Genomic DNA, 143428 nt, shown 5'->3' with positions numbered 1-143428 from the left:
CCGCACACACACACACACAGGGACAGACACTCGCGCACCTGAGTGACATGACATTAACGCAATTCAAGTAAGGAAAAATAATGTTAATCAGAAGGCAGTGAAGCATTCACACTGAACGTAGGCTGTGAGGCGTTCATAATGAGCAGAATCTCTTTGGAAGGTGAAGCTGTACACCAGGGTAGGAATAGCAATGGCTGACACCGAGGGCATCCCTCCAGACAATAAACACCTGGGCTCTGCAATGGGGAGTGATTCATTTGGATGAATTCCAAGAAAAGAGGCCGGGAACCTGGGAAATGTATTTGTAAAATGTCCACCTCCGAAAGCATCCATTGTTGGCTTTATCTGATCGAATGGAGACAGAATGGGTCGTTGGGGTCGATGACTTTACACAGGAAGTGGATGTTGCTCATGATAAGGTGACAGGACAAACAGGAATGAGTGACCAATTGGTGTGTCATACCTGGGTCATGAAAACACTGTCCATTTCAGATAAAAACCCAAATGAATGAGCTAGAAAAAAAAACAGCAGCTGCAACAGTTTTAAACATTGTGAGAGGCTCTAGATCGTATTTCTGTATAATGAATTTGTTGTGATACACGGTCATATCTTGTTGCTACATACATTGCCCCGACAGAAACTGTAAAATCACTTTTCTCTGACGTAGAAAATTAGTACTGCTACATAGTTAAACTACCTGATATTACGGTACACTCCTAGAAAGATCAAACTATTTACAATAGAGATTTCAATAAGAGTTTTTCTCCTTTACAAAAAAATCTTGTGCTTTAGTATCTGAAACACACAGACACACACACACACACACACACACACACATACACACACACACACACACACACACACACACACACACACACACACACACACACACACACACACACACACACACACACACACACACACACACACACACACAGCAGGTAGAAAAGAAAATCATAAAAGACCATTTGTTTAATTTCTTCTTTGTTCACCACCTTCTTCTCTCGGAAAATGTTCTATCAAATGTATTCTATCGTTACATTGGAAATGAATGTCGCTGGGAGAAAGTTCCATTAATAGTAAAACAGGAAGTGACCCACTGAAGTGTCCTGAGGTGATGCCTATCACAAGAATATGTCTCTTAGTCTAGACATCTCATATGAACTGCTACATTAAAGTTTCTGTTTTTTTTTTACTTTTTCACTTTATAATTTGTTCTAAAGTCTATCACAGATTGTATGCATTGGAAGCTGGCAGGAAGTCTGAGAAATGGCAGTCTCATGTAGTTGTGTAGATTGCCCTCAGTTCACTGGCCTCTGACCGAGCAGCGTTTGGACTAATAACTTTTGATTAATAAACGCTAGAATAGAGGCGTAACATTAACACAAGTTAAAAGACATGGAGTTATGAGTGAGAGATGAAAGAATCAGGTTTTTTTTCATGTCGTATCTAATTATAGAATCATTAGCACCACCACAGTGTATGAGCAGAAAACACAAATGTCTGGATGGCAGAATGTTGCTGCTGAGAGAAGCAACGTCCACGGACTCTCAAAACGCTGCTGCCTAAATGGCTTCTCAGCTTGGAAGGAAGCAGTCTTTGGTCACAAATCAAAACCTAAACAGCATGTGCCAGTGATAAGCTGTCCAATTGTGTACCGCTGATTGATGATGTCCATTTCCTCAGCCGGAGATGTGATCCTGAGCTTCTCTTTCATGGTTAAAGGACTTCGCCTTTTTTTTTTCACTGGAGTCTCTGTGGCAGTCATTAACATCTCTTCACAGCTTGTTATTACTGTGAAAAGCCAACTAGTCTCCATTGACAACATAAGCGATGATCACACACAGATTTCGATGGCAGTTGCCATGACCATCTGGCTTTTGTTCTTGTCTCGGCCCGGAGACTGGTGTTGTCCGGGCTCCTCTCTGGGAGATAGCGGATCGGAGAGGACGCTACGTTTGAGCGGTGCTGGGCGCAGGCCGGAGGTTCCTGGCGGGGTGGAGGGCTCGGGGTGTCTGTGGGAAGAACGGGACGAAGCGCTGGAGGAAGAGGAGGAGGAAGTGCAAGTGCCGGTGCACACTCCCGAGCTCGACCTCTCGCCTCTTTTGGCTCGGCAGGACGCTCTACGCCTGAGATCGCTGACCAGCTCGTACTTGACGAAGCAGAAGACGTCCTTGACACCGCAGCGTTTCTCCGGCTCGGCGGCGAGCAGTCTCTGAAACATGCGCAGGGCGTCATCAGTGAAGCGGCGCCACTGAGACGGGTAGGTGCCCACTGGACACCCTGCTTTCTGCCAGCGCCGGAACTCCTCGTAGAAGGCGTCGGCCGCCAGCGCTGCCTCCCAGGGGAAGTTGCCGGTCAGCATACAGAACACCAGCACGCCAAACGCCCACACGTCCAGACTGGTGGTCACGAGGAACCCTTCGGCGCGGCTTGCCCGGCACACCTCGGGCGCCGTGTAGGGGATGGTGCCGCTCACTCGTTTCACACGGCAGCCCACCCGCCGGGTCATACCGAAGTCGGCCAGCTTGATGCGGCGGCACTCGCGGTCAAAGAGGAGCACGTTCTCAGGTTTGACGTCCCGATGCACCAGGTTTTTACTGTGCATGAAGTCCAGGGCCAAGCCCAGCTGTTGCATGCAGCGTTTCACCATTTCTTCTGGCAGACCCACCTGAGGAGAAGAGAGAGCAGAGGGAAGAGAAATTGTCAGGAGACGGAAAGAGAGATTGATATAGTGTGATAGATGCAATTCAATGTGTGGGACGTTGGAAGATCGAAGGTAATTAAAGAAAAGAGCTTTGTGGCGAGTATAGGTAACAGTTCATTTAAAGGTGATGGTTATATCAGGTGAAGGAATGGAAGTACAAAGTCCCAAAAGGAAAACTGAAACAAAAGAGTCCCTGTTTTGCAACAATTTTAATGAGTCTTTAGAATAACCTTGAAGCCCTCCCAGCACATCAACTGGAATAGTACGAACGCAAAGTGAGAGCTTTGGGTTTGAGAGAAAACCGGTACGAAGACAAGGCTCCGATCCCAGGAGAGCTTGTTAAAACCGCTGTGTCTGTAAATGGCAACTGATTGGAGCAGCTCTGGCTGGCTGAGGACGGTGATTGGTGGAGAGGGAAGGACGATAGCATTACCTGTGGGGGGATGATGTCGAATAGGTCCCCGGCGGGGGCGTATTCTTGTCCAAACACGTAGCAGTCCTCCGTCTCAAAAAGCACGTCCAGGACTTTGATGATGAAAGGGCTGCAGCTAAGTGAGCCCGTTAGACTGAATTCTCGCAGGAAACTCTTGAGCTTGGTCTTGTTCTTGGTAACAAACTTCAGCGCCATTTTGGTGCCTACAAAAAAATAACATGGATGGTCACAATTAATCTTTGGTGTAATGCCAACAGTTTACTGTCCAAACGTGTAACCCAATACACCTACAGGGAATTTGGAAATGTTACCTTATACTCTGAGGGAGTGGAGAGGTTTCCAACTCCCCAAATGTGTCTTTGTAACAGCTGCTACATTCATTCATGTAACCATGTACAGTGAATGACTCTCGCACTCCATTGCACACATACAACCAGCTTTTCGTGGTCCCAGCTGCAGAAATAGTCTCCTTGCTGCACACTCAGCACTTTTAATCTCCCCTGCCTTATTCTGCACTGCTTTACATTGCTAAATTCCACCGCTGTCAGACTGAGCCAGCTCCCTTACTTTGATTATTTTTATCACAACCAAGGATTAAACAGTAGACCTAAAAAAAAATCACCCCTTTTTAACTGTGCTGAAATTATTTTTGCGGCCCTATGCCTTGAGACTTAATAACATGCTGATCTGATCTTAACTGGTTATCCTCAGCTGGGAGGCATCCTGGCACAATTTGGATTTACTATGGATCCAACACTGCATTTTTTCCAAATTTAAGGGATAGTTCAGTATTTTTGCAGAGTGTGTACATGTGGCGAAAAAACTTTTTTCTGTTGACCCCCTCTGCAACAGTACAAGACTGACTTCTGCTACAGGGACATCTCCCCCAAACTTCTTAAATTGACCTGAATGCAACCTCCATAAGGTAACAGTCTAACTATACATTAGTACCTCATACAACCCCACTTCAAAAATACTGAACTATCCCTTTAATTTTTTTTTCTTTACCTTTATAATTTATTAGATGACATACAGAAAAAGGATACTATCAGACAGGTAAAACAGATAAAGATTTCCAGCCACAGTTTGAACCTTGATGTCCTTGAACCACTCACCCTGTGTCCGGTGTGCCACCAGGTCCACCTTTCCATACGTGCCCTTCCCCAGCTCACGGATATGTTCATATTGTTTGGCTACATCTGCTGCAGACAGTGTGGTGATGGCCAGGGCCTGCATGTCCTCCACGGGCACCCCTCCACAGTAGCCCACCTTAGATGTAGGGGAGCCCCCGCCGCTCCCCACGCGCCCCGGCCCGGATGGAGAAAGAGAAAGGCTCGCCTTGACGCTGTGCGGGAGACTGAAACGAAGAGAAGAGAACACTGCTTAGGGTCAAGCTTCATTTTGCAGCCAATATAATTTGTATGCATGCATGCGTTCATGACCTAATGCTCTTCAGTATTTTTATGTTTTTTGGCGCACATCCATTTATTCTAGTCTGTATAGGTTGTGTCCCAAAGGGTGGTTAAATCAAGAAGGTTTTAACAGACCCTCATTTCCATACAATCGATTCAGGGAAAGGGATCAACAGGGAGAGTGCTTCCAGTAAATCTATTGGACTTCCTGCTGTCCCTCTAGATATAGCTGGTCTCAGACAGCACTTACTGGGCAGACAGCTACAGCCCAAATCAATGTGACCAGGTAGAAGGATTAACAAATGGAAACAAACCGAGGAGTGCCACAGATCATTTGAAGTGTTCATACATTATACTACATTGGAAACTATCAGTGGGGCTGTGAGGAAAGAGGTCCCTTTGTTTTGGCTTTAAAACACACAAGTCTTTCAGTCAAATTGCTGAAGCTGAAAAAAAACACATGCAACATATTGTTGCTGGTTGTTATTGCTGGTTTTGACTTCAGAAGTGCCAAGATTGAAATAGGTCAAACCGATCCTAGGAGGGGAAAATATAGCTGCTTTTTAATTATTGCAAGCTCAGAGGGAGTCAAGGCTACCCTTAATGAGCCAACTCACAACAAAATAAAAATCCAAGATGAGTGAGCGTGTGCATGTCAGTGTCTGTCTTTGTAGACACACACACACACACACACACACACACACACACACACACACACACACACACACACACACACACACACACTAATAGGCACCAAATAAGGCACAAACTATTTTGCTGATGGCCTTTTTCATCCATCATTCAAAGGCAACCGCTTTGCACATTGATATTCTCTACCCCCGCAGCGACATTCTAAGCACCACTTCTTTAAACGATGTGTCCGTGTTGCCTGTCGGGTACATTTTGGGGGGAAAACAATACAATAGATGAAAACATTGCAGAGGAGGCTTTGTCCAGACACTCTAAAGGTGTTGAGGTTCCTTGGCTAGAGTGGGGAGAGCTTGATAAATATAGCTATTAGACAGTGAAAGCTAAATAAGGCTGCAACCATTTGCAGCCCCTTGTTCCTTGCTCATCACTCTTTGTTCAAGGAAAGAAGAAAATTGAACAACACTTCAAATAGAGTGCCCTGTGTGTACTCTGTGTGTCTCTGTAGATACACCTTGCTTCTTGATTTTTAACATAAGCATATAAAATGTTATGTAAGAGACTGTGAATATTTTGACCTACTCATGCTGTATCCATATCAGTCTGTAGACCAGGCTTGGCGATTAAACATTTAAACAGGACAGATATACAGAAGGAAAGGAAGCACATTTCTACAAGCGAGAACAAGGCAGAGCAAAAAGGCGGTGCTTGTTTACTGGCACTTCTTCCGCAAGCTGAATTTTGCAGCACTCCAGCGTGGACCTTAATCATATTAGTGCGCTCCCACAAAGACAAAAAAGCACACCCCACCCAAAGTGCAGGGGGAAGCTTTGCACTAATTTCCTTTGCAGAAATGGATTACCAGTCCTGAAATGTGATGAGTGCTCGGGAGACGGGTGTTTCAATGACGCTGTAAATGTGAAGCAGAAACTGCAGATTAGTGCCCCGGAGGTATGGGGATGATGAAGTTATGTGGGCTCTGGGAGATGATTGTGTGTTAGCGCGTGCGGGGGTACAGGGAGGTCTGCTGTATCAGTGGCACTGTGATGGTCTATCAAAGGCCCTTTGTGTGTTCACTACCTCTGAGAGGGAGCAGCTGCAAGCCTCCTCACGACTCAGCGTCCGTGCTCGGCCGCAGCCACATGCCCAACTGATCTCCCATGATGCCCCTCTGCTCTTCTCCCGTCCTCTCTGGCTGCTAGGGACAAGGTGACAGCTAGACAGGCTCAAGATACCAGATGACGATTTGGCTTGAGATACATTTTTAATGTCTGTGGGGTTTTTGAGCCACTCCCACTTCTTGTTTATCATCTCTAAGCCGTTTGAAAACAGTTCTCTGGGGCTGCTTTCTTAGGCCTATATTATTAAACAATGACAGTCAGAAAACAAGCTTGTGGGGGCGCCCTTAGCTCAGTTGGTAGGGCGTCCCCCTCCGGGCCAGGCCCAGCAGCAGACCCGGGTTCGATTCCAGCCCGCGGTCGTTCTCTGCATGTCACTCCCCTCTCTGCCCCATTTCACCTCTGTCTCTCTGCACTATCAATAAAGCATAAAAATGCCCAAAAAATATCTTAAAAAATAAATAAAAAATAAAATAAAACAAGCTTGTATTTCCAATTCCTGTAGAAAAAAAGTGGATATGCAAGTTTTTTCCCCTCTGCAGCAACAACCTTTTTTTCAGCCACTAATTTCCTGTCAAAACACAGTTTGACAATTTTGCTCAATTTAGCAATTACTCAAATAGAGCTGAGTGCATTCACATCGTAACCTTCTTAAAAAACAGGTTTGCTCCCAGGGAAAAAGGTTACATTTAAAATGTTATGTCCTAATTAGCATAATGATAGGTTTAAAAAAACCTGTTGTGGCTGTATCCACATGCCACACACGACTGCAGGAACAGTTGACTTTTGAACTTTTATAAACACTTCTGTAATCGATACGGAGATGAGAACAGAGATGAACCCTGTGATACGACTGTCTCTCCTTTGATAGGCTGACTTTCTTTCACCCTTGGGGTGTGTTATTGTCCGATGTCCGATGTATGGTCTAATTTAACGTGCCCCTTCTTTATACATGGAGGTCCAGTCAAGTGAATTTTAACTATTTCCAGATTTTCCCGCCTCCATTTGAAAGAATGCTATTGGTAGCGTGACTCTAGGAATGCCGCTTAATGACGATGTGTCCACCACAGAATAATAGCCTGGCACCGCCCGCCTAAGTACTTCCGCTCAATTGTCATTTCCCTTCAGTATCAGTCGGGGTCTGCGGTATATTCATGGGTTCTCTCAGACAGATTTTTGGTTGTGCAATCAGAAAACAGAGGGAGTGGCTGAGAGCAATGACATTGAGGTTGTGCGCCAGTTTCAGTTGTAGTCAGAAGCCGGCGCATGACATACGTCACGACCAAACGTTTTGCGATTGGTTGGCAGATCCAGAGTGGCACTGGGCAGATCCAATAGTTTTAAACTTCAACAGACACCCGCCTTCAAGTGAGTTAACCTTTGAGCGATTCCAGACCTTCTGTACAAATGAAATCAAGTACGATGGACTGGTAGGACCAGGCTAACAGAATAATACATCTCAACAACTTTTGGATGGAAATGTTGTGCTCTTGGCAAAATGTTGGAAATGTTGTGCAGACATTAATGATGAAGGTTCAATTCTTCTGATTTTTGTGATCCCATGACTTTTCCTCTAGCTAGCGACAACATGAAGTCAACGTTGGCAACTATTTGATAGATTGCCATTTAAAGGTCACATATTATGCTAAATGCACTTTTTAAATGTGTTCTAACATATCCATGGGTCCACGGTGTGCCTAGAGACTGCCAAAATATTACAAAAAATAACAATCTCTCCTGTTCTCACTCTCCCCCTTTCTGAAACCCCCACCCCTCCCCCCCAATATACTCCAGTCAGAATTTTCCCCTTTTCTGACCTCACAAACTGGAAAGCCAGAAGCTTCCACTGTGCAGCCCACACCCCTATTTCTTATTGGTCCACGGCCCTGACAGACAGAGGGCGAGGCGTATCTGGCTTCGCTTCCGGACAGGGGGCGGGGGCAGCTCAAAGATTGTGTATTTACGAGGGGAGCTGCAGCTCTTTTTAAAAAACAGGCCATTGTGAGATTAGCTGAACATCAGCATAGTACAATAAATTATCTGAAAGTTTTTTTCAGCAAACAATTAAAGAAAAACGTATTAGGGACCACTAAGACCATATAATATGGTGTATAATAGTAACGAAAATTTATAATATGGGAGCTTTAATGTGATCCACATATCCCTGTTCCCAGGATGAACAGTAATAACTGTGGTGATTCCTTAACCCTTTATCTTGCGCCATCTATAGGTCAAAACTGTTATCTTACCAAAAGGCCTATTGTGGTTAAAGCTGGGGTGGAGGATTTGGGGAGAAAATGACAGTTGGGATAGAGATTCGAATCCAAATACCTCAACCGCTCCACTTGTTCTCTTTGGTCCCTCCCCTATGGTCCCTCCCTGACACGCTCTACACCAACAAAGTTGTGCCAAAGTGAATGGACAGTCCCAACAGCCAATAAGAACAGAGAATCTGAGCCTCGCTCTGATTGGTCAAAGTGTCAGCTCATGTTAACTTTGACCAATCAGAAATCATATACCCCAGTTTTAATGCCTAAAAGCTACAACATTTTCCGTCTAAGCTACAACTAATGCAAATTAATTCTGCTAACATGGTGAATATGGTAAATGATACCTGTTCCTACAACAACATCAGCATGTTAGCATTGTCATTATGAGCATGTTGAAATTAGCAACTGGTCCTCACAGAGTAAACTGTGTTAGCGATACAGTTGCAGTGAACTTTTAGCAATTAGCACATTGCATGGATGCAGATTCACACAAAGGAGGTGAACTTAATTGTTGCCATGGAAAAAAATTCTGGCAAAGAATTGATGTTGCGCCACCCCCTCTATAACACATGTATTTTAATGTACACAAAGTACATTTCTCAAGAGCGAGCTTTTCAGACAGTGTTTTCCCTTTTTAGTCCTGCCTCACCTCCTGCCATCTTTGTCTCTTGTCTGTTCCAGAAAATGTAGACCAGGGACTAATGAAAGAATAAATAGACTGCCGTGCCTGCCTCACATCTCTACCTCTCTCCTTTACTAATGGACTAGTCGCTTTGCTCCCGGCAGAAGAGTCATTATGGGTAAAGACTTATCTCTTGTGTCCAATTTACTGTCAAATTTGCCCAATGTGCCTCGGCTCCGGGTCAATGTGAAGACAGTGAGGGAAATATGACATGACTGATGTGGTTTCTGTCACTGTCCGTCTTAGAATTATAACAATAGCATTCATCGAGAGAGACACATATGGATGATAAGTATATTCTGTCTGTGTCCCTCTCCTCTCATTGTCTCAATGTGGACGCATAGAATAAAATAAAATCACTGTGATCCTTAACAATCTTTCACTCGATCAAACCAACCAAATGGGATTTCTACTACTTGTGACAGCAGGTTGCAGTCAGGGGAACACTATATCCCCAATTCACGCCTAAAACACTGAATCCCCTCCGTAAGAGCATCAGTGAGTTGGTGGGTTTAGTGCCGACATCAACATGAGGATATAGAAATCCCCCACTGTGCTGTGATAGGTGAACCAGCAGCCCAGGCCACGGACACTCACTTTGATAAATCACCCGCTCTTAACTTTGCCTGGCTGCCCATTTGGAGGATCCCTGCTGGAACTGAGTGCTGTGTAACCCCATACCTGACTTGCCTAGCATCCATTCTCCTTCCTCTCTCTCTCGCTCTCTCTCTCTCTCTCTCTCTCTCTCTCTCTCTCTACGAGGGTCCTGGTGGAGTTGCCAGTGGCCATTGGACCCCCTGCTGGGATAACCTAAACCCGATGACATTAACCCAAGGTTAAATGGATCTAAACAATGGCTGAGAGTGGAAATATGGATGGGTGATGTTGATAGTACAGGAATGCACAACGGCTCAAGAGCTGTATGTTGACCGCAATGTACATCAATATTGCACTTTGGGATTAAGGCTTTCGGCATGGCAAACGGTATAGCCTCAGATTATAAATGCCATGTCGTCATCACCCATATACCTGTACTGTATATGCTACCCCATCTCTATCACAATCCAGTAGCAGCAAATGCCAATAGGGAGGCTTGAGAGAGAGAGAGAGAGATAGAGAGAGAGAGAGAGAGAGGGAGGGAGCAGGATTGGGGGAAATCCAACGAGACCGAGCTGAAGCATCTCTCCTTTGTACCACATGCTATAGGCTGCGTCCCTTTGATGTCAAACAGACGGGGAAATGGGGCTCTTATATGAGCTCAGAAAATGGGGTCTGAAAGAGGAGGGATAACTAAATTATGTAACAGCACTGCTAAGGAGGACAGTGCTGTCTTTTCTACCTTCTTGAACCATTTCATCCCCCACTTCGAGGCTACAAAACAAACAGTAGATGATGATTTGTGATCTCGCTCACACACAATAGCCTCTAGCCACAATCGGTGCACTAATGCTGATTGCTGAGGCTGCATTCATACCCTTTCTCTCTCTCTCTCCCTCTCTCTCTCTCTCTCTCTCTCTCTCTCTCTCTCTCGCTTTCTCTCTCTTCCCTTCTTAAATCCACAATAATAATTCTTTAATTGCACAACTGGATATTGGAAATGGCAATAACAGAAAATAGCCTACAAGACACAACGTCTTTTGACAAGGCAATTAAAAGCAAGAAACTGTACATACATCAAAAACTGATCCTAAAATAATGACTAAAATAAGGCAAATGAGAAAATGTCAAAATACAGGAAATGAATACATGAATGTAAATTACACAGTCAGATTTAAACTCTGAACACATCCACACACAGACACACAGACACATATTACACATGTGTACACAATGTGTAAGTTGATTGATAGGCGGTAGGCTATAATTATAGGCAGCTGTTTTCTCACTAACAAGATAGGAAAGGGATGTTATCTGCAGACATGTGTGTTGTTTCTTTATTTGAACAAGACAGTAAAAAGACGCCTCTCTCTCAATGTGTCCTAATTGATCATGTTTGCATCCTCTCTGTGCACTAGGCAGCCATGTTTTCCTCTAGCAGTTAACTCCATTTTGCTAGACTGTGTCTGCTGGGTCTGCTTTTCTTTCCTGACATACATTTGCTCAGCCTGTGTTTCATTTGAGTTTTTTTCGTTCTCTTTTATGAATCTGTGTATTGGCAATTTGCATTTATTTTAGTTAGTGTGAGGATGCAACACTGCAACACTGCCTGTATGTGTCCGTGGTTGGATTTTATGTTGTTTAAATATGAATCAGTTACATTGCAGCCCTTAATACCTTCCTAGCTCCACAGGCCATGTATGGGACATTTCTATAGACTCCCAGCAGGGTGTTGCTGCTTAATTCAACAAGGTAGGGAATTTCTGGGGGAGATTTTGGTCATATTATTCAAATTGCAAAGTGGGTTCCACTATCATTAAAGGTCCTATACTTGTATGCATGTATCTGCTCTTTAGGGGGTATATGCTGCAGGATTTTCTTCCATTGTCATGTGTATTAAACAATTAATAATTCATGTGGAACCGATTGCATTGGTTTAATTGCTGCGTTTTAAACATTGGCATCACTCTGTTTGCATGTGTTTACAATATAGAATTGGGGCAATAAATCGCATACCTGCTCTATGTTGATTCTGAATTATATTTGATTTTGTAATTGACTACTCCTTTAAACTAACTATCCTGCTGTTCCTCTCGATCAATGCAATGTTTGTGACAAAAGCAAATACATGCTGCTGTTGCATTTCATTTTAGAGTCCATTACCAGCCTGCAGGCTGCTGTGCTTTTACAGGGTTTTTGCTCTATCAAGTCAGCTGCTCATTTAAATGCATTAGAAAGGCATTAAGCGTGAGATATCCCCTGTCTGCCCTGGACAAAGTATAAAAGGGCCATTTAAAGTGGAGTGCCCCGGATGCCCAACTCATTCATCTTCTAGCACATATACTGTATATCAGAAAAGCAGAGTGGGAAACATGTAGTAGGGGGTATCAGAATGTAATGTGTGTGTGTATTTGGTGCCTAATAATAATAGTTTGAGCATGCCTGTGTGTGCGCGCTGCATGATTGGATTATTACATTTGATGTGCCGGTGTGTGTGTGTGTGTGTGTGTGTGTGTGTGTGTGTGTGTGTGTGTGTGTGTGTGTGTGTGTGTGTGTGTGTGTGTGTGTGTGTTATACATTTTGGCTCAACCATTAGACCTATAGGCTAGTAAGGGTAAATCATAATAGTGAATAAAGCTGTGGCACGATTGTAAAATAAATACTGCCATTTATGCTCTTTGTGTATGGTCCATGAGAGACAAAGTTCAGCACTCCTGCACATGGACATTTCCCAACCCTTATTTTTCTCTCCCCGTCTATTACAACACCTTTACAGACTGAGTCTGACCCGATTCCAGGCACCCCAGGGTGCATCTATAAAGGTGTTACTCACTCACCTGCTGGCGACCTGTCTCTCTCCTCCATGGTCCTGCATCCGCTCGATGAGCAGAGCTGCTGCGCTCCGCTCGCCTCCGATCCGCTATAAGGGGTCTGCGGGAATCTCCCCCCGTCTAAAGGAAATAATCAGTCAGTTATGGGTGCTGGCTGCTCAGACAACCAAACCGTGCAGGTCCGTTATTGTGCACCGCATTTTGTTTTTTTTAGATGATCCTGGTTTCTTCTGGAGATGCTCTTCCGTGTTGTGACTTTCTTCGGATATAATCAAATCAAAGCATCATCTGCTGCTGCCGGATTCTGGGAAGAGGACGCAGGCTGGGATCCCTCCACTGAGCGCCCACCATCTGAACCTGAAGAAGAGGAGGAGGAGGGTGCGTGTTTATCTTTCGCTCCTCCAGCAGTCCGCATGACCCAGTTCAGCACCACACACACAGAGACCGAGACGAACCCATTCATTCACATCCAAAACCTCTGCTCTCTTCTCTGCGACATATGCGTGCACAAAATATAGCCTACATGTTCCCACCTCATTCAGAACTCGGCGTCTTGCTCTCACTGTCAGTCTGTTTTGTCTGTCGGTCCAGTGTGACTCTAGGGCTTGGGGGGCGTGTTTCTAAGTGTGTATGTAGCTATGAGTGTGCTTGTGGTATCAAATGTTGCTCCTCTGCTGATCCTACCACCAGTCAGCTCCCCTCATTGTTCACCGTTTCCACCCTCCGGCAAACTAAATACGCTCACGTGTCCCGGGTCCTAGCGCCTGGATCCTGTCAACCCATCAGCCGTCCGACCTTTTTTGTCTTTTTGATTCATGCTTTTGAAGGGAGCCAATGCCCCACTCTTGCATAATTCAACGACTTATGGCATCGAGTCTACTTCACGCGGTGACTTTGCCAACTGTCCTTATTAGGTAACGGCGAGGCAAGACTTTCAATTAATTCCTTTGCCCTGGCCTGGCAGCTTCCCTTTTACTGCAAACGTTTAACAGCAGGCCTCCTGCCTGACGGGTTTGCCAAGCAGAACAGATTGGGCATAAGGACAACCTTTGTGCATCAGCAATCTCATAATAATCATCAAAGAACCCTGACCAGAGGGATTGATGGGTTTGGATGGGTGAAATGACTGGATGCTGTTCTACACTAATAAAGATGATGCTCATGAGGATCCACACTGTTACTTTCTCCCGTCTTAAGGTGCTCCTAGGAAATGTCAGTTTGTTTTCTTTATTGAACCCCCTTTGGACAAATGCGGTAGTGTTTTTGCTATGCCAGCTGTAGGTTAGTTCCTGGGTGAACGTACCCATTAAAAAAACGTATTGAGAAGAAGAAGAACTATATAAAAACAGTATATAGCTTGTTTGCTGTTAAGTGTAATTTATGATCATCAGAGAAAAAAATAAAACTGTTTCAAAAATATTTAAAAGTTCTTTGTTGCACCTTTAATCTCACCTTGTCTTCCCGGCACATACATTTTTTTGTATTCTTTCTGCTTGCTCTGTTGTCCAAGCCCAGGATTTAACATTGAAGGTTGGGAATAATACACAACGAAGGGTGAAAGATAAGCTATTTTTCTAAGCAATCCAGGATCAGGTCCGGCTGGAAAAGAGTCAGTACAGGGGAATATGATTTTACGGTGGTGCTGAGCATTCTCCAAATAAAAACATCTTATCTAGCAGTTAGCACACCAGGATCTCTACGAGATACTGGTGTGCTTTTATTTGGTGAATGCTCAGCGCCACCGTATGATCTGCCCGTTTCCTGAAACTAAATAATTTGACCCCAGGGCTGTTTTATTTAATTACATTTTTTTGTAAGCGTTGTTGAAGAGGGTGGATGGATATTGAATAGCTGCATATTCAGCAACTCTTTGAGACATCCAGGTGTGTCGCACAGCAGAGTTAAGGTGAAGGGTTTCCTCGGGGGTTGCCCTGGGAGCCGAGCTGTCATAAATCATAGTGGTGAGGTCAAGCTCTGTGGGCTGACAGCAGAGAGCACTGCAGGGTCGAACACTGACACCTCTGAGCGGTGAACAAGTAGAGCAGGGCTGCTCCTCCCCTTCCCCTTTTCGCTCTCATCACTGCATTTTTTTACACACCAGATTCACGTCCTAGTTTTTAACTTTTTTTTATTGTGTCACCTCAAAGTTTTCCAAATCCTTTGCCCAGAGGGGTGGAGTGGCCTTGTTTTTACACTGTCCTAAAAGTTATCCGCATCATGCAGATTTTCGCTCTGTGTAGCCTACTTTGTGTCCTAGCTGCCCCATAGACTGCAGTGCCATAGATACAGTTTCTCACAAAAGTGAGTACACCCCTCACATTTCTTCAAATATTTCATTATATCTTTCCATGGGACAACACTGAATAGATGACACTTTGATACAATGTTAAGTAGTCAGTGTACAGCTTGTATAGCAGTGTAAATTTACTGTCCCCTTAAAATAAATCGACACACAGCCATTAAAGATCTCCTATTATACAACTTTTCTGGTCTTAATTTCTTGTTAAAAACTGCTATAGAGCAACCTGACACGAATCACATCACACAAAACCATGTAGATTTTCGGGAAACTCTTCCTCTCATCTGAGCGAGCATAGCAGTCTCTCTCTACACTCGGCTATGTGTTATTTATTTATTTATTTATTTATTTATTTATTTATTTATTTATTTATTTATTATATTTTACCTTTATTTAACCAGGCAGGGCTTTAAGAGAACATTAAGCATAAGTAAGCAGTATGTCTTCCTTTTCCTTATCCTTTCTCATCCCTATTTTATTTTAGGATTCTTATGTCCCATGTGTGATGACATCCTTATGAACAACATATGTAAATGCAATTGAGAGAAGTTGGATAAAAAACAACAAAAACATAATACAAAATGTTCACAATATAGAGCGTATTCCTTTGAGTTTACAACAATTTCCCACATAGCCTATCAGAAGTAAAAGCCATTGTCAGAATGAACTGTAAAGATGTTTTTAAAAAAAAACTCTTAATCTTGATGTTCTTACAGGAATTATTGTATGTGTTTGTGTTGCTATTAATTACACGCAACAATATTTGAAAAAAAAAACAATTATTGTTTATCGCTTGTTTTTGGATGAAAATGTCAACGTAGACTACATTTCCCACAATGCTACTGTTGTCTCTCTCCTTGGTCAGTAGTAGTTGATGACGTCTATCGTGCGCGCGTAACCTTGCTCTGCAGGAGTGTTATCGAATCTGTTGTAAAAACAGGATTAAAACTGATACATTGTTTTTAATGATACATTTTGTCACCAGCATTGTTCGGGAGTCATGAGCAAATATATTTTACCAGTGTCTGTGTTTGGAACAGTGTTTGGGTCCGCTGTTTTACTCAAGTGAGTAGCCTACCTCCACAGTATCATGATGTAGCCAGTATGTGTCACATTTGCTAAGGAATATGGCATAAGGTTCGGAGTTAAAGACGTAACCTACAGCGTTACATTGTCATGTAGCAAAATGATGTGATCAAAAAATAGGATTCGTCCTCCCATAGTGAGTGGACCTACTAGGCTACTTCATAGCCCAGTCTAAGGCAACATAAAACACAACACAAAGGCAGCAGGGTGATTACATTGGGTTGAATAGACTGTTACATTCTGTTCACCCATGCACAGTTTATAAAGCCACTGCCAGTGCAAACCTTAGGGGAAATATTTGTTTTTCCATGTGTTATCTCACTCAGTGAGATGGAACAGTGCAAGTATGGATGACCCTTCACTGTGATTGATATCACAGCTGACTTGACAGGGCCAGGAGTTAATGCACTTTAGTAAAAATCAGATCCCTATGTTTAAAAAAAACTAGAGCAAAAACAAAGACATCTCTAATTTGTGTCCGTCACAAAACCCTAACTCCATGCCCAAGAGGGTTAAGCCAGTGCTGGAAAATAATGGTGGCCACAAAAAATATTGACACTTTGGGCCCAATTTGGACATTTTCACTTAGGGGTGTACTCACTTTTGTTGCCAGCACTTTAGACATTAATGGCTGTGTGTTGAGTTATTTTGAGGGGACAGTAAATTGACACTGTTATATAAGCTGTACACTGACTACTTTACATTGTATCAAAGTGTCATTTCTTCAGTGTTGTCCCATGAAAAGATATAATGAAATATTTGAAGAAATGTGAGGGGTGTACTCACTTTTGTGAGATACTGTATATATATATATATACCTGTATATCCTTGAATTGAACCTTGCTATTCTTTTTTCTCTCATAGGAACTATGTAACTGGAGGCCGGTGTCAGAGTAAGGCGACCATTAAAGGCAAGACAGTGGTTATAACAGGAGCCAACACAGGCATCGGGAAAGAGACGGCCCGGGAGCTGGCCCAGAGAGGTGTGTGTAGGGAAAAAAATACTATCTCACTCTGATTTGGTACACACTATGTAAAATTGTCAGCAGTTAACTTTTGCTTGTCCCGATCCCACATCATCAGGGGGGCGTATCATTATGGGATGTCGGGACATGGAGAAGTGCGAGGCAGCCGCCAAGGAGATCCGAGGAAAGACCCTGAATCCTCATGTGTACGCGCGTTGCCTAGACCTGGCCTCCATGAAGTCCATCCGGGAGTTTTCTGAGAGAATCAAACAAGGCAAGGAAACAAATTGTTAAAGCACGCAGTGTTTGATTATAGAATTATAAAGCCCACCTGGCAACAATTTCATGATCTTTATTATTTTGCAGAGGAGAAGCGCGTGGATGTACTAATAAACAACGCAGGGGTCATGAGGTGTCCGGCATCGAAGACGGAGGATGGCTTCGAAATGCAGTTTGGAGTTAACCACTTAGGTACAGCCTTCTGACTGAAAACATTTAATAAAATTAGAAAAACAGGCACAGTAAGACGGACTGTTTTTCTAAGTTCCCTGTTGGGAAATCTGTCTAGATTGTCTTTGCATTCCCTTACGCCATCATTACCTGACTCCACTAGTCTCTGTCTTTCTCCAGGCCACTTTCTGTTGACAAACCTCCTACTGGATAAGTTGAAAGAGTCCGCCCCCAGCAGAGTGATCAACCTGGCCTCCCTCGCCCACATCATTGGGAAGATGGACTTTGAAGACTTGAACTGGGAGAAGAAGAAGTTTGACACTAAACAGGCGTACTGTCAGAGCAAGCTTGCCAATGTTCTGTTCACTAGAGAGCTCGCCAAGCGATTACAAGGCAAGTCTACTGGCCGCTGTATATGTGGGCATGTGTGGGAGGGAGAACGGAGAATGGCCTGTGTTCTCTATTGTTATTGGCAGTTAGAAATATATTGTTATACAATGCTCTGTGTGTGTGTGTGCGTGTCTGTGTGTGTGCTTTCCGTATGATTGGATGATTACATTTTATTGTGTGTGTGTGAAATACATATTAGCTCAACCATTAGACCTATATTTAATGAAAATAGTTAATAAAGCTGCGGTACGATTGTGTAATAAATGTTAACATTTATGCTCTTCAACAGGCACAGGAGTCACAGTGAATGCTGTGCACCCGGGCGTTGTTGCCACGGATCTCGGGAGGCATACGGGTCTGCACCAATCACAGTTCTCTAGCTCAGTGCTCGGTGAGTATCCTGCTTCCTTATTGGATTCTGAGGTTAAACAAAATCAATACATGTTTACGTAATGCTGGCTTGGCTGTCTACGCTCAGACATTGGCCTCCTTTGTAAACTTCTTATTCTTATCTTGTTCTGTATAAAAAAGCACATACTGCAAATTAATGCATTTCTTTTATGAAAAGTTCCAATCCACAAAAGTTAAACTTTCTAACACAACTGAAAAAACAGCTTTCAGACTCTCTTTTGGGCAGAGGTTTAGGAAGTTGTCTGCTCCGTTTTCAGCAATGTGTCTAATTTTTATTCGGCATTGCGCATTTTTTTTTATTACATTTATGGGAATTGAATAATAAAAGGCCTCCACTGTGGGGAGAACTGTTTGTTATTGAAATACTCCACAGTCAATGAAGATGATAATAAAAATCTGCAACACGTGCCAGATTTGGATATGAACAAATGTAATTGAAGCACATTCATGTAGGTGATGTATTTCCTCAGACAACAGCGTGAGTCCAGTTCGGGGCTTGGATTGATACTGGACATTGGCCAAGTGATTTAGTAAAATACTTGTATCCTGATAGGCTCTAAATGAGATAAAACGCTTAGTAAACCCGGCTGAGCTTAAACCTGCCATCCTGTGGTCTCCCCCCTACAGGTCCCTTTTTCTCCCTGCTGGTGAAGAGCCCAGCGCTGGGGGCCCAGCCAAGCCTGTACCTGGCCGTGTCCGAGGAAGTGGAGGGGGTGACTGGACGGTACTATGATGTCATGACAGAGAAGGAACCAGCACCCCAGGCCCTGGATGAGGAGGCGGCATGCAGGCTGTGGGAGGTCAGCATCATACTGGTGGGTCTGGAGGAGGGACAGCCCGCCAAGTCAAACCCACCAGCAGCAGAAGTCCTGAGCAAAACTGCACTCACAGACCCAGAGCAGACGCATGGACAGAACCCAGGACCAGCTGTCACCAGTACTGTGGGGCTGTAGGTTCCCTGCTCTGGCTCCTTCGGACAGCAGACTGTAACTGACCATTATAGCTTGAGCTATGCCAGGCTCATTGGAACAATTCTCTGTCAAAAGCTGAGTCTTTTATACTGTACATGCCTTTATGTTCCTGCATCAGGATATTTTCTTTGAAACATGTACAACATGCACAACTCTAGACAGTGACATGTAGGTTATTATAATTATTTTTTTTTAAAGGCAAGGCTTTGTAACTTCTGTAAAATAAAAAGTCAGTGCCTTTCCCTTACAATTTCAGAGTTGAATACATTGACAAACAACTGTACTCTTACTTACTTCAATACACTCAGGGTTTTCCACTAATATATCTATTCTTGGTCTGATATGACCAGTAGCTTATGGTAGCTAATGTCAGCTAACGTATTGCTGTTTTACTGACATTGGTGAGTCGGTCAGTCGGTTTTGGTGACTTCATAACTCTTCTGTACTTGTGCTACTGCTAAAGACAATGGTTTAGCATTTACCACTAAACATGTTATTTAGTCTCACTTTAAGCTATTTGGATTAATGCAAACACATTGAAAAAAAAGTATATCAACTGCAAAAGAACAGTCATCTCATCTCATCTAAAACAGAACAAAATCTTCAAAACAAAAATAAAATCTCAGCGACATTTGGCTACATTTCATCTTTTTGTTTTCAGCCTGCTACAACATTTCACCCCTAAAATCAATGTAAGTGCTTAGATGCTGTATCGCTATTACAGATGGAGGTATTATATGGCGCTTTACGTAGTTTCACATTATAGAAGTGCAAATGATTTCACAGTGTGGGCATCAAGCAGGAAAGGTGGCCAGAGAGTGCCCTCTGTCTGCCAGCTAGAATCAAAATGCAGATATTAAACAAAGAATGTTTAAGTTTTTACCCTTTTTTTCCATACAAATTGTGCATACATTACTGCTGACCATTTCTATCTAGGAATGCAGTTGTGTTTAAAATAAGTTTATATAGATTAATTATATAGATTTTTTTTAGTTTGTTCCCTTATGGTTGAATGCACTTATTGGAAGTCGCTTTGGATAAATGCGTCAGCTAAATGTAGTGTAATGTACTTTTGGACTAGCATCTGCCCCCTACATTACAATGATATTGTAATGATAAGGGTACAGTAGAACAGGTTCAAAATGAGCTGGGATGATATTGCTTATTATATTCTACCAAAACAATTGAATGAAAACTTAGAGTGAGAAATCATAAAAAATACATTTTAAACATGAAACAGTAAAGTGTTAAACAATGCATACATTCCTGAAGGTCATTTGAAGTACACACCCGCAGTAAAACCACCTTAACGTATAAATAGCAAAAGCTTTCTTTCAATATCATTTGTCTTGAGTTTGGGCACTTGCTTGTGTTTACTCATACCTCTTTAAAAAAAAATCACGTTACAAAAGCACTCATCTTACATTACATTACAGTGCAGAGACGAAAAAACATCCCAGAAGTATTTGAGGGGGATCTATTGCACATGGGGCTTCTTTTTCCAACAGTAAACCCCAAAGTACGGATCAATAAGAGCCACTCTGCACTAATGCACACTGATAAGCATTGGCCCTGACACTGTACACCGTGGATCGACTATTTCAGTGTTGGATTACCAGTGGAGGCCCCTCTTTTGGTACCATCCTACAAGATGATGGGTATTGTAGCTGAGTAACAAAATCACTGCATGGGTTTCCCCTTGCTCTCAAGACATTACAGTCCCTAGAGACACTATGATGCTGTCTTTCTGCCATGAATCAAATCAATCCGACCATCCAAGTCCAGATCCGCCACCTGTGATAAAAGCAACTTGATCTCTGAAAAATAAAAAAGGTCACTTCATTTAGTTAAAGTGACGGGCACTGCAACAACATTTGCAGCAAAACAATAAGATCCCACCAAGCAAATGGTGATACATTTATATGCACAGGTTTTCATGGCTTACTTTAATAAATCTGGACTGTAGATGTGTGTGTATGAGGTCAGGCAGTCGTCTGTACCAACGTCTTCAGCCAGCAGCTCTTCTTTTCTCTGTGGCTCTGCTATGCTGATAAATATAGGTATATAATGTAAAATACATGCAAATGACACATGCATTAATATAATCACAGTGCAATGAATGATTAGTCTGCACAAAATCACAGAAACACCTCACAATACAATGGCCCTCCCCTCAAATCAATCCGAATCGAGTGATCACTACCTTACTTCTTTTTTTTTTTTTTTACCTCACTTTATTGTCAATTAACATATTACATATTCTGTGTTAAACAGACCAGAATACGTTTGCGCTCTTGAACACACCCCATGATGGACTTCATTGCCCATAATGCACTACTAAAGGCGAAAAAGTGAGCGTCCAAGGTACAAATAGCTCCTGCAGACAGAAAGAAACACCTAAAGGAATAAAGGTAAAGTCACCTCGTGAGACTGGGAGACGTTCTCTGCGTACAGCTCGTGGTTCATCTCCTATCGCTACAGAAAAAAACAACTTGTGTTTTTTCCAGCAGGTAACACGACAGCAGCAGCAGCTAGCTACAGAACGACAACTTTTCACTGCTTGGTCCTGACAGCAAAAGGCTCTCAACTAACTTAAACTATTTTCACAGGGATAGACAAAATAACGGAAACAGTTTGCAGTAGCTCTGACAGTAGGCTCTGGTAGATTTATGTGCTGCGTTGAGGGCCCGTTTACGCAATAGTATCACTTTCTAAAAGTTTGGTGATGCAGTGTCGCGAAGCAAATAAGTGATTTAGTAATAAGTTGGGCTGGAGAAGAACTATTCATGCTTCAAAGAAAAAAAAAGTCAAATAGGAAACAAGTTGTAGGCTATTACGAACAATAATCAAAAGACAATAGAAATAACCTTAAATCATTATAGTCTAAATATCTGGAAAACCCTAAACGTTACCAAGCTGTTGCAGAGGGGAGGGCCATTGTATTGTGAGGTGTTTCTGTGATTTTGTGCAGACTAATCATTCTTTGCACTGTGATTATAATAATGCACGTGTCATTTGCATGTATTTTACATTATATACCTATATTTATCAGCATGGCAGAGCCACAGAGAAAAGAAGAGCTGCTGGCTGAAGACGTTGGTACAGACGACTGCCTGACCTCATACACACACATCTACAGTCCAGATTTACTAAAGTAAGCCATGAAAACCTGTGCATATATATGTATCACCATTTGCTTGGTGGGATCTTATTGTTTTGCTGCAAATGTCGTTGACGTGCTCGTCACTTTAACTAAATATAAGTGACCTTTTTTATTTTTCAGAGATCAAGTTGCTTTTATCACAGGTGGCGGATCTGGAATTGGACTCAGGATAGCTGAAATCTTCATGAGGTGATTGTGGATTACCTGCTTGTTTATCCATAACATGCCACAATCTTGCAGAAGTAAAATTCCACTCTTCATAGTTGCAGAAATTATCAGTGTAAATGTAGTATAAGAATACATCAGTTATAATAAAGAATCAATGACATTGGCATTACTCTAAAACATGCACGTATAGGTGCACTTTAAACCTCTTGGTTGTGTTATCTGACAGTCAGACTGTCATATTGTTTTGCTTTATGTGTCAGAGTTGAAATAGTTCAATAATTTACTCATGTGGCAGATATAGTTGATCTTTTATCAAAATAACTTTGTCCTGTCCCTCACCCTCTTTCCCACCCAATTTATCACTGTTTAATACTTCTATCTCCCTATCACTCTCTTTTATGCAACCATTTTATAAATGTAATGAGATCCATGTGGTGTATAAAGAAATACACCACATGCTCTTAAGTGTTGTCTCGTTTTCTATACATTGTTAGTATTATTTTCTTCTTTCAGGCACGGCTGCGACACAGTGATTGCAAGCAGGAACTTGGACAAGCTCAAAGAGGTTTTCCAACCTGCAACATTTACACAATCCTTAGTGGTACATCTTTACTCCATAATTAAGTGCTGAAGTGTTGGACCTCATGTAATATATTTTTGTGTCTTCCTAGGCAGCGAAAAAGCTGTCTGCTGCGTCAGGACGCCGCTGTCTCCCCTTGTGCATAGACGTTCGGCGGCCTGAGAGCATCACAGCTGCAGTGGATGAGACACTGAAAGAGCTTGGCCGCATCGACATCCCTCATTAACAGTACGGTACCTCTTAGAAACAAATCTAAAGATGTGCTTTTGTGCTAAGGATTACACAGTCTATCGCCCCCTCACAGTCCTTGTCTTTACACAATGCATCCTGCCAACATAGCTGAAAACACATGAGAGAGAGAGAGAGAGAGAGAGAGAGAGAGAGAGAGAGAGAGAGAGAGAGAGAGAGAGAGAGAGAGAGAGAGAGAGAGAGAGAGAGAGAGAGAGAGAGAGAGAGAGAGAGAGAGAGAGAGGAGAGAGAGAGAGAGGAGAGAGAGAGAGAAGAGAGAGAGAGAGAGAGAGAGAGAATGAGGAGAGAGAGAGAGGAGAGAGAGAGAGAGAGGAGAGAGAGAGAGAGAGAGATGAGGAGAGAGAGAGAGGAGAGAGAGAGAGAGAGAGAGAGAGAGAGAGAGAGAGAGAGAGAGAGAGAGAGAGAGAGAGAGAGACCAGGGTCAAGTGTGAAAGGTTTCGGTTTAATCATCAACTTTTCTGATGCTGCATCTATCTTTATCTTCTCTCTTTGCCCACTAGTCTCCCATTGGTTATGTCACAACAAGATTATAGCTGTAGTTAACAAATTACATAATAAATCTCTTATTGCCATGCATTTATAGCTTTATTGAAGCATTTATAAGACCTTTTTTAGAATAATTTTGGACTCCTCTGTCTTGCACAGGATTTCTGTTCAGCAATGTGTCATAATTTTGGCTCTGGTTATAGTTACACTGCTGTGTTTTTTTTTTATTTTTAAAGATGCTGCTGGAAACTTCCTCTGCCCGGCTGTTTCGCTCTCCTTCAATGCTTTCAAGACGGTAATGGAAATAGACACTATGGGCACGTTCAACACCAGCAAGGTGGTCTATGAGAAGTGGTTCCAGGTACAGTTCATTTTCTGTGTGTGTCACAAAATATAGTTTCCAAGTCCCAAGTAGAGTAGCAGATAAATTATGATAATACTGTATGTGATTTTGTTATTAATCATACAATTTCAATAAGACTGGGTCTATGCAGTTCACTCTGGTCACCAACAGAGGGCAGTAGAGATCAGATTACTGTCTGCCTTGTTATCTCTAAAAGTGATTTGAATTCGTTTGAATGATTTACTCATTGAGACTCCCATCATTTGTGTTGTGCAGAATCATGGTGGCAACATAGTCAACATCTCTGCGACGCTCGGGTACAAGGGACAGGGCCTCCAGGTGCATGCTGGCTCTGCTAAGGCTGCAAACGGTAAGAAGGTTTTTTATTTTCATTACTGCTGCTATGTAATGGAAAAAGAATGAGAATCTAATGACTGAATGTTGCATCTCCCCCCTGTCCACAGATGCCATGACCAAGCACCTGGCTGTGGAGTGGGGGCCCAGTGGGGTGAGAGTCAATAGTGTGGCTCCAGGTCCTATCTCTGGCACAGAGGGCTTCCGTAGACTAGGTAACAATGTGTCACAATATATGAAAAACTGGGTTGTTTGTGGCTTTTTAAAATTAACAAGTTGTTCATGCATCTTGTAAAGTTATAGCCTACTTCTACTCACAAATAAGGAAATACTTTGGCTATTATTTTCTAATCAGCAGCACCAAGTTATCATACATTCCTGTTGACTGTGTGTGGCACAGCCCTGAGACAAAACAGTGGGTGACAAGGAAGCTGCCATTAGACTGCTTTCGCCATTGTTTTGTAGGTTACAGGTAACATGTTTTCCTGATGTTTTTTTGGTAAGACTTTATAATAACTACACACTATTTAGCTCTAGTTAAGGATTAGTAAATGCTTGATTCATCAATTATAAAGCATTATTCCTACTTAAAAAATTATGGATTCACCATTTCTCAATCAAGTATATAGGGGAGAACGGGGTAAAATGTCACACGGGTTGGTTGTCACAATCGTTATATCTCGGAACCAGAAGGCGCTGTCAGTGAAATTTTGGTATGTAAATATCCAGAATTGGGATCAGAGGTCACATACATAGTCTTCCTTGGAGTTAGACTGCTGAATTTGAGGTGAGAGGACTGTTTGTGTTTTTCATGTCAAATTGAAAATATTTAACTCCTCAGTTTTTTTCTTCTAGGCTTTTACACAATGGTTTTATAACAAAACACTTGTTACCCATAAAAAGTGTGAAGGATAAACTATAGTTTAGATTGTGGTTAGCAAGCTAATTAGTTGTCAGATGGTTTTTGGCCTTGATGCTAGCAAGAAAAAAACTTTGGGGTTGGTCGTCACATTTTTTGGGGGGTTGGTTGTCGCATATTATCCAAAGGCTGCAGCCAGAAAAGGAACCCAATAACGAAAGAAATTGTCAAGCTGTATCCTCACTGACACCCCAGAGAAGGAGAGAATAGAGCAGGAAAAGGCAGCTAGCATGCAAAAGAAAAAAGGGCAACAAAATCAAAACAACCCAGTGCATCCCAAACTAGACCAGCTGCTAAGGCTACAGTAAGTTATTTGTCAACTTGACAATGCAGTTAAACTTTCAAATTTAGTTCTGCTTTCTTGCCTTCTTTTTAAGATTATTCCCATTAAGATAACATTGTGACAAACAACCCCATAGTGTGTGACAACCGACCCCTTGATGGGGTTGGTTGTCACAATGGCCCTCATTTATCAAACTTGCGTGGAAACTGGTGCAGATTCTGGCGCAAATACCTCCCTACGCCAGGTATCGCGTGGGATTTATCAAACAGTCGTATCTCGCCAATCTCGGCGTACGCCACGCAATTATTGATAAATGCAGCGGCTGAAAACAATCGTACCACGCCCCTATATTTTCTCAGTTTAGAGGCCTCGCCCAAAGGTTTTGCGACATGGATATGCGCAATACGGCACTTCCCTGAAGTAGAAATTGACAGAATAACAGCGAAAGTAGAAAAAAAAGAGTTTCATTTCGGAGCATTAGCCTACAAGCAGCATCAAATAACGACAGAAGGCAGCAGTTAGGAAGGAAATAACTGCTGCGGTCAACAGCGTTGGTGTTGACTCAAAATCGCCACTAAAAAAAGCGTGTTGCTGTTCTGAAATGCAACCAACTGGGGGTGCGGGGCTGCGGGCATAATATAAGTGGTGGAGGAGAAAAAGACGCACCAACTGTCCGATAATGGTCCCCATAAAATAAATACAGGTCTGCAGAGATTTGAATGATTAGAATGTATTGGCCCTTTTAGATAGCACTACTCAAAAGGGTTTTAAAAACTAAAAATAACACATTTAGCGTTTTACTGTATGACAGCATGCGCTTGGCACGAGTGGTCAGCCCGGCCGTCAGCTGCACAAGCCGACATGGCAACGATCAGCTGTGAGAGCGCCCACTGTCCTGCTGAGCTGCTCCACCAGCAGATCGGAAAAACGTGCCGGTTAAGGTGGAAATAAATCGCTCGCTTTAGCATCAATGACACATTAAAAGAGGAACTAACATCTACAAAGTGCGTCAAATAAATAAAATGTTAAGCTGATTGTTGTGCCGTGTATTTTTTTGTATCATAAAGAGCAGTGTAGGCCTACTACATATTTAATACTTAGGCTAACATTTTGAATGAATGCAGCCCCCGTGCCTCAGTGTCCCCCCAGCTGCTCCAAAACGGAGACAACTGCCCTTACGTGTGCGCACTATTGAATCAGCTCTCCTACTCAGTTGCACACCATAAGCTGCTCATTTTTAAGTGATTAATATCTTTATTTCGGTCTTATTTGCACTGCATTTGTATTATCTTCTAATAATTGTCCAACAAAGTCATCGGCTACCCGGCACAGCCTGCACTGCGAGTCTAAGCTGTTTTCAAATTTGCGTACACGAGCTGAGAGCTGGCGTGGGATTTGAGCGTATCCTACGCTCACGTCCATATTGATAAATGCCGAGATTTGCGTGGAGATGTACGTACACCCATTTTTCTGGTCTACGCAAGATTGATAAATGAGGGCCAATGTGTAAGGGTGTCTTTGATGATTAATTTCTTCCTTATTACAATAATATAGAAAAAGTTAGGGGTACACATTTCAAGCCAACACCTTAAGCTTCAATTTAATGTAGGAATGACTATTGAAAGATGTTTAGGTGATGAGCAATTCTCACTAGAGTAAAAAGTGCCTACTTACCCCGTTCTCCCCTATTATTTAAAAGCCAGTTATATATGATTTTTAAAGGTTCATAAGATCATACAGAAAGTGTCAGTAAATGATTTATAAACTATTTATATGCACATTTATGCATGCATTTATACATATACTGATTTAGACATGTGCCAATGGTTAGTGAGTGTGTTAATATATGTTTTATAAACACTTATTAATACTTAAATTCATGATTAACTCCGGTAGTTACGAATTGTTAGTAAAGTAAATGTGTGACCCCATCTAAAGTGAGGACTATCTATGCTTCATAAAACATTTACAAATAAGATTTAAAGGCTGGCAAAAGGCTACCTGAAGTCTCGCAATGATTGTTTTCTTTTCATCACTCAGGCGGTCCCAGAGGGGAGGCTGCCGGTGCGTTCCAATCCATTCCTTTGCAGCGAGCGGGCAACAAGACAGAGATGGCCCACTGTACTCTGTTCTTAGCCAGCCGGGCCTCCTCCTATGTGACTGGAGCCATACTGGTGGCTGACGGAGGGGCATGGCTGACCTCTGCTAACGACGTCTCCATGCTGCTGGGTATAGCCTCCTCTCAATCTGCTAAACTCTGAACAGGGGCCCTCCTGTCCTCCTCCTAAACCCAGGTGTGTTGGAGGAGGTGCAGTTTGGGGTATGTAGTGTAGTAGTATATGCATGAGAAAGTGTGCAGTGTGTTGTGTCACCTCGGTTTTTAGATTATATTTTTTGACTGACAGGAAATGCAGTTTAAGCCATATTAATTTGCGTGTTTCTCTTATTGTCTTTCAGGTATGTGGTCAGCTGAAAAGGAAAGAGACAAGTAAATGCTGAAAAACAAAAATGGTGATTTAGCGACCATATGTAGTATTGATATACTACATCTCCCCCATTGTTTCCTTTTTATGAGTGATTGTTAGGTGGCTGGAGAATTTGAACACTAACATGCCATACTAATTAGTAACTATACTTAGGCCTACTGTATTGTATGTGCTTACAATCTTAGTAACAGACAAGGTTATTTAACAATTCAGGGATTTTGAAACCATTGCTGTGCTGAACATTTTCATCATGCATTTCAGGTCTAGTCTCATGCCAATAAATGCCATTTTATTGATAAAACTTGCAAATACCAGTGAAAACTGTTTGTATTTTCTATTGTAAGTCATTTATTGTTTTGTTAATGTACAAAAGACCGTCTGCTTCTTGCCCTCTGCTGCTTGCTGCTTGCTGTTTAACCTATGTGTTTAACCTAACTGGTTACTTATTTTCCTTGACCGTGCAGCTTGGATTTTAGCCCACCTACCTGTATAAAACGGCAATTGTTTTTAGTGCAAAATCAGATTTAATTGTCCTTAGTTGAATAAAAAAAAATACACAAGTGTTACACAAAAGTTTGACATTTCTCCTTTTTTTTTCTTGTGCAAAATGTATAACCTCCTTTTGAATCTTAAGTATCCTTAAAATGTTATGAATACGCTCTTTTAAGAGAAAAATAAAAATAAAATCTGGTTTCACTGATGCATCTCGTCTTCGCCAAGGTCAAGGGGTTGGTTGAAGGTTGATGAGGCCTATAATTTGCTCTGAATGATACATGGAAATTGCAAACCTGTATTAATTAATACCACTTTTGGTCAAATGGTGGCGCCAAAACATTACAAATTCAACCATTCAATCGATTGGTATGTTCTCAAATTTTTTTTTAAAATGTCCACTTCACAAATCCAACTAAGTCATATGTATTTACATGTAATTTAATAGCCCATCAACTGGTTAATGCTTACTGAAAGTCCTAGTACTGGTGGTTTCAGATATAAACACGTATTCTGCTGAAGTGTCACTGAGAAAGACACCTGCCGGTTTAAAGCTCATCCTGAACTTTGTCTTCAGGTGCTCACTTAAAATAGGAGTAGGCCTACTGTCATGTTTTGAGTATGAGCTATGTTCTCTTTTTTGTTATTGCAATAACACACATCTTCCATGTGATAGCTGTTGTGTCAATGATTGTGAAGCCCAATGATAGGCCTACTGCAGGGTGTCTTGTACGCTTGCGTGAAACGTCAGCGTGTATGCGGCTGGAGGAGGAGGAGGCAGAGGAGGATGGGACACTGCTGATGCTGATGCGAGAGCTTTCGGTGTATATGATCAACATCGGTGGACTGACTGGTCTAAAGATGGGTTTTTTTTCTGGCTATTCTATACTGTCTACTCATATTCGTTTCGATACGAGTTCCGGAGAAGGACGCTGCGACAGACGTGTTTTTTCTGAGACGAGACTCCTTTGAGGAGAAAGGGGGAACGGTTTGGTCTAGTCGCTCGTTTGGCCTGGCTTGTTATCTGACACAGGTGGATTTCCGCTGAGGGGAAAAAACGGCATCGAAATGAAGACATAATTTTGGACTATCACAAAGGCGACAATTGCCGTCGTTACCTCATAAAACCTCGGTCTACTGATGCTACCATTTGGTTTATTTTAAGCGAGAGTGGGTACAAGCTCGGCTGTTTTGGCGTTACAGCTAGCTAATGGGCTAATTTGACTAGCTAGGCAAGTTAGCAGCGCCCCTGGCCAGAGAAGTGGGATGCTCGAAGGGGAGAGTTAACGCTATTGGCTAGCTTAATTTCATTGGACGGTGTGACAGCCGGTGTTATATTTAGTTAACCGCCTTCCAATGAGAGGTTTGACAGTATAGCCTGAGTTGGTGTGCAGGTGTGTGAGCCCTCGCTGCCTTGTCAATTCCTCGGCAAATTAGCTTTGCGATGGGATAAGGTTAGATTATCGGCTAAGAAGGCTAATGTTGACAAACACTGGTCACTTATCGCGCTGATTTGTGTCGTTTCAAGCGGGGCTCACGAGCACAGAAGCCGTCGGTCGTTATTGTATTTTCACACCTTAGTATCGGTTAAGTGCCAGCTTTCAGGCCGAGGTGAAGCATGTTGTCTTCGGATGTGCTGAAGCCGAAACATTGGAGCGAACCTGCCATGGCAGAAATGGACGTAGTGAGTGGAAACACGTCTGCAACGCTACGCCATTCAGTAAGGCAAATATATTAATATAATTTTGAGTTGAGTTAACATTGGTGTCTAGATGTGGATAACAGCCACTGAAGTTACAATAGACAAATACGCTTTAAAAGGTTACCTGACTCACATTGGTTTTCAACCTAGGCCTACATACCTTCTTAATACTACTCTACTTTATGCTATTAGGCCTAATTATAAAACCTCAACACCTGCGAGCATTATTTAAACGTCAAACGCAAACGATGCTTAGTGCAGGTATTCCTCACGTTAATTCCTATTTCGAGATTTAACCGGAGATGTTGTAGGGACAAAAAAAACATGGCATTAAAACTGAAGAGCTGGATTTTGACGGAAGCTGTGAGATAATACGACACCAGCTTCTCTCAAAAGTTTGACCTGCCAGTAATAAATGGAGCCGACAGTTCTGTCTGGCCCTTTGGGGCACACGCAGTGGGAGTCAGAACAGCCATTTCCTCTTGGATTTCACACGCTGGATTCAGACAATGGAGGTGTGCTCTGTCCAAACAAGAGTGGCCAGACAGGTTTGGATTTCAGAAACGGTGACCGGGATCAAACCTCCCAACACAGTGAGGGGAAAAGTAGTTTCCAGGACAAGGCAGTAGAGTTGGATAACCTCCTAAATTTATCTGATTTTTCTATTGGAGATTTTCAGTTTGAGGGGGACCAGTCCACTTGTTTCCAAGCTTCTCTTCAAAGCACCCGCATTGAAGGATTGACCTTCAAAGAAATAGCTGAGGGGTCTGATGAAATTAGTGACACTTTGTCATGGCTGTTTTCTCCCAAGCTCACTGATGTGGTTGGGAAAAACTCTGCCTTCGAAGAACTGACAAAAGAGGCCCCCTTTGAGAGTCCAAAGGCCCTCAGTAGTCAGGCTGAGCTACTAAACCTCAGCAGTGTACCCGTCTCTCCTCCGAAGATTTCCAAAACCGACACGGGAGACCCTTCTTTGTTGGTAGATTTCCTCTCGAATGAACACACTAGTCTCCCCACAGTGTCCTTAGGTGAGTTGAACCCACTGGGTGTCAGTGAGGAGCTGCTGGCCCTGTCACAGGAGGAGGAGCAGGCAGGTCTCCCTCCCTCACAGAGCAGCGAGACTTTGTCACCTGAAACCCGAGACAAAGGTTTATTATTCCCTGATCAAGTGACTGATCTGCCTGTTACCTGTGGCGTGAGCCAGCAAGGTTTACCTGAGAACCACCTCCTGCACGACCACATCGGCGCGCCACCGGAGCGCTCTGAAGGATCTGTGCCTTTGTTGGATTTAGAGGTCCCAGATTGTGACACAAGTGTGAGCCTGTGCCCTGCCAGCCCTTGTGCAGAAGAGTCGGAGGTAGAACACACAGAAGCTGCTGAAATTAGAAATCTGACTTTGGAGCAACACGGGGAGAATGACTCATTGGCCTCGGGCTCGTCAGCAGCTGAGCCGTCATCGCTGACAGTGCCTCTGGCTGAAGATGCCTTCATCCAGGGTGACCTCACCAGTGACAGTTACTCGGTGGAAGATGTTTCTAAGGATTTGATGGAAGAGAAGATTTATTCTGAAGCCAAAACTCAGGGGAACGAGGCTATGGCATTGGATCTGGGCTTGATCGCAGACGAGGTCCCAGATGAGAAAACCTGGGACTTGAAACCACAGGAGGATGTACATGGTGGAAGACTTCCCGATCCAACAACAGAAGAGAGGGAAGAGGAGCAGTTGACGGACAGCTACCAGCTGGAAGTATCAGATTGCCAGGAAGTTGCTTCTTTTGATTTTTCCGTTGAGGATTTACACACTTCTTCTCCTGAGGCGGGATGGACTAGGGAACAAACTGTGGAGAAACTTTCCCTCTCCAAGATGGTGGTAGATGACTCACTGCCAATGGTCTCAGCTGTGAATACGAGGGAGGAAGATGTCTCGCCACTCAAAGCTGTGTTCGATGCTTTAGACCAAGATGGAGATGGCTTCGTTCGTATTGAGGAGTTTATGGAGTTTGCTGCTGCCTATGGGGCAGATCAGGTGAGGACCCTTATTTTTCTCCTGATTTGCTCACAGCTACTGCCTGGGTAAATGCATTCAAAGTGTAGTTCTGTGTAAACCCATATAAAGCTCCATTTACCTAAATGATTTATTATTGATTCTCTGCTGAATCTCAGAGTGCTTCCTGCAAAAAGCAGCTTAATCAAATCAGATGAAATCCATCTGGCTGATGGCCCTTTCCTATCGGTATTCTAAATTGTTTAGGTTCTAAAACTATTTGAGACTCACATTTGTAAATGTCAAAAAACATTGAGTAAATAAGCCGAATTTAACCATTTTGACTGATAAGTCACTGTGCGAATGTGTCCATTTCCATAAAGGTATTGCTATTGTCACCCTTCCTATAAATTGTTTTTAAAACTGGACCCTGGCTATTTTGTGTTGAAATGTTTGAAGTGTCTGCCTCGGGTGTACGTTGACCTTACACATATAATGAAGCAGAGGTAACCTGACCACCACTGTTTGGTTGCTGGTGTGTTTCCTCCATAGCAGCTCTCAACATTCAGTGTAGCTAAATACCACTGCATATTATTAAAGCCATGCCTGGATTAGTTTGTCGTCTCAATTTTGGCGAGTTTTCAAGAGCCAGGATTAGGGTTATCATCCAGATAAAATATGTCAAGCATATTGGCTGTAATGAATTCTGTGTCAGGCTCTCCTCCATATGTCAAATGACAAACGCACATTTTACCATTTGCATATCCTGCGGTGTGGGGATCATCTCCTGTGGCTGACGAGTCTCACTCCACACGTGACCCTCCACCCATGTGTTGCATATGGCCCTTTAAGCACCAGGTTTTTCTCATTTTGTGAATTGGTTTCACATTAACTTTACAAAAGTCAAGTGTTTAAGAGAAAAGGTGTCGTTTAATGACTTAAATTGATTACATTTAAATTAAAGAGAGCCTGTTTGCTTATCAGTCCATTACAATTTGTCATTGTTTTTTTCCGCATGTGAAATTATTGACTAAACAGTACTACAGTACAGCTTATGAGCATGGTAGCTTTAGGTGTGTTGGTTGTCGTCTTAAACCGAAAAATGAATGCAATTTGACACTGTCTACCACTCTCCAGATCAGAAATGACATCAGTTTCTTTTCCTGTCAGACTCTGCTTGTCTAAATGCTTGTCTCAGTATGCACATCATTCTGAGCTTCAGCAAGCGATCCCACCATTTGCAAATAACAAGTTAAGGGATGGATGCAAATGATGATGATGTAAACAAGTGGTAACAGAAATGAGCACCACTGGCAAGTGTGTGCGGATGAGCATGTGTTGCTTCTTATTTACTGCTCTTTTCATGAAGCAATAGGAATAATCTTGTCCCTTTTTATGGGGCTGATTTTAAGGCAACATAATTAATTCAGAATATATTAACCGTTCTAATTCAAACTCTTTACAATTAACTTTAAACGTGGCTTTTAGTTGAGGACAGGTACTTTGTTGTTAGTCCACTCACACAGAGTACGGTGCCAGCTCACTAATGCTTTTCTAATCCCTTCTCTCCCAGTTCAAAGCCGCGCCTCTATTGGCCCCGGTCTGCCCCTTGTCTAGCTGAAGGTATATGTGGCTCCTGAGGCAGGGCATTGGGAAGGATTAATTGTTAAAATGTATTTCCCTGAGTCAGAGGTACACCATGGTTTGGGGGCCTTCCACCAACTGCCTCTAACCTTGTTTTAAAGGCAAAGGGGAGTGGAGTTTTTGTTATTTTAATGTCAGTAATTTCGACCTGTAGTTTTGCTAGGCAGTGCTACAAGTGATACATTTACATGACACACCGCGTGATGATTTTATTTTAGGTGTGGTTTGCTTCATACTGTTTGGTTTCCTTTTGAAGTTTTAGATTCCAGCACTTTCCTTTCTCTTCTTGGTTTCTGAAAGGTTTTCCTTGGACTGCATAACAGATTGTGCAGATTTGATTACTTGTGCGTTTGTCCTTTTTGTTTAGCTAGCTAGTGGATATCTGGTTTCCTTCCATTTTGTGCCATTACGGGAAACTCCTCTCAGATTTCTGTCCTTTTCATAATCAGATAGAGAGTGAGATAGACAGCGGCTTTTTGCATGTTTGCCTTTCACATTTACAATAAGTAAAGCAGACAGAGTTATCTCCAGAAATGAGTGGAATGTTATATATAATGCATCAGCTGAACTCAAGGATCATTGGGGGAGCGTCAGGTCTAATAAGGCTTGCGTGCACAGCTTTCTGAAGTCAAAGTGCTATTTGTTTCTTTGCTGCCGTAGCAAATGGTTCACTCTTCTCATATCAGTCTAGAGTACATGTGTTCTTTTTATATTTGAATAAGCTTTGCCCTGATATGTCCTTGTAATTTTGGAGATAACAGTAGTTTGAATAACCTCAGTGCCTGAGCGGCTCTGAAATATTCCTCTTGACCATGGTGGTAAGTTAACTCAAGCACTTTAGCAGTGTGGTTGAGAACCACGGTGACGGGGTAATGAGTTTTATTCATTGATAAGGACCTCCAGAAACAACACTTTAAAACACATTTTAGTAGCCAAGGGGCAGTGGAGTTAAAGGGCTATGCTAAGATTTTACTCCGATTTTTTGGCAGTGATCAAACGTTGTTTGGTTTATTTTTTTAGTTTCATCGGCAAACTTCACAAATTATTCTCCTCTCCTTCTTTATTAACCAGGCTAAGTACAATAGCCATTCTTAAGTAAGATTTAGCATTTGTATTTTACATCGTCATAGTTTAAGTTGAGGTCAAGGAGCTGGCCTGGCACTTTTATGTTATCCCGTCAACCGAGAGGAGGAAAATATTCATGAGGTATTTGCATGTGTGCCTGTCTGGTACTTCTATGCTGAGCATGCAAATGTTTCCTTCCCAGTTATTCCAGGATATGGTTTGAATACAAGCATCATCATATCATAACGGGAGGTGATATGTTATGACACACTTACATTACATAATATCCAGTAGGATCGTAAAAGCAGAAGACACAATATACTGTCTATTCGTTTGTCGACTTCCAAAACCTATTTCAAAGCATACACATGCCTTCTCATTTGAACTTAAATCACTAATTAATAACCATCAAAAAGTGCTCTTTCATTATTTTCATTTACAAGCCTCTGAACGGACAGTGAGTTTCTATTAGATGGCTGCAACTTGCAATATTAAGGTATCAAGTGATTGTCATGAAACCAGCTGTTATACTATAATCTTGTGAACTTTCTCAATTCATGACCTTTTGATAAAATAAATGTCTTTTAAACATGAAATGTCCCCCAGGCCCAGGCATGTGCCAAATCTGGAAATTCAGTTCAAAAGGTCCCTCTAACCACCACTGGTTTCACTCACTGGTTATGACCCTGATTCTGCACAAAAGCCATATTGAACAGCATTGTGGTTTGTGTCTCTCTTGTCAGTCGACACTCCCAACCCTACTTTAGCCAGCAGCCTCCCTCCCCTCACCCGCTGCTTTTATGTATGTGCTGCCCCTCTAATCCACAATGGAATGTCCCATGCCCTGAAACATCCCCTCTCTTGGCTTCACTTTTGTGCATATGTGTGTCAATGTTTTATATCGTCCTTGTTTTCATTATCTTTTACCAAACCCCCCGAAGGCTTGTGATTATGGTTATCAAAGTTTTGTTTAAGAAATATTGTGAAATCCCCCCACGGAGAGACCCTCTCAACTAGAGGGTATTCTTCTCTCCGTGGGGTTATGCACAACAGCGGTCTGTGTGGAGGCGGTCAGGCGTGCCCCAACACTGATTAGACACAAATAGAGGAAACAGAAAAACCACAAAACCTTCACTGCTCCGCTAAGCAATGGAACTGACAAGAGTTACCTCGAAGTTTAGTTGTTAATATCTACCCCTAATCCCCTACCACTGTCTCTCAGGGCTGTTCATGTTAGGTGTACCAATACAAATTATTTGATAATAGAGTATAAATGATGATACTGGATTATATACATATATATTTTTTAAGCAAATGCTTACATTAGAGGTGGAGGAGTCATCAATTCAGGAGAATGCTTGTTGTCAAAATGACTTTGTCAAAATCAGTGAATATCACATCCTCATGATCTACTACCTGTACTGTGTGCGCACTGAGAAAAAATCCAGTGTTAATTAATACACAGCCTAGGCTCTGTAAACAAGAGGGAGGGAAACACTGGATTTTCTTTTTAGCTCACACACTGACTGTACAGACAAGTAGTGGATCGTGAGGAGATATTCACTGATTTTGACAACAATCGTTCTCCAGAATCGCTGACTCTTTAAATGGCAAGAGAAATAACAGAGGAAAAATTAGCAGTAAATAAATACTTATCCAGAAAGCATTATAAAATAGTTTCAAATGATGATTTTAAAGAGCTTTATAGTTGGCCTCAACTTCATGTACACGTTGTGATTGTATAGGATGACGTAAGACCCATGCAAGAAAACAGTAGAAGCAGTCAGCAGGTCATGAATAAAAGGAGGAGCACCTAAATTGATGATCTGTGACGAAACACAGTGCTTTCAACGCCATTAAATAAAGTGGATTAATCAAGTTAAAAACTGGGACGGTTTAACAGCTGTGGAGAGGCTTTTCCGCTGTTTTAGTTTTGTAGGTTAGACCTAGGAATAGCCAACAGACTCTGCTCACAAGACCTAAGAGGCCTGGCCCTGCTATACACAGCCTTAAAAAAACTCTGATGTAGGCCATCATAGATAGGGTCCACAGTGTAGTAGGTTTACAGTGGTCCATCCAGCCTGTTCACTGATATTATTGCCCCCCCACCCCCCAGTCTCTCACTGAAGACACAATAAGGCCCACTTATTCGCTGCTAATTATGACGGTTATGTACCTCGGTTTTTCACACCTCACCAAGCAAGCAGAGGTGTTTTATTGAATAGCTGCATGGAACACAATGACTTTCTGTCTAACCGTGATGCTCCATTGTGAAAAGGAAAACTAAAAGCTGCAGTCAAATGCCCGCCCGCCGACCCCAACCACAAGTTCCATTTCACAAGTTCAGCTCTGTAGGTCCTCCAACAGCCTTCTTTATGTGTCAAATCTACTCTATGGAAAGGTTTAGCGTAGCGGAGAGATGGCAGTTGGATGAGTCTCTGAGATTTCCACATACCAAAAAACATCGCAGTCAACCGCCATTCAGTGCAATTGGCCTCCCTCGCTAAGTACAGCTGGGTTTCATTCACCAAACCCAGATCATAAGCCACACAGGGTTTATTATAAGGACTTTTAGCCTTCTTAGCCCTCCAAAGTCAGAGCTCAGTGTTGATAAGCAGATCAACTTATGTGTGTAACCGATATAAAAAGTGTAGAAGAAGAGAACATAATGGAAGTCTCTTTTAAAATGACCATGTTCACATTGTGCTCATGCTTTTTTTTTCTCAAGGAAGAGGGCAGCTGAAACCACAGAAACCTCACCCTACATACTCTCAGGCTCCCTCCCAGCTAATTTTGTCAGTGATACACGCCTGAAATTATACTGTAATAATGGGTTAGCGCCATTTTACATTTTACATTGTATTATTTGTGTCAATAAAACTTGATTGCCCGGCGCCACCGATCCGCAGATTCAAGGCATCTAGTTCCCAGGCCAGATAACAATAGACCCTTAGCATTAACGTACAGTGGAGGAAATAAGTATTTGATCCCTCACCGATTTTGTAAGTTTGCCCACTTACAATGAAATGAGCGTTCTATAATTTTCATGCTAGCTTTATTTTAACAGTGATAGACAGAATATCAAAAAGAAATTTACATTAAAAAAAATATGGAAATTATTTTGCATTTCATTGAGTGAAATAAGTATTTGATCCCCTACCAACCATAAAGAATTCTGGCTCCCACAGATTAATCCTCGTGCTTTAAAAAAGCACAACTAATTTCCTGTATAAAACGCACCTGTCTCAACTTGTTACCTGTATAAAAGACACCTGTCCACAGAGTCAATAAATCAAACTCCAACATCTCCATCATGGGCAAGACCAAAGAGCTGTCTAAGGACATCAGGGACAAGATTGTAGACCTGCAAGGCCGGAATAGACTACAAGACCATTGGCGAGAAGCTGGGTGAGAAGGAGACAACTGTTGGTGCGATTATTCAAAAATTAAAGAAACACAAAATTACCATCAATCTCCCTTTGCCTGGGGCTCCATGCAAGATCTAACCTTGTGGCTTATCAATGATCATGAGAAAGGTAAGGGATCAGCCCAGTTCTACACGGGAGGAGCTTGTTTATGATCCCAAGGCAGCAGGGACCACAGTCACCAAGAAAACCATTGGTAACACACTATTCCGTAATGGATTGAAATCCTGTACTGCCCGTAAAGTCCCCCTGCTCAAGAAGGGACATGTACAGAACCGTCTGAAGTTTGCCAATGAACACCTGAACGACTGAAAGAATGCTTGGGGGAAGGTGATGTGGTCAAATCAAAAGTAAATCAAGTTCTTGAGTATCATAGTGACTCACCATGCTTGGAGGAAGAGGAATTCTGACTATGACCCAAAGAACATCATCCCCACAGTCAAGCAGGCAGGTTGAAGCATTACGTTTTGGGAGTGTTTCTCTTCTAAGGGGACAGGTGGACTTCACTGCATCGAGGGAACTATGGATGGGGCCATGTACCATGAAATACTGGGTGACACTTTCTCTCAGCCAGGTCCGTAAAAATGGGACATGGATGGGTCTTCCAGCACGTCAATGACCCTAAAAAATACAGCAAAGGCAACAAAGGAGTGGCTCAAGAAGAAGCACATTAAGGTCATGGAGTGGCCTAGCCAGTCTCCGGACCTTAATCCAATAGATCTGTGGAGGGAACTGAAGCTCAAGCGACAGCCTCGAAACCTTAAAGATTAGGAGAGGATCTGCAAAGAGGAGTGGTCCAAATATCCTCCTGAGATGTGTGCAAACCTGGTCATCAACTACAAGACACGTCTGACCTCTGTACTTGCCAACAAGGGTTTCTCCACCAAGTACTAAGCAATGTTTTGATAGGGGATCAAATACTTATTTCACTCAATGAAATGCAAAATAAAATATTTTTTTTATGTGATTTTCTGGATTTTCTTTTTGATATTCTGTCTATCACTGTTAAAATAAACCTAGCATTAAAATTATAACCCGCTCATTTCATTGTAAGTGGGCAAACTTACAAAATCAGTGAGGGATCAAATACTTATTTCCTCCACGTGGTCGAAGCAATTCGTACAGGTGACGGCTCTCTGAGTATATTAGATTTAATTTAATCTCACTCACACTACGAGTTCATTTTCAGTCTAAAGCAATGGTCAATCGAATGTTGTTGTTTTTTTAATCCTGAGTTCCTGTAGAAGCTCACATCCTCCTGTTGCCAGGTTACCGACTGTAGGATAGCACAGTATGCAGGTGCCCTTACGTAACCCATTTACCAGTTCTGTGCACAAAACAAGTACATGTAATTCTTGTTTTTATTGCCAGGCATATCTTCAGACTCTCTTTAATGTAAGATTAATGCAGGGGTTCAAAAACTTTTGATAGCTAAGGGCCAATTTAGGAACCCAATATTGGATTGAGGGCCGCCGAAGGAAAAAAACTGAAATCATTTCAATGGCCAGCGTCTTTGCGTCTTTACAGTTGGTCTGCATCCAATAATTTAATTAATAAATGAAGGGCTAGGTTTAATTTCAACATTGGGGGGACACATTTAAAGCGGGGGTCTGGGGGTTGTCCGACATAAAAATTGGAGGTTCGAACACTTAATTTTGTGCATTTTGGTTAATTTTTATGCAGTAATTTGTGTCTTCTGTATTTATTTATGGTGGACATGTTAAGGAAAAGACAACTAGCTCCCATTGACACACATCTAATGGAATATAAATCAATAAGGCACTGAGGCATTCTGTATTGCATTCAAATATTTATTCTACTTTATTGTTCAAAACTTTCTGCACATTGAAAACGTATCACCTTTTTGGAGTGTTTTTTTGTAGGACTCACTACTCATGATGCAGCAGCAGTGTTGACTATTATGACGCTATACATTGGAAATAAACAGGGTGGGCTATCAGCAGTCAACTAGGCAGATAGTTCCATGGCTATCAGCAGCTAGCTAACGTTAGCTTGTTAGCTAAACTTTAGGCAAAAGAGTTAGAAACCTGGGGCCGTATTCACAAAACATTTTATCTTAGCGCTAAGAGTACTCCTAAGGAGCACTAAAAGTTCTTAGTAAGGAGTAATTTCTTAAAACCTATTCACAAAGCTGATAAGACCAACTTTTACTAAGGAATTGGAGGGACTCCTAAGCTAAGTCTAGAGGGCGGTGTTGACCCTGTTGCTATGGATGATGTCATGTTCATACCTTCTATGCCCACAGTGATTGGCTGAGAGGGAATGAGAGCTAAGAGTGAGTTTATGATAGAAACACTGTGGGAGATATCCATATCGTGTCGCTGTATTAAAGTGAAGAGTTTTTATATACAATTAATGACAAGTGACACTGATTTAACACGAAACCAAGATACTGCAGGGTTTCCCACACATTCGTTCACAATTAACCTACAATAGCGCGACATAGGTCTATTAATTTAAAATGTTACAATGATTTGAATCGGAAAAAATATCCTCATTGAACAGCTGCACGCCATGCACTCACTGTATTTCCCTCAACGGCGGACTATGCCGCAATAGTCAGACAGCGACAAACCAGGAAATTCGCAATTTAGAAACAACAACTGGCAAAATCGTAAAGTGCATGCGGAAGGAAAAAGGCGAGACACGCAACTATACAGTAGCGGACCTGTGGAATGGAGGAGATGGAAGCGCCACATATGGGCCTACTCTAGTAACAAATTAAACCCAAACGTGACACCAACAGTAACTTTCAGTGCATCGTAAACCCAAAGCAACTGCAGGAAAAGGAACTTAATACATAATTTTTTATATAAATATAATAAATATAAATGTGTCTATACTTTCTAAACATAGCTTTACTAAGATCATTAAACCCTTACAGCTATTAAGGTACCTTTTGTAAAGCTCACTAGCATTAAATCTCTCCAAAACACCATCAAATGAGTGTCTGTGATTTACTCTTAGTGACTTAGGAGTCCTCTCGAGGACTCCTAGCTTTTCATAGATTTAGGAGCTAGTTTTAGCGCTAAAATGCTTTGTGAATTACACTTATCTTAAAAAGTTAGGAGTCCTAAAATTAGGAGTGAAACGCCCCTTATTTTTGAGAGTTACTCCTAAATCAGCACGTTAGGGCCTACTCTTAGCCTTAAAATGTTTTGTGAATACGGCCCCAGATAATGTTAGCATCCATCCTTAGACACTTGACCTAATCTAATTCACCTTGAAGGTGAGAGTGCATCATATTGGGCTTGACAAGCTCACTATCTATCTGCCTGCTGCACTGCGGGAGGCTGACCAGCCGTCTGCAACGAGAGGCAGAGGCCAGCCGAACTTTGCAAGTTTAAGATGGTACGGTCCACTGTAGGGGTGTTATTATTAATAATTGGGGAATGAATATAAACAATTAGGAGGGATATTTAAGTGTTTCGACCCCTGTACTGTTTTCCTTGTTACGGGGGACGCATCTCCTCCGTGCGTTTAAAATAAAATAAAATAAAATTATGATATATTTTTTTATTTTTTATAATTCATAATTCAATGCGGGCAGATATGTTGGCCCGCGGGCCGCACTTTGAGAACCACTGGATTAATGTAACCTGTTTAGGCAGGACTGGAGTCTACAAACCATATTTTATTTATCACTTTAAAAGTGTCTGTGTGGTGAAAACAGTTTGTCTGCAACTAAAGCTTTCAGTAACATTTTTCTTTTTTTTTCTCCCTTGTCATATCCACAGAGAATGACCATAAAGACTGTACCCTTTGCACACTTTAAAATCCTTGTAAACTCACTTTTGCCCTGTCTGCAAAAGCTGATTTTTATTCTGAAAGTCAGGAGTTTATTTTATTGGATGGCTTTTTTTTGCTCCTGTAATCAAAATATCTTTGGACCTTATGCAGTACTGTTGTAAAACTGTCATATAAGTGAAATGAACAGAACACATTCTCAGAAGTCTGTCTTCAGATCTAGTACTGGCTTGCTCTTATGTTTTTCCAATAAAGTCACTATGTGCACACAGTCAAGTAATATGCCCCCTTATGAGGTAACACTTTGTCTTGCTGCATTTATGACATTGTCTTGATTGAAGCAGAACAATTGAGAGGGTTATGGGAGAGGGGATTTTCTGCTGTTGCCATGACTGAATACATTTTGAATGTTGGGTTGCTTTTATCTTTCAGGTGAAGGACCTGACCAAGTTTCTGGATCCCAGCGGCCTGGGAGTGATCAGCTTTGAAGATTTTCACCGTGGAATTTCTGCTATTAGCAATGGAGGTGAGGCATCAGGTGCACTTTACAACATCTGTGTTTGTGTCCACACAGTGCTCTTTATTCTTATATTCAACACCTGCTAGGTCATGCATTAAGGAAACCTGTTTTTTTTTTAACTTTGTTTTAAATTCCAACCTCGTGTCCCCCTTTTTTGTGGACCCATTTAGACTGTTGACTAAAACTGTAGAGGAGTACTACATTTAATATTAGTAAAACCTACCTACTAAAAATATAATGCAGTGAGTTTCTATTGGACATATTCATATTTGAATATGTTATGTAATGTTTTATATACTGATATTATTGTATCTGCCTGCATACTCACTGACTGTATATAATATAGATAATAATCCATGTGTAAGAACGCAATTTATTTTCTATTAATTTCATCTTTATTTTGGCTGACCCGCTGTTAACCTAAATCTTCTGTCAAAGGGGAAACAAATAAAAAATATCCTCAGCAGCAAATTTCTGCACCTACATTTAGTCTCCAGCATCTGGCTCCAACTCCCTGAATTCCCCATGGTGCCGAATATTGTAGTCAACACAGTATGATCACATCCATCACTCAGCTGAAGTGAGGGGATTTTTGTAAGGAAAGGTAGAGGACTGACCCAATTTCTTTGTGACTGGATTTAGAATGCTGTTATCTATTCTTTAACCATTTTGCTGCCCTGCTGTTCCACTTTACACGCTTATCGAAAAAACCTTACTACTGTTCGTTGTTAAGACTCACATACTGTATTTCCCTTCTATAAGCCTGTCTTGACAGCTGTGTCACGGGGCTTCACATCAGCAGAAAATCAAACCTCATCTAAATCACGCATTTACTTGAAATTTGAGCTTTTTTCCATGATCGTTCCTTTTAGTGAAGTGTCCATGACGCTTTTTTAGACACCCCAAAGTGACGTCACGATATAGAGTTCTCAAGTCTCCATCAGCACGTGCTGGTGGTGTTGACATACCTTACAGGTCATTGTGCTCACGTCACCGCAATAGTGCTCTGTTTGCCTCAGTCCTCCCAGCCTAATGATTGGTAGTACTCTGTCCCAAGGCTTTCTGGTTTGCACAGCTCCTGTTACTCAGACCATTAATAAGTCATGCACTGGAGAGCATGAGATGCACACAGACACATGGGCTTTCACTGGCAAGATTTCAGAGGCAGAGTGGCAGAGAGATGGGGTTGTTTGAGTCCTATTCACCTAAATAATTTACTGTACCCTCTCTCTTAGCTCTGTCCTCTTGGCTTCTCCCTTGTTTCCGTCCTTCTTGTCACTAGTTGCAAAGCTGTCTTGTAGAGCTATTGAAAACACAGACATGCCTTTATTGGCATACTGTATCATACCGTGTATTGACGGATTTGTAGTCATGTGTCATTTGAAGTCCTTTTAGTTGGCTTTTTCTTCCAACACGCATATAATGTATCCAATGATGTCATGGGTCAGAATCCAATCCACTCATTGTCTGTCCTGCCTCTGTCTCTCCTGCCTTTCTGTGCAAATCAGCAATGGGCAGAATGAATTCCTGCTTGAGGACAATTTCCCATTAGTGTGTGAAGATCAGACCTCTGCTGTAACTTCCCAAGCCAATTCCCACCCTGCTGAAGGAATTCCACTCTGCTTGTAAAGCCGCAGTAACACATTTCTAGACAAACAGTAGCTTAACTATTGATTTTTAGATCCACTGGCTAGTGGCTCCATATCATGTACCGTACCACTGTTACTACTACCTTCGCTGTAAACATGAAAAAAAACCTGCTCTTTCAGCTCCCAACCTGTTGTGTCGTTTCAGTATAAACTACATTGCACTCAACCTTTTTCTTTTTCATGTCTGCAACACTTGTTACTGGCAGTACTTTTAATAAAGACGTGCCTGCAAGCTAGGGAAATGCCTTGTCCCCTGTAAAGACTGTGGCATGTCTAGAACAACAATTGTTGGTCTACAAAATGTCTGTGTCCTCCATATTACGACATTATGCCAAGAGACTCTGGGTGAAGCGTGTACAGCCCCATAAGGTGCAAAATCCCTCACTCATTACCTTAAATGGTATGTGATGTACATAAGTCATCAATAGCAACAGGTTACAGAACACCAGGGGCAATACAACCCCTTGGGTCTACTGGCAGCCTTTGACAAGACTGTTTGTCTTCTATTCTCTCAGCGGGGTGCTATTCACAGCTCTGTTTACTAGATACAAGAGCCGCAGTGCCTGATGGAACTCCATCTTGTTGGTCAGTCTCGGGTTACATTGCCTGTGTGCAGTTGCTTTCAACATAAGCCTGTATTGACAATATTACATTTGATATGGGTTGTTTCTAGTCCTTTTTTATTGTTTTGTGTTTCCTAAAACCTCATTTACATGACATTATATAGCCCTTGAAATGCGAGTGTAAAAGTTACATAATGTTTACTGTCCCATCACACCTAGATTGTTGACTATAAATATGCCAAATTAGGGCAGCGAGGACATAATGCACACAATGTTCCGATCGCATGCGTGAGCAAACACATTATTGGTAGAAACATCTGTTTGCCATACAGATAATCATCACCAACCTGTTGTGGAGCCACCTTTTATTCCTTTGCAAAATAAAGAGAAGATAACTTCATATGCAAAAACAAGACAGCCTACGCTCAATTACATTTTAGAAATTGAAAACGTATTTCCCAAATATCCCAATTTCCCCTTATCTAGACCATGTTTTGAATTTTAAGTTTAATCTTTTAAGAATTACCTCATGTTAATTTAAATTAGAAAGTTAACAAAATATTACAAGCTGTAGGAATTTAAGAATTGATACATTGCGAATTCTGAGATTATATTCACAGGCACCAGAGTTTTCAGTAGGATGTAGAGGTAGCAGGGTATATATCGCGTCACCATTTTTACATCATGGATCATCTTGATGAATTCGGTAGACATTCAATTGAAATCCGAGTCTAAATATGCTGTCCCTTTATCAAAACAAATGCTCACAGGCTCCAGGAAATACAATTGCATATTATGTATTGTATATCTGGAGCAATGAAGTCTGAGTCTTAATAGTACTATCATGATACATTTTCTCAAACCAGTAACCCACTGTGACACATTTGTTTGCTGATGACCGTGAACACACACACCCCCCAGCCCCCCCCCCCCCCCCCCCCCCCCCCCCGCCCACATGGGTCTTGTGTTTGTTGAGCCTCCTCTACTGTTTGACTTGATGTGTTTATTCAGCACACAATAAACCTGTCTTCTCCTTCCTCTCATATGTGCAGGTCCAGAGCCACAGCTCTACAATGTAAACTACAGTCCGGGGGATGGAGCGGTGGGCTGTCCAGAGGAGTATGATGAGGTGAGGGCGCCACACAGGTCTCTAGTTGTTGTGCTCTGTATATGTGGTCCAGCCTCCCAGTTCCTACAGTGTTGAGGGTCACAGACTGAACTCCCTGTGCACTCTCACTCTTCCCACTGTAATTCACTGGAGTGGCTTGCAGAGCTATCATTACCTCTATGTGAATGTTCCACAGACTGAACAGCCTCGGTTTGGCTGACACTAAATAGCACTCGGCCGGCAAAGGCTTTTTGAGTATTCTCTGACAAATATTGAATTAGCTGGAATGCGAGTTTGAGTTTTGACATCCGTGTGGACTTTTTGTTTTTACAGTTGTGGTAAGCATATCTAGGATTCCTGTCTCCTCTTGTGCACGGAACTTGTATATTTAACCATCGTTGTTGCTGGCCAAAAGAATGAAATTCTTCTGCTATTGTGTGCACTTCCCAGAGTTACAGGACTAGGACTGTTGTTTTAGTGGGTGTACATTGCACAGTGTCAGCACCCTCTCTTGGTGTGGTGTAGAAGTGCAGTCCCCATGTACTGTAACAAAGTAAAGGGTGAAAATGGATTCCCTTCCCTTTAATCCATTTCACGCCACGGGCTTCATGAGCTGACAATTGCATGGTACATTTAAAATCAGCCATTTATCTTGAATACCGAGAATAGTAAATTGAACACAGAGCATTATGTATTTCAAAGTCTAAATGGAGGTATTTACTGTTCCAAAGCTCCATGGCCTTGTTGCCACCTAAAGTGTTATGACATAAAAAATACAGACCTTTGTACGTTATAATTGACTAAGTGCCACCGATTTGAAGCTGAAATTAAGTGTGCGATGAGTGTTACTGTTTGTGCTAAGATACTTTTTTTTTCAGTTCATGCTAAGCTCAGTGTTTTTCAGTTTACTAATTGATTATAATGTGTTTAGTTGCATATGATCATTCAATAATCTTCAGGTTTGTTAATGCAGTTTTCTCCATACAGTTCTGAGATCATTCATTGCTGTATTACAAATAGAAATGAGAATGTTCAGTTATACAAATCTGTGTTTTGGGTGAACTAACAATGTGTAAGGTCTGGTGAATCATAATTCATCTTTGCTGTTTACTGGAACCCTGTAAGCGAAGTTTTCGGGGATGTTTGTGTTTATGTTTGAAGTAGACGCCACACCTGTGTCCCTGGCCTTGTTTTTTCCCCTGGAGTTTCTGGCAGAAAAGGGTTCCTCTCTCTCAATGGCTGTGCTGTTCTAGCTCTGTTTGCTTTCAAAACAGGCAATGTGAAGCTGAGGGCTGGCATGAGCAAAAGAGCGTCCCGTACACCCTGTTTTTTCCTTTACTAAATATTTTAAAGTTGGTAACTTTCACATTTCCGTCGCACATTTTGATTCTTGAATCAAGCCACATTACAAAAGTAACCGTGGTCTCCCAACTTGTCATTGCCAGTGTTGTTATTGCTTTGCGATAACTACTACGGATGCCCCTACACTGCCTTTCAGAGTGTTAAAGCATAACAGTATGTTAGTTTTCTATTGGCACACAGTCAGACAGTTATGGCATGGTGTTTTGATGTATAGAACATGGCTTAATGATTTATACTGTCACTCTAGGCCAGGAAGGGAAGCTCCCAGGAGCTGGAAAGATTAAACAGTTCTTCAGCTGATTGTGTGGTGTTTTAAAGGTAGGAGGCTGGCTGACTGAGCAGTACAGCTCACTTCTGCTACTCTTTGGACTTTCTCTGTCTCCTCCCCCTCTGACCACCCAGTGGAGCTGAACGAGGTGTCTGAGTATTTTCCCTTTTTTCAGTCACACTTTCTCACTCTCTCTTTCTGAGAGTGAAAGAAAGGAAACATTAGTAAGAGTTGGTAAGAGTTATCAGGAGCCTCTCATGGCAGGCCAGCTTTCTGGGCAGAGAGAATGGTTGTGAGCATGGTGGATAGCCCACTGGGCTCTGAATCTTCATTTGTAATGGTACGTAATGCTTTTCCAACATGACTCACCTGTCCTGCCTTCATTATTACTTTACAGCTCTGATCCCTGATAATACGGGTCTAGTTGCTAATGGCTTCAAATGTTGTTGTTTTCTTGTTGTTGTTGTTGTTGTTTTTTGGCATGTTTTAGTCCCTGGGTTTTGTATTGAACATTTGGCATTCTTCCCTTGGAAAGCCTACAGCTTGCTCATTTTGTTTGAACTTGTTGCTTAGAGGGGTTGATGCAGCAGGTTTTGCTTGGAAACAGCCTTCTGAAACACAGCCGACTGTCTCTGAAGCCTGTTTATGCTCTATGATTTGTTTGGTTGTTGGCGTAATTGGCTTAGGTACCTGCTGGCTAGCCTTGGAAGATTCGAAATAGACTGTCTTTGAAATGGCAGTTTTTTTCCCACACTAGCCTATAGGTTTTTGTCTGCCTTTTTCTTCACAGAATTGAAAATAGTCCAGATTTGATATGCACCCGATGACATTTTTTTGGACATTGTTAGAAATTATACAAAACATAATCACAATCCATAATCTATATCTTTTTTTTAAGGATTGTTAAACTAATTGAGTACTTTTTGTCTTTTCAGTATTACTCTACTAGAACAAAGTGTTCTAGAGGTCATTATTTTAATGAGAAAACACAGTTTATACAGCTTACACTGTAGTTTCTATGGAGTTCAAATCTTGACTGGACTTGTCTGTTTTGCTGCTTGATGGTCATTTTGTAATGTTGCTTACGTTTGTTCTGGTTCATGTCACTGCAGCAAAATGAGGTGACGGACAGTGCGTACCTGGGCTCCGAGAGCACTTACAGCGAGTGTGAGACCTTCACTGATGAAGACACGGGGGCCCTTGTGCCTCCGGAGATGCACGAAGATGTGGAGACGGACAGCGGCATTGAGGCCACGCTACACGACCCTGAAGATGGCGGAAACAGGTCTGTATTTATTAACCTGCAGGCATGTAGACAGTGTGCCAACAGTACACACATCCTTTACGTTGTTTCTGACCGTGACAAGGCTACTTGCGACCCTGAATGACTTCCCTCATATGTTATTAGTTGTACTCCACCTGTTATGAGACCTAGATCAACGTCATAATGCTGCCTGCAATCTTTATAGTAGATGTAAGTTAACCTGCACTGATCCTTCACACAGGTCACGTGGTTGGCCAGTCTTGCATGCCCAACGCTAGATCACTAGGGTTCAGCTTTGTACACCAGACATAGATAAACTAATCGTAGTAAAACAGTCAGTAAAACGTACGGTGTTGTATTAGTGTTCTACTGTATTTGGTTTCCTTATTTCCCCCCTTTATTTGTCAATACATTCAGCTCCTGGTGTACTTGTACACCATTTCTTGTTGCAAGCAGTTTGTGGCAACATTTTACCTAGTCAGCGGGGACACTTAACTGTTGATATTTCCTGTACGGCTGAAAAGGAAGGCTTATTCAGAGATAACTGGAAATGCGCACACAGTGTGAGCCCCAGAGACCTTGAAAGCAGAAAGCTCTTACACCATTCTTTACCCAAGGCAGGGTGTCTGAGCGAATCATAATTTTTTTTTGGGCTGAAAAGAGCCATTCTCTGAATTCTCACTTTGTGGCATAAACTGTTAATGATCACAGTAGGTGAAATAGTTTTAATGTTATCCTTTTTATCATCTGATGTTTTTTTCCTGAACCGTTTGGGTTTTGTCACAGCGGTTTTCATTTGCCGTATGTTCTTTTGACTTACGATTATTTGGTTGGATACTGGTTGGATTATTTTATTATTTCCTTTTAATGGAGGTGGATATAATTAGCTTTATGCAGTGGAAAGTGCACAGCTACCCCAGCCCCCCCTCAACACCCCTATTACGGAATCATTGTAGTCAAAATAGTAAAGGTTATCATCTTTACTGACTACTACAGCATTCCAAATCTCTTTCAGATCACATGTTTGACCCAGTCTTTTGGAATATTCAACTGAATTCGCGGATTGATTTGGTAGATAAGGTGTACATATGTTTATCAGTGTATTCAGATGACATGGTAATGGATAAAGTGGAGCATTATAATGGCTCCAGCATTGAGCTAATATTGCTTTTGTATTCTATCTCGAGTACTGTAAGAGGAGGCTCCGGCAAACTGTAATTTAATTCCGCCACACAAGACAAAGTAGTACTACGGGAAACTGCATTAGTACGATGTGCCATTGATAATGCCCAGAAGTGAGTAGTGAGTCCTTTCTGTGGCAAACACAAGAGAGGAAGTGCAGAGAACTGAGGGCTTCATCTGCTGACTGCGTGACCCGTCTGTCCGGCATGATGACGGGTTGGAATAGTCTGCCTGACATGGATGTGTTTGGACTTCCCATTCCATGATTGAGCCTTAAATTCCAGGAAGTGTTGAGTTAGCTCTTTTTTTTTGTTGTTGTCCCCCATTTCTTTGCCCTGTGGCTCGGGCTAAATCTGATTGCTGCCCTACACTTCTTCATACCATCGCCCTGCTGAAAACGGCTCGGAACCTAACTCTTGTACTGCATTGACTTTATGTGTCTCTCTGCAGCGGTTTGTTAACCAACATTTGGAATGGAAACTCATCAATAATTTGATTTGTCTGGGACTTGAATGTAGATAAGTTTGAAGATGGGATTATGGGCATGTAGAACTTTTTAAAGCTGTTTTGAAAACCATTGGCTAGTTAAAGGTGGAGTCAGCGATTCTGGAGAACAATGCAAACCAGTGAATGTCTCCCCAAGATCTGCTACCAGTACTGTGTGTGCACTGAAAAAAAATCCAGTGTTAATACACAGCCCAGGATCTGTAAATTGATCTGTAAAAAAAAAAAAGGTATGTAAACCAACCGTAGCTAGCAACATGCCCGTTTACACAGTACGTCCAGGTATCAGATCATGAGGAGATATTAACTGATTTTGACAAAAAGGGATTTCAACAACAAGCGTTCTCCAAAATCACTGACTCCACCTTTTTAAGTGTATAAACATCGACTGTAAGTAATTGCAACCAAAACGTTTGGAAGCAATGCCATACTAACCATACAGCCATGCAGCCTGATAAGCCATATTCAGCAGGTTAGGAGTAAATGCACTGGTCTGAGGATTAAGAATCTTAACAGGATTAGCCTCCCCCACCCTCCTCTGTTCTAACCGTGTCCCCACACACATTTGGCCCTTGGAGAGTCAGCAGGACTGTCTGTTAGCAGTTGCTTAGCCTAAAATCTGATTAACCCCCTCGCAGTTACCCCTCTCTGGTGTGGCCTCTTGTCTGTCAGTGGGTACATACTTTGATGCGCTGTAGACTGGCGGCTCGTTAGTACCGTTAAACTTGTTACAAAGGCTTTTGTTTTCTCCCAGCTAGAGAGCCGCGCTTTTTGTTTTTTAATTGGCGTAACCTGTAAAAACTTCAGGATTCCACTGTGGTTGTCCGGGGTTTTAACTCCAGTTGCTCCGAGGCTCACTCGCCAGGGCAGTGGAGGGCGTATAAAGAGAGGGCGTTTAAAGATGCGTTCTCTCTCTTCACCGTCCCTCTCTGTGAGGGATCTCAACATGGGGCCAAGTAGTAAGGGGTAAGTGACTTCAAAAAAAGGCCGTGTTACTATTTAACCAGTTAAGCACCATGTGTGTACAGGGTAGCCTATTGCAGAAGTTGAAACGGCATTGTCGAGCCCCTCAAAGTGTTTAAAGTGTAATTTGCAGTCTTGACTGCCTTTTTGTATAACAGTATATGATTTAAGATTTTCACTCTGTGAACCATGGTGATATTTAAGCTTTGAATTGGACAGTCAATTTCTCATAAACGAGCAAAGTGGGCTTTGTCATTGTGTGCTGAGAAAGCAAGCGTTTCTGCTGATTTTGACATCCTCGTCCTGTGTATGTGTGCTTAAGACATCCAACATATCCTGTCTGAAAACGGGAAAGGCCAGCTCTCTCTCCAGCTTTCCTGTTAAATGAAGTTCAAAGAGTTTTTATTTTACTGAAACGCGTGTAACTGTCAAATACACCGAAGAGACTTCCACATTCACCCAGTAGGTTTTTATCCCCAGTTGTGTAAGATAACAAGCCAATTATGAAAGCCGAAGTCCTCTCTGTCAGCGCAGTCAGTGACATGTTGTAAGCTTGACCTACATCAGACTGCATTAAGGTTCCTCTCGCATGTCCCATGTATTCTAATTGTGTTTTTTTGTGTTACTCACGAGGAACCACACATTTTGTTTCAGCCAATGCTTGGATTAATGTGAATTAACAGGTTACCTTTGAAGACAAGTGATCGTCTGACTTGTCTAGATTGCCGCTCTTCCTAGGGGAAGATTAATTGCACTTGTTTAGGATTTACACTGGGCTCCAGTCATTTCCAGGCTTTTTGATCCAACAGCACAACCCTAAGCCAGCCTTTTTTAGAATGTGTTACCCAAATAGTATTGCTCCAAATACTAGGGCTGGTCTGTTTTCTCTGAATGGAGTGGAAAAGATGGGCCTTGTTTGGTTTGCCTGGGTTTGCATTTTCCAAAATGGATGGCAATGTTTATATCCAGTCGGACATCCATTTTTATCCTACCTAAACCTGACACATTTTCCCCTATTTTTGTCTTTAATTTCACTGTTGTTGTGTAAACAAATGTGCACACACACACATACACACACTGACACAGTAATCTATTGTTATGTGTTCCTCAGGTTTTCCTTGAACTCTGAGCTACATAACCACTCGCTGGTGACGGTCATTGGTGGAGAGGAGGAACACTTTGAGGACTTTGGGGAAAGCAACACCTCAGAGCTGCTACTAGAGAGCAGCGTGGAGGGGACGCGGGGGGAGGGAGACTCCCCTCTCGTGAAGACACCGCAGCAGGTCAATGGCTCCAAACTGCTTTCTCCCAGGTATGAGCTTGTCTCCCCCGCAAAGAGTGCCACTACCTCTGACACAAAAACAAAAAACTTTAACTCTAATCTTGTATAATGCCAAGATTAGAGTTGATGACGTTTTTATATGAAGCCATCCTGAAGTATTTAAGGTTTACTCAGATGCTGGAAAATGCTTGTTGTCAAAATCAGTGAATATCTCCATCCGCTACCTGTCCGTACTGTGTGCGCGCTGAAAATAAATCATCAGTTAATTCACAGCCTAGGCTCTGTAAACTGGTATGTAAACAAAGAGTATGTCAACAAAGGGCGCCCACCGTGGCTAGCAACATGCCCGTTTACAGAGCCTAGGCTGTGCATCAACACTGGATTTTTTATGGACAGGAAGTGGATCATGAGGCGATATTGACTGATCTTGACAAAGGGATTTTGACAATAAGCACTTTCCAGAATGGCTGACACCTTTAACTGATGTGAATATTAAGACTGTCAACTTTCTCCTTATCAAGCCTCCCTGATAAGACGTTAGACACTGTCACATTCTCAGCTGTATTGTCCAGGTTCAGATGCTTCTATTTACGTTCTCCAGAGAAAATGTTTCTCTTTGGACAAAGACACTGAGGTCAAATGTTGATAAGAGCTCTGTGGAGACGTCCTTCCCAACCTTATCTGCCTCCTTTCTCTGGCGAAGGGCAAGATAACTGGAGTGAATACAAACTTCATTCCATCAGTCTTACTCTCAATGTTGCAAAGTTATTTAAAATGTGGCTACTGGCCCAACTGCTTCCTTTCATTTACCCTTGTAGTGTGATCCTGAGTAGGCTGAGTAAATGTTTTGCAGGCACAATGGTTTTAAGTCTTAAGGGGGGGCGGGGGGTGACCTCTGTTGCCAATCCTTCTGGGACAGACAGAGGCCGGATGTTTTAATGCATTGAGTTCTTAAAGATCTAACAAGCTTTGCCGCTGGGCTGCAGTAGGACAGATACAGGTTGACTTCTCCAGATTAAACCAGACCTATACACATACTCTAGCTCTTCTCTATCGCTCTATGTGGCTCTTTCCCATTCATACTTTTCCTCCCTCCTCCTCTGTTTTGAGGCCGGATAATGCATTATTCCCACTTGGGTGATTTTCTGCCATTTACCTTGCCAGAAGACTCTAATCAACTCACTGCCTGATTTTTGTAGCCCATTCATAATACGAACACAAGCTTCTCTTACTGGATGGGGACTAATAGTTATGATAGAAGCAAACTATTTTCTTTGGTATCATTTAAGTAACTGAAGCTTCTGGATTATAATACAATGCTGTCATTGTAACAGAGAGTGGTAAAAGGATATATCAAAGAAGAACGGCTGGAGGGATGAAACAAATATAGTTTAATAGGCATCGAAAAATGATAGTTAAGAACCAAGAATAATACAGTAATTCATATGCAGTATGTGGAAGATAACATGGTGCCCAAGTTGTGCAGAAATCTGCTGAAAAATGATTCACAAAAAATTATTGCATCCCACATGTTCACCCACTCGGTGCGAATGCGTCATGCGTGTTTTGAGCTAATCGTGCTCATCGTTGGCACATGCAGAAGATCTGCCTACACACACACACACACCCCTACGTTTATCCATCTACATATTACAGCACTTTAACAACAACTACATACCATTTGGTTGTGTTCTGATCTACTGTCACACATACCCACACCCACACCCCCCCCACACACACACACACACACCCACACATCCCCCCCCGCCCCCCCCCCCCCACACACGCACACGAGAAAAGAGTTTGTTGCTGCGACAGCACGTGTGACCATCAAGTGACAACTGCTCAAAGTCTGCCGTGCCTTGTTTTGTGCCTACATAAACAAGAACCTCTGCCAGCTGGTTGCATAATGCAGACCTGACTTGCTTCCTGAATGAACAGTCAGCTGCTAGAGGTGAGGAGAGGGTACACTAGACTCCAAACTATGTGATTCCTTTGTTTACTTGGGAACTTAAGTTATTTTAATTGGTTTAACTTTGTCCCAATTTGCAACCATTTTGTAAGTTTTTTTCTCAGAGGGAAAATCCGTCCTGAGGAGAGAGAAATTCTTTCTCCTTGATTGTTTTGTTTCCTTACACACTGTGCACAAAACAAACACACATCCCCCCTCCGCCCCCCGTGCGGTCTGTTTTACGTCTCCTTTGCACTGCAGCCCCCAACACTTTACTCTCTCAATCTCTCCTGTGGATTTCACCCCTTCACCCTCCCAGAGGTGTCCCCGCCCACCTCAGTTGCACCACCTTTTTTCTTGTCCATCACTCACCACTTCCTCCTCTTCCTCCCCGTTTCCTCCTTTCTTCCAGCGCACCTGCACCTCTCCCTGACTGCTTTCAGAGCTTCCTCAGGGAGGAGGCGCTGGATTTTTTCTGTAGCCAGTGTCACAAACAAATAAGTCGCCTCGAGGACCTCTCCACGCGCCTCAATTTCCTAGAGATGACTAGGTAACACGTCATTCACAACACCGCTCAGCCGTGTGAATGTGTTTTGCAGTGCTGATTAGATTGCCGTATCGTGCATGTTCCCATCGTGTGTGTGTGCATGGTGTGTTGGACTAGTAGCAACAACATGGTGCGTGTTGCGATACAGACTGTACTTTCACACATTGTGTGGGTCTGTTTTTAAGCCCATCCTACTTCACTCTTCACAATCTGTTTAATTTTTTTCATCTGCACCTTTGTATGTGTGCGAGTTGTGTTAATATTTAGCATTTATTCATGGACAAACTCACTTGAGGCATTTTTAGAGACTACGATGCAATCTAAATAGTTTAATTTAATACATTAAATTCACTTGAAATTAGGAATTTGCAACCATGACCCCATGTATCACAGGTGAGTAATGTCTGTTTCAGAGTGTTTTGGTTCTTCATGCCTTCATTAACTCCACGCTTCATTTTGAGTTGTTACAGTGTGACTGCTGGTAGTGAAGTAAAGCTTTTCAAAGAACCTGCTTTTATGGGAACAGACGTGCTGATCACGGATTACTGACCAGTAGCTGTATTTACAGAAACATAGTAATACTCAAATCCACTTCAATCTGCTCTACAACTGAATTTGAGATAAGTGATTCAGAACCTAAGAATGGACAATTACAAATTTAAAAAGCATTTAGAAATTGATGACACTTTACTTTATACGTTTCTGTAATGCTCTGGAAGGTCAATGTCCTAAATCAGCACTTGTAAGACATGGCTAATATTACCTGCTGTGTTTGTGTTAGATTGCTGTGATGTGTGAATATCCTAATAATAGCCTTAGTTTCAACCAAGAGTACAGTAAGATTTATTCGTAAAGAAGCACCTCAACGTGCCCTTTTGTCTGTGGAGCTTCTGTGCTAGCAGAGATAGGGATTTAGGGGGTTGAAAGGACGAATGGCAGGAGATGGTGTCTCTTTCCTCTCTCCTTTCTCTCTTCCTGACCATTCTTCCTGTTGTTTTGTCCCCCCATCCAGTGCTGGCAAGAGGCTGTCCAGCAAGAAAGTGGCAAGGTAAGCTAGAAAAGTTTCTCTAGGCAAAGGGACAAGGGTTCATGTTTCAGGTTGGAATTGTAGCAGAAATGTTATGTCCGGCATAAGGGAATAGCAATTTATCAAATGTAAACTGGCTCCAGGGACGCTGAATAAAAAAAGACATTGTTATTTTTTTTATTCACAAATAAACACAACAACCCACACATATACAAACCAACAAACAGACATGCATACATGAATGTACACCATCTTTATAATGGTCATTGTTACCCAAACTCATTAAGTAATTGATTGTATCTCAGGAAATAAAGTATATACAAAAAGAGCCTGTTAATTTTTACTCATCAAATCAAATCGAAACTCCTTATACCAAATCATTGTTATAGCCATGGATCCCCATGTGTTTATATCTAGCTCTACCTTTCAAAAGGATTATTTCCTGTAAATCAAAATGTCAAAATGAGAAATAAATGAACCCAAAAACAAAGTATTTGAATCGTTGAAAATGTATATTTTTACAATCGGAACAAGAGTATCAAGCAATGTATTGAGATCATGAAAACCAAATTATATATTTAACAAATTCTCACCTTCCACGTGCAGAAATCTCCTCCAGAACAGCTCGATGACTCTGGACACCATGAGCGACTTAACGCGGGACATCCTGGAGCTCGCCGACAACGACATCACAGACAAGGTGAGCACTTGTCTGACCATCTTTCACGAGGCTAATGTGTAGCTATGCTCACCATTTGTCCTATGATGCACGAGCCCCGTCTCCAGCTCTCCTGAGCCGCCAGTCAGCTCCGTATGATCGAGTTCAGAGCTAGCTTGTCAAGCTCTGATGCTCCACGCGTGTCGTGTGAAGGTGTCTCTGTCAAACATTTCGGCTGTAGAACTAGAGCTGTGTCAATGAAGTAGCAGTCCGTCGCACTTCCATATGACGTCACCTCCTGGCACCAAGGTGCTGGGAAGTGTAGTCACTTAACACAACACTCATACACAAAGCTACAGCATGTCAACAATCGGCTCTAGTAAACAAAATAATACAAACAACAATACCAAGTAGTCGTTAAAGGACTCGGAAACACTTTGCATCTGCAGTTGTGACATCACTGTTCGCTCCTTTCGCCACAACTTCTGTTTTTTGCGCTGACCGTGAATCCATGAACTCTCCTTTCCAGGTGCTGCTACTGGAGCGTCGCGTGGCCGAGCTGGAGAAGGAGTCCGAGGCATCGGGGGAGCAGCACACGCGGCTGCGCCAGGAGAACCTCCAGCTGGTCCACCGAGCCAACGCCCTGGAGGAACAGCTGAAGGAGCAGGAGGTCCAGGCTGACGAGCTGCTACAGCAAGACAGCCGGCGCCACAAGGAGGCTCTGGTCAAGCTGGAGAGGGACAGGGGCATGGAGCTGGAAAACATGCAGTCCAGGTGAGCCCATGAGAAAACAACCAGAAACAACGAACGGATTCATTCAGAAAGTATCTTGTTTATTGTACACATTTACATTCTATATAAGATTTGTACACACTACCTGAATTCTATACACTTCGATCCCCATGTGTAGATTATTTTGTCGAGCAAAACATACTTAAACCTACAAAAGAAAAAGCCTCTTTGATGTTGATGACGTTGACAGAACCAGACACCTTGTTGACACCCTGACAAGTTATGAGGTTGTACTTTTAGGTGTGTTCATTTTGTTAGATTTAAATGCATATTAAAAACACACTTGTTCATTCTGAAGCCAGTAATCGACATGTCACTTGTTGCTGTACTCTGCCCCCCTCTGGCTCTAATCTGCCACTGAATATAAGCTGTTTGTGGTATAGCATTCTTTACACAGTGCAGATATGTCAGTATTCACTTTGCAGCTGCACTGTAGCTTTCTTGATGTGTGCTTCCGTCTAAAGGATTAGTGTTTGTGTCTCAGGCTGCAGCAGCTGGACGAGGAGAACGGCGAGCTGAGGTCTTGTGTTCCGTGTCTACGAGCAAACATCGAGAGACTAGAGGAGGTGAGAGCCATAATATATCCTCTTGCCTTCCCTGTGTTCAGTTCTTAGAACTGCTCTTCTTCACCTTTCTTCTTTTTCTAAATTTTTTTTATTTTTCCAGGAAAAGAGGAAGCTGCAGGATGAGACCGAAGCCATGTCCGACCGTCTGAGTGAGGAGATGGAGTCTCGTAGGAAGATGGCCGACAAACTGAGCCACGAGCGCCACCAGAGCCAAAAGGAGAAGGAGTGCACTCAAGAGGTGGGACTGCTCTCTCTAAAAATAAACAGTACTCTGTGTAGAAAACATCCCCATCCAGCGTGAACGACACACTGTCATTTTTCAATTCAATTTGTCAATTGTTTTGGTCTAAATTATGACTTTGTTTTTTCTACGTCTCCGGATGACTTAAGTAACCAGTGCCTCTTGATTGCTTTGTAACCACAGCTCATTGAAGACTTGCGCAAACAGCTGGAGCACCTTCAGCTGTACAAGTTGGAAGCCGAAGCAAAGAGAGGGCGCTTACCCGGCGCGGGGCTGCAGGAATATCAGACACGGACCCGTGAAGCAGAGCTGGAGCAGGAGATCAAGAGACTCAAACAGGTAGCACACATTATTCAGTTTTTATCCTCACTCCTCTTGCCTCTTGCTTTGTAATGACGATTTGGCATCATCCCTGTGCTGTTTCATGTTTCACACTTGACTAAACCTGATTCCAGGACAACCGCAGCCTGAAAGAGCAGAACGACGAGCTGAACGGCCAGATTATCAACCTGAGCATCCAGGGAGCCAAGAGCCTGATGTCGGCCTCCTTCTCAGACTCCCTGGCAGCTGAGATCAGCTCTGTGTCGCGCGGAGAGGTTGGTGTCCTAAAACATAAACTTTTATTTTAAACAGTCAAATGTTTCCTCTGATTATTACTTATCACATGTACCATCAGTGCTAAGACCACTATTTTCATATAGTTTTTCTTAATGCCTTTGTCTGGGTACCAAACCCAGGAACAGCTAGCAACGTAAAAACACTACCACTGTTGTCCATAGGGGCCGCTAGAATTTACACAAACCTAAAGTTCCTTGTAGCTACTTTAAGTAAGTGACAATTAAGTAACATCTCCACTGACTTCTGTTTCTCTGTTTCCAGTTGATGGAGACTGTCCACAAACAGGAGGAGATCAACTACAGGCTCCAGGACTACATAGACAAAATCATTGTGGCCATCATGGAGTGCGACCCCTCCATCCTAGAAGTCAAATAGACGCCACGCACAGTCACACCTAAGGCTGTTAAAAACTATCTGAGACTTTGGCAAAAAAGTGCTACTAAGTGAGGATGTAGAAATATTCTGGCGTAATTTCTGTAGGAATATGACAACGCACCCAACTCATCCAACACGACCCCGCCCTTAAAAAAAAATGAAAATTTAATACGGTGAAAAATAAGCAATTTTCAGTTCCCTTTGCTTGTCTGTACTGGTGAGTGTATGTGTCGACACTCCTGAATACACTTGGGTTCTGGTGACTTCCATGTATATGGTCAGAGGGACCTGAGTCCCCCCCCCCCTCCCCCTGTCGAGTGAGTGTATGAATGCGTGTAAGAGGTTAATATCATAAATAATAGAAATTATCTCCGTACCCCTCAAAATGTTTGAACTTAAAAAAAAACAGATCAGATCTGACATTATACAGTACCGAAAAGCCTTAAAGGAAAGGTGATCATATTCATTAATATTGCGTACCATTCATGCCTCTGCTCAGTTGGTGAAGGATTACTGGGATGGCGGTGGTACGCCAGCTGGATCTCCCGAACTGGGCTGAATCGTGTTTTTAATCACAAGTGAGAAAGCCGAAAGAAGTATGAAGCGCCGTTCGGAGATCGAGGAAGCGATTCCTCTCTTTTGAATTTATGTGTTTGAAGCTTGCTGTGCTGCCTACCAGTCCCTGTAACAGTGTGTTTCACTGTCTTTCCAGTGAACCCAAGTGAGGGACATTTCCCTGGGGTCGAGGATGTGAAATGCCCTGAGGGTTTGTTTTGTGTGTGTGTGTGTGAAGTGTTGGACATTTTTTTTTCTCTCTGTGTGTCACTTAAACGTTTTGAAAAAAGTTTGGGTGACACAGAAGGGATAATAAGCTTCAACGTTCCAAAATTAAGAAAGTAGGTGGTTTATAATTTGCTTCATCTAATTGTTTTTTCAATTTTTTTGCAATGAAACAGGGTCCTGGAGCTCAGGTGGGCTGGAAAACCGCCAAAGGGGGAAAACATACTACATTTCCCATCACTCCCTGGCACAAATATTACGTAACTCAAAGTTTATCTCACTATGTGTAGAATGGGTAATGTAACTGACAAAAATATGAACACCTTGTAAACTCTCCAAACACTTGAAGGGAAATCCTGGGATTTGTAGAGTTGTTATTTCTTTCTTTTTTTAAGTTCAGCCCACCTGATCCCAGTGTTCTCTTGCTGAGTGAAAGTAATGGGGAGCAAGTTTATCCAGGTAACTAACCAACCAACTTTTTTTTCTTTTTCCTTTTTTTTCCACTGCACAAGTGATTTGTCAGTTTAGAAAATTTGCTGACATTTGACAACTTGTATGTGAATAATCAAATGGTTGTACTTTGCACTAAGTTTGTTTTGATTTCATTATTGTGATGTTGATAAAAAAGCCTGTTTATTGTGAAGGGATCAAATCAGAAATTAAGTTTTAGTGCCCATATTATGAATATGATGGGCAAAGGTTTTGTTGCTACTGACATACCAGCAAAGAGCTGCTGTGGACTTGTGGAAAAGGAAATACATACTACTTTTTAATGCCATATTGAATTGGAAACATTCAAGAATCCTGCAAGAAACCTTTGGCAGCCACCTCTTAAGCTGAGTTCAGTTTTCATTATCGTATACTGTATTTTTGAGTTCAGCTTTTAGTTTGCTGGCTCTTGGCCAGTTTGATCTGTTTTCCAGACCTGGTCTGCAGATGTAATGCTGAAGAGACGATGGCGGACTTTGATAGCAATAATGCTTGGCAAGTAAAAAAGTGGACATTAATGGAGGGAAAATGAAAAGAAACCGGCTCTTAATTCCCTCTGCTGAAGAAAACATGCGCTTTTTTTGACTTTGGACTGATGGCCGCTACCGTGTAGTCATCTCACAATACTTTTGGACATTTCTTTCCGACTCAAAAAGTGGACACAGGTGTCGGATGCTCTGCCAGATACCATGAAGGATTTAAAGGCATGGCATTCTGCACCAATATGCTAAGAAGAATTCCGATTTTTCACCCTGTCTCACCTATTTATCTCACTGCTCTTCTTCACCTGCCACTCCATGGAAAAAATGGCCTTGGATGTAAATGACTTGTACATGTAAAGTTTTTTCTACACTCATTCTAGATTCTAGGTATTTTTATAGTCGGAACAAAGCGAACATTTCTTCTTCTTGTCTTATTGCTGAGAGACAGCTGCCTGTATTCTTCTCTAGCATGTAGCGTGTACAGTATCCGTTGGGTTTATCTTTTTTTCTAATTTTAAATGACATGCATATATTTATTCATCATTTGACACAAAATGACAACTCGCACTCGCGTGATCTGTTCTGCTGAATATAACGTTTGTACTTTTTTCTTTTTGGATTTCACAATGGGAGAGATTAGTTCACGGTGTATGCATCTGTGTGAGAGGAATTATTGAAATGGAAAATTGTTATGGTCTTTGGGGTGACTCGCAAATAGCAATGCAAAAGGCCTCCAATGTGACCTGTGTTGGGGATGGTCATTTGTCGAGGTTGTCGCACTCCTCTGCAATGCTGACGTTGCTGTGACCTCTTCAGAATAGTGGTTTGTAGATAAATGGCAGAGTCTGCAGTTTCTACCGTTGTCTTCCCAAATAGTCAGGCACTGCATGGAAGCATTGTACATCTCTGACTCAGACCTACGTTTTAGACTGAACAATCCTATGCGATAATCTCCCATTAGTGGAGCTGTACTCACGACACCTGAAACCTCATATCCAGACTTGCTGAGTTCAGCTTTGTCTTTTCATGTAATTGGAGGTTTTCCCCCAACATATTTAATACTTAATTCTTTACAGTAATTCATCTTTTTTTTTATTTTTTTGCATTACAAGTGAAAATGGGACGACACTTGAACACAGCAGGCTATATTACACTTTATTCTCTCCCTGCTTCTTATTATAGCGTCTGGTTTCAACAGATCATTTTGGGACTAGCAAGACTGGCAACAGAAAGATAACTAGACAGTGAGACCACAGAGCTGACACAACATTCCCTTATAGCAGGGTTGAAGGTTGACTGCACTTTAACCAAGAAAAAAGTCTTCATTTTAACTCCCGCTTATCAAAAATGACCAAAGACAGATGTTTGACCTTAAACAACCATAATAATTTTAATCTATCAGCGTCCGTGATCATGCTTTTTTTTGGTAACAAATGTTTTCGATAATAGAAAAAACAAATCAACAGACTCTTAAAGGAGAAACAACTGGCCTGCTAGTCGAAACACTGTGTCTCAAATGTTGCCTCTTAACTAACCTGATGATGAGCCCTGGGGAAAGCACTGACCACGTGACTGTCAGTTTGTTGAATTATAATTATGAAACCTAAACTGTAAATATGAATTGTCATTTTTGTGATTTTATTTTTTTCTCTCTCTCGCTCATGATCACTTCCAGTGTCCAAAGAAAATTTGCTCAAGGCACAAACATCACTACTGTAGTAGTGCATGGCTTGCCCTTTATGTGACATGGGAAGAAAAAAAAGTGAATATTGTAGAAAAACAAAGTTAAATTTATTCCTATTTTCAAAGATAAATGTATAAATTATAACAGTATTGGTTACACTTGTATATTATTTTTGAACACCCCCAAATGATCTACTCCTAATTGTTACTGGGGAAAATATCATTTCAGTCATTGTAAAAAGAGAAAATGTTAAAAGGTAAGCAGTGAAAGTAAGACTAGAAAATAATAAATGGATTAAAATTACGCTGTGTCTGGTCACCTAATTTATTTTATATTGTACTGTGTTTGCATGAATTGTACATTGTAATGGTGATGATGAATGTTTCACTACATTAGGTCTGATTTAACTATACATACTCTTAACACTTCATTTGAAATAAGCTCTAAGTGCAAATGTATGTTCTCACATGTCACTTTAAATCAAAAGTGATGCTTAAGGGAATTGTGTTTTTATGAGTATTTGATTGAGCCACAGGATGGTATTTAAACAATTCAGTAAATAAATCAAATACATTTTGGCAACATCATGTATACACGTCACATAATTGTGTCTGAACATGAGACACTGCTTACAATGCTTCTGTTGACACTGATCATAGAAGTGTTTGTTGGTAATCACTTACATACTTGCTGTAGTTGGGTCTGGCTTTGCGAGACTAGTAATCACGCAACAGTTCCCTCCCTTTCCTCTAACGTTGGGCCCATTTGTCTATCAGCCCCACCTGCAGGTTGCTTTATGAGGCCCCATTTGTGTTATCAGCGTTCAGCTGATGAATAAATAATCTAGAAATTAAATTATTAAATGTAAAAGGCAATAAGATGTATCAATATCGACTTCACTAAACACTTTGCTAATCAAGTTATCTTATTTGTCTTGAAAAAACTATATTATACCAGTATAGCTTATATTTATTTAAGTAAATATTTTTGTAATAATTAAAACATTGCCCTGATCTTAATCGATTGATTCACAAATTAGTTTATAGGCTAACCGATGCATAATAACGAGATCAACTGATTATGAAATAACGAGCATGGAGCAGTGATACAAAAACCCGTTGGCTTCTTGAATACCACACCGGGCAGATTGTCCCCGGAACCTTTCCCCTCTCCTTTTCGCTGAACACGGACGTATTTTGATGGAGCACACGAAGAGCAAAGCGACGCGGCGGGACTTTCTTACTAAAAAAATTAAAGACCTACAAAATTACACCTCGAGGAAAGCGTTTTCAATATCACCGTCAATGGAAATCACGCCTGCAGTCACCTGTTAAATTTAACTTGCTTTGTGGAATTAAAATGAGCAGGTGCGTATAATTTTAAAGAGGCTAACAGATGAAGCTAACCAACTACATGTGTTTACCCATCTCCATTGACAGTTCCTGTGTTTTATTATACTATCTATGGTTTTGAATGAAACCTTAACCAGCTGTTGGCGACAGGGGTTAAGGGAGAGTTAACTTAACACACACTGAAGCCTCCTCTGAGCATGATTGTACATCCAAGAAGGTTTTGGATTTCATAATAAACTGATAGAATCTATGAGGCTCAAATTTGTAATATATACTTGCCTCTTATTATAATCTTCAGACTTAGTTGTGGAAGTTTGGAAGTCATATTTTGGTAGACAAACTGGGTGAAATGTCTCTTTGTTGAAAGTGTTTTAATTTGACAGGTAGAACCAGCCAGTTACCATTTCAAAGATGGAGTCCATTCCTCCAAACACTGAGGTTCGGCAAGCGGTGGCCCAGTGTTTCCGGACCCTGAGCACATCCACAGATAACAGCGACATCATCGCGTCTCTTCAAAAGCTCCACTCGTTCTTGGATGACGGAGCAGGTAGTGGGACCACTTCAGCTCAGCGGGCAGAGTTCAGGAGAGCTCACTACACTCGCACCCTTCAGTTCCTCGTCGCCAACATCCAGGCCGACTGGACGCGGGGCCTCACAGCCGCTCAGCGCACGGCCTTATGGGACGGCCTGTTCCTCCAGGGCCCTCCGGAACAGGCGCTGCTGGTGCTGATGGAGGGAGTGGCAGAGTTTAGGTGTGTTGTGTGCACGTGATTTAATCTGTTCCCTCATTACAGGCGTAGTCAACGATTGTGGAGAAGGCTTGTCACAAAATCACTTTTTGACAAGATCAGTGAATATCTCCTCATGATCCGCTACTGTGCAATGAAAAACATCTGTTGTTAATACACAGCCTAGGTCTAGGCTCTGTAAACTGGTACTAACAAATTAACAAAGGGGGGCCCACCATAGCTAATTACATACCCTTTACAGATCCTAGACTGTGTATTAACACTGGATTTTTTTTTCAGTGCACACACAGTACTTACAGGTAGTGTATCCCTGAGAAGATATTCATTGATTTTGACAAAAACTGATTTTGACAACAAGCGTTCTACAGAATTGATGACCCCACCTTTTATCGTTTTCTCTCCGCCTCAGAGCCAGCACAAATCTGGACCACCTGGTCAGCATCACGGAGAGGTTCCTTCAGAGCGGGCGACTGGCTTACCTGCTGTGGTCCTACTGTCAGGGGGCGGGTCCCTCTGACTCCCCCCAGCTCAGAGAGACTTTGCTGGGCCGTATGGTGGCGCTGCCGGACCTCACCGCCAACAGGCTCCATCCAAACAACAAGGCCCTGTTTCAGCCTGAGCGCTACTACCCGCTGCTGGCCACAGAGATGCTCACGGCCCTGGAGAGGACCTGCCAAGCACTGAAAGGTGAGGAGGAGGGAGCGTCATGGAGAGCAACGCGGCTTATTGTGATATCAAAATGATCAACACTCATCACATGTGTTTTATCTGACTTTGTGTGTTCAACAGATGACACTGACTGCTCCCTGACTTTTTTGGCACAGACGCTTGGAAAAGTGTGTATCCAGGGCCATGCCGGTGAGTTTGGGCACCGTTTTTGAAAGCTGTAAAAAAAAAAAAAGAGGGAGTTACAATGATTCTTTTCTGAGTTGTGTTTTCTCCCATCTGCTAATGTGAAAATAATCATTAGTTGCATTGGCTTTATCATTTTTGAAGAATCCTCAAAGAAATTAGAAGCTTTTTATGGCTACATACAACTTGGAATAAGTATACACTAGCATTAGTAAAAACAAGGGAATTATGGTTTTCTTTGGCAGTTGATGGATCATCAAACATTATCAATGCTTTACTTTCACTGACTAAAGGAAGTGAGTGGACTCCTCGCTATTTATGTACTTTCCAAAGTCAAATTGATTTTTTTTTTTTTAATCCTCTTCTGGCATTTTACAGCTTTGGTGCTAGCAGTGATGGCTCCTCGGCTCTCTGTCTGCACACGCTCAGACATGGTGTGGCAGAGGGTTTGCTGGAAGCTGCTGCAGAATGTTCCACAGAGATGGGTGGAGAGCGTGCTCACTGGACTTGTGCAGGCTGTCAGCGGGTAAGAAACACACAGAGCAGTTTATCAGGCCCATTTGCCATCTGACCTTAATGACACCAGTCTCTTGTCTCTCTGCTCAGGCCTGACGCCCTGGGCAGGATCATGGGGAATCTAGTCTTAACCAATAAAAAGGTCCAGTTTGTGCTCACTCATAAGCTGCTCTTACTACAGTACAAGTATGAGGTAAGAAGATCACATGCATCCTGACAGTAAACAACATGTGTATTTTGTGAAGATCGTATGAAGTTCTGAAGTTCTTTGTTTTGTTTTTCCCCAGACTCCAATCTTGAGAATTATTCTGGGTTACCTCGCAGCAGACAAGGAGCGAAGGCCACTGCTCATTCAGGTGAGTGCATAAGAGTGTCGACAATATAACGTGATATAAACATTTGTGATTTTGACATGGCCATGTGTGTATCACAGGTGTTACGGTCTGTGTGCCAAGCCTGGGCTAACCCCAGTGCAGTGAAGCACACACCTCTAGAGCAGCAGGTGTACGTCAGCAAGGCCTTACTGCTGACTGTGAGTCTGCTGAAAGACAGTGAGCTGCAGGAGCTACGCTCAGGTACAAATGACAGGGTTTGGTGCCTCAAATCTCTCAGTAAATTAACAGTCAGGATAGAAGGAAATATGGCTTCAAATCCCTTGTATCGCACACTGCATTGGAGGCTCACCACCATGTGTTAATTAGATTAAGATAAGGTATATAATAGCAGGGCAGCTTTTTTTGTTACCAGCTTAAATATTTATGCTTATGCTTTGTTTAACTCGTTGCAATGGGAAGTTTATAATTTGTATTAAGGCTGACAAGTCTTCAGTCAGTAACAGCAGCAGTAATAATATGATAATATATAAATTAAATAATTCTAAGGACTGTTGCTCTCGTCTTATTCGTGTGCCTCTCTTCTCAGACTTGCTGCAGTGCATGCTGGGAGGCATGCAGAGCCACCTGGACAGCAGCGTGGTGCGTATCAGGCGTATGGGCATGGTGGTGGGAGAGTGCCTGAGCTCCCGCATGGATATCAGTGGAACCAAACTCCAATTTGAGGTGTAGTTCATGTAGAAATCAAAATATAGTGATGTCTGTTATGGCAGCTGTCTGGTCAGCCCTAAATATCTTCAATGAATTTGATTCGTAGTTCTGATTTAAGAGCAATTGTGACACCTGTGTCTGTGTTTGCATTGTGCCGTGCTGTAGTATGATCAGGACGAGGAAACCCAAGAGCTGCTTTCTCTGATGACCCCCATCACCAATGATGAACCAGAGGAGGAGCCTGTTAGTGGGTTAGTGGCTGCAGGACAATGACAAAATCCCATAAAACTTTGTGGGTGTGGGTATTTATCTGTAGGCATTGATCTGTGTGTCTGTCTGTCTGCAGATTTGACTCTGCTAAAGAGACTTATGAAACGACTACGAAGGTATCTCCTCAAAATGAGCCAACGAAAGCTGAAGCAGACTCCGACCTGGACAGGTTAGTATTAGCTCTTCAGTTCAGTCAGCGAGGCTGTTACACACAATTTATTTTAATTAGACATGCTGAGGGAATTTCTACAGTGTTTTGTTGTCTCCCGCTGGTGCAGCGATGACGAGCTCACTCCGTACGACATGTCTGCAGACCAGGAAATGAGCGAAGCTTCCCCGCCCCGCTACCTACGAGACTGTCTGGAAGGTATGACTCCACAGATTACATTTGTTTGACCTCGCCGCTCACCTCTTATTTAAATGCTGTATCGCCATCTCCTCCAGCTAGTAACATTTCCTTATCCTTCCAACCATCCAGCTTTACTTTCCTCCGAGGACTCGGTGCGTGTGGAGCTCAGTTTGAGAAGCGTTGAGGGGTTGGTTAGGAAGAACGCATTTGCAACCAGAGAGGTACAATGGAAATTTCCATTTTAGAAGAACATACTGGTTGAGTTTGCATATGTATAAAAGCCAGTGACAAAAGATGTTGCCCCTTGCCTTACCTAACTGTTTCTGATTTCCACACCACTTGTCACGCTACAGCTCATGTTTGGTTGATATGCCTTTTACAGATCAGCGTGCAGATGACCAAAGTGCTTCTTCACATTGAGGATAAATACAGCATTAAAGGCTTCCTGGGTCTCAGACAGGCGACCATGGTGGCGCTGACAGTCACTGACAGTATCCCTGTACGATCTTTCACTTTTTAGTTTTCTACACGGTTTACCTTGACCACACAGCTCATTCTCTGCCCCCCTCCTTTGAAACATTTCTCTTTGCTTTCTTCGGTAGGTGACTCAGTATTTGACAACAGAGTTTTATTCCATGAACTACAGTCTTCGCCAGCGCCTCGACATTTTGGAGGTGAAAAATAACAGCTACCGTGTGCCACCGCCCAAAACATTTAGTGGTTGATTTTTTGAGTAGTGCCACAGTTGTAATCCCAAGGCTGCTGTGTTTTCGTTTTGTTTGATCAGGTCCTTGCTCTGGCGGCGCAGGAGCTCTCTAAACCCGTCACTGAAAAGAGAGATCCATCGTCCATGGGTTGGGCTGCCAGCACTGACGTGACTCCGTACCCCGGTGACAACCCTGTCCACTGGCGTGAAGAAGTAGAGAGGAGGATACGAAGCAAGACAAAACGCCTCAGCAAGGTAAAGTAGACAAACAAATTTTTCATGTGCCGGCTTGGTGTTTTGAGTTGAGCACTTCAGATGTTTTCTCTTGTGCTATACAGGGCACCACACAACCTCCGGCCAAGGCCACGCCTAACCGTTATGCCCCTGTTGCAGGACACTTCTTCTTCCCTCTGCTCAGGAATTATGACAAGTATGTATTGCATGTTCTTGTGAAAACCTCAACACTAATAGTTTTTTATGCTAAAACAGAACATGTTTGCAGCTGAAATGCATTACCTTTCTGCCAGACCTCAGGTGACCTTTGACCTGTTGGGCGGCGACCAACTGGTACTTGGCAGGTTGATCCACACCCTGGGCCTCTTCATGCATTTGGCCGTCAATGCACCGGTAGTTTTAATTTTTTTAAGTTTTTATATCTGTCCACTGATAATTGAACTGAGTAACTACCCTTGTAGTTCAAATATTGTAGCCTTTAAGATCAGGAATATACATTGGCATACATTAACATTATAACAATACGCCATTATCAAACACTATGTAGATATGTGTATATCTAAATAAAAAAAAGACTAACAATAACACAGCTGTATTCTCCAGCTTTGACTTTTTTCATGTTTTCTTTTTGTGCAGATAGCGGCACAGATGGCTCGTGCTTTACTGGATTTTGTGTGGGCGGTTCGCTACCATGTTGACCAGTAAGTATAAAAGTATAAGATGCATGTCAGTGGATTAGACAGGAAAGGCTGATTAAGCTTTTTGTGTTTGTGAACAGCACTTAATTACAGTATTTATGCTACCAACCAGGTTTGTTTGTATCTTCCACATTAGAGTACAGCTTCTTCCTAGCAACATGTTTTATTTATGTGGTCCACTTAACATTTTTAAAAGTCATTCAAAAAATTAATGATATAGTAGGACCAAAAAAACTATAGAGTTCTGGACATGATGTGTTGTTGTCTTATTCCAGTCCGAGCTGTAACCTGAACTCTGTGTGTTAAAGGATGGTGAGACGAGGCGTCCTCTTTGCTGTTTGCTCTGTGTTTCTGAGCGTGAATGCTCAGAACCTGCTGGTGGACCTCAGCGATCAGCTGTTTGAGACTAGAACCTGGCTGGCAGGTAAAAGATAGAAGAAGAAGTTCCTCTAGATGTTTTTACATAAACCCCATTAACATATCTATCTCCATATGAGGACCATGAAAGTCAGGCATTTGTGTCAGTTTTATTATTAGAGGGCCTTATTTCCATACAATCTGATTTCATTTAGAACGTTCATGTGTGATACTAATAATAGATCAACTCTAAAATGTGTGTTTCTTGTAAATGCCAAGAGGTCTGGGGCTGCACCTGCATAATATAATTCTGTCAGGGATGTCCTCTCAATGACACACACACACACACACACATACACACACACACACACACACACACACACACACACACACACACACACACACACACACACACACACACACACACACACACACACACACACACACACACACACACACACACACACACACACACACACACACACACAGTATAAGTGCACACAAGCACAGCTGGACGGAGCGTTTCTGGGAAGTACATGAGGAACCAGGATGTCCTGTGCTATACGGATTGTCCGTGACGTGATAGGCTCATCTACAGCTGGATGTTTCTTTATCCCACAGGGGATAAAAGTAGCTTTGCGTTGCAGTGAGTGACATGGAGCTAAATGTACATAGTGCAAAGGACACCTGCTTTCCCCTCCCATGTAGGCTTGTTAATTGTTAAATAAAAAAAAAAAATAAAAAAAAAACTTGACTTTGCTCTTAGCTTTAGGCTTTCTTGCAGCCTGTAATACTCCTTGTTTGTGTTGTTAATATCCACAGATGTGGCTGAGGGAGACACTGACGCAGATTGCCGGAATCTGGCTGTACAGTGTCTGGTACTGCTGGAAAAGAGCCTTAAGAAGCATCTACAAGATCCACAAGCACTGACTCTGGAGTCATGATCACAGCATCAACAAATGAACAATGAAATACTGACAGGTGTCCTCTGCCTTGGTCGTCCTCACACAGCATGGTGACTGGAGTAGTGAGGTCGATGGAAATGATGTTGCCGGATATTTTTGCTGGCATTTCATATCCTGGAACAAACAGCCAACTAGCGGAAAAAAGAGGGCACATGTCTTCTCACAATATTGTGAATGTGTTTCTGCATACCTTAATCATACAAAAAACACTCACACACATTCCATTCACTGTATTGCTCAGATGGAACATGTGTATTGTGTATAATGTATTAGTCAGATTTAATATTGATTGGATGGAGAACAAGATGCCATTTTTGTCCACCAATAAAAATGGATGTGACGGTATAAGCTTATCCTTCTCAACCCTCTTTCCTGTTCTGGTCGTCACTCTGTATTGTGGTTGTTTGTTTGCAAAGGACATCCTGCAAATATTCACGTGCATATACACAGTCACAAATACTGGAAATACTACTTCTTCTTCCTCTTGTGATAATCCTAAACAATGAAAATGTTTTAAATATACAGTTTATTGTTTCCTTGACTTGATTAGCAGACTGTTGTGTTAAATACAGATTTTTGTCAGACACCTTTTGTGCTATCACTTCTTCCTGAATATTTGTATTTAGGTGAATGAGGCTGAGGGTACTATGAAAGGATGTAACCTGCATACAAGATTCATATAAAAAAATCTGCAAAATTGTTGGATTTTTTTTAACTGAAAAACATTTTCTGACAGATTTGAACCTGCTTATGAGTTTATTGTGACACGAGTGATTTACATTGTATGTTAGACATAATTATTTTAATAATATAGTAGTACAAGTAACAGTAATTTTAAAGAATATTTTTCCCAAAATCAGGTTTTAAGAGGCAAAAAATACTTTGTGTAGGGTGGGAGTAAGGAGTTGAAGTTGTAAGAAAATAAGATGAAAAAGTGCAGTTCTACAAATAATACCTAGTGCATTGCATTACTAACTCGTTTTATTTTATTTGACTGAGCTGATGCATATCTTCAAATTAATTTCTTGAAAGAAATTAAGACCAAACTCAGATTGAAAATCCTAGCCCTAATTTTATCAGAGAGCCACAATCTTAAAAAGAGAAAAAGTAAGGATGAAGTATGTTTCTTATGATAAAACAATTTTTTTTGCAGAAGAGGGTTCAAAAATGTGAGAACACCCTCAGGAAAAATAAATCACGTTATTCAAAGACGGCTATCGACGTAACTTTACCTTCTGCCAGAGCCATGGCCAGAGCAAGGGCTCTGTCTTCTACAACCATTCGGGTACACTCGTTGTTTTCCGTAACTCCTCGTGCGCAGCTTCTAATGTTGTCAGGGGCAACTGGCAGGGACGCTTTTCGGTCACACAGGAGGCTACACAACAACACTGGAAGTTGCAATCGATGTTTTGAGCGGTTTTCGAGATTGAACAAGGAAGTCGGCGTACACACGAGGAAAACAGCGGTGAGGTCGGTCCTCTGACAATTGAAACGGAACGGCGAACTTATTTATACAGAGTCGAGGGCCAGTAATGAATGCTAACGTTGGCTAGCTTAGCTAGTAGTAGCAGCTAAAGCTAACTTAATCATCCGTAACATAACGCCACTGACGTTCATTTTAGCTGGTAGATCAAACAATGAGGGTACATCCATTGCTCAGTTTAACTCTACAATGTGTATCCTTACCGATTGGTCAAGTAGCTAAGTCAACTAACGGTACATCTAAAGCTTACTTTAGGGATTGTGATGGATCATTTATTTCAGAGTTAACTAGTTATTACCGAGCTTTTACCTCATTAGCCAGACATCCAAGCAGGTAACTAACTGGGAAAGGCACATGAAATGGCTCTACTTATACACAAACGTAGAAATCAAGGAATGCACCTTAAATAAAGTGTGATTTTCGAGGTTACTAACTCTCCTCATCCCTGTCTCTCTTCTCTCTTATCCAGAGAGGAGCGCTGGGGGACATGGCGGTGTACTTTGACCACCGTATTGAGGCCCCTGAAAGCAGTAATGTGCCCTCTCAGTTGAGCTGGCACTCTGCTTTTCCTGTACTGGCTGTGGCCTCCAGTAGCCCCACCAGTGGAGGCAGTGTAGACATCTACCTGCAGCAGGTAAATAGGGCTATATAAATATGACAGTTAAGGCCCACTTCGAATAGTTTGCATACCTTCTTCCGTGTTTGTATGCAGGGCGAGTATGTGGAGAGCTGCCATTTGGAGCGTCTTCACCAGCCAACCATGCTGCGCTGGCATCCCACAAAGCCAGTGCTGGCTCTGGGCTGGGAGAATGGAGAAGTGATGCTGCTGACACACCCCTCCGGAGATCAAAGCGTCTTCCCCAGCACACACACAGCCTGCATCACACTACTGGAGTGGAGTAGCTTTGGCAGTCGCTTGGTAACTGGCGATCAGGTAAGTTTTTTTTGGATGGCACATATGTATATGTCATATCAACACACTGATGCATTCATAGCACAGCACATGATAAACATGCTTTTTCTTTCTTGGAATACTTAGACCAAGGTTGGATTACCAACATGGAATATTTGGCACAAGCCCTTAGCAGTCAAACAAGACATAAACTGGATGACTTGCGTGCGCAGATGCAATCTGAAACCGTTAAAAGAAATCCCATTTCTTTTGAAACCACTTAAAAATAGTGTAATCATTTAATGACAGACTGGAGCGCTAGCAGTATGGAAGGTAGATGCTAGAGGGAGACTTCAAGGGAACCATCTTGTGAAGCATGAATACAACAAACCTCTAACTTGCTGCATCTTCAGACCGGACTCACCTGGGGAGTAAGTAGACAGGATGCAATGCTCCGAGTTAGTTGTTCTTTTTTTGTTCTCTTTTGTTAAGTCCTTGACAGTGAGATAATATTGAAAACATTGTGACATATCGCAATGCCTTTCTGATCTTACCGCTGCGTTGCTAATAGTAGGACCTAACCTATGTTACAGCGATGTGGCAAAGCTAGCCCGGGCATCAGTGAGTGGAGATGAGAATGCTCTGGACATGTTCAGCTGGAAGGGAGCACCTCTCAAGATGGGTCCACAGGAGGGACTTGGATTCTACGTCAGCACCGCAGATGGTAAAAGATTTTTCTCTTTTTGTTGTGAGCAGCATGTTCAAGAATTTGGTGTCTAAAAGTGTTTTTGTACAACCATGATAAAGTATTTTTAAGAAATTGAAGTTGTTAAAAAGGACGATTGGATTTTTCAAAATGGATTTTACGCTACTCCTTTCTCCAGATGTAACTTATTAACCTGAGAGGATTGTGACTGATCTGCGATCTTATCAGACTGATATGATCCTCTTGTGTCATGAGACTGTAGATAACATAACTTTTTTAATCTTCTACCCTATGTACATTGCATATAGGTAAAGTCCACAGTGTGGATGAGCATTTTAAGTCACTCACACTCCTCAGTGTGGAGGGTGCAATCAAGAAACTGTTGTACCTTGTGAAAAGAGATGCGCTCGCTGTGATCACGGAGACCCTGATGTTGTCTCAGTACACTCTTGGACCTGAGGGAGGAGCCCAGGAATTTATGAAGGTATACTAAAAATTGTCAAATATACAATTCATTTTTAACCTGTTTCATTCAATGGGTTGTGTTTGAACACTGTAAAAAACCCTGTAAGCAGTATCTTTTTCTGTAGACAATACTCTATATTCATGTTTATGTTTATTTTATTTTATTCAGTGGTCACTGATCCACACATGTTTTTTTTTACAACAGGTTAAGCTGAGCAGCAAGACTGGGCAGAAGGTAGACTTGGTCTGGACAGAGAACAGTCTCCTCATCACAGCAACTGGGGAACATGTTGTCAGGTCAGTGTGCACACATCATTTGTGTACAGATTCTGTACGTTCCCATTTTACCTTGATCATCTGTCCTTTGACATGTTTTTAGGCTGTGGGACCTGGAGCGAGACGACAACTACGCTCTGACTCTTGACGAGACTATGGGGTTTGAGAAAGGAGAGATCATCAACTGTGTTGCATACTGTGCAGGAAAGGGTAAAGACAGAAATATCTGTCCCATAGTTTGAACAGCAAAAAGTGAAGTTTTTTTTCTTTACATTGTAGTTAATGTGGTAGTTTTAAGATGTTTTTTTCCATCACATACTTAAACCTTGTGTAAACTGATGACACAAAATCAGTCCCGCTTGATAACCACATTGACTACTGGTGCACATACTTGTTTCAAAGCTTCATCACTTTTGTAAAATGTTGCGGCCTCCCCAGAAACCTTGGCAGCTGGTACCAGCCATGGGCGCATAGCGATATGGAGGATGGTGGAGCAGCCAGGCAGCAGTAGAGGTGACACCAAGGCCCAGTGGAAGCTACAGACACCCACAGAAATAGGGGGAAATGTAATTCAGCTACAGGTACTGTCTAGACCAACTGTCTTTTCTTTTTTACAAAATGTGAAATTAGCCGATGAAAAAAATTGTGCTGACATTTTATTTCAGTGGGGCTCTAGCCTGAGTCTGCTGGCTGCCAACAATTCACACACAGTGCTGATCCTGTGTGAGCATGTGATGTCTGCCCACTTCAGCCAGCAGGTGGCAGCAGTGCAGCTCACCCCAACCCAGCTCAGCATCACTCGCTTCGCCACAGGAGTGCACCTGGCTCTGCAGGCCGACACGCACATCAAGGGAGTGTGTGTTACCAAGGTAGGTGTTGAGTGTTGAGAAGTGGAACGCTTGGAGATATATATCTCTGTCGTGATAAGTAAAAGAAAAACACTGAAATTGATATGATACCTGAATGTTTTGTTGTCATACCAACAGGATTCAGTGACAGTTTGGAGTGGCAATCAGGTCACTGTGTATGAGCTTTCAGGGACAGATCTTCGCAATACAGGTACAACACTGAAGTAAAAAGCCTCCTGAATGAACCAAACAGAATTTTTTTTTTGCAATGAATTCAATCAGTCGTTAATCCCTGCCTTCATATACTGTATAAACTTGCCTCCAAAGTTTCTCTCTCAACCTTCTTGCTTATGTCCTAGGTTCATTTCCTTGTGACTCCCATGTAGTAGCTGTGCATGACGAGAACCTCTACACTGTGGAACCTAACAGGGTCCAGATTCGTACGCCACAGGTCTGTCGTCAGACCCTGAGTTCTCACTCTCCAATATTCACTTCAACACAGAGATGTGACACATTTTTTGAGCATGCAATTTCTAAAGACATACCAGGCGTAGCATTGCTACTGATTTAGAATGTATTTTAAATGATTATAAACCTAGGACAGGTTGTATTTGTCACCATACATTTGGAGTGTTGAACCATCTTTTCTCTTCTTCATTCTTCAGGGCACTGTGAAGCAACTGCTGACCTTCTCCAAGGCAGAGGGCAACCCTGTACTGCTCAGTGTGTGTCAGTCTTACCTTGTGGTTGGCACAGACACAGCACACATTAGAGTGTTCGACCTCTCCCGAAGGTATAATGTTAAAGTGGATGTTGGTATTTGTTGAGTTAAAAAAAAAGTAGCAAAGAGAAGGCCAGCTAACTTCCATGTATTGTACATTTATGTTCAATGCTAAATTCTTTGTTAGTATAGTGCGTTTCTTTCTACAACAATGCCAGTCTCACTGTGTGTGTGTGTGTGTGTGTGTGTGTGTGTGTGTGTGTGTGTGTGTGTGTGTGTGTGTGTGTGTGTGTGTGTGTGTGTGTGTGTGTGTGTGTGTGTGTGTGTGTGTGTGTGTGTGTGTGTGTGTGTGTGTGTGTGTGTGTGTGTGTGTGTGTGTGTGTGTGTGTGTGTGTGTGTGTGTGTGTGTGTGTGTGTGTGTGTGTGTGTAGGGATGCCAAAGCTCACTGCAGTGCTAAGAACTTGCCCGAGCAGATTGCCAATCTCGGAGCCCTGAGGTCAGTCAAATGTAACGCCAACGGCAGCCAAGTCAGCATACTAATATCTCAGGTGAACGAACAATATACACCAGCCACCCTCTCCTTTCCATTTGTTTTTAGGAGCTGACACTAATATTTATTAGACAATAATTTGTGCTGTTTTTCCATCCTTCAATGTGACTGTATTATTTCTCTTAACCAAACAAGCGTGTAACTCTACCTCTCAGGTAAACGGACGGCCAGATCACAAAGTGTACTTTTATGACGTAGAAATGGACACTGTGACGCACTTTGACTTCTTCATTGGCAGACCGTCTAGTGGTATCTCACAGCATGATGAAAGTGAAAGGTAATTGACATTGGTTTTGACTACATGTATGCATGTAGAGATTTCTCCTCTTGTTGTCTTCCACCGTACATGTCTGTTCTGTGCTACAGGCAACAGTGTCAGGGGACTGACCTCAGCGGCCGCTGCCCCGTATCTCAATTCTGGGATGAGTGTGAACCCCGTCTTTTTGTTTGTGAGACAGTGGCAATTGGCTCTGAATGCCCATCAACTAGTTTTTTAGATACGGTAAAGACTGCTACCTTCACCATCCTCCAACATGTAGATAATCCTGATAAAAATGTGAAGTTAATTTGAAATAGTTTGACTGACTTTGTTCTGTCCTCCTTCTGCTCAGATGGACGTGTCGGTAGTGACACTCTTCTGTACACAGGAGCACGGGCTCCTCTTACAGGACTCCTACCCTAAACCTTCAGGCCTGCAGACGCTCCTAGCTATGGATGTGCCCTACTATTATTTCAGTTGCAAGGTGAGGACACTCTGTTCTGCTTGTGTGTTGTCCATTCAGTGGGGGTTGGGTGTGGGGGTGACGGGTTCTCTCTGAAAATATCTTGAGTTTTCTTAAATATATTCCGTGTCTTTTTCTGTTTGTTTGCATTCATCACTGTTTTAATGTGAAACTCTGTGCTTGGCCTTACACACCCCAGCTCTTATATCGGAGGGGGGGTGTCTTTCAACCAGAAGTAAGTGTCTGTCCCCTGCAGTCCATTAAAAAAAAAAAATTATTCTTCACTCCCGGGCCGGCGGCTATGTTCATGTATGCCTTGTGCTGCATTTAAGCAAAACATTCATGCATCAGCAGCACAAGTGCATCCCTGAAAAATCCCAAGTGTCACTGTGCCGTGTCCAGTGTCCATCCACCTTGTCTTGATAAATCGATATGTTCTGTGTTGCTTTGCTGTTGTTTGGTTTACCCTGTCCCCTTATCCATTCCCCAAAGCCCAAAGATTTGAACTACCGTATTATAGCTATTATTCCACTAATAATGATTGTATCTCACAATATACTGCGTTGATGTCTGGCTGTGAATCACACGTTTACCTGTCGACACGTCTCCTCAGCCTGGCGAGACAGATCCGGGGTCAGTGGAGATTTCAGCCACATTAGCACCTCCGAACCAGACCCAGCCGTCAACGGGCCCGGCCTCCCCTCTCCCCTACATGGTGTCCAGACGAGCTCTCAGGGACTTTGTGGGCCTGGAGAACTGCGAAAAGGCCACTCGCGACGCCATGCTCAACTTCAGCTTCTACCTGACCATCGGCGATATGGACGAAGCCTTCAAGTCTATCAAGCTCATCAAAAGGTAAGGCTTGAAGGACCATAATGACGTGTGTCAACTGAGTGGTCTTGTCCCAGCACAGCAGCCCTTTCCAAAGGAGCTTTTAGTTAACAATGCTATGCGTGGGGCCACAGGGACAGCATTGTTGCTACAACCTTGACTCCTCTCAGAGGGGCCTCTACAGTGGTATGCACTGGGAGAGTTGTAACTAATTGCTTTTGAATGACTTTGAGAATGGGGCATTTGTTTTGCCACTCCTCAGTCCTCCTGTCTTTCAGAACCTTTGACAGTTGAGCTCAGCACCAAGGGGAGACTACCAAAATAGTTGGGTAACCTAAACTTTGAATTGACTGACATGGATCAAGCCACTAAACACTGCCTAGTGCCTATTTATTTGTTTTGATTCTTAAGTTTTGTATTTTCCATAAGCAATAAGAACAAAATAGGTAGCATTTGGCGGGTCCTTACGAAGAAATGCCACACCACTGTATTTATCTTTGGAAAAAATAGGGCATTTTAAATACTCTCTGTATATAGATTTTAATAATATACAGTAGATGACAATGCTCAGAAGTTTGTCTCTAAGTGTATCTTACAATTTAATCAGATCAGATCCCCTAGACTAGAGCAAAACTTGTATGTGTTCATTTGAGTGCATGAAACAGAATTTTAAAAACAGGACATGATTAGGGACTTTTTTCTGTGTCTGTGCTTGGGGAAGGAACTCTTCAATGTGTATAAATGGGACTGTTTCTGTTAGTGTGCGGGTGTGTCTAAATACACACACACACGCACGCATGCCTACACACACACACACACACACACGCACACACACATTAGGTCCTTCTGCCAGCTTGGTCCAAACGGAGTTCTTTTTCCATTCTTGAACTTTGAATCAGGTCACTAAAAGGATGTGTGTGTCCGTTCCTGTATGTGTGTTGGAGGGGAGGCAGGGAGGCGTATATGTGATTTCAGCAAAGATTTGATATTATCTTTAGCAGAATACGTGATTTTTGCCACTCATTCTGAATTCTGCTGTAGCTTTGCTCTGGCACGTACAAACATCCCACACAAATGGGAAAGACAAAATAAAAACAAACAAATGGGGAAAATAGCATATCCCACTGGCAGGATATATTCCAAAGAATTTAAGAGGCATGATGACAGCTTTACTAAGTCACCTCATTGATGGCTATTTTTACTGCTTCTTTTTTTAGTTTTTTTTAAGATCAGTATTGTGTTCGATTCCTGCATGTCTCCACCCACAGGTTTACCGGTTCCTGCATCAGTAACCTGTACCATTGGGACTTGCCTTTATTACGCAGGTCTCTGAATTCACAAAGATTCTCATACTTAAGTTTGACAAAGCGTTTGAGTCTAGTGCATGTTTTTGAGGTTTCTTGACACACACAACAATGCACACATTTCCCTTGTGTATCTTAAAGGGTCACTTCACACTTTAAAGAACATTTTTATGTGACTCATGGGGGCTTCACTAAGAGAAAAGTTGAAAAAATTAAATAAAATGGAAGTTGTAATTCACATTATCCTAAACAGTTTGAAAGTTCCTCTGCCTCCAGAAGCAGCCTATCAGATACAGGTCGGAATGTCTTTATTCTGTCCAGACTGTGCTACTTCCTCTCATTCATTCTGTCCTTGACTTTAGGTGACATGCAGCAGGTTTATCTGCCTGTTATGAATGCAAGCAGCAATTGCTATTTAAAAGAAAACCCTCTTCCCCGCCCCTTTTCCTTCGGAAACGAAAAACACCTGAGGAAGTGTTCAGGGGTGAAACAGAGACTGATGGATGATGTACTCATTAGAATTGGCTGCGGTACACATGACCCCTGTGATCTCAGTTAATGCCATTTGTTATTGGAAAGTATGTCATGAACCCATTACACTTCTTTTCTGCTGTCATTCCTGAAAGAAACTTGTACCACCGTTCCCTTAAGCAGACGATAGAATTTTAAAATGCACAAAATATAGCTATATATATTTATCTTCACGGTTGGAAAATTCTGTCATTAAACCTATAACAAAATGCAAAAATAGCCCTGATGAAGTATAGCATTAGTTGCCTAACGTTAGCCTCTAATGTCGCTATGATGACCGGCTACATAGAGGTGGTGCTATCATGGATACTCTCTTGTAATGGAAAATTACATCCACAAAAGGACCCAGTGTCAAAAGCCATTAGAGTAGAGTAGAGCCGGTAGCATGTAGTGGAAAAGCGCTATAAGTTAATCTTAAATTTAGAATGTCATAGACGCGGTCTTAAAGGTCAGTGGCCAAAAGTTAAAAATCAACCCAATAACAAATCTTGTAGTTTCTTTTCCAGAAAGTACACATTAAATTTAACGTTTTAACATTTGTTTAATGAAATTCTGTGTTGTCCATTTGTCCAGGTGTGGTGCTGGACACCAATACAGCCGCAATAAACAACCACCACAGCATTTTATTATTTACCAATAAATGTATTGAATTTATATGATATGTTATTATTTTTAATGTTCCCGTTATGCCTGGACTTTTTTTTTTGCAAAAGTATGATATGGTCACAATAATAATACTAATGATGATAGCACTATTCTTTATACAACTATATTATATTAATTTAGTATACATTATGTACCACAAGCGAGCAGAGTTTCAAATGTAAAAGCATCAAGAAAAGTATAATTAAGTATTGAAAACATTTGTCAAGACCAATTTAACAAATACTGCTTAAAAAAATCCAAATCACTTTACATACATTAATTGGCAGGCCACAACTGTTTTATTTCCCCCTTTTTCTAGTTAGAAATGATGCACATGGCAATGATGCACGTGGCAATTACTCAGAGTGAGAATATATCACCTCTCATTGGTTGTAAGAACTTATTTAGGAAGGCCCAATCAAAGAATGTGTTGAGGTTTACTGACTCTTCTGCCTTCACCTTGTTAGTTTACCTACATACTGTCTTGAAACATATATAATATCTTTAATATTATATTGATATTTATTAATATTGTAACAAGCTTTAAATGGATGAAAACAAATATGAGGTATTGTGGTATGACATTTTCCATAATTTTCCAATTTATAATTATGCAGGAGGACATTTTATAAGTGCACATATAACAAAATAGGTCAAGTTCCAGCTTGATCTTTTCATGAGCAGGATGTTTCATATTAGACAGTCGTAGTCAAAATTCCATATTTATCTACTGGTTAGCTCACCCAATCATGAGTAAATGCAACATCATACAATTTTGAATATTTTTGTAAATTACGATTGCTTTATACAGAAATTCTAGTAAAATCTGTGACTTAAGTGCAGTGAGCAGCAAAATAATTCTGACATCTTTGGGAGAAATAGTGAAGTAGGGTTTTACAATTGTGGGCACTTGTTAGTCCAGCTTTTGTAGAGCCACTGGAATGTCCTCTTCTCTTAAGAGTCACATTGGAGGCTCCTAGCTGGAGTAAAACAGGTGATAGCTTGGTAGTTTTTCTCTTTGTTGACTTGGCTTGTGAAGTCACATGGCTCAACATGGTGACTCCACATAATCATTGTCTAGACGTGGGTGGAAAGGCGATGCCAGTGAGCGGCTGATGATTATAACTCGAGGTGCAAGGCAGTCGTCGCGGCGATGTAAAATGTTCCAGATGAGCATGGCCGCAGCCATTGTGGCCAGCAGGCAAGCAGCTATGTCCAGGTAGCACGAGTAGGACAGGTGTGTGTAGGGCCCGATCCTGTAGAAGGTCACAAGTCCAATCACCAGCACAAAGCCTGTACGGGGGCACGGAGAGAAAACGCTTCAGTCAGTGACAATACAGTGGTTCCGTAAATAGCAACATCTCTTCGTCAAGTGACGTATTTGAGTGCTGTGCTAAGCAGCAGTGTAATCTTTCACATTTAGACAACTGGGCAGTTGGGTGAATTAATGGGATATGATTTCAGACCTCCCAAAGTAAAAACTATTATGTTTGCAAAAAGAATTTTGGGGCTCAAACTTCTTGACATGCCAGGGAATGCCCGGTATTCTTGAGGATGAGGCAAGAGTTAACAGCCATACTGATTAACCCCATGCTCACATGTTCACATGCTCACAATGACAACGATATTGCTAACATTCCCAATTATATACACATATACACATATAGCATAAACATATAACCCTATATTTAGAAGTTTACGTTTAAGCTTGTTCAAGTTCTTACATTAGCATGTTAGCAAGCTAACATTGGCTAATTACCATTAAAGAAAAGTCAGTCTAATTGGTTTTGACAAAGTATTGGACAGTGCACATATACATTTTGACCAGATGTGAGGATGAGTAAACCACATATCCTGGTGGTGGTAGAGAATAGGTCAGTGGAAATGTCCAAAATCGGATTCATCCTCTTGGTATCATAAAACATTTACATTTCATAGCAACCCATCTAATAGTTTCAGTCCGGCCACGTTAGGCAGACCATGGAGAAAAAAGTTTTAGAATATATTGTTTTCGATGACTATGTACATGTGTATTTTACTATTTAAAGTTTAGTATTTCTTTTCGGAAAGCCACAGTTTAAAGGTACAGTAATTCAACAAGTCTGGCGGGCATTTTGACATCCCAGATGCATGCAAGTAGACATCTATCCATGTAGCCTTGTATTTCCATAGTTCAGCGGGAGCTCTATGTGGGGCCTTTGTATTTGGAAATCTGTTTCCTCCTAGGAAGAACTTCTGTGATCTCAAGATCAAAGTTCCCAATAAAGGTAAAATATCAGAGAATAAATATATGCCAGAAAAAAAGCCTTTGAGATGTTGTATCTCCTGTTTTCTTTGATTTACAGTAGTTTAACACACACAAGGAGAAACTCCTGCTAGCCTGCAACGATAAAAAGTCTCCATTACATGCTGTTTCTTTGATCTTTTCAGATCGTTTTATCGACATTATATGCAGTGAAAAGCTCTGCCCTGTCTCTGTAGCCCACACCTTTCCTTATTCTTTACCATAATAGCTGTGGGTGAAAGCCTACATAGATCAATGCTACTCAAGAATCCAGCTCTTCATCCCTCATTCACTGCAATCAAGTGTTGTCTGGAGCCATTCAATAGCTCAACAATAATACATGTCTGAAAACTCAACCCATCCACATTGGTATAAATACCGGGACCAAAAATAATCACTGGAAATATGGATGTTGGTGCTTTAGGATATGAATGAGTCTGTTTCCTGGAGCAGTCAGCGGCACCAAGGGGCGAGTCAAGTTCTACTTCTTTCTCTACCTTTACAGTAAGAAGGCTGTCATTGTTTTAAATGAGGATGTGAATAATTGTGTCTGCGTATAATTGTGTGTGTGTACCACCGTGTGTACGCATAAGAATGCAACTGTTTGCTCAAGCTGTTCATGTTTAAACTGTCTGGCTCCTTACCCAAGAAAATGAATAATCTCCTGTCCAGGTTCCAGTCAGGGTGGGCTGTGTGAACCTCTTTTTTGGCACAGACTTATCTCCCAAACTTCCTTCCCCTTCTTCCTCTTTCCATCCTTCCTTCCTTCCCTCCCCTCCACACCCTAAGCTTCAAGGTTAATACATTTGCTGGACATTTGACATGATCTGTCGCAGAAAGAAATCTAAACAAGTCTTATCTAGAGGCCAGGTCTTGGAAATTAATTTAGGTGGTTTGCGTCCCTTCCAGTTAATAACGTCTTGGTTTCTTCTTAAAGGGAGTCACCAGCATCCCTTATTAAACCAGACTTCTGGGAAACTTTTTTGAGTCGAGCCTCACGAATGCAATTCCTCAAAATCAAAAGAAATGATAAAGTGACCCGCAGTCCTGACTCTTTACATGTCCATTCAGAAAACACATTCCACAGTCGTCTCAAAGGGTGAAACCACCAACATTGTGCTTTCAGCCTGTAACAGCCAACACTGCTGAGATATCACTGAATGGAACTGGATATTATTATTCCACGGTTTGCATTTTGGCACGTCTGAAAATGAAAGCATTCCCTAGAAAGAGGGTGATGGGTAAAAATATCTCCATTCATTCAGAACTGAAGCCCATTCACTGACTGAGTTGATGAGGTTGAAAGCAGGAATGGGGAATGGATTACTGAACGCTTATACAACTTTCTGAACTTGAAAAATTAGGCCCATTTTACTGGATAAAACTTTGGTTAGGCTTTGGGAAGCTGTTTTTTTTTCTCAGATTTTTTTATTCTTTATTTTTATTTAGGCAATTAACTTACTCACTCTCATTTCTGATGAATCTGACAATTTCTCTCCCTTTATTGTTATTAATAGTAGAAATACCCATCTAATTTCCTGAAGCCAGAAGATATTGCTTGTTTTATTGACTAACAGTCCAAAAAACCCTAAACAAAGAAAGTCTATGAGATAAACAAAAACAGCAAATCTTCAATGTTGAGATGCTGGCATTGTTATTAGCCATGCTAGCATTGTGTCAAGGGATTGCAAAGTCAGTTGTTTGGTAAGTCCAACACTTTGTCCCAATATCTCAACAATTATTGGGTTGATTCCCCGTGAAACGTGGCACAGATATCCATTGTTCCCAAAAAATGAATGTTAATGACTCTGGTTGTCCCCTGACTGTTCCTCGAGCGCCACCAGCATGTCAAAGCTTTCACTTATCCGGTGAAATATCTCAACATTGTACTTGATGAATTGATACAAAATGTCTTTCAGACTTCCATGGTTCCCATGCAATGTATCCTAATGACTTTCATGATCCACCTGTTACCTTAAGGATGTGAAATAACTTTCCATCTAGCGCAACAATTATAATTATCATACAAATACATTTGTACTTGTTATTTGGTCAACTCTCAGAGCCAGTGCCATGTCCCCCCCATGAGGCTCAGTCCTCGCAGCAGACCCAGTTTGAGTCCACCCCACGGTTATTATTAGCATATAATTTCCCTTTCTGCTCTATTTCATCTGTCTTTGCACTGTCAATAAAACCTTGAAAAAGTCAAAAATAATCTTAGAAAAAAATAGTTGCAAGTTGTTATTTTACGAATTTACCATTTTTTTCAGGTGTAGATCCAAAGTTGAATCTTTTTAAAGACTATTCTCCACTTCAGAAAATGAACTGCTATAAACTACCAATCTACTATTTCCAAGAAAACAGTATTCCCTTGGACCTTGAGTTGGGATTGTTTAGTAAACTAGTGTAGTTAAATTTCTACAAAAAATGGCATTGACCAGCATAGCAGCATAATGAAGAGTTGGGTCCCTCATTCAAACTCAGATTGTCCATATATTGCCTAAATAAAATAAACAAGGCTTAAACCCTTTTTGATTATATCCTCTTAAGTCTTCTGTATTTGGTTAGGAAAATCCCATTTGCCATGATAAATGTCCTCTTATTACTCAGCAGCTTTGTTGACCATATATGGTACAGAAGTAAAATGCCATGATGCCATTCGTCCAGAAAGAATTGCTATTTTTAGAGGTGAAATAAGTGGGTACTGTTTATTACTTTTTGGACAGAAGTCCATCAGTCATTGTTTAATGTAATGCCAACATTGTCTTACAGATCATCTCAACATTATCATAACATCTTTAAAGGTCCATTACTCCTGTCGGTGATAGTTTTTTATGGGCTGAGAAATCTCTTTATTTTGCCATTGTCTTTATTAATCATGCTTTCGTGAGATGAGTTCCTAGTCACTAAGGTTTGGTTGGAGGTTTTTGTTTGATATTGGAAAATAATACTATAATGTTGGGTGGGTCCACCAAGGCCTTCAGATAAAAGCCGTCATCCCTGCTGCGCTGCGTGCCAAAGACGCTAACGATCATTATTTGCTGCTGCTCTTGGACATTTTGTAAACAAAGACATAAAAGCTCGCCCATCTTATCTAGACAGAAGCGACTCCCGCCCTGTTGTCGAGTGTACCACAGGACATTTTTCTAACGAAAACACACTATTAACACAATCACAACACACACACACACACACACACACACACACTGACATTCACAAACCTTCATGCACATAATCCCTCCTGCTAGTGCGCACACAAACACACAGTCCCTGTCGAAACTGTCTTTCCCGTCCGTTCCCCCTCCCCTCTTTTTCCTTCTTCAGCTCGGGGGTTTGCATAACAGGTAGTCACAGACATTTCCTCGTCCTGAGCAGGGATATCCTGGCGCCCGATAGTCGCTCCCTGGCTCGCTGCAGCTCTGGCCCATAGATTCTAGACGAGGACTAAATTTAGACCTAGAGCAGCAAACCCCCTTCATGCCGCTCTGCCACAATGATACCAACCGGGGATCACAGCAACACAACAGACTTCCTCAGCGGGGGCCATGGGACAGGGCAGGCCACCCAACTCTTAGTGGGATGGATTGATTGGTGCTAGTTTTAGAGAAGTTTTTTACAATGACAGCACTAAGTTTTGTCCAGTGGATGTGCTTCTTTCTGTTTTTCCTAGTTTCTCCTCTCTTTTGCCTGAGTTTGGCTGGTCTGATTTTTATTTTATAGTTTATTTGATTTCTTTATATTTCTTTATCTCGCCATAAAACAGAAACACTGTTAACAATGTTAATGAACACGGGTAGAATTTTTTTTTTGTAGATAGTCGTACTCTAAGCTAATAATTAATTTTTTAAACAGCTGTGCACATTATCGTTATACCATTACCTACATTTACCATGGATTGCGTCTAGTAAAAATATTGTCTAGCACCTATTTTCAAATAATACAGGTCTAATTTTTATGTAGTTAACTGTCTTCCTGCAGTATTTACCCTTAGGGGCTGATCTCCTGTGTTGGAGAATCAGCCAGTCTAGGATTGTATTCCCCCTTGTTTGGCTTAGAGCACATGTGAACTTTGCTCTGCAGCATCTGGATTTCTTTCTTTCCGTGTCAATTAAGTGCATACTTTGTTGAAAAGAATGATTGCATTTTTACCGGAGCACTTTCTTCTCTGAGACAATGAGACTTTCAGCTGATGCAAACAAACACGTTATTGAAAAACTGGTACTCACTGGCTAGCTGGAAAAGTGCAGCAATGGCCTCCTCCCACCATTGGGATTCCTGTGTGATGAAGGGCAGCTCCATGAGGCCTAGAAGGAAGATCAGCTGACCGGCAGTCAGGGCCACTGTCGCCATCAGGTTACATGCCCGCATCATGTCAAACTGCACTTAAAGGACCAGAAGAAAAGCTGTGTCATTTCTCCTGCACTTTGATCCAAATGCATTATTTGGCTATGCATGACAATATAGGCTGAGCATGAATCAGAGGTCTTAATCTTTAAAGGATAACCTGATCATATGTCCGAATGTTGTAGTGCACCACAAAACTTAAGGGAATATAGCGTAAATTTGTAGCAAGGTGACATTGACACAATCACTTTTCATGAATCATGAATGGCGCGGCATGTCTTTGTCTAGCGTAAATGGGCAGTGCTGCCCATTGTGCCCAGTAAAGTGGACTTTTTTCCTTGAATGAAAATTTTTCAATGGAGCTTGATGTATTAAAGCACATGAATCCATCACAACACTGACTCACCCAGAAATGGTGTGTACTGTCAGCGACAAGGTTTCCCAACAAAAATATGCTCTTGGTTTATAAATGAATTGCATACAAATACACATAAACCATTGGCCCATTGCCATATGTTACGGTTTACGCTTAAACATAAACTGCAATTGCACAGCAATGCAAAGTAAACTGCTTTGCTTTGATTTTTGCTTATGCTTGTACATATCAAATGGATCTGTTGTTTTGATAAACCTGAGTGTTTTTTAGGTTTTGACTTATCGTTAATCATCTCATGCACCAAATCATAAGCCCTTGAAAACGGGATTTATTTATTTACAAAACAAAAATTAACACAAACTGACACAGAATGATAACTTATGGACATAGCAAACAAACAGATTACACACTTTGAAAGTTGCTTAGCAGACATAAATAACACTGTGATGTTGCACTTGAAAATCATAAACTTGCATACAAACTTACATTTGACCGTGCTGCGGGACTCTTGGTAGCCTGCATACTCCGAGCCCCATCCCAGGCCTTCGCACTGCCTCTGTGTCCCCTGCCCCCTTCTCCCGGCCTGGAGGTCGTCGCGGACCCTTTCCCCGCCGGTGGGGCACATCCTCCATAGTCCTACGCTCCGCTTGCGTCCGTCCTCCAGGGCCTGCAGGACCCAGCTGGGGGTGAAGGCTGCCACATTGTTGAGGACCAGGGACAGCAGCGCTACCACCACCGCCGCTGCCACCAGCCTCTGCACGGCCATGCGATGCCCGGTGCCCGCCACCTCTCCCCCTCCCTCGTGTTCCTCCTCCGCACCCTGTTCCTCCGCTGCGTCTTGCCTGCTCCCAGGCCTCTCCTCAGGGGCAGCAGCACCAGCAGTGCTCTGGTCCCCCTGGCTCCTCTCCACCTCCTCCAGCTGTTAGCGAGTGTTGTCCCAGCTCACAAAATTGGCAAGAGTGTTGTCTTGAGGCTTAGCTAAAGAACATCTCCATTCATCCTCATTCAGGAGTTGGTTGTCGTCGCAGCAGATTCCTCAGCCCTCCTCCTCAGATAGCACCGCGGGTACGCTAGGGTTAATCCAACTGGCACCTAGGTCCATTCCCCTGGTTTCGACTGACTGCAGCTTGACTCTTGGATCTAACCTCCTTTCTCCCTATTTTCCCCCTTGTACTCTTATCTTCTCCTGACGATTCTTCAAAGCTTAATTTATTGCAGTGGTCTGACTTGCACTGGTGTGCAGCTGCCTTCTAGACTGTTTTTTTTCTTTCCTTTTTTCTTGTCGTTCCTCTTCAGCCCCTTCACAGGGTACAGATGTAAATAAGCTTATATTCTCAATACAGTGTTGCTCTACGCTTTACTGAGGCTTACAGGACTGTGTCTCAACTAGAATTGCCCCAACTCACTGCCTGGATAAAGAATTCCTTTAAACCACCTCCCTCTGCTTCTCTCTTGACTTTCCCTCTCTCCTTCGCTCGCAGTTTCTCTGCAAATCCTTGAGGTCAGAGTTGAAATGTGCGAGAGAGGGGTTGTTGCTAGTCGTCCCAGTTCGAGACATCTGTTCGCAACTACAGCAAGCTTCAAACAGAGAGTGCCCTCCTTTACGATCACTTTAAATGTGTGTTTGTGTGTGTGTCAGTGTGTTAGTGTGATAGAATGTCCTGAAGACCCCCTCTTGGACGTCACTGTTGTGTATTCTTTTGTCTGGAGCCCAGGGGGCGTTCGCTATAATCCTCTCTCTCGTGTGCAACAAACATATTTGCCGCCGCAGTCAGCCAGCCAGCAACAGGATGTGTTTCCTGAGAGGAAAAGAGGATGGGAAGAGGGGCCAAATGTAGACCTGTTCCTTCTCTTGTCTTTCCTTTTCTGGCTCTCTAGATCTTGCCGCTCTGTGGGCAGGGAGCTCTCTTTTTCTCAGCATTTCTTTTTTAAGTATCTCACCATTCTCAGGGTTGGTTTTCTGTGACCATATAGAGCAAGATTTTGGCAAACAGCTACTACACGTGCTTTCTTTTTCTTCACTTGGCCTACAACCCCCCACCCCCCCACACACACACACACACGTCTTAAAGCAGGGCCCCTAAAGATTTGGGGTATTTCCTGTTGCCTAACTTTAATAAACAGCCCACATCTGTATCAGCTAAAGCAAGGAGGAGGGAGGGTGGACACAAATAGAGACCAGATGGCTGTGGAATCTTAAATTTGGAATGAAGCAAAAAGAAAGGAGGGGCTAGAGGGGTTGATTTACGTCAGCAAAACATAAGGGGAAAAAAAGAGGAAAGACAGAGATAGAAAAGCACGCCTCTTACTAGGAGTTGTTAGGAGTTAGTCCTGCACACATTCTTGTACGCCTGTTACTCTTAAAGGTCTTTTTTGGACTTTTGTCTTAATCATGATAAATGTTGAAATAATCCTACAGTACTAGAGATCTGATAAGTGAGACGCAAGGGTATTAACATATTTGGGTTTTAAAATATAAACCTGAACTAAACTTCCAATAATTGAATGCACACGTGTACAACTGTTCTTACTGTTGAATAACAAAATACCAATGCACTGAGCTAAGCATTACCCTCGCAAACAAGCCATTTCTCTTTCCTCTGTAGTAAAGCGGTATGGGAAAACATGGCACGGATGTGTGTGAAAACGCGCCGGCTGGATGTGGCACGTGTGTGCCTTGGGAATATGGGAAATGCCAGGGCAGCAAAGGCACTGAAGGAGGCGGAAGCTGAGCCTGAGCCAGAAGCCCAAGTTGCAATGTTGGCCATACAACTCAGCATGCTGGTAAGATATTCAAGTAAATAGTTGATGGGACCATTGCCCATTTTTCCCTGCCTTGTTGGTAAACTACCTTTTAAATACAATGCAGAAATGTTTTTCCTCCATTTTAGTTTATTTTATATTACAGCTTTTGAAATTGAAATTATGATAGATAGAGACTTATGATAAGTTTGAGTGACTCGCTATTTACTTTCTTTTATTAACTTATTTTCTCTCATCATTTGTATTCAGAGACAAACAACATTACGACAAAAACAACAAGACAGAAATTACAATAAAGATAATATAAGATGAAGCAATCTCCTTACTACAGAGGCACTACAGTTTTTTTCTGCTCTTCATAAATAACTGAACATAATGCCACATCCTTTGGCTACGGAAAAACCTATCCTCTTTTTAGATACAGTATAAGTATTGCACCACACAAAGACCAAGGGACTTTCCGGACCAAAAAAATTCATCTTTTTCCATCTTCCTTTCCTGTCCTCCAATAGGAAGATGCAGAAAAGTTGTACAAGTCCTGTCAACGCTATGACCTGTTGAACAGTTTCTACCAGGCTTCTGGCCAATGGAAGCAAGCTTTGGAAACAGCCGAGAACCAGGATCGCATCCATCTGCGCACCACCTACTATAATTATGCCAAATACCTGGAGTCCACTGGCGAAAAGTCCCTGGCCCTCACATTGTAAGACAGAGTCTGTTGCGGTTTATATCAATGATGTAGCAGTTTGGAATTTCAGTGCTTGGGACTTTTTGGTTAGGTTTAAATGTACAGTGAAAACAAAATGTAATTCTCAGCGTTTTTGTTACAGTTATGAGAATTCAGACACACACCGAGTTGAAGTGCCCAGAATGCTTCAGGATGACACAACATCTCTGGAGATCTACGTTAACAAAATGAAAGACAAGTGAGTCCGAAGGTTCTCCTAATAGCTTGATAGTCATTTGAATAGGGGTTCACGTGATTTTCTGATATAATCGTACACCAAGTCTAATTAAAACATCAATCCTATCATCTTATCTTTCCAGAAACATCTATAAGTGGTGGGCTCAATATCTTGAAAGCCAGTCGGACATGGATTCAGCACTGCGTTTCTACGAACGTGCCCAGGATTACCTCTCCCTAGTTCGAGTCCAATGCTATATGGGGAACATTCAGAAGGTGAGTCACTTTGTGTTAAGGGGGGTGCCATGTAGCATTGATAATAATAAATAAAAATAAATATAAAAGAGGACACGGGTTTACAATTTTATATTAGCAATTGGGTACATGAGAAATTTCCTTCCTCTTAAATATAGATGTGAATTGTTTTGACTGACAGCCCTCCATAGTGACTTAATTATTTGAAACTTGACTTGCAGTAATACACAAACGGTAAGAATTTCTATGTGGCAAGTTGTCCATGAATGTGATAATGTATTTATTAATTATTCCAGGCATCTGAGATAGCCAACAACACAGGTGACAGGGCAGCTTCATACCACCTGGCCAGACACTATGAGGGCCATGATGATATAAAGCAGGCCGTCCACTTTTACACACGAGCCCAGGCTTACAACAATGCCATACGACTTTGTAAGGTAAGGTAAACTTTGTATTTTTCTGCCCATTCTTAGTTAGACCTCTTATGCGTTCAATCATTCCTTTGCTTTAATTAAGTCTTTCTCCCTGTGGGCTGTTGACATGTGTATTGTGTGTTAACAGGAAAATGGCCTGGATGACCAGCTGATGAACCTGGCTTTACTCAGTAACCCAGAGGACATGATGGAGGCTGCGTGTTACTATGAGGAGAAAGGCACCCACATGGACCGAGCCGTCGCACTCTACCACAAGGTCCCTCACAACTGTCTGCTCTTTCTGAATGACTAGAGGTCATGTTCAGATTGATGCATTCTAAATATGTCAACTAGGGGGCAGCAAAGAACCACATATGTGTACTGTGTCTGTGGATGAAACAAGCTATGGGACATTTTTCCTACAGCAATATGTATATCTGCGCTTTCTCCTCTGTAGGCCGGTTACGTCTCCAAAGCTCTGGAGTTGGCCTTCGCCACCCAACAGTTCTCTGCACTTCAACTGATCGCTGAGGATCTAAATGAGAACTCCGACCCAGCTCTCCTGGAACGCTGCTCTGACTTCTTTATCACACATTCCCAGTATGAAAAGGCTGTGGAGTTACTGGTGGCTGCCAAGAAGGTACCAGCTTGTATCACTTCATCGCCTATGCATGAAAAATATCCTTTCATCTGTGTGGACCCCAGGAAGAGTAACTGCTACCATGGTAGCCGTTAATAGGGATCCAAATAAATAAATTAATATGTGACGCTTATGTGTGCGTTTGTTCATTTGTGTACACAGTACAATCAAGCCCTGGAGTTGTGTGTGACCCAGAATTTGACCATCACAGAGGAGCTGGCAGAGAAAATGACTGTCACTGATTCAAAAGACTTGTCTGAAGATGCCCGAAAGGAGCTGCTGGAGAGCATAGCTGACTGCTGTATGCGTCAGGGCAATTACCACCTAGCCACCAAGAAGTACACACAGGCGGGCAACAAGCTCAAGGTAATACTGTTGTGTACATGCACACACGTACAAGTCAAAATATGACGGTGGTAAACCTTAAAAATGTTAATGTATTTTTTTTCAAACAGGCCATGAGGGCGCTCCTTAAATCAGGAGACACAGAGAAAATCGTCTTCTTTGCCAATGTGTCTCGTCAGAAGGAGCTTTTCATCATGGCTGCCAACTACCTCCAGTCTCTGGACTGGCGGAAAAATCCAGAGATATTGAAGACAATCATTGGTTTCTACACTAAAGGCAGAGCCCCCGACCTGCTTGCTGGCTTCTATGAAGCCTGTGCTCAGGTAGAGCAACAGTCTTTCTAAATAACAGACAAATACATGATATTTATTATTGGAACTTGGTGGTTATCAATGGACAATAAATTTGTCTTGGAGTATGCTGTAGGGCAGAGGTCTTCAATGATAAAAGGCATTGTCTGTAGAAGAAATATTCCTTAGAAAAATTTAGATTTATATTTTTTCTTGGAAATTCGCATTAAGGATACTTTTTGGTGGCTACGAGGAACTTTGGTGGCTGGCGGCCCCTTTGGACAAAAGGGGTAGTATTTTTGAGTGTCAAGTTATTAGGACTCAATATAGTGCATGTCCGTGTTGAAAGTGTGAGGGCACGGAATATTTCCGGCTCCGTCAGAGTGTTTAGTGACACTGCATCAACTAATGCCAGTCAGTGCTACACACACCTGATTGCAATGAGTTTATGCAGTGTCACTAACCACTCTCACAGAGCTGAAAGATTCCGTGCCCTCACAGAAAGTGAATGAACAAGAGACAGCAGTATGGATCACAATGAGGTAATGTGTTTATGTTGTTTTAAATAATGACTTTTTCAGATGAATAATGGTCATCTGATGATGATGAAGCAAAGTAAACTTTGTTTTAGTACTGTTTATTCCCTTTAGGAGTAAACACTGCAGGACTACAGTAGTTCACTCAATGTTTACACGTTGCTTGGCAACGCCCTCCTCCCGCCCGTCTATTACTCTCCCTTTTAGCTTTTCTTCATTGAATTATCTTTTTTTCTTTGATGGTTCAGCCCCGTTATCAGCCATTATGACGACAAATAACTGTCTCAAACAATGCTCCCCTTCCGTTACCTTGCTACTCATATTACGTTGCTGCGCTACACTGAAATCTGCGACCAATACGAATATGTGACCATAGAGTCTGCATGCGCAAGCCGAAAATCGGACTGGGTGTGCGACCAGACCAAAGGCATTAATAAAAACTATATAAAAACAGCTTTCTTTGCACTGATGGTCTCGTTTGCTGTTTAAGGTAATTTATGATCATCAGAGGAAAAATTAGGCTGTTTTAAAGATATTTAAAAGTTACTTGTAGCCACTTTAAGAAAATACTGTAAGGAGAAATGTTCAGTGAACAACTTTCCTTTTGTTGACTTTTGTTAAGGTGGAGATTGATGATTACCAGAACTATGAAAAGGCTCTAGATGCTTTGACTGAGGCTTTCAAGTGCCTCTCGAAAGCGAAGGACTCAACTGGGCAACAGGAGGTTAAACTGACTGACATGCAGCATAAAATCAACCTTATCAAAAAGTTTGTCCACGCACGCAGGTAAGAATGTAACTCGTATTTGTTCTATTAGCTATCTTTAAAAGTCTCTATTTTTCCATTTAACTTGAGCTTTGTCTGAAGGTTGTATGCGGAGGATGCTGGTGAGGCAGCAAGATTATGTGAAGCCCTGCTAGAGGAGCCAGAATTGGACCCTGCTGTCAGGATTGGAGATGCATTTGGTTTCCTGGTGGAATACCACTGTCAGCAAGGCAACTTTCAAGTGGTGACTACCTACTACTTTCTTTTTTGATGTATCCACATGAATGGCTTTAAACTCGAAAAATCTGTTGACAAACACTTTTTTGAAATCTCTATTTTCCAGGCCTACCGTAAGCTGGAGGAGCTCCAGAAGCTTTTGCCATCGCAGAATGTCAAGTTCTATGTCAGCCAGGCCAGCCTGGAGGCCCTGCAAAAAGAGATGGGTGTACCCATGGACCGTGGTGACAGCAGGCAAAGCGTGAAGGAGGACGATGAAGTGGAGGAGGAATTAAATTTATCTTAAATAAGACCCATTTTTTATATTGTGAAGCAATATAATATATTTTCCTATATTTGGATTTCTTTTATTCATGTGTATGAAGAATAAGCGTTTTTCAAAGCACATGAATATGCAAGAGACTGCAATTTCTCATACTGGGAATGACTGTGCAGGAATAGGCTCTTTCAGAAGGCACTCGATTATCACACCATGGACGAGCACTGTGAAACAAGATGGAAGACATGGAGGGGGACCACATTATTTAAAAGCTTCCACATTTATCAAGACAACTGACATGAGAGAATGTCTTCTACCTCAAAAACTATAATTTGAGTGCAAATTTCCAGTTTGACTGAGGGCCAAGTGAAAAAAAATTAGAACACTAGCAGCTCTAATTGTAGAGCTTTGATATGTTTGTGGTCATGTTCAATCTTTCAACCTAATGCAGAGCCACTGCATTCACATAAACACTAACAACACAAAATCTTCACTTTATTTTTTCCAAAATGTTTAACACTAGTCATACTTAACCTGTATGATCTTCAAAAGAGGGTGAATAGATTATTTATGCAGCTCTTCTATTTTACTCTCAGTCCTTTTTTATTTAACAGCTGCAGAAAGGCACAGATCCATTAATACTTGCCTTTGAGCTGTATTTTACATCAATGTTTTGTTGTGAAAGTGCTATTTCTCAACGATCTGATTATGTGGTTTACATGCATTTGGTACAATGTATTTTTTATTTAATTTTACGTTTGATGTATTAAGTCTAAATATCCTCTTGGTGTCAAACGTCTTATCTATTTAAAGCATTTTTTTTCAACTATTTTTATATAACAAGTAATTTTCTACTTAGCACCTGATATTGTAAATGAATACGTTTTACATTACAATAAATATTTCCTACAAATTCTGAAGTTCCTATAATAAAACATTTATAAAACGCATATTTACTGTATGGCCATCATTTAACCATAACGTGAAGTCACAAGTCCTACAGAGACCATATTAGCCTATTAAAGTGGCTACGAGGAACTTTTAAATATCTTTAAAACAGCCTAATTTTTCCTCTGATGATCATAAATGACCATTAACAGCAAACGAGACCATCAGTACAAAGAAAGCTGTTTTTATATAGTTTTTATTAATGGCTTTGGTATGGTCGCACACCCAGTCCGATTTTCGGCTTGCGCATGCAGGCTCTATCGTCACATATACGTATTGGTGCAGATTTCAGTGTAGCGCAGCAACGTGATTTGAGTAGCCTATCCCTCCAGGCAGAGCCAGCCCAAGCCTTCATGGGGCCCTAAGCGGAATATGATTAGGGGGCCCCTCTTCAATCGTAGCTCTGCCCAAATTATTGCCCTTTGTTAAATGTTATCCACTTTTCCCTTTAGTGCCTCCAATGTGCAGCAGGGTGAAAATATAAGACATCCTAGATCTGAACCCTCCTAGGAGGGTCCGGGGGCATTTTTATGCTTTATTTATAGTGTAGAGACAGAGTTGAAATGGGGCAGAGAGGGGAGTGACATGCAGAGAATGACCGCTGACTGGAATCGAACCTGGTTCTGCTGCTGGCCGAGGCCCATGGGGGGGACGCCCTACCAACTGAGCTAAGGGCGCCCCATGAATCTGGTGCACCTTGAGAGAAAAATTAAGAGGCTAAATCTGAGAAATGTTGTGTGAAGAAATCATTTGGAGACACTGGGTCAGATAAATTAGAAGCTATTGAAGAAAGGCACATGGATTTTCCATAAAAATATTAATATAAAATAAAATATTATGGAGGGTCCTCTGGGTTGGGCTTGGAGCTCTTTATCTTTTACGGGACATATTTCTCTGTAACATGAATGCATGTAAATGCAGTGAGAGGAACGAAGCAGAAGCCTATATAAAACCTACTGTGATATTTCTGGTAGGCCTATTATTCTAAATATATAATAAATAATAAATGAATAGTAACTAATTTATCAACAGTAGGCTGGCCCACCTAAAGTAGGCTACTTCAGTGAGTTTTTATTTGCCATTTAATCTGTGTTGTGCACCCATGGCAACATATTGTTGGTGGATACAGTAAGCAGCTGTGGACGGTGAACAAACATGGACACTAAAGGCCACCAGCAAAATTCAAAAGAACTTCAGGAACAACTTCTTGCACTGACAGAGGAAAATGTAAGTACAATAAATCAGTCTTTATATGCAGAAGAGTTCAGCAAAATTGTCCCTCAGATTTAGGCTCAGCTACAATAGGCTACAGGCAACACTAGAGATAATTGAATAGGATAATGTAGGTCCTTAGTCGCCTCACTATCATGAAGTGCTTTTCTATTCATCTCGCTTTAAATCAAATCAAATCAGTTTTATTTATATAGCCCAAAATTACAAATAAATTTGTCTCGGTGGACTTTACATTTCATACAATATGATATATGATACAATATGATACAATATGATACAATATGACACCCTGCCCTTACACCCTTAGCTCGGCTGAGAAAAAACTCCCAGTAAAAACCCTTTACCGGGAATAAAAAAAAAAAATTGAAGAAATCTCAGGGAGAGTCGACAGAGTAAGGGATCCCTCTCCCAGGACGGACATACTGCAATAGATGTCATAAGTAGAGAAAATCACGAAGGAATTTGATCATTGACCAGGTGATTACATGGTAATACTAAGTAAAGTGCGAATAGTGTGGATGCAGGAAGACTTCAGATGCAGCCAGAGGATCCACACCGTCTCGTCTCCACCAGGGAAAACTAAGGTTTCCATCGCCGGGATTACATCCCACGTCTCCAGGTGGCGCCCTTGACCACTGCACATCATTCGCGTTGATGGTCCAATTCTCAGATAAAACCGGAGGGGGGACCAGATCCACACCGTCTCGTCACGACCAAGGGAAACTGGAAGAGGACAGACAGGCAACCAATGAGCAAGGCAAAAATGAATTTATAAAGATTGAACAAGCAAGCGAGTAGAAAGAGTACTATCCTGATGTGAAGCAATAGCAAACAGGGAGCATCCATTCCTAGGACAGCTGATTCCACACAGAACTCGGAGTCAGTCGAGTAGCATGGAGAGTGCTTGGTAGACGGAGGGAGAGAACCCCCGGGGCAACGCTCAACCAATCATGGAAGATAAACAAAAGAGAACAAATGTCAGAGAAATGGTATCAGTTATGCAATTAGCGTCGGCAGGACAATTCTCAGTGGGAGGACAGCCGGTACTCAGGCCCAGACAAACCGAGACCGAGGCAGCTCCTCAGGGTGATAATAATAACGCTATAACAATGCGAACACAATTAACATTAAAATTACATTGATCACACTCTACCGTTCCCCATCGACACACAATCGGCGCCAGCCCCCCAGACCCAGAGCCTGCCCCCCAGCACCCCGCCCCCAGAGAGCACGCCCCAGTGCGGCACTAGTCCAGAGGAGGACCGGGGCCATAGATAGAGAATAGAGTATAGAATAGGGAAATAGCCAAATACACCGCTGCCACGAGGAGCAACCACTGCCGAATCCCCCGGAGGGGCGGCCCGTACAGCCCCACTCAGGCCCGCCGGACCGGCCATGCCCAGCCCACGAGGCAAGGCCAGAGGTGCCAGGCACAAAGGGCGCGACGCATCCGCCGCCGCCATCGGCACACCCAGAGCTAGGAAGGGCCGGAGGAGCACCGACGCCGGGCAGCGAAACACAGACGCCAACAGCGACGCCACAGGGCTGACCGCCAGGCAGGGGTAAATGATTAAAACAGTTTAAAAACAGTTAAAACGCAAATTGCATAGATTGCTTCTATCACCCGCGTCAAACGATTAAAAACATCGCAGTACCCACCTACCAGTGCACCAATTACACAATCTGCACCCGATGCCCCATTTCCACCCTACCCAACGGTCCAGTCAGGCAGTGGCACGGCGCCACTGCAGACGCCTGAGCACGCACCCCGACACCACCACCCCCCCGGCCACCCCCAGCCCAGGGCACACCAATGACAGCGGCAGGCAGCGCCGCCGCCCCAGCGCCCCACCCCCAGCCCAACCCCGTCAGCCGACACGACCACCCAGCCAAGCCCCGGAGGCCGCCGCGACCGCCTGTCCAGAGGCAAGGCATGGTCCCACCCCCAGCAGCGGTGCCCACGTCAGACGCCAATTTGCCCCAGCCCGAGCGGCCAGGACAGCCCACCGGAACAGCACAAGACCGGCACCTACCCCGGAGCAAACTCCCCCCCAGCAGAGGCTAGAGAACCGACCCCAGACAGGGTGACCCGCCACCGACCGCGCGCCAGCAGAGAGGTGGACGAGCGCTAACCAAAGGTTAATTCAAAGAGATAAGTCTTAAGTTTAGATTTGAACACCTCGATAGACTCAGATTGTCTGATCTCTATCGGGAGTGTGTTCCATAAGGAAGGAGCTCGATACGAGAAAGCCCTGCTGCCGGCAGCTTTCTTAACTCTGGGGACAGACAGGAGCTCTGCAGTCGTAGACCGTAGTGCCCGTGATGGGGCATATCGCGCAACTAGATCAGACAAATATGAAGGTGCAAGCCCATTTAATGCCTTATAGGTCAATAGCAGCACCTTAAAGTCGGATCTGACATGGACCGGAAGCCAGTGGAGCGACGCAAGAACGGGGGTGATGTGGTCATATTGTCTAGTTCTGGTCAAAAGCCTCGCCGCAGCATTTTGTACCTTTTGTAAGCTTCGAGTACTTGCCCTGGGCAACCCAGACAGTAGTACATTACAATAGTCAAGCCGAGAAGATACAAAGGCGTGTATTAATATTTCCGCATCAGCCATGGACAGACTGGATCGTATTTTTGATATGTTCCGTAAGTGAAAAAACGCAGTTTTGGTAATCTCTTTGATGTGTTGATCAAAGGACAGGTTGGAGTCGAACTTAACACCAAGATTTCTTGCTGTTAAGCTTTGAGAGATAACGCAATTGTCGGAATTAATTGTCAGTTGCTCAAGCTGATTTCTAACGTGTGCGGGACCGATTAATAACAATTCAGTTTTTTCTGAATTTAAGAGCAGAAAGTTATGCGACATCCAGCTTTTAACAGCGGATAGGCAGGCCTCTAAATTAGCGATTTGAGTAACATCATTAACTTTTACCGGGACATAGAGCTGAGTATCATCCGCATAGCAGTGAAAATTGACCCCGAAGCTACGAATAATGTTACCAATCGGAGAAATATACAAAGAGAAAAGCAGAGGTCCAAGAACAGATCCTTGAGGTACTCCGTATTTCACGTCAGTGAATATGGATGTACTGTTGTTGTAGGAGACACACTGAGTTCTACCGGATAGGTATGATTTCAGCCAATCGTGGGCCGGCCCTGTAAAGCCAAACAGGTTTTCCAGACGATCCAGGAGTATGACATGGTCGATGGTGTCAAATGCTGCACTGAGGTCCAACAATAGAAGCACCGAGGCCGTATTGGAGTCCATCATCAACAGAGTATCATTAACTACTTTAGTGAGCGCGGTTTCAGTCGAGTGACGTGCCCTAAAGGCAGACTGAAATGGTTCAAAAAGTTGATTACTAGTCAAGTGATCCGAGAGCTGTTGAGCCACTACACGTTCTAGTATTTTGGATAAAAAAGGCAAATTTGACACTGGGCGATAATTACTCAGATCATCAGGATCCAAATTGGGTTTCTTGAGAAGGGGTTTCACCACAGCAGCCTTAAAGGAAGTGGGAACAGTACCAGTCATTAATGAAAGGTTGACAACATCATGTATTGTAGGACCCAGGGTTTGCCAGAGTTCTTTGAACAATTTGGCAGGCAAGGGATCAAGGAGGCAGGTCGTTGGTTTTGAGTTTTTGACTATTTGAGTCAGTTCTTCATACGGAACAGGCTCAAAGTTATTAAATAAACCGATATTACGCTTACACGCAGCTATCGTGCACTTCGTTGTACCAAAGGAACTGATTTGGTTTCTAATATTTGTAATTTTACTATCAAAATAGTCAATAAAATTTTGCGCGGTGTGGATTGAGCGATTTGATGATTGCGGTTTTTTTGTAAGTTTGGCAACAGTGTCAAATAAAAATTTTGGATTACTCTTATTCCTATTAATAAGAGAAGAGTAATAGGCCTTCTTTGCTACATTCAGAGCACGCTTGTAGATTGAGACGCTATCTCTCCAAGGCCGGTAAGTGGACTCTTGTTTTGATTTTCTCCATCTTTGTTCGAATCTCCTGCAGTCATTTTTCAGAGCTCGAGTGTGGTCCGTAAACCAGGGAGAAGCCCTCATCGTTCGTCTGGTTTTTGTAGAGAGAGGTGCCACAGAATCCAGGAGGGTAGAGAGGGTTGAGTTCAGCGCAGTTGTCAGGCTATCGACAGATTCGGTCACCGGTGCTAAGGAGGCCAGGACCGTGGGAAGTTGATCCAGTAAGGTTGTTATAGTTGACGCACCGATATGGCGAGTGGTTACCACTGCTCCATCGTCCTCGCTTGGGCAATCCAGGGCAACCTCGAAGGAAATAAGAAAATGGTCAGATACTACAGAAGTGACAGGAGAAACACTTAAGGCCGTCACAGGAATTCCACGGGAGAGGATGAGGTCCAATGTGTTTCCATCACAGTGAGTAGGTTCATTTACAAATTGGTTGAAACCAAAATTATCAATAATATTAACAAAGGCTTTCCTTAAGGGATCGGCTGCCTTATTTAGGTGAATATTAAAATCACCGATCATTAGGATTTTATCAGAGTGGGTGATAAGATCAGCAAGAAAGTCACTAAATTGTTCTATAAATTGTGAGTATGGGCCGGGGGGCCTATAGACCACCACCAAATTGAAACCCTCCCCATGAAAGCCATTTTTCCTATTTACAGGAGGTGGCCTCATTACCATGGCTTCGAATGAATCACATTTAAAGTCATTCTTCGAGCTCAGGTTGAAAATAGATTTATAGATAAGAGCAACACCTCCACCCCGCCCAGTCTCCCGGGCCACATGGGAGTATGAGTAATTAGCAGGAGAGGCCTCATTTAGGGGTAGAAAAAAGTTTGGCTGAAGCCATGTTTCACACAGACCAATCATATCAAACTTATGTTCAATAATCAAGTCATTTATCAATAGGGATTTACTAGAAAGAGATCTGGTATTTAAGAGCCCACATTTGAGGGTCATAGTGGGGTTTGGCTTACCACCTCCCAATGTGGGAATGGTAATTAAATTATTGTGCTTAGCAACATTTGGATACCGTAAGCAATTTGCACGGCGAGGGAGGGACACAGTCTCGATGCCGTAGACCAAGCCATCGGTCAAGGAGCTAACATGAGGAGGAATGTTATGGTTAAGCACATTAACAGTTTCATGATTTAACATTACGTTTAACATGGTAGGTAAGCTAATAGACTCCACCTCCGCACTAGCAGGCTCATGTACAACCTGCGACCTGCTGGGTATTACATCCCTATATCAATCGCGATTCAAGTACCCTTCTATATTCCTAGACAAAATAGCAGCGCCTTCTCCATTAGGATGGAGGCCGTCTGCTTTCAGCAGGTCAGAGCGGTTCCAGAATGAAGACCAATTATCCACAAAGTTAAAACCCTGCTCCTGGCAGTGCTGTGCCAGCCAGCGATTTAACGCTGTAACCCTACTGTACGACTCATTATCACCCTTCCTGGGTAGGAGACCAGAGACTAGTAATGGATGCCGACACATCTTTGAGGCAGTCTGAAAAGCCCTAGTTAAGCTATATTTAGTGATCTCAGACTGCTTCCGCCTAACGTCATTGGAGCCGACATGAATAACAATGTTATCAAAACATGTGTTGTTTTGTGTCTGCGTTCCGCCATTATCCCCCTTATCCCTGCATGTAGTCAGCAAACTAAGATTAGCCTCAATGTCGGATGCTCTGGCTCCAGGTATACATTTAACAGTGGCTGGCAAATCAAGTTTAATGTTGCGAGTGATGGAGTCCCCTATGACTAGCGTGCGGGGCCCAGCCCGACCAACGGGAGCGAGGGAGACAGACGGGCTAACAGGGCTCGCAAGAGCCGAGTACCGATTCTCAGTCCCGAGAGGGGACCGCGAACCAGGGCACCAAGCAAGCCCGCCAGCACCGCGTGCACCCCTGCCCCGCAGGACAGGGCAGAACCCGGCCGCGTCTGCCGAAGCAGTTACCACAATGCTACCGGGGGTAGTAAGACTCCCGGGGCTAGGGCTAAGCAATGTGTCCGTGCTGTCTATAACGTCAGGAGCAGAAAGCTGCTCCAACTCACAGACGCGACTCTCTAAACGAGTCAATCTAGCCAGTAAAGTAGCACAATCCGCACAAGCCATCACGCACAAGTATGAGTAAGACACAAAGTCAGACCCAGGGGAGAGTGCGAGAAGCTATGTGCTAGGATATATGCTATATGCTATACAGACAACAACAAATCACCCCCCAACACCAGCGAGGTAGGGGAGAACGATAGGGAAAGTGATTGACAATACACAGAGTACAAATTGTGAAGCAAACAGGAAAGTGTGAATGAAACAATAGAATAAACTTTAAGACACGACAGGACAAGCAGCAGTAACGTAACAGCTAGCGAATCTTACGTGGAAACCGGAAACCGGAAGTCGGAAGTCCAGTTCTCCTCCAGAAATCAAGAGGAGTCTTTAGTTGCAGCTACGTGAAAAAAATGAACACCTTTTTGCCAAAGTGGACTACCTGGAGAGAAGACAGGACCACCTGGCCAGTTCCAACACTGATCTATCCTGCAGGTTTGTCCAGAGTGAGGAGGAGAAATTGAAGGTAGAATACACACCATGCTATATGTTAAGCATATACGTACAAGCTGTAAGTTTGATACATTTTTCCAGTATTACACCAGCATGATTTTTGTTCCCCTGTCTCAGTTATCTAAGGAGCTAGTGGAGGAGAAAATTCAGACCAACAAGATTAGAGACCAGTTTGAAGAAGAGACGTTTAAGCTGAACAACAAGGTGATGGGTTTGCCTGAAGTGACGTTGTGGTAAATAAAAAGAGTTGGGAAATAACTATTACCGTTTGTGAATGCCCTGTTATGAACACAAAGTGAAATGCTCTTGGTAGAAAAAAAACATGTTATCAAGCTACTTAATTTAACTTAGTAATAAGCAAGTACTAAGTAAGAAGTTATTTGCACTGGAATAACAACAATAGAGCTTCCAAAATGTAGGCTACTTGTATGTTCACAAACAAACTAGTCTGCCCTTCTCCCTAAAAATACATATTCTGTTAAGTTTGATCCGTCAACTGTCATAATACATGAAGATTTAAGAAGCCTTAAAAAGAGTGTGTCTAGCTTAAATCTCCATTTGATCCCATCATACAGTGTCATACCAAATCACTGAGGCTCTCTGTGTGTAACTTTCCTTTCCCCCTTGTTAGATATTGAACCAAGACCAAGTCACAACGAAGCTTGAGATGGAGCGAGACAAGTTGTTGAGGGAACTCCGGTCGGCCGAGGCTCGCCTTAAAGTGGGAGAGAAGGACGGCCGGGACATGACAGAGGAGTATGGCTCACTGAAGAAGAACTACCTAGTTCTGGCTGAGTCCCATGATAAACAGCTGGCCCTGGGTGAAGAGATGAGTGCTGAGCTGCTGTCACTGGCCCAGGCTCAAGACGCCCTCCGCAGGCAGCTGGAGGAGCAACAGCACAGTGTGAACACCACCACCCAGGGTCTACACAGAGAGCTGGACAGGGTTCGTGCCCTGATCAGCCGCATGTCAAGTAACAGAGTCAAGGTGAACCAGTGTGTTATATTATTCACTGCTCTTCAGATGCAGATGCTAATAGGAATGAGCAAAATAAGACAAATTGTTCTTACTTTAGCTCCACTGAGTTAAGTTCCTGCCCCTCCACAGTTCCGGCACTTGGCAGGTTTTAATTCTGCTTTTGAAGTAATAGTTATTCTTTAAAGATATAGCCTGTAATAAATGAAACTACTCATTGATATTAGTACCATCTCAGCTATCCAACCCAAAAATGTATTTGCAGCTCTAACATAAGCAGAACATGTTCTTGCCCATGAATAAAATGATTAAACTCACATTCTGTTAGAAATATAAATAAATAATTCCTACATTCATCCACACAGTCCATGCAACAATTGATTTACTGCGGTGTACTGTAATGTACTGTACTGCGCTTTGTGTACAAAGAAAAAGACCAAAATTTCCTTCATAATTTCCCACGTTATACGTTATTTAATTCATGGAGGTAGAAAAAGATCATAGGTATCACAAAGGTGATACCAACTTTTCATTTGGGAGTAAACTAAAATCTTGTTTTGGAAATGCCATACTCGCCATTGCCCTGTAAAGATGAGTGTTGACTGTTTTAACAGCTGGAGGATCTAGCAGCTTTGGACAAGGAGCAAAAAACCATGGGAAAAACTGTAAGTACTTTTGCACAAAACATACATGTAATTCTTGGGTATATTGCCCAAAACATGGGTTTTATGGACTTCAGTGCTCTATCCAACTGCAGTTTCAGTTACTCACTCATCTGCTCTCACATAGCTACTTGGAAACCATGATGAGATCAAATACATGCTGGAGCAAATGAAGAACAGCTACGAGGAGCAGCAGAAGAAACTGGAGGAGAAAGTGTGAGGGCCAAAATGGCTGTTTGTCATTTACTTGTGCACAGGGCTAAATTAAGATGAAACACCATTATCTTTTCATCATCAGTCATCAAGCAGCCAAACCCATCACAGGATGTATGTCCCTGTGTTCATCCCACACAGATCGTCCTTTCTTTGATTTTTGTTCTGGCTTTATTTGCGTGTGTGTGTGTGTTGTCTGATGTGGTTGCTTTGCTTGCCCCTGTGATGTGGCTGCCTGTGAATTTTGGTCATGTCTCTCTTGTGGTTGGGCCTGTGTTTGGTCACCAGGATGGAAATGGGCAAAGAGCAACAGGAGGACAAGAGAGTGATTCGTAATAGCCGGCATCAACTATCTGAGCAGAGTGTGGTGAGCATGAAAAATCCCCTCCTGATTTACAGAATAATTATCAAGTGATTAAATATACCTTTACTAGGTTGCAACCTCTGAATTATTGTTAAGATCATTTCAGTAGCAGGTTACAGACGTTACTTTGGTAGAAAAATGTGTGTGTGTGTGTGTGTGTGTGTGTGTGTGTGTGTGTGTGTGTGTGTGTGTGTGTGTGTGTGTGTGTGTGTGTGTGTGTGTGTGTGTGTTATTTCTTTCCAAGACCCTGATGTTTTCTCAGAGCCAAGTGAAGGAAGCAGAAGAACAGAACTCAAAACTACAGTTTCAAGTCAAAGAGCTGAATGAGGAGTATCGTTCAAGGCTTGTGCGCTATTTAAGGGACTTAGCTGTAAGTTAGGAAACACTCACTCACACAAGTATGTCTACAAAGTAAGTTAAAAAATCTGTCATCATTAAGATCCATTTGTATGTCTTACATGTAGGTGTACTTTGATGGCCTTGGAGAAGGTCAAAGCCCGTCAGAGAGCCCTAAAATGAGGTTGTTTGTGGACAGCATGCTCCAGGATGTTCGTTCATCCTACAGGGTCAGGGAGGAACAGCTGGCTTCTAATGCTCGCTTCTATAAGAAGAGACTGCAGAAGATCACCAACACCCATCAGGCTCTCCTTATTGCGTACAGGTGAAACTTCCTGCTTGCTTTACCGTTTGTTTAAACACTGTCTACTTGTGTTTTGCTTTTCAGTGTATATAATTACATACTACATGAGCATGTTGTTAAAACATGTTGTTAAACAAAAGGCCTTGTCTATTTGTGACCGCTCATAATAAGCTGCACATACAGTATATGAGTTATGAATGTGTGAGTGGCAAAATTTAAGAGTGACGTTCCTTTCTCAAATTATGTAATTTGAGAAATTTTACTTTATGGAAAATAGTGTTCATTTAGAATTTCCCCTTTTTTACTTTCATCTCAGGACTATTTGCCAGTGTCCCAACCCCCTTGGTTGGGAATAACTCTATTACACATATTCAGAATAAATTAAATTCCCCTAGTAAGTATTTATAAGAATGACTTAATGTTTAATATTAGAATGTGTTAAGGTAAAAGGTTCACTGCCACTCCGATGATCTGCCATCAAAACTCCCAGTAGTGAGTTATTGCCACATTGATGTATTTTAGGGTTCAGAGGGAGCAGACATTGGCCAAATCAGACAATGGTCTTGACCCTGGACTCCCGGAAGACCAATTCAGCCTGGAGCCGCCTGAGTTGAGAGATGAAACTGAGAAGGACCTCCGACACATTAACCCAGACAGGGCTGGGTTGGAGGGTCAGCTGCAGGCAGCCCGGCAGGTAGCACAAAAGAAAGATCTCTTCTTTGAAGTGATCTGCTTTTGTTTTGTCTGATGAATGTTTGTATGTGCTCAGTGCTCTGGGGAGGGGGGGGGGTTCTTCTTTGTAAACATACTTCCGTTCTAAAGCCAAACAGCATTTGTTTTGTGAGCGATGAACTTGGAAAAAAGACTTCAAAGTTTGAGTCCTCCGACAACGTAAAGATTTATCTAAAGGGTGTTAATTACTGAAAACCAGTTTATGTTTTAATGTTACATATTGGTGAGAAAGTCAAGCAAGCAAGTCGAGCAAAACATTTCTGTCCACACTTCACATATTTTCATTGACATCACCTTATTGTTTTAGATACATATGTGTTCAGGGTGATTCAAAACCCTTCACCCTGACTTTTGTGTTCCAGGTGTCTGCCCTCAAAATGCCCAGTCAAAGTGTAAGCCATCAGGAGTGAGTGTAATTTTTGTATTTTACCAAATGACAAATTTGGTCAGCTGTGGATCGTGCCATTGAGAATGATGGAAAAATGTAACTTTATCAGGTCGGAGCAGATATGTGAGGAATTCTGTCCGGACATAAAGAAACAGCTGAGGGAGATCACACATTCTACACTGGTAAACAAAACTCTCTCTCGCCCCCCTTAACAATTTGGATTGTCGAATTACAGAAGAATCTTACAATTTCAGAACTTGACTGTCTGAAAAGCTTTTTGTCGGAAGAAATAAACAGTGCCCTGTGATGTTAGGTCATATGGAGATATTTTCTTTCTTCAAACAGCTGGGCCTTGAGAAGGAGCGTGCCCTCCTCATCACCAGAGCAACCGTTGCTGAGGCGCAGGTTGCCGAGCTGCATGACTTTATTGACAACCACCTGGGCAGGTCAGGAAGTCACTTGATGTGTAAGTTATATACAGTAATATAATGTTCAATGACAGGAGTGCGATGTATTGAAACTTACCACTACCTGCAGGTATAAGGAGGAGATCTCACATCTCTTCAGACTACATTGGACACAGGAGGAGGGGCATTCCCAAAGTGCTCATTCATCACTCCATTAAGAAAAAATGGCCACCAAATTTGAACCCAAGTCAATACGATTTGAAGTTTTGAACTTCATACACATTTACTCTGAAAATGAAAACCTATTTGTAAATATTTACTTCAGTGAGATCCTATACATAATCCACTCAATGTTAAGCTGCTTTCATTCAAATGACCACATTTAATTTCTTTTTTATGTGGACACTAATAATAACTGAATACCTTGTTTTTGACCAGAGTGCATTTCGTGTAGTGTGCATTTACACCGTCACTAGGTGGTGCTGCTCATACTGGTGGTCTCCTATCTATGAAAGGCCCCCCAAAGAAATCCGGCCTTGAGAAAAAAATGCCTGGAATGTTTGTGAAGCTTATGTCAATTTCACAAGCTCGAGAGAAGAAAGCGCGGTGACAATGAGGGGTCACCCTGGTGAGAATAATGTCATTACATGTTACCCAGACACATACACGCCCGTGAATACTTTCCCCCTTCAATGCAGCGCTGTGTACTGTGGCGCAAACAAGCCAGGCCTTTTTTTCCAGAATGAGGGTTCATATTTATAACCTCTGTGTCGGTTTGAATAGAGCATCTATTCCCTTTAAATCCCTTTAAAAACAGTGAAAGGGCCTGCATTTTTGTCTAGTGTGTTATGGTAGCTGGGTTTCATAGCTTTTTATCAGTGCCATAGCTGGCATAACTTTAAAAACCTATTTTGTGTGGGGGGACTACCAAATAAAGTGTTACCATCTTTTTCAAAAGTACTTAAAAAGATGAAAGGTTTGGTTAAAAAATTTCATTAAGCTTTGTGATAAAAAAAAAGATAGAAATACTCTGGGGAGTGATGGGAAAAGTAGAGGAGATGGAGAGAGAGAGTCGTATGCATGTCACCCAAATCCTCTTTTCAGGGGGCATGCCAGCCGCGGGAGGAGGGGGGGCAGGGGTGTGAAAGTTTGAGAGGAATGGGAAGTGGGATTTTGTTAGTAATGTATTACACTCCCAGGCAGGGCCCTGGGAAAAGGGATGGGGGGGGGGGGGGTGTTCAGCTTGGGTCTGTGCCAACATAGTCACTGTGCCAAAGCACTGGGTGCTGCTGGGGACCACTCCTCTCTAAACCAAAGATCTGTGGGAAAATCAAGCCCAGGTTGTTCTTTGCCGCGCTCCACCAACAAAAGACAGAGAGATGATTTGCCTGCAGAGGCCTCTCTGCAAACACGTTTACAAATGAAATGTACTTGGAGGGAACAAAAAAAGAACGAGTCCATAAGAAATAGAAATGTGTAACATTGCAAATGTATCGAGTAGAAGTCTGGTGCTCCACAGCTGGTCGCCAAGGCCAAGTGCCAAGATTTTTTTTCTAACTTGGGGTATTTTGGAAAAGTTCACTTCTTGGACTGTGAACAACTTTTTCTTAACCACTACATGTGGTCACTATTATGATGTAAATGCTGACCATTTTAAAGATTAGATTCAAGTTGTCTAATAAATGTGGCAAGAAAAAACTTGGAAGTAAAAGTATTAAAAGTCTAAAAAAATAGTGTCTGGCGATATCATCTGCACCTATTGTAATATAAACATCTGTTCAGTGTTCAGCAAAACACTCAAAAAGATGTTGCATTCGGGAACATTTTGTTTAAAATCTAATGTTAATAAAAAAAATCTTCACAATTGGCTTTTCATCAACCAAAATGTAAACAATGTCCCCACACCTGAGTGTCAATATTCTACTTTTTCATATTTTACCTAAAATAAATAAATATTGAGGACATTTTCAAGATAGGTGCAATCATTGTATTATAGAAGTGCTGGATCAGTTTCCATGTGATCCTCTCATAGTTTCATTTTTGACTGTCTCAACAAAACATTTAAAGATTGCATTGCACTCTTTGCTATTGTACACGTACTGTATTAAAGCATTTATGTCCAACATTATCCATAGGTCCACTTTTCAATCACTGACATTTTTCTTTGTATCATATCATCTTATCTTGGCAACAAAATAACATTGCAAAAAAACTGTCATTGTCTTATTTGCACATACACTTTATCTCAGTAAAAGCGAGACATTTAAATTTTTTCTGATCAGTCACAAAAATGTATAATTCTTTTTTTGTCATCTTAAATTAAATAGCCTGATGTGACGTTTGGAGTAATGTCTTAAAATAACTATTTGGGAAATGTAATACTATTACCCTTCATGCTTGGCTGCCTGTCTGATAACATGGTCCAGTTTTGCCGAGCTATGAAGAACAATTCTGCTTAATATTTCAAAATTTTAGGACAAATCCTACCAAATGAAACCACTGACATAACACAAATTCAGTCAAGTAAAAACTGTGAAGGGTTTTAGCATAAACATACAGAACATTAGCATTCTAGTTTATGTTAAAAGCCCATTATACATCAAAACCCCTGACCCAATCAACATTACAAATGCAAGTAAACATCTGATCGCTTATTCACTTTCTCTAGCCTCTTCTGTTTTGCTGCTGATCATTGGGCCCAGATTTGTTTTATCCGGCCAGCACAGTGGGAAAGAGGTTGGATGAATGTGTGGTTCTTCTGAGGATGGGAAGCAGGGTCGAGAGAGATGCAGAGGAAGTACCTCAAATGGCCAGCGATAGGCTGCCCGTCAAGAGGCCCTTTGTTTTAGAAGGTTAATGCCTAATTGATACAGGCTTAATGAGAGCGGACTGTGTGTGCTGAGTGTGTGTGTGAAGCCGGGGGGGTGGGTGGGTGTCTAGGGGGGCTGGAATGGTGGTGCCATAATTGGAACGGACAAGCCTTGTGTGGAGGAGTGCACAGGGAAGGGATTTATGGGAAACGCAAGGAAAGTAGAGAGAGAGAGAGAGAGTGGGAACGAGTAAGAAAAGGTGACAAAGAGTATGTGGAATGTGTAGGCAGTGGGAGAGGAATCCGCTGTGATAGCCAGAGTATTGCCAGAGAAGTGTAGTGACAATGGAAAAGTTATCAAGTTCAACCAGGACGTTCCCATGGATGTTTATAGTTAATGCTCATCCAAGTTTTATGGGCCGTTTCTTGAATTCTCCCATGATACTGATGAATTATGGTTACATTTTAGGTTGCTGCATATTGCATGTGCAACATAACTCTGATAGGATTAGTGAAATACAATTTTTATGTTGGATTTGAATTAATAATGCAAAAAATGCCAACCTAAACCATGTAACTGTCGTATTTTTTAGTAGACACCTGTCTTTTCTTTTCCGACGAGCTGTCTTTTCGACCCCCTCTTTCAGTCTGACAGTCTCAGACTATTCATGCGAGAGTCCCCAGTTCCCCTTCCAGACAAGCTTTCAGTTTGAAGGCTGGAGAGGCATTACGAGGGAGGAGGGAAAGGGGGGCAGGAGAGAGAGAGAGGGTAGCACAGAAGAGCCGTGCACTTCAGAAAACCTTGAAGAATTAGGACTGAAAGCTATGGAGATTCTGGGTGGCTGAGAAAGAGGGGGGGGAAAAGACTGAAAAGTAGAAAAAAGGGGGTTCAGTGTTGAATCATGATTCAAAAGATGAGAGTGAAAACAATGTAAAAAATAGATTTATTGGAAGTGGGGCTTAAACTTAAACTTGCAAGCTGCGAAGGGACAAACAGAAAGGTAAAAAAAGAAGTGAATATAGGGTGAGAAAGGGGAGGAGGAAGAGTTACAGTATAAGGGCGAGAAAGACATGAGAGGGGAGGCAGCCTGGCGAAACAAGAGCGAGTGAGAATGAGGCTGAGTGTCGGTGAGGGAGAAGGAGAGAGAGGGACAGACCCTCTGTTTTCCCACACTCAGCCGGTTCCCACAGTGGACCTGGCTAATCCCTGTCTTAATTGGGGGAGAATTCCAGCGCACATGTTCCCCTGGAATGAGCGTATAGAGGCGAAAGGGAGAGAGGAAGGCTAGGGAGCTTCTGACACATCAGACAGGCCACAGCAGGCTTTGGGCTGATGCACAGTGTGTGAGTGCACTTTGTCGGAATATCAACATGCCTGCCCAACTGTCAGCACATCTGATGCATAAATGGCTTCACAGGTTTCTGTTTCTTGTTTTTTGTTTTAATGCCATCCAAGAAGAAAAAGTGCTCTTAGCAGCCACTTAGCACTCCTTAGTCACATTGTACAATGTGAGAAGTATGTGGTTTGAGAATGTCATTACATGAATTTTAAAAGCAAAAAAGAAAAACTAACTAAGACACTTGCACACTACTCTCACATACTCGTTTTTACAGTATTGAACCATGAGCGGTTTGATTCTTGAAGATTCAGAAAACTTTAACATGTTTTTTTTCCAAGATTTCTGGTCAAACCAAATCGATACCGGTGAATTTTATTTGTTTTTGCTCCAAAATTACATTGAAATTACAAGTAACGAGAATATTGTTACTTTAAAAATTGTTGACAGAGACATTCATGGATTAACTGCTATGATTATGAGGGGGACTTCTGGAAAGGCAGTATTTTATATAGCTATTCAAAGTTTGCAACTAGCTGTTGAACATAGTAATGCATTTTGAAGCAAAAGCAATATGTACAGAAGTTGGTGGAGAGACCAAAACAGACCTAAGAGTTGAGCTAATTCTGCACTTACTTACTGTACATAAGGTCGACACAAGTACAACTCCTTGTAAAATCTGACATCATATCAAGAAATAGCCAGTGCCATTTCTAAATAGTTTGATAATAAACTGGTAAGATGAGCTGAGACCTTAAATGTATACCAGAATTGTAATGCTTTTTATAGATTCCACTGAGGCTATATTTCTATCCTCAGCTGTCTTAATAGTCAACTATGCAATGTGGCTACAACATTTATAGGAATTAGGGCATTAGTAAGGAATCAAAGATATTCCAGCATTGTTCATGAGTAAGTCTGCTTGCTGGGTAATTATCACATATAACTAATATAATATATTTCCCTATCTTTGATTACAAGCAGTTATGTCACAGCTTTTCTCTGGCAATTGTGGATATATGAAATTAATTCATGTACTGTATGTAGACTTTAGAGAGGCTTGAGAGAAACCGGACAGAACTACTCACTTTAATATACTTGCTACCAGTTGAGACTATATCAACGAAAACCTGCATAAGTTTCATATCAGGAGTGCTATTACATGTCTTTTTTTATATATATATATCTCACAACATAGTGACCAGGTGTATCTGTTGACAAATCTTGCCCTGGAGCTTTGTTTTTGCAGGAGAGAATTGCAAGGAGATACTGGCAACATAACAAAACCACTGTGAGTGGCAGTTTCGTTCCTGCCTACCTCTTTCCTTAATAAACAATCTGAACAATAGGCACAGTATATGTCTCTGAGGAGGTAACCCAAGACGACCACTGGAAAGGGAACAGGCAAAAAATGGGTGCAAAGTGGGAGCCTGGGCTTTGCTGCATGTATTGCAGGATTAGGTGGGAGAAACACAAAGGTGGAGAAGAACTGAACCGATCTGCCAGAGAGGTTTCTCCCCCTTATGTAGACAATCACACAAGTTCTGTGATAAAAACCATAATCCTGGTGGTTAATTGGCATGGTAAGAGAGCCCTTAAAGGTGTGATTCCTCCTAATAGGTAGACTCAGCTAAATGAGGAAGCAAGACAGCAATCAAGTGTCATTGTATTATGAAGAGTTCTGTGTAGAGATGAAGAGTTTAGCACAGCTGTAAGCAAATGCTATTCACCTTAAGGAAGTGATCATATGATGATATTGAATATTTTAAATGTTGAGCGTGTATTTTAATTGCTAGCAGCGATGTCAAAGTCAAACTTTTGGTTGGTCCACCACTTTGATCCGGACTGAAGTTTTGTAAAAGATTCCTGATCATTGATATACAGTACTCGGCTTCTTATGATACCTTGACAACTATTGGATTGATTACCATTACATGTTTATCTGCATCCATAATTCATAATGACTTTGGTGAACCTTGGGTTTTTCATTTAGTCTTATTGTGAAAATGCATGCTGCCATTAGCATCCAACCATTCATCCATCCATCCATCTCTCTTCTGCTATGTGACCCGTTTGGTGACCCTCACCCTGTTTCAGTGAATGTCTCAGCCTTATTAGGGTATGATGTCAGTGTTTGGAGGTTTTTGTGGTTGTACCCCCTGCGGGCGATTTCAACCCCAGGATGCGTGAGGGGATGGCAGCTGTGCTGTGCTCAAATGGAGGGACAGTGAGCTGGCCTTCATTGGAGGGTGCCGTAATTAATTCCCTCAGTCTTTCCTTACAATACTTTCTTTTTGGCGGGAAAGCACTAAAGACGCTTGTTTGAACCAACTTGTGTTTCTTTGCAGGACCCCCCTCCCTAAAGAGAGTGTCGCCCGTCCTCTATGCTCATACACCATGTCCACCACAGTCTTGATTGATTTTCAGTGCACATTTTTGGAAGGGATTACAGCCATCTGTAGGCTCTTGAAGGAACAAAGGGGACTCCTCGCTCTCCTCCCTTCAGTACTTCAGAGGGATAACTTGGCCAGATAAACATGCTTTTGCACTGGTCTACACTTGTTCTCTATTCTGCCTTGACCTTTCAACCCACCCAAACGGCCACTCCACTTAAAAGCTGACCACACTATTCTCTCCTGACTAATATGACTCAGTGCCTTATAACACACTGGGACACCAAGAGTTGCAAGAGTTCTGCAATCAAGGTGGAGGCAGCACTTGATGCTGATTGTTTGGGTACAGCTTGCAATTCCCCTGGCTCGATGATAAAACCTAGTGCATGGCAAGTTAGCATGTTCTCAGCCGAGAGGGTTCACAGTTTCCATTTGGTAATCAACACTTCCAGCTGTGTGAGGCTGTTATGGGAAATTGTCAGCTGGGAATCTGGGATGCCAAAGTGTGGTTGTGGTCAGCTGGTGCTGAGCTGATGGAGCGGCAGCAGGATGCACAGCCACTGAGTCACAGGAGGAGGTGGACACACCACTTGGCCCAGTGTTTGGTGGCAGAGGATTGGATTAGCAGTATGAACATAAATGATTTGTTTATGTGGAAAATAGAGCCTGATCAAATCCACAGCTGTCTTGTGCATCACTTCTCAATCATGTAGTTTATACAGAAGCTGGACATAAGTGCTTTTGCTTATGCCTAACACAAAATCAAAAAACAAAACATAACATTTCAGTGATTCTTGAGAAGCGGGACAAAAGGCCGTCTTCCAATATTAACTGCTGTTATGTTTAAAAGTAAACATATTTAAAGTTGTAGATGTTATCAGGGATTAAAGGTGAAGTAAGCGATTTATTTATGTTAATATAAGTGTTAAATTGCTCTTTATTCATATAGTGATCACTTACATAGTGTGCGCGTTTCATAAAGCCGATCTCTCAGTCACCCGCTCTGCATGTAATCGGCAAATAAACTTTTCGGGGATCCCGAAATTGATATCCAATCAGAAGAGAGAACGCTACAAACCGGCACCCGTCTCACTGCCGGTGCACGCGCAGAGCGACAGATCAGTGAATGTTTATGCGCCTACAATGGCGGAGCAGGTAAAAATTCTTCCCAATGTCTGTTTTGATGGTTTTTATCACGTTTTATCACACTTACTTATCTGAGATGATACAAGATAACTCGCTGCTTGATGACCGCATTGCATTAATGTGGTGACGTAGGGACAAGGGAAGGGACTGCTAACTGCAGTCAGTGACAGGAAGTCAGCTAAACTGACCATTCCACTTACTGAACCAGAATGTAAATGTATTTTTTTCATTATTATGTCAAATATATGACACTTGTTATCTTCTCACGACGTCCAAAACAGTGTGTCCACAGAGAAGGGATCAATCATTCATATGCAATAAAACCTATTAAAAATGTAAAAATGTACATTTTCTCGTCAAATGCAGCACTAAATAATCTCTCATATCAATAAAAACTGATTTTCAACAACACATTCATGTTTGATAGGGTTTCTAAGTGGTGGGACACTTTTTGTCACCACCGTCAGACAATCCATTAAAATGTAAGAAAACCAGCAAAAATAAGGGGCAGCTTGTGTAGTTGTAGTTTTAGAATATTTTACATTCCAAATCTTGAAAGTCCTGCGTCACAACCATGATACGTCAACACCGACTTACAATATCTGAAGAAGTTATTTGAAATGTTTCGATAATTTTATTTTCCTGAAGTAGTTCATACTACCACCTAACATCAACAGAAAAACCAAATGGCTACCAGAAAAACTCAATTTGTTCTGTTTAAGAAACGTTAAATATGTCAACACCGTCAGATGTCAAAAAAGTGTATATTCATATACATTTTGAAAATATTTTTTGTGGCCTCTGTCAGTCTTGGTGAATATGTGTGATCACTAAACATCTAATGGGTCTAGCATAAATTGAGGGAAAATTCATTTGTGTTTTTGGTGTCTGATGGCAAGGTAAAAAGCCCATTTTGAGAAAAAGGACAAAAGCTGGGAGGTTGTGTCAAAGCTTAGCTCAGTAGCTTAGTATATGTTGGATACATACATGTAATTTAATTTGCCATAAACATAGGGTGTGTATTTTTTCAACATTGCACCCTGTTTTGTTCCACTTTTCAAGAATCACTGATTTATCTTGTAAATTTCTTTGAAAGGAACTTTGGGATATCAGTGTGGATGCAAAGGCCTTTTTGAGAGTGCAGAGAGACTGTATAACACATCCATACAGCTACAATGTTGTGCTTTTTGGAATAAGAAATGGCTGGACTGCTTGTTGTGTCTCAGAAAGATGGAAGTTACTGTCTGAGGCCAAATCTGGTTCTCACCTGCCACGAGGAACAAGAGTGAGCCACTGGATAAAGAAAAGCAGTAGCAGCAGGGCTACACAAATTCAGCCATTTAGAAGCCACAAGTGTCTTTTGGCACAAGGAGCGAGACTTGAGATTTATATCAAGTGTGTGTCACAGCATTGCAACCACTGTTTTGGATCCACAACAGCACATCACCCGGCAGCTGTGGGCCCAAGCTGTGGGAAAGATTAGACGATGATGAACCCATGAAAAGAAGCGTTCCAGTAAAGAAAGGGAGATTCAGGTGAAGGAGGAGTGTGAGAAACTCTATTTTGTACTGAGAGCTCAGAGTATGGAACAGGGATGAACATAGTTTTTTAATAGTTTATATAATAAATTAAGCAAGTTAACAGATGGTCCCTCAGTTATACACCAACAAAATTTAATTTATTCTGTAAGAAATACAAACGATTTACATTAAAGAGACTGCAAGGAACTCTTAAATGTTGATGAAACGGGCTAATTTTTTCTCTGATAATCATAAATGACCTGTTACAGCAAACGAAACCATCAGCGGAGAGAACACTATTTTCAGAAACATATTATTAATGCCTTTGCTGGGGTCCGATTAGCATAGATAGATAACATCAATCTACATAGAACATAGATAAATCGATTTACGGCAGGCAGACTGGAAAATCCTGTTTCCCAAACGGTACTAAATCAAAGTTTACTTTGCTTCAACATTGTCATATGAGCATTATTAATCTTACACACTCACATATAAATACGATTTCTCCTCGCGATTATCTCATCTCTTGCACTCTTTTTTTTTCAAAGGTTCTGCTAGAATCAACCAAAACTGAGATTTCCTCATAGCCACTTTGATATGAATGGGCTGGTAGACTGTGGACAGTGTTTTTCTGGTTTGATTTTGTCAGGACAAAACTGGTTAAAACATCAATCTCAAAACCACTTCATTCTTTTTCAGGAGATTCTTGACCTTGAGGAAACAGCCATCTTTCAAGTGCTCAGAAAGTTAAACTTCCTCACTTCCATATTAACTGGGCAAACTATTTCCACCGAGGAATACTGTTTTGTGTAATATAAACGATCGGAAGCTCCGGAACACTAAGTGTACCTTGTGTTCAAGAAAATTGTAATGAAATCCATGCAGATAGGAAAGATATCAAACTGTATTGGCCAGTTGGATATCTCTCTGAATATCTCCAGTTACAGGAGTTTTGCAGGTCTGATTAGTAAAGCTTATCTATAGTTAGATAACACAGGACCTGTGCGCTGGGTGGGGTGTACTTTTATGCCGGACTATAAGGGAGTGTCCAGGAGCACTTTGCCCTGTCCGTGCTCTCTTCTCTAGAGCTTTGTCTCCAACCACTTTCCTCAAAGTCCCCCAAGGGCCGGTGGAAGTCCACACCCAACAACTCTCTCCCCCTTGCTTTAGATTCCCCCTTCCTGAGTGCTTCCCGCTTTGTCGCGTCCATAGCTCACCTCAGCCGCACAACAGGACACAATAAAGAGAGGGGTGGGGGAGGACCGTTTTTTTTATGTGTGTCTGCAAAAACAAATGACAATCACTCAGCATTAGAGCAGTGTGTGCAATCGCCAGTGGTTGGTGTGCACTGTGCAGTATAACCATAAATAAGTAAACACTATTGGCTGGTTGCAAAAATAGCAGCAGCAGATTGCAACAGGAAAGGTACATTTACCAATGTACAAATTTAAAACTGCACTATTATTATATTCAGTTTCAGGGGAGGGGGATTTGTTTACATTTGCAGAGCCTTCCGTAAGTTTTACAACACATGTTTACTCTACATGTTATTCTTAGTATTGAATAATTCTATCATCATGAATCAAAACAGAATTTTTTTGAGGAACCTGGAACCAAAACCTGTAAATCAAACTGTTGGCCCTGCTGCTGTAAACAACAACTGTGAAACTTTTCAGGAAGCTTTCTAAATTCAAACAGTGTTCCAGGGATCCACTTTTCCTTTAAGGAAAGTATTTTTATTCCGTTATGAGAATATATCTTAGTAAATGTTCACGTCTCTGACCCACCCAACTTGTATTTCATTTGAATATTTCCTGTTTGATTCTACTCCACTACATCTCAAAGACAAATGTTGTTCTTTTTACTCCTGCACTGCATTTGACAGCTGAAATTACTGGTTACTTTTCAAATTGCCTGTCTTCCTGTCCAAAGAAACTTAAAAATATCCATAACTGCATAAACTGAATAACTGAATGTTCCTTTACGGGTTGAGACAAAAATCCTTGTTGATCTTATAGAATATGAATGCGTTGCAATAGATTCAACTTGCTCAGCCATAAAAAATCTACAGCAGTAACATGCAACATACAAATTGATGTAGCAGTGATGTTCATTCAGAATCATCACACATAATAGTAAAACACTGACAGTGACCATTTTACAGTGTTTTCATAGTGTGGCATTGCTTTTTTTTTTTTACTTGAGTGACTATCTCCACCACCACTGGCGTTAGCTTTTATCATTAAGCAAAGTGCAAACTAAATTCTGTCACTGTGGGAACACTGACATTTATACTGCAGTTTTAGGGGTTCAAGATGGGGTCGCAAAGAAGTGACAACAATGCAGGAAGTTGAGCTTTGTCGAAATGTCACATGATGAATTAGTTGAGGGTGTATAATTTGAGTGCTCTTTTGTTTTTGGCTTATCAGCCCTGCAGCAGTAACCTCAGATGGACTGGAGGGTAGGGAGGGCAGAGGTGTGTGTGTGTGTGCAGGGCCGTACAGCCCGGGTCCCCCAGCCAAGGGATGTTTAAAGGAGCACTGAGGCAGTAAATAGCTGGGGAGGTTGGAAGTTCACTCGCATGGACTACTGATGCAGTGGCAAAGCAGTGGCAGTGTTTCTATGGGAGATAGCTGGCCAGACACGGGGAGTCATGTCGAGGTTTTGTGATTTCTTTTTTCCCCATTAAACCTAAACACCATGTGAATTCCCCCAGCTGCTCTTTTTCAAATGGATTTACTGCGTTCAGTAAATCCGAGGTGTGTGCAGTACATGTCGGTCCAAAATGTTTGCAAGGAAAGAGGAACAGGTGGTGAATTTATCACAGAGGTTCAGTGATATGGAACTTTCAGTATAATCCACCATGCAGTTAGAACAGAACATGTACCATGGTGAGCAGTAAGCAGGTAACGGATATGCTACGTGGTGCATAAAATACAAATTGAGTAAAGGAAGCAAACTTTTGGCTCCAGTCTTAAAGGCGTATTTCTGTCAGCTAGAGTGGAAAAGACATTTGGTTTGATTTGGCCCCGGTCGGTGTGGACCTACACGTGGTCAGGATGAAGTGAGCGACTGTGTGGCACCTCAGCTCAGGCCAGTCTGCCATGCCGCTCCCTTAATGGCAATTTATTGCTTCCTGAATCCTGTAAATGGGAGGCCGAGGACAACAGAATTCCAAGCGGTGTTCTCTACCTCCTTTCCCCGTCCAGAACGCCCTCAGGGTCCTTAACACTCCCTAAATCTTTTAGGCCTCTCGCTCCCCTCGCTCCGGCACGCCATTTGTTCCAGGCTTTCAGGGATCTGATGGATGGGCACTTGAAGTGACTTTATGTCTGAGAAAACTTTACCATGTTAGAAACCTTTGGACCTAAATGCTATAATGTAGGGCGAGTTGTATTGATGTGTTCGGTGAGTGTTGATACATTGTGCTCATGGATCATGAAAAGATCTTAGAATGAGTTCAAAGTAAATACATGAAAAAAATAAATGCATCCAAAACCACCATGAGTGTATTCTTAAAGTATATTTTAATAACACAGACAAACATAAAAATAATCCACAATACTGACACATTTTTTTCCCCACATACTTTTTCACATGCCGTTGTTTTCTTGAATTTCTTATTAACATATTTACATTCACATTGATATTGACATTAATTCACATACAAAAAAACAGCAAAATGGCAGTGTACATATACCGCTTTCAGAACATCACGGTAATTTGGTATGAACCCTTCCCCTTGTTGACATAGTGCACATGAAATAATTTTTCAGAATAAATGCATATTTTGTATTTCTCTTGAGCTAGCCTGGTCCAGTGTCATAATTTGTTTTCTCCTGCAAAAGCTTGTTGGAGGATTTTATAACACATCATAATAACACTGGACTGCAGTTCTGAATGGCTGTTGTCATCAGTTTTAAGAATATTACTGATTATATACAGATGAATATCTTGTTTCACTTCACAACATCAACTAGCATCTTGACAACAACAACACTTGAGAACAGCTTTGGCAACACTGCTGCAATTTCACCCAATTTAAAAAAAAAAAGTAAAGTCCTTTCCAGTCCAATGAGTTACATTTGCTTCTCCTATAAGCCTGCATCTCCCTAGAGATGCAAAATCTCAGAGTTGGCTTGAATGTGAAAGTGCTCCAGCACTAGTGTGAGTTGTGAAAGCTGCACAGTTAGCCTCAGCTTTTTGTTACTACTGTATGTGCTCGAATTACATGTCCTGTACATATATTATCTTCTCAGTCGCTCCACTATGCTACATATAGTTGCTTCTTATTTGGTTTACAGTGCTTGCAGCATTACACGTTCTGGATCATTCCCTTTCCTTTATCAGTGCAAATATAACATTTTCAACATTTTGTTTTTGTGAGGACTTTTTGCCTCTTTTTAAAATGTTATTATCTCCGAGTCCTTTATAAAAGGAACCACTGAGGAAGGCCCCCAGTACAGGGCTGGCCAGCAAAACATCACTTTCCCATGGCTAGACACTTTCTAGACAAAAACTTGATGGAAACGGGTGCCTAAAGCATGTCTTTACTGGGACAGCCACTGATAGGCAGTGAGCTTTCTATAGAACTTTTAATAGAGTTTCTAAGCAATGACTCCCAATGGGCCTGAATTAATACCTTGACTTAACTTATCCCAAATGGAAAGCTTTTCAATAGATTTCCTGAACCTGCATAATGGCATCAGTGTGTGTGAAATATATCCAATGCCAAATGCTAAAGATCTTCATTTCAAACATGTCCCCTCATGTCACCACTGTCACCTGGTTCTTCTTTCTGACCTGGGCGACTGTGTATTGCACTGAAATGGTGTTGGGAGTAGTCCATTTCGCTCCTCAGTCCTTTGGGAAGGCGATAACCGTTGGGTGGCACCACGGCTACATCGGCCAACAGCACACACAGTGGCTTCTTCCGGAACATGGACAGAGCATGAGTTTGGCCTTGCTTTGAGTTTGGCCTTGACTCTGAGATGTAGACAACCTGCTGCAGAGTAGTTTGTAGCTCAGTCTACAGGCAGTTCGCAGGGTATCTGTTGCGCTGCTTTGGCTATCATGTAAACCCGCTGGAAGTCCTTGTAGCGGGGAGCGCAGCCCAACCAGGCCTCCCCAAAGTGGACAGGGCCGGTGAATAGGAAGCTGCCCGGCCCAGGCCTGACTCCACACTGCAGCAGAGTCCTGACCTCGCCCTGTTTGGTCAGCCGCCCGTTGCCGGTGAACAGGGCGTACTTCTGACGGAAAACCCTTGTGGCGCTGACCTTGATCACCGCTGCTTTTAGGTTCTCGTCTTCCGACACCGAGCGGATGTTACCTCGTACGACTGTGGATAAACAAGGACATTTTGGTTCATTTCAAAGTTGTTTTTCTTTTGGCTAAAATGTGTGATCCTTTGTGGGCTACTAACTGATGAAAAAATGCATGAAGCCAGAGTCAGCCTTTCTAATCCTTCTAACTTTTGTTGCCAGACAAATATTCTCCTCAGTGCCATTACATCTCAATCTAGAGGCTTGCAGACTAGTCTACTGCTCCTTCTTTAGGGGGCTGGCCCCGGATTAATCCACTACAGTGCCTCCATAAAGGGAGGTCCTGTGTGTGTGTGTGTGTGTGTGTGTGTGTGTTGGGGGTGCACAGAGCTGCTGTTTCACCTTTAACCTTTGCACTTTTGAGAGGAGAGGATTTGGAGGCATTGGGGTGCTGTGACTATAAAGCGATTGGACACAAATGATTTGTAGATACTGACGGAGAAATCACGGCATTGTGCGGATTTGAGGCCAGGGTTGTTGGGGGATTTCTGAGTGACCATAACATTTCACTCCTGGTTTACTAAGTTTTCATGTTATATTATATAGGAACAATTGTTACATCGGGTTAACTTACCAAAGTCACTGGTGCAAACGGCCATCAGAATCTCAGTGTTGTTGCAGGGTCTGCAGGCATCTGGAGGGACAACAAGGGGAAGAAAAAGAAAGAAAAGAGTCAGTTGGCGACCTTACATAACACTCTTAACTGCTACAAAACATCTATATGCTAATACTTTATACTGTGCCTCTGGAAATCAAAGGCTGAAATGCAATGTATAGATTGCACGCTGCACAGGAATGTGAGATGTGAATCCAGAAACTTCTAAAACTCTGAGCAAAGACAAGCGACAAAGAGAGAGAGACCAACCACTGCGTTCTAACAGACAGCTGCTACTTTTACAGTTGGCAGAGAGGAAGACCAGTTGAGCTTTAAGGTGCAAGGCTCTTCCTACCCCAGACCATTAAAAGGCCAAATGAAAACTTCCCCCCTGCTAAAGCTTTCCAGGGTGTCTGCAGTCACACCTCATCAAAGCCTGCTAGATGTGGGGGCCAAGGATAGGGAGTAGAGGAGGACTTCAAAGATGTTTTACTTTTTTTAAAGGATCAAAATCCCACTTACCAGAAAGTACTTTCTAAGCCCAAAAACTGTGTATCCTTGCTACAAATGTGTAACAGGATTTCAAAGATGGCTTTAAAAATTCAAAATAAACCAGCAAAGTCCTGTCCGTTTGCATTGACTGAACTGTGGGTAAAAAAAAGAAAAGAAAAGAAAGAAAATGGCAAGGCATTTTTTGAAGTTCTTCTTTGGTTCTTTGGAGGCCCCTTGCCCACCCCACACATTCTCCTCCTTAGTGAAAACCTCTTGATAAATGAGATTCCTTCCTCTCTGGTCCACTGCAAAACCCCCCTTCCAAGCCTAATTCAGTGTGTGTGTGTGTGTGTGTGTGTGTGTGTGTGTGTGTGTGTGTGTGTGTGAGAGAGATGTAGGCGTGAGAAGGGGGGTGCAGCATACTCCTACAGACAAGTCTCCCCACAGCGAGCAGCTCAACAAAAGAGAAGAGCATCTCAGCTGGGCAGAGGCCTCCCTGTCGCCTAGGAGATGGCAGTAATCCCAGAATACTCATGCGGCACCATTCAAAGGGGCTGTGGACTCTGGAGAAAGCCCCACATACTGTGCTTTTGTCCCCCCCCCCCCTCCCCACTCCACGGCTCCCCTTCTCCTGTCCTTACTCTTTAAACCAGCACGCCGCTTGGGGAAAAGTTTGGCCACTTCCTCCACTGTGCACTCTGCATGGGCCATGGAAAGTCCAACCAGCCCACGGAGGCCTGCTATGAATTATGAATCATCTACAGGGAGAGATTTCTATGGGGGTATCAAATTATCACTGGAGGGGTTAAAACCTTGAGTTTCCCAAACTTTTCAGGAAGGAAGGGAAATAACACTGACCACAGTTTGGTGTTCTGTTCTTTAAGAGTCTTTAAAAGAAAGGAACAATGTGAACTTTGATCACATGAGTCACATTAATTATTGTTTCAGGTTGAAATAATAAGAGTGAGCCCGAGAGCTCATTTTGTGTTGCAACAAGAGAAAAAAGTTGCCGAAAGTTCTCCTGTGTGTCGACCTCTATTTCATTACCCAGAAATGACTAATTCAACTTTTGAAAAAAACTTTTCCCAGTCAAACCAATATGGCTGACTCACGCCTCAGTCTCTAGCTGACTCACCTTCACTGCTGATGGGGTTGGAGTCTGGAGACAGGCGGGCGGTCCAGTCCCCTCTCAGCTCGTAGTGGAAGGATGCTATTCTCCTGCTGATGTCCTGGTGAGGGGTAGCCTGCAGGAAGAGGGCCACCCTCTGCCCTGGCAGGCGGCTGAAGCAGCGCACCCTGGGCGGGGGGGAGGACTCCACACGGTCCCCTATGAGGAGCTCCAGCACCCCGTCTCTCTCCAGGTACAGCTGGGCTCCGTGGAACTGCTCCGAGGGCTTGACGCAGGCCGTGATCAGGCCAGAGCTGCTGCTGCCTCCGCCCGGCCCCACCACCATGGAGGGCAGGCGGGGCGACAGGGTGAGGCGCAGGGCTCCTTTGGGATACAGCCAGTCCAGGGTGCCCTCAGAGCAGTGCAGGGAGATCTGCTCCACGCTGCCCTTCTGCTGGGACAAACCACTGTACGGAGGGGAGAGAAAGAAAAGGGAGGAAAAAGGTTATTGAAAGGTTTCAGTGTCATTTTCCAAGAGCAATAGTTGGAGTCCCTTACATCATCAGTGGATTCTTTCCTAAAACAACTGCACTGATGAACTGCAGGATGGATACATTACATGTGTAAATAGAACAATTAAGCCAAACCAAACCAATCAAGGGAGTAAAACAAACAAAATTACATATTAAAATCCCTCTTTAGTAGAACATAGACATACTCTGGGCAGGCGCCACCTTCTGGCAGCTCTATGGAAGCAGGGGCCAAATCAATCATAGCATCTCTAGGGCCAAACTTATAAAAATCTGCATTTGAGCAATAGGCCTATATTTAACATGAAACTATCATTCAAGCAGTGCATGCACTGTTTGTCCTTTCTCTGAGTTTCAGAGATAATCCCGCAGTCTCCTGTCTGTCTGGACCCCCCATGTCTCCTGCAGACAGCCCGCAGGCACAATCGCAGCAGAGCACCACAAACATTTAAGTTGCGCCCTAATGGCATGTCTCAACATGTTGCACTCAGAAAAAGCAATTGTCCTTTATCAGCGGCTACTGGCTCCTAAAAAAAGCCACCACCTGTAGCATCTCCCAGCAGAATGACTTTAACCATCTTCTCATTCATCCACATGCAGAAATAACAGCGATAACAATCGAGAAATACTTGCCTTCCTCTCCAGCTGCACTGATCTTCAGAATAGTTTGATAGAGCCACGTTAAAAATGGCAAAAAGTAAAATCCAAATTGCGGTAATCCAAACCCTCAAACCAGCCATTTTCGACGTTGGATGATTTTGCTAAATTTTAAATGGTGAAAACACAAATTAGGCGATAATTCCGAAGCTGTGATGACCTAAACCTCTGCGAGGGAAAAAAAAGTCCTATCAAACTAATGTAATTCTATCTCTGCTCTCCCATAGTTTTGTATCCTCTCACTCTGATGTGTGAGATAAGAGAATACGGCTAAACTCTCTCCACTGAACTCTCCGGACTGCTGTGCGTCAGGGGGACGCAGAGCTCTGAAGTTATTCCCCCTCGGAAAAACTTCAGGACCAATCAGAGAGCGAGAAGTGAAACTTTAAACCACTCACACAGCGGAGGGGGATGGCCGTCTGATATGCAGAATGAGTAACGGTATGCGGGGATAAACTGAAATGGTGTCTGTCATGTTCGCATAAAAAAAGACTCATTAACTTAATTGTTAAAGTGTTTTCATTTCAATTTCCTTTATTTTGCAAGATTGTTTTTCTGTTTTATTATTAAATCCAATATACATTTTTAAAAGTATAAGATGTATTGCCCTGTGTGAAGCACCTTTTAACTCTACAACACTTTGTACAGTATAATAACGAGAATTATAATAATGATTATTATTTGAAGACCCTCTCCAGATGTATTTAACTCATATTACATCAGAAAAAATAATACTCAATATTGACTAATGATTTGTCTCACATGGTTTAAAAAAAATAAAAAATAAAAAAGGTTTAATTAGCTAATAAAAATTCTTGAAATGACGTACTGCAGCCTTCTTTGTCTCCACTTACACCCATCATGTCTAACTCATCATTAGAATTTGTGCAAAAAGATAATTGTTTTAGAGTTTGGGCCCAGAACAATTTAACTAAGATTAATCATCTGTATCACGGTGGGTGACACACTCATGTCATTTCAACAATTGAAAGAGACCTACCAAATTCCTGCCACTCACTTTTTTAGATATCTCCAAATGCGAAACTATATACAGCTGACAACTGTGACTCACTGGATAAACCAAAGCTCTCTAAGCTGGAATCATTAACACTCATGTACACCCATGTGTTGAACTGAGATTTAAGGTGAACAAAGAGAAACTTAAACTTTACTGAAGATAAACTTAAGAACAGCCTTTAGTGTCAAACACATTTATGTGACAGTCAAAGATCAAAGTGAGGAAACAATAAGCAGAACGCTATTAGTGAGGCTGCCTTTTTTTATATAGTGGAGTTGGTTTTCAAAAAAATCCATAACTTTTCTTCCATACCCAATTGTTTTTTGTTTTGTTTTTACATCCAAAATCCTTTGAACTTGCTCATAATAAAGCTGTGTGTGGATTGGATCAGTGGCCTACTTTAAATGTGCCTTTTCAAAGGCTTCTGAAATGTTAAAGAATATATTATCTACATGAGACTGAATAAAGGTTTAATTAAGTGAAACAGGCGAAAGAGGAGCAAAAAAAAAGAAGCTCTGGTCACAGTTCCGTAATGCTAACCTGATTTCCAGACACACCATATATGATGATGATAATAATGATGATGAAGGTTTTGCCTCCTCTGGCTGTCATGCCCTCTGCCCTTTACCCCGCTGGGCTTCTCTTTCATGTTGTGGTATTTATAACCAATTCAAATATTCTTTTGTGCCAACACTGCCATCCATCTCCCCGAGCCAGTGACTTTCTGTGTACGTGTGCGTGAGTATGTCTGCGCGCTGAAAGTCTAGGCCCCTGTGATGGAGTTATGACAAGCCATCAAACCAACACAAAGGCACATGTGCAGAAATCCAGCTGCTTTATTGTCTGCAGCAGGACTGGGCTTTGTTTTCTGCGGGGGCAGTTCAAAGCAGCAGCAGAGTTTAAAGAGCATATCGATAGGGGGGAGCTCAAATACAAATGAATACATTAGTGCCTAAACTTAGTTATGGACTTCACAGATATGTAATAGCATCCACGTGTGTGCACAGTGTCTTCAGACACGGACACTCACAGCTACACACTTTGTCAGACACATCAGAGAGCATGAATTCATACAACTGCCTATTAAAACAATAGGGAACCCGTGCTTTTTGACCCTGCTATGACCTAAACTAAAGTGATATTAAGCCAGGATCATATTCAATGCTTTCATGTGGCTGTATAATGCACTGGTATGCACACAAGGGTTGTATAGTTCAAACATATTGAGATTAAACTTATTTGATGTGGTTATCCACTGCTTTATAACAACATGAAATGTTAGTCTCAGTCTTTTTTCGTTACCAAAAAAATCATGGTCTATGATACTGAGAAAAAAAAGTTAAATCACAACGTGGTTGACTTGGTACCAGAGCAAACAAATGTGAATTGAAGGAATACTTATATTCACCATTATAATATATTATATATATAGATGACAAGACTGATACAACTCTCATGTCTGTAAGAAAAAAATGCCAGAAGCCGCTTGGCTCAATTAACACATTATATCTTGTTGTTTCTGTGCTAAATAAGAGTTTATGTGCTGGACTACTTCATAGCTGTAGACAGTAACCAGGTAACCAGCTGATACTCCAGGACTGTGTTAGGCAAATAGTGGCCCTTCAAACAACAAAATCTTCGCACAGTGACAAAAGCCAAAGTTTTCCATTTTTGTGGTTAACATCAAACAACTTTAATATGATTTTCCTGCATCTGCTGTAGAGGACAATGTTAAGTTTAAGTTTAAGTTTATTTAAAGGGACATTGCATATTAATAGACATTTACATGTAAATATACAGGATTGTAGCAAGTGCTAATTTGCATCCTTTGTCCCTTGATTGGTCGACACCAATCACATGAAACAAACATATGCGTGTACTCATAAATAAAAACAGACAAGGCTTATGTAAATATGTCTAATAATTAATGTTGCCCCCCACATGTAAAGAGACATACAAACCGCGGCTACTATGGCTGTTTTATTGGAGCGTGGTGCTGAAACGCTGAACCATTTATCTAAATCAAGGTTATTCTTAAATGAATCAAAAGAAACATATTGAAAACATATAGGCATTTGTCCTCTAAAACAATGGTCCCTTATTAAGCAATGGCTGACGAAAGGAGTGGCCGATGATTGAACATAATTGCTGACCCCTGAGCCCTTGGAAGGTCCAGCACCTCTAATATTCCTTAAAGTTTCATTGATACATTGATCAATATATCATTAATACGTCAACAACAAAAAATCAAATCTCTCCTTTTGTCCAACAAACAGTCAACTATTATGTGGCGTTTCTAGAATCCTTCATGCACTTTAAATTATAGTCTGTAAACAGGTCCCACATTGGTCAATCTGAGTGTGTGAACCGTAAGACCTGGATGTTTCCGTCCCGCATCCACCAGAACAATGGCATCTTTGAGTCTAATGAAACACTAGCTGGTTGTCCTTCTGTACTTTAACCACTCAACCAGATTCCCGTGAAGTCTCCGGCCCCTCTGTGTCCACTGTATTCTCACCTGCCCGCCAATGAGAGCGTCTTCAAACAGTGCTGCTGTACGCATACAAGAGTTTTTACGTGCACTTGCGAGCGCTGTGTCTATTGACTTTGGTCTACTGTATTCCTCTTTGTGTGTGTGTGTGTGTGTGGGGATGTAGCGACGGTGTGGTGTCGATGGAATTTATGGGACCTTGACATTGTGTGTAACCTTTTTCTCTTGTTTTCTTGCTGTCTCGGGCAACAAAGAGTCTTTTTTTCAGAACAGGCTGTATCTTCCATAAATGCTTACATTGTCTATATACAGTACTATACAAAGTAATGTTGTGAGTAATTTCTTAGTCATAAAATAAAATACAGAACCATGATTTTGAGGCTTGTGCTGTGCTTAAAAACCTAAATCCCAACATATTTGGAAGTTCTTGAAACATGCTTTAAAATACTTAATTAGTACGAATGCACTATTTTTTGGATGACATTTCCTACCATGAATTTCAGCTTGTAAGGCCACTCTGAAAGTGTTGCCTCTGTAACAAAAGTCCAACCTTGGCTGACATCTAGAAACCTAATCCATGATCAAAGCCTCACACAGCATTGGTCATAAAAGAGTGGAACACAACCTGTATATAAGACTTCTGCTGTACCGTCCACAGAGGAAAACTGATTGGGGGTTCACGGGTTGTATATTATTGAGAAGTGGGATTTAGCTATCTACTGTATGATCTCTATGGAACAGCGGAGGAGAACATGCTTTGAGTTGAGAAGTTGAGAAGTTGAGACATCCCCGTTCCCAGACTTTATTCCCAGCAGCTTCCCATGGCACCTCAGTGCTAATCTAGTGGATCTGACATCGGCGCTGTTTGTTTTCCTGCACAGAGTCATCTATCTCTGGTAATGAGATCTAAGACCTTGTTGGGGATGCTCTGATAATCAGCCTTACGCTCAGGGTGGCAGATAGTACGCCCCTCCCACCAGGATTGTGCTGTGTCTTGTGTTTTCTAGCCTGGTTAGTGTGAGGTTAGTCATGTGAAAGAATGTTTAAAGTGGTTACGAGGAACTTTCAGGTTTTGTTGATTCTAGCGTCCCCTTTGGACAAAAGTGGTAGTGTTTTTTTTTACGACATCAGCGCCCAAGTGCGCTATATTTGTTAAGTAAGCGAGTGAAAGAGAGACCGCATGATGCACCGCGGTGAGGTTATGTATTTATATGTGACTATGTAAGAATACTAATGGTAATATGGGAAACACAGGCTGTTGACAGGTCTGCCTGTTGTAAATTGTTTTGTCTAAGTTCCCGGGAAATCGTGCCCGTTTAAAGGCATTAATAATCACTATATTAAAATAGCATTCTTGACACTGAGGGTCTCGTTTACTTTTACAGGTCATTAATGATCATCAGAGTAAAACTGAGACAGTTTCATAAACATTTAAAAGTTCCTCGTAGGATGTTTAATTGACTGTGGAATTGATAACGTTTTCTAAATAAAATAAAAAAATAAAAAACAGGGCAAAAGAAAAAAGTGCATTCTTGGATGTCTCTCTGAAAACCTAGGTTTGAATTTGCATGTGGCATTTTTTTCATATGATCAATACAAATACAGCCATACAAGTCAATTTAGGGATGTATATGGTTTGTGTCGTTATTCGAAAGAAGCGCCTCCGCCGGTGTTTTTCATTGTGATGAGTCAGAGGGAGCGGTGAGGTTGGCGTTTTCCCACCTCTGTCCATGCAGGTGACGGGCCTCCTGCTCTGCAGTCAGAGTGGAATGGCGGGTTAGAGACTGTGAGAAGAACCGTTGCTGTAGGAGCTTGGAAGAAGAAAAAAAAAACTCTTGATGTTTACCCTCCGAGCCCCCATGAGAGCAGCATGTGAAAACTGACACCTGCTCTCTCATTGCACTTTCTCAGGATCCCGATTGTGTATGTGTTTGTTTGTAGGACAGTAAATTTGTCTCTGTGCCTCTCATCTCGTTTCGTGTGACTGTGAATGTGCATGTGTGTTAGTGTAGAGACCAGTGGGAAAGTGACTACAAGAGGACCCTATACCAGATAAACAGAGCGAGAGAGGGGTTGACAGCAAACGCAGCAGGAAACATGCAGAGACCCCCTGATAATGCGCACTAATGCTTCTCTAAACATGTAATAGATCACTTAGCTCCACTGTCACAATGCTTTCATATGGCCCATAGTGGGCTTTCATCTTTCTCCGTCGGGATCTTGCATAACTCTTGCATGAAGATATATGGACCCCGGCGTTGTTCCACCCATTTGAGTTATCTCATGCTTTTGTCAGAATGACAGAAAATCACCAGGGATTTGTTTGTGGCAGCTGGGCTCGAGTCTCAGTTTACACATTTTCTGCAGTAAAAGCACATTTGGAACAACTCTCCTCTCTCCTCTTTCTGCCTCTCTCTCCTCTCTCAACTCACATGCACCCACGGCCTTGTGTCAGTTTGTTGTACTTGTTTTAATCACTTTCATCACAGTCGTTTGTGTGTCTTTATATATATTAAAATGTAATTCAGATGGGATAAACCCTTTGAGTTGTAACAACTTGTTTTCGATTGGTCCAATTTGGATTGTCCAAATGTATGAAAAATTCATTTTTTAAATGCTTTGAAGACCGATTCAATCTCCTTCATTATTGGCTCTACACATTGTCAATCTGCCTTTTCTTCCTGTTTGCATTCAGAAGCTCCAAATATAACCTAATTATAGTGTCTGGGGTTGGAGGTCACAGCTGGGGTGCCCTGGGGACTTTTCATTAGCGAAATGGAGGGAAGACTGCAGGTGTCTAAAATGGACCTTTCTATCTATTGTGCCCATGTTCAGGAAGTTCTCTATAACTTTGAACTAAGCCTCTGGGCCTTTTTCTCTCTATTTTTCAATCGGTTTTCCTGTAATAAATTTCATTTCAAACCTTATTTTTGTGCATTATGTATTTAACATCCAACAAAACAGAGTTACGAATTCTGACTTAACAATATGAAAATATTTTTTGTAAATTATTCACTTGTTCTGCAGGTATAATTCTGAAGTAATTGTACCTTAATATACCACTGTATGCTTCTCAATATCTCTTCACTGCTATGTTTTGCAGAAAAATGTTCTACTGTTTATTACATTTGAGAGTTAGAATTTTTTGTTACTTTGTATGTACATATATCTTTTTATACTGCATACAACATATGACCATCTTATAAATAGCACTTCAGTGCTATAGAATAAACTACCTAACAATTAATAAAATAAATTAAATTATATACACTTAAACTCAGAACAACAATTAAATGAAAATGACACATACATAGGACCTATTAGTAGGCACACATAAAATCCGTACTTTGATCATTTATTATTTAGCTGATAATTATTATTTTTTTTTTACCTTTCCTTAAATTACATTTTAAATGTAGGACTTTTATTTGCACATTCATTTGGTATTTTACCACTGTTCTGAAATGTTCCTAAAAGGAGGGAAACAATGGTCCGACTCAGACCTGAAATTATTCAGCAGTGCAGCCTGAAGTGCTGATTAAGCTCCTCGCTGCAGTGTCTCTGCCAGCTGACTCCTACAGATAGATCTGCAGACAAGCACTTTTCTTTTTGGCTTTTGGTTGCTCTCCTTTGTTCCCCCTCAAATTGAGTCATCAGAACTCTTCTAAATTGTTGCTGTTTTGGTAAAAAAAAAGAGAGGAAAAAAAAGAGAAGCTGATAATCCTCACAGCAGTTATTGTTTCCATCATGGATCCATTCCTTTATCTCAGTGTAAGCAGATGATAGTGTCATTGAACCGAGGCTAACTTTACACAGGGACAGCGTCAACACTGCAGCCACCCTTGATGTCCTTCACATTGATTCACACATTCCTCAGTGATCAAAAGCACACAAGGGAATAGTTTAGCTGAAGGGTAAACAGGCCACATTCTTTTTAAGTGGTTTTTCACACAATGTTTCCAGTGCTTTTTTTTTTTTTACATTGAAATGTTTTATTTTTTGTCAGACAGTGCTTCATCAAGAGCAGCAGGATGGAATGGAAAAAAAAGAGGGACAAATGAAAACACATCCCGCTCACCGCAGAATGCACAGGAAGTTTCCTGTGGTACGTGAGGTTTGAGGGTAAATTTAGACTATAAAGCAGCTGCAGTCGGCTTTTTGATTGTAGCCAGATTGAAACAAACACGTGTCGTGCTCCTTTCTAGAAGCTGCACTCCCTCATTAGGGCCTTAGTAGTGTGTGGGTGAGCCTGTCATGGTTTTCCTGACGAGTCACGTTTTGTGAATAGGTTGGTATGTGTTGTTTTTGGAGGGAAAGCCACTTCAGTCGTTACCCTTTTGAAGACGCCATCTCCAACCTCTTTCACCTCACATTTATGACTCTCATTAGCTGCCATTAACCGAGCGTCTCCCAATCCCGGCTATTGGAAATCCAGATGAGCGTATTGTTATCAGCAGCCCAGTGGTGCTGTGGTGACGCCTCAGGCCGGGTGACTTTTAAGACCAGTGTTGTTGGAGCCAAGCTGGGGGTCAGAAAGGGGTTGTTGGATGTCTGTCTTAACTTGCGGCTCTCCCACCCCCCACACTACTTCTAATTGGCTGAATCAATTTCGGAGGGAAACTTGACTAGAAGGCCAGGATCCCTCCAAAATTCACAATAGGTATAGTGCTTTACATATGTCCACAGGAAAGACAGATGTTGCTGCCCTCGACCACATCCACATTTGAATACCCTATCTGGATACAATGGGGGGGGGGGGGGGGGGGAACAAAGGGGATGTATTTTGGCGGTCAAGGAAGATGCATAATTTTTGGCGGTCAAGGATGATGCATCATTTTTGGCGGTCATGACGTGCTGCGATAGACTTATCTGACTTTTGACTCTGTGGAGTTTACAGGCCTTAACTTTAAAAGCCATTCAACTTTTTTCAACTTTATTTTTTTAGAGCAACGCCCAGGTATCTATGATTATCCTGTCTCTCTCCAAACCAGGAAGCGTTGAAACAAACAAGCAAACAAAAGACAACAAAAAAACAACAATCCAGTAGTCATTTTTGAGATGCCATATCATTGACATTAACAGCTGCAGTTACCTTCCTTCACATACAGATACGTAGAATAAAAGATATTAAAGACGTGCAAAAAGTACCAAGAGTTCCTATAGCCCCGTGCCTTGGCCATTACACTTTTAATATGATGTTAGAGCATCAGTGTCAACATCTGTGTCAGCTGTTAAACATGCAAAATAAAAGTAATCCTGATCCATGAGAAAGGTTATATTGCAACATCAGCCCTAGCATATGAGATTAATAGTTGGTCGATTGGTTAAGATGACTTCTTAACTTTATCATCTAAGAGAAACAAGGTTCTTATTGTCTGAGATATTGAACTTTTTTGCGTGTGAAAATGTTCAACCTTCAAAAATAAAATATATTAGTTAGAAGAGAATGTCGATATGGATTAATAAAATGTCAACTTCAGCTAGCTGCCAGTCACTTTAGCCAGTACCAGACTTTATGCTAAACTAAGATAACCAACTGTATGGTCATTGGCCCAAGTTTCACATAAAATACAATAATATAATAAATAGGAGTGAAAATGTCCTTCTTGATCTAAGTCTAGGCACAACAGCCAATAAGTGTCGGCTTACTCAACCAAATGTTGAACTGTTCTTTTATCTGCATGCACAGAATATGTAACAAACTCACTATTGCCCAAAAAAGCAACAATTGACGAAAAAGTATTGTGTCAATAATAACAATTATCACCTACAAACAATCTGTTGCTTACTAAAAAAAAACTTTTTAAATAGACACACATCAGAAACTCACACTTTTAAAATGCTACAAACTAAAATAAACTAGAAGAATGCATGGTCAGTTGCAGTCTTCTTTTGCTGCTTGAGTGAACCCAATCTTCTCCTCCTCCTCCTCCTCCTCCTCCTCCTCCTCCTCCTTCTCTGCATCCTGCCCTGTGAAATGAGCTTGGCCAGACTAGGTCATCCTTGGCTGTGCTGAATATAATTAGCCTGCCTACACACACACACACACACACACACACACACACACACACACACACACACACACACACACACACACACACACACACACACACACACACACACACACAGACTTTAAACTTTAAACCCCCCGTCCCCTATACAATGTCCTACTCAGACAATAGACACATGCCAATACCCTGACCTCCCCCTGGCTATCTCCCCATGCACAAAAACCTCCCTGTTCATCGTCCTGCTCGCTCAGCAGAATAATGAGAGTGATAAGATTACATTTTCATGTCTCATATTTCACCTCGAATCATAGGAAATAATAATGAGCTCAACAGGTGTTGAATCTCAGCTGTTCCTTACGGAGGTTTGAAATCTGTCCGATGGTCGATGGAGATACACTCACCATCGCCCCCGATGTCTTAAGTTTCAAGTCATAAAGTTAATAACGTGTTGAAGTTTCAAAGCCGAAAGCTGTGAAGTTGGTAACCAAAGATGGATAAGCTTTACCTTCATAAACCATTGGAAATAATTGATCCTGGGCCAATGTTGTGTGTAATAAAATAATATAGCGTGATCATAAATTTGGATGAAATTTCAAATACCAAAGGATAAAAAGTAGATCAAATGTGAGGGTAGAAAATGAAAGGATTAAGGCTTTAAACGACCCATGATTGACTGAGTGATCGCTTCTTAGCAGTAATCCAAGAACGTTCACACTTCAGCCTCCAGATTTCAATTAAAATCTCTGAATAGGGAACATAATTGCGCACACCAAATCTGAATCCGGAGTCTCTTTTATCTTCCACCATCTTTCACCGGCTCCATTCAGACTGCCATTGGTGACCTGCAGCTCGTCCCTGAGCCCCCTTTGATACCATCGAATACGAGGTGGAGCTGCCCTCACCTTTGCCCCCTCGGCACCTGCACTCCAGTGTCCTCCGGCTCATCAATGAACCTGCCTTTTAAAAACGTATACATCTGTTGCAAATGAGGTAGCCATTGTTGGGGTGGGGTTTGGTGTGGTTGGGGTGGAAACCCTTGAGGGGACCCGCCAAAATTTGGTGGTTCCCTTTATTCATCATTGAGCTAACCCCAACCCCCAACTTCTCTTGACATATACACACACAAGCACACTCACACACACACACACACACACACACACACACACACACACACACACACACACACACACACACACACACACACACACACACACACACACACACACACACACACACACACACACACACACACACACACACACACACACACACACACACACACACACACACACACACACACACACACACACACACACACACACACACACACTTACTTCTTACTTCAGGGGTATCACATCACCTACCCTCAGGGGTATACTGCCGTTCAAGGCTGGATGTTCTCATGATAACAGGTGTATTTGAATGTACACAACAGGTGTGATGAATGCCGGAAGAGTTGCGGTTTTTCTCGGTTTTGACATGGTTTTGATCTTTAATGTTTGTGGTGTAATCATTTACATTTTAAACAAGACTTGGTCGTTTTTTTAAGTGGCCATTTGCTCCTGTTTTTTCCAGTTTTGAGGTTTCTGCAAAGCATTCCAGAGGCGATAAATATTTATCTCACAGCTCTGTGTGGTTATTTATTGTGGCTTTATTTTCTTCATCTGAACCACGACTGTAGAACATGGGAAGCTGACACACCGGGGGAAAAAGAGGAGAAACAAAATGGAGTGTGTCCTCTAACAAAGTTACTCTTCTGTAGAGGTTGTTTCTCTTTGCGGCGAACTGTGTCGTCCTGCAGGGGAGTGCAGACAAGCGATAAACAAAGCAGAGCCAAAATAGGGAAAAGGAAACTTGCTGAATAACTAGAGCATGGAGGCTAGTCCTGAATTGCTTTAAACATTCAAGCATGCAGACAAATGCATGAGCGCATGCATGAGCACATACTTTTCCTCTCTATATACACGCACGCACGCACGCATGCACGCACACACGCACGCACACACACACACACACACACACACACACACACACACACACACACACACAGACGTGAAAAGATGCATTCATACACAGTCCCGACTTAAGGATTTTGGGCCTATCTGCACATGCAGGCTAATCAGGGCCTCTTCACAGACAGAAAGCAAAGGGTCACTCAGGGTGAGATGTTTGTGATGGAAATTTGGACGGCAGGCGTAGGAAAACAAAGCTAGGGACAGGACACCCCAGAGACGACATACTTTACACATGAGATAACACGCATTGAGGAGTAACAAGAAAAAAACCTTAAAGTAGGATCACAAAGCCTTTCTCATTCATATTATTGATAAATCCACTTTCACGAAATGATCAGAGAATAGTTGGACGTAGTAAAGATTTTGTCTGTAGATTTAATTGTGAGAGCATTTTATAAAGTTAAAAGCTTAAAAAAGTTGGAAAAGTGGATTCTGCACTGACAAATACACAAAATGTAGAAATAAACTCATCGTCCTTTGGGACATGGGTTGCACTGCAGAAAATTTTACTTTCTCATCTGGCTTTTCCCAAAAAAAAATCAGTTTCCTTTCTCCCCAAGTTGCCTCAAACAATGGATGTTATCCTATTTTCAGCTTTTTTCCTGCACGGCATCAACCAAGGGCAAGCAAACTATTCCACTGATTGCATATGATTGCTATATGTCCTGGGCTCCAGGGGTGAAGAAGATTTGACGTCGGCCCAGGACGTGAAGCTTTTACTGGGCATATATAGTCAGAGATTGCGGGGGCATCCATTGGAACCTCCACACCTCACTGAGAAATCACACAAAGATGGGATTTAATGGCCCTTCGATTGAGCGGTTCTGAAAAGCCAACCTCTGACCCCCCCCAGCCTTGACCCCTGCCAACCCCTCCCATCCTCCAGGGTCCAGTGCTTGTCATTGGTCATTTGTCAAACTCCTCGCACTGATCTGATTACCGTCCAATTTGGGATCTGCCGACTACACACTTCCAGGATCAAGACAAGCTGCTTTTAAGCAACTTAACATGACAACAAATAGCTGGATTGTTGTGGGAAGGGTGAAAGGGACTAGATGGACAAAGCCTTTAGACGGCAACCTTGGTATCTTGGCTGTACACAGCCTTCATCTTATGTATCACAGATAAAAATAGGAATTTGTACTGAAGCTGTTCAAGAAAACACATGCACTATATATCATGCTGTGGATACGTGTAAAATACAGCAACACTGGAGATTGGCTCAAACATCTGATTCAGTGTTTTCTTGTAACCAGATAGACAGATAGATAGACAGACAGACCAACAGGCAGACACACACACACACACACACACACACACACACACACACACACACACACACACACCCATCTGACTCTATGTTCCCTCAAAGGTCAGCATATTTGATGTGGTCTATTATTGGTGAACAATATCAATCCTGATTTCAATACCGAAAAATTAAATAACAATACACATTAACAACGCTAAATATTATATAGATATGACAATGTGTGCAATGTCTAAATCGATGTATGGCCTCATGGTCTTAAAATAGCTTTGTGTGTGTGTCACCATTCATGTCTGACTGCTCTGAAAATCCTTTGTAAAGGACTGTCATACAACACAAGCCTCCTCCTGATCCGCCCTGAGGTACTGTGCACGATTACACACACACACACACACACACACACACACACACACACGCACACACACACACGCACGCACACACACACACGCACACACACACACACACACACACACACACACACACACACACACGCGCACACACACACACACACACACACACACACACACACACACACACACACACACACACACACACACACACACACACACACACACACACACAATTAGCTCTTTGCTCATTATGTCTGCTTAAGCTCTTTTGGATTGTGTGCGGAGAGGGGTGGGGGTGGGGTTTAGGGCTGGGTGGGGTTTGGTGACCCTGGAGAGAATGACCTTAGGGGACATTCGGGGAGTTATGTGTGTGTGTGGGGGACAAGGGGGGGGGGGGGGGGACAGGGGGATGGGACATGGACATGCAGGGAGGGAAAGTAACTTCTTGGTGCCCCTGCTGGTTGTGTCCTGTGAAGATCCCCATTGATTATCTAAAGTTAAAAACACACTGATTAGTCACCACTACTAGAACAATTGCTATTGAATTGATAATGTGATGAGATACAAACTAAAACAAAGCTCATTATAATCTGAAAAAAACTCAATCTTGTCTCCTGCAGCCTGCAGGTAATAACAATCAGTAAACAAATATTGTCCCCATCTGGAGGCAGCCGTCAGTTATATTACTGTAATGGTTAACTTAAACTTTTCTTTTCTGCACCATGCAATGGTGAAAGGAGGTGGAGGATTGGATTTCCCTCCACATCCCTGAATGAATGAATTGACCAGGCTCAAGAGTTTTGATTTCCCTCCAAAAACTCCATTGTAAAAACTTCTCCCCCCAACACTTATACGAGCTACTCAGCAGCCTCCTCCACCCCCTAGCCGTCACACATCAATCCGTGTTGTGTGTGTGTTTTGGGTAGTGGGGGGTGTGTGTGCTGTTAACCCCCTAGGGTGTAAAGGAGTTTTTTGGACTAACACTGCATGGCCTCAAAAACAAACTCTTTGATTTCAGTTTACTCAAGCTTTTTACTCTGTCTCAAATGACAGACGGTGAGAAAATACTCTGAAGTTTTTGTGTCGTTTGCATTCAGTCTGGAAAAACAAAATAGCATTTCACTGTATAAAGTTGCTATATGACTTTGTGCAATTTTAGTTGTTGCCCATCACAATACCTCCTCAACTCCTGGGATCCTTCACATAGGAGTATTCTGTTTATCTGCTTGAGATTCAACTCTCTTTAACAGGCCACATTTAGTTGTCTCCCTGCTTTTGTGTGTGTGTGTGTGTGCAAGGTCTGAATAAAGGACATGGATCTTTCCATTTAGGCATTAAAATGAGTTATCCCCGCCTCCTCCTCCCTTTGTCAGGAAGCTTAATCAGGGCTGCAGAGGTGTGTGCCTGCCCTCCGACCCTTGGATATCTCCGGCCTTTTCTCTTAACTTGCCTTCAGGTTAGCATCAGGACATTCCTTATTTAACTCTTAACCACAAGAAGTCGACTTTAGCGGCCAGTGGTTCCGCAAATAAAGGCCAATTTACATAGTCAGTTCAGTTGTTCACTACGATTAGCTAAAACTTAAAAACACCAGCGAAGCGAGCTAGATGAAAAAATCAGAAAGAAGAGTTCTGCGGAATATTCAAGATGGAACCTGCAAACAGTGTTGAGTGTGTAGCAGCTGCATCTGGCACTCACAACTACTGCAGGCCACTAATAACATTTGTTCACTATGAGTTTAAACAGTCAGCTGTCCCCTACTAGTATATTTCAGGGCCTTTACCAAATGAGAGCACTTCTTTTTAAAAAGGATATCTGCATCATATTTTTTTACAGTTGATTATCAGTTAAACATGCTCAGGTCTCTTTTTTTAAATGTAATACCGTAACTTTGGGCACATGTCAAATGAATTAAAAGTGAATTACATAAAAGTATAAACTACATCCACTTGAGTTGGACATTGATGCTCTTTTCCTCCACCACTTTTAAGAACAGATCTGTACATTTCCAGTTCAGACAAGTGCAAGAGAGGATGAGCCTATTCACTTTGTTAAAATGTGGCAAACTGGTTTCTTGCAAGACATTAAAACTAGTATTTTTTATAGTGCTTTGTGTTTGAAAATGTTCAAGCAATCTGTCTGTAACATTCTGGTGTTGAATCAGAAACTGGTTAAAAGATATGTCTCTGTACATGTCAGCCATTTTTCTTTTTACAGCTTTTACCAAAGATGAGAGTGGTCCAAGGTTTATGCAGCATGCAGATCCAAAAGAGTCGACCTTGTATGAACACAGAGAGCAGCTTTATATATAATGGACAAAGTTTCGGTTGGTGTCCTGGCACAAGAGCATATTATAATGGGGAGCGAGTGAATGTAAAGGGGCAACACTGTGACTGTCAGCTGGGCATGTATGTGTGTGTGTGTGTGTGTGTGTGTGTGTGTGTGTGTGTGTGTGTCTGAATAAGGAATTAGCCGTTTACTTTTGTGTCATGATGTGATGGTTAATTACACACTGTGTGGGCAGGCGTATGTGTACAAACATTTACTAATCAACTTTTACCTAAATATTTTTTTACTGAGAGCTTGACAATATACTGCAAGCACATGTCTGACCTCCACTAATAAACATGCACCAACATCCTTCCTTTTATCCTCCATTACAAAAGAAGCGGTTTAATCAGCGGATAAGTAAATTCAAACAATAACTTCCTGCATTTCCATCTCCCTTCAGTTAGACAGTGGAGCTATTCTTTTACTTTTGTGTACATGTTGAATTCAGACCCACTTGAACAAACCGCGATGAGTCTATGAGTTTTTTCCCTTCTCAAAATGAGCAAACCAAGCAGACAAAGGGCCACCATTGTGGGTAAATACGGCTTTTGTTTTGCCCATTTGAACCTGAGGTTCGCCTTAACGCTAGCGAGAGCGTGTTCGCCCTTTTTCTCTTTTCAGTGGCTTTGGCCCAGATTAGCGTAGACCACTGCCAAATGGGAAAAGGACTACACGGGCAGAGAGAAAGACCAGAATCAATCAGGAAGTGGCAGCTTTTCAGCTGTGCCAGAGGAGCCGGGCAACTTCCTGGTCTCGTTGCCAAGGTGACTGGAAGCTCAGCCAACTGGTGCAGTGGGCAGCAGTTTGGCTTGATGGGGGGGATGGTGGAGGATGGCGGAGGATGGCGGTTGGGATATTGTGCTGGAGGAGAGGGCAGAGAGAGCTGTTGAGCCCATTTGAATGTAAACACTGAGTACTTCAGCATTCATATAAAGAGCTTCTATTCTGTTTATAATCTTTAGGAATTCAATTACTCCCATCATCTGCTATGTCGGTTTGTTCATAAACATTTTTTTGTAAATGAACGATATATCACCTTTTTGTGAGAAAAATCTAATTTAGGGTCTACAGAAACGTATCTGAAAAAATATAGTAAATACTGTATAATAATAATAATAGTCACATAAACTCTGAGCAAGAGCGGCAGAGTAATGTAGGCT

General features: G+C 42.1%; 9 protein-coding genes across 11 annotated transcripts; 6 read left to right on the top strand and 3 right to left on the bottom strand.

Moving 5' to 3' along the window:
- Positions 1-1838: 1838 nt before the first annotated feature.
- Positions 1839-12743, bottom strand: sbk1 (SH3 domain binding kinase 1; the record flags this gene model as incomplete). Its single annotated transcript, XM_080049434.1, has 4 exons — positions 1839-2672; positions 3142-3344; positions 4257-4498; positions 12706-12743. 4 exons carry the CDS (start codon positions 12741-12743, stop codon positions 1839-1841), a joined length of 1317 nt encoding a protein of 438 aa, XP_079905560.1.
- A 3139-nt stretch (positions 12744-15882) lies between these two features.
- On the top strand, positions 15883-19838 carry LOC307266659 (retinol dehydrogenase 13-like). The gene is made up of 7 exons (XM_080048732.1): positions 15883-16063; positions 16949-17067; positions 17168-17323; positions 17416-17520; positions 17680-17892; positions 18179-18280; positions 18928-19838. Exons 1-7 carry the CDS (start codon positions 15999-16001, stop codon positions 19251-19253), a joined length of 1086 nt encoding a protein of 361 aa, XP_079904858.1. The 5' UTR covers positions 15883-15998; the 3' UTR covers positions 19254-19838.
- Positions 19839-21602: 1764 nt separating this feature from the next.
- decr2 (2,4-dienoyl CoA reductase 2, peroxisomal) lies at positions 21603-28819 on the top strand. The gene is given in 11 exon segments (XM_080049444.1): positions 21603-21682; positions 22324-22425; positions 22555-22623; positions 23116-23167; positions 23274-23399; positions 23401-23410; positions 24154-24278; positions 24537-24630; positions 24725-24829; positions 27857-28045; positions 28274-28819. Coding segments are annotated over 10 exon segments (906 nt in total). The 5' UTR covers positions 21603-21682; position 22324; the 3' UTR covers positions 28309-28819.
- A 2981-nt stretch (positions 28820-31800) lies between these two features.
- On the top strand, positions 31801-59822 carry rab11fip3 (RAB11 family interacting protein 3 (class II); the record flags this gene model as incomplete). The annotated part of the gene is made up of 14 exons (XM_080048542.1): positions 31801-32522; positions 42815-42908; positions 46167-46243; positions 48965-49137; positions 52877-53077; positions 55411-55548; positions 56558-56593; positions 57179-57272; positions 57760-58004; positions 58507-58588; positions 58689-58826; positions 59013-59168; positions 59285-59425; positions 59709-59822. Exons 1-14 carry the CDS (start codon positions 32043-32045, stop codon positions 59820-59822), a joined length of 2169 nt encoding a protein of 722 aa, XP_079904668.1. The 5' UTR covers positions 31801-32042.
- Positions 59823-64472: 4650 nt separating this feature from the next.
- On the top strand, positions 64473-72008 carry telo2 (TEL2, telomere maintenance 2, homolog). The gene is made up of 21 exons (XM_080048591.1): positions 64473-64624; positions 64993-65361; positions 65768-66045; positions 66148-66216; positions 66589-66736; positions 66817-66919; positions 67014-67082; positions 67160-67301; positions 67648-67784; positions 67935-68020; positions 68116-68208; positions 68318-68406; positions 68518-68609; positions 68771-68887; positions 68991-69062; positions 69176-69349; positions 69433-69524; positions 69622-69721; positions 69965-70029; positions 70335-70450; positions 71206-72008. The coding sequence occupies exons 2-21, from the start codon at positions 65021-65023 to the stop codon at positions 71325-71327; spliced, it is 2505 nt and encodes an 834-aa protein (XP_079904717.1). The 5' UTR covers positions 64473-64624; positions 64993-65020; the 3' UTR covers positions 71328-72008.
- A 683-nt stretch (positions 72009-72691) lies between these two features.
- On the top strand, positions 72692-96641 carry ift140 (intraflagellar transport 140 homolog (Chlamydomonas)). Its single transcript, XM_080048846.1, has 30 exons — positions 72692-72818; positions 73301-73465; positions 73544-73765; positions 74033-74154; positions 74317-74447; positions 74738-74913; positions 75100-75191; positions 75274-75380; positions 75609-75751; positions 75836-76039; positions 76157-76229; positions 76378-76469; positions 76684-76811; positions 77171-77288; positions 77446-77567; positions 77657-77792; positions 77902-78033; positions 78626-78867; positions 90934-91111; positions 91603-91793; positions 91921-92016; positions 92138-92270; positions 92546-92689; positions 92814-92942; positions 93123-93305; positions 93468-93671; positions 93761-93973; positions 95099-95262; positions 95344-95485; positions 95585-96641. Exons 2-30 carry the CDS (start codon positions 73319-73321, stop codon positions 95762-95764), a joined length of 4344 nt encoding a protein of 1447 aa, XP_079904972.1. The 5' UTR covers positions 72692-72818; positions 73301-73318; the 3' UTR covers positions 95765-96641.
- On the bottom strand, positions 81241-90113 carry tmem204 (transmembrane protein 204). The gene is made up of 3 exons (XM_080048523.1): positions 88814-90113; positions 87834-87989; positions 81241-82616 (listed from the first exon to the last, which is right to left on the bottom strand). Exons 1-3 carry the CDS (start codon positions 89091-89093, stop codon positions 82372-82374), a joined length of 681 nt encoding a protein of 226 aa, XP_079904649.1. The 5' UTR covers positions 89094-90113; the 3' UTR covers positions 81241-82371.
- A 7719-nt stretch (positions 96642-104360) lies between the features above and the next one.
- On the top strand, positions 104361-127519 carry ccdc78 (coiled-coil domain containing 78). 3 transcript variants are annotated; one of them, XM_080049381.1, is made up of 13 exons: positions 104361-104505; positions 104610-104696; positions 105124-105480; positions 106083-106133; positions 106258-106346; positions 106632-106710; positions 106952-107077; positions 107172-107368; positions 107870-108041; positions 108442-108485; positions 108577-108649; positions 108813-108933; positions 127013-127519. In XM_080049381.1, exons 3-13 carry the CDS (start codon positions 105160-105162, stop codon positions 127057-127059), a joined length of 1320 nt encoding a protein of 439 aa, XP_079905507.1. In that variant the 5' UTR covers positions 104361-104505; positions 104610-104696; positions 105124-105159; the 3' UTR covers positions 127060-127519. The 3 variants fall into 3 exon arrangements, with proteins under 3 accessions (XP_079905507.1, XP_079905506.1, XP_079905505.1); XM_080049380.1 differs by lacking the exon at positions 127013-127519 and adding an exon at positions 109005-109965 and having other exon boundaries at positions 108813-108913; XM_080049379.1 differs by lacking the exon at positions 127013-127519 and adding an exon at positions 109005-109965.
- metrn (meteorin, glial cell differentiation regulator) lies at positions 121629-127092 on the bottom strand. Its single transcript, XM_080048653.1, has 4 exons — positions 126762-127092; positions 125626-126065; positions 123978-124037; positions 121629-123420 (listed from the first exon to the last, which is right to left on the bottom strand). Exons 1-4 carry the CDS (start codon positions 126866-126868, stop codon positions 123107-123109), a joined length of 921 nt encoding a protein of 306 aa, XP_079904779.1. The 5' UTR covers positions 126869-127092; the 3' UTR covers positions 121629-123106.
- Positions 127520-143428: the final 15909 nt, after the last annotated feature.

Source organism: Ammodytes marinus (assembly GCF_949987685.1).
Source record: "Ammodytes marinus genome assembly, chromosome: 20".
Taxonomy (NCBI): Eukaryota; Metazoa; Chordata; class Actinopteri; order Uranoscopiformes; family Ammodytidae; genus Ammodytes; species Ammodytes marinus.
This window is presented reverse-complemented; position numbering and strand designations above follow the sequence as displayed.

Coding starts and splice junctions, on each gene's coding strand:
- ccdc78 (XM_080049379.1), top strand. CDS start 105,160: ATGGAGCGAGACAAGTTGTTGAGGGAACTCCGGTCGGCCGAGGCTCGC. Junction 106,711..106,951: donor AACTATCTGAGCAGAGTGTG/GTGAGCATGAAA, acceptor TTTCTTTCCAAG/ACCCTGATGTTTTCTCAGAG. Junction 108,486..108,576: donor CAAAGTGTAAGCCATCAGGA/GTGAGTGTAATT, acceptor TAACTTTATCAG/GTCGGAGCAGATATGTGAGG.
- metrn (XM_080048653.1), bottom strand. CDS start 126,868: ATGGCTGGTTTGAGGGTTTGGATTACCGCAATTTGGATTTTACTTTTT. Junction 126,066..126,761: donor CAGTGCAGCTGGAGAGGAAG/GCAAGTATTTCT, acceptor CCCTCCGTACAG/TGGTTTGTCCCAGCAGAAGG. Junction 123,421..123,977: donor CGTTTGCACCAGTGACTTTG/GTAAGTTAACCC, acceptor GTTTATCCACAG/TCGTACGAGGTAACATCCGC.
- LOC307266659 (XM_080048732.1), top strand. CDS start 15,999: ATGAGCAAATATATTTTACCAGTGTCTGTGTTTGGAACAGTGTTTGGG. Junction 17,521..17,679: donor GTTTGGAGTTAACCACTTAG/GTACAGCCTTCT, acceptor GTCTTTCTCCAG/GCCACTTTCTGTTGACAAAC. Junction 18,281..18,927: donor GTTCTCTAGCTCAGTGCTCG/GTGAGTATCCTG, acceptor TCCCCCCTACAG/GTCCCTTTTTCTCCCTGCTG.
- ift140 (XM_080048846.1), top strand. CDS start 73,319: ATGGCGGTGTACTTTGACCACCGTATTGAGGCCCCTGAAAGCAGTAAT. Junction 76,812..77,170: donor GTGTTCGACCTCTCCCGAAG/GTATAATGTTAA, acceptor GTGTGTGTGTAG/GGATGCCAAAGCTCACTGCA. Junction 91,112..91,602: donor CCATACAACTCAGCATGCTG/GTAAGATATTCA, acceptor GTCCTCCAATAG/GAAGATGCAGAAAAGTTGTA.
- telo2 (XM_080048591.1), top strand. CDS start 65,021: ATGGAGTCCATTCCTCCAAACACTGAGGTTCGGCAAGCGGTGGCCCAG. Junction 66,737..66,816: donor CTTGTGCAGGCTGTCAGCGG/GTAAGAAACACA, acceptor CTCTCTGCTCAG/GCCTGACGCCCTGGGCAGGA. Junction 68,021..68,115: donor GAGGAGGAGCCTGTTAGTGG/GTTAGTGGCTGC, acceptor GTCTGTCTGCAG/ATTTGACTCTGCTAAAGAGA.
- tmem204 (XM_080048523.1), bottom strand. CDS start 89,093: ATGGCCGTGCAGAGGCTGGTGGCAGCGGCGGTGGTGGTAGCGCTGCTG. Junction 87,990..88,813: donor GTCCCGCAGCACGGTCAAAT/GTAAGTTTGTAT, acceptor TGGTCCTTTAAG/TGCAGTTTGACATGATGCGG. Junction 82,617..87,833: donor TGCACTTTTCCAGCTAGCCA/GTGAGTACCAGT, acceptor GCCCCCGTACAG/GCTTTGTGCTGGTGATTGGA.